General features: G+C 47.3%; 3 protein-coding genes and 2 pseudogenes across 3 annotated transcripts; 3 read left to right on the top strand and 2 right to left on the bottom strand.

The window, feature by feature from the left end:
* The first annotated feature begins 20,640 nt into the window (after positions 1–20,640).
* On the top strand, positions 20,641–38,346 carry LOC142091730 (von Willebrand factor A domain-containing protein 5A-like; annotated as a pseudogene).
* Positions 38,347–65,023: 26,677 nt separating this feature from the next.
* On the top strand, positions 65,024–65,959 carry OR13G1 (olfactory receptor family 13 subfamily G member 1). Its single transcript, XM_075171108.1, has one exon. It carries the CDS (start codon positions 65,024–65,026, stop codon positions 65,957–65,959), a length of 936 nt encoding a protein of 311 aa, XP_075027209.1.
* Positions 65,960–88,531: 22,572 nt separating this feature from the next.
* Positions 88,532–89,711, top strand: LOC142091728 (olfactory receptor 6F1-like). Its single transcript, XM_075171106.1, has one exon. It carries the CDS (start codon positions 88,532–88,534, stop codon positions 89,483–89,485), a length of 954 nt encoding a protein of 317 aa, XP_075027207.1. The 3' UTR covers positions 89,486–89,711.
* A 15,415-nt stretch (positions 89,712–105,126) lies between these two features.
* LOC142091727 (olfactory receptor 6X1-like) lies at positions 105,127–106,068 on the bottom strand. Its single transcript, XM_075171105.1, has one exon. The coding sequence runs from the start codon at positions 106,066–106,068 to the stop codon at positions 105,127–105,129; it is 942 nt and encodes a 313-aa protein (XP_075027206.1).
* Positions 106,069–127,576: 21,508 nt separating this feature from the next.
* Positions 127,577–141,859, bottom strand: LOC142091726 (von Willebrand factor A domain-containing protein 5A-like; annotated as a pseudogene).
* Between the last annotated feature and the right edge of the window lie 2,320 nt (positions 141,860–144,179).

Here is a 144,179-nt window from a genome sequence, read left to right as displayed (position 1 = left end):
TCATCATCTGGATTGATACATGTTAGGGGATGTTATAAGCAGCCACCACCTCCAGCAGCTCCACAGCCTGGTGATTCCTCCTGCCCGGCCACTAGAGCCAAGCTTAGTGACCCGGGGTCTCCATCCCAGGTCAATGGCCATGGCTGCTGCTTTCCTCTTTGCAGGCTCAACCAGTAGTGAGGCTCAGTGTGTACCCCAGAGACACGTGGTCACACATGTACACATGCAGAAGGACACTGACACGACCGGTCAGACAGACTGCCACAACCAAGGTGCTGCCATCAACACCACCGACACACAGGACCCACATAACACACAAGTGCAGACACCCATGTCCCCACCGCCTCTGGGGTTGTCAGAGACAGGCGGCCACTAGTGCAGGTACACACACGACTCTCTCAGGGTTCACAAGCCACATGGACATTTGCAGGTGCCCTGAGCATTGGCACAGCCCCTCTGTTCTCCTGGTACCCTGCCCAGGTCCTGGCCCTCTGACCCGCCCCATGGGTCCCCTACTTGCCGGCTGGTCCAGCTTGATGCTCCCTGCAAACACGCAGCACTCACCCAGTCGTCCCCCTGGCACCTCACACTCCACCCAGGTACCAGCACCAACCCCCTGCCCAGCTGATACCCCTGCCCGGAGCTGGGGCTCCTGCTAACCGGCTGGTCCAGCTTTAAGTTTTCTGGTGAACACACACACCCTCCACACACACGCACTTTGGGGAAGATACAGATACTCACCCCCCGCAGCAGCCAGCACCAGGCACATGGGCTGTCACCTGCGTTCCCGCTTGTGGCGGGTTGACCCTGGCTGGACACCACGTGCCCACCAAAGCCGCTCTATCACTCCCCCTCCTCAGCTGGACAGGGGCGAGAAAATATAATGAAAGGTTCGTGGGTCGAAGTAAGGACAGGGAGAGATCACTGCCCAATTACCTTCACGGCAAAACAGGCTCGACTTGGGGAAATTAGTTTCATTTATTACCAATCAAATCAGAGTAGGATAATGAGAAATAAAACCAAATCCTAAAAACACCTTCCCCCCACCCCTCCCTTCTTCCAGGGCTCAGCGTCACTCCTGATTTTCTCTACCTCCTTCCCCCGCAGTGGCACAGAGGGACAGGGAATGGAGGTTGCGGTCAGTTCATCACACGGTGTTTCTACCTCTCCTTCCTCCTCAGGGAGAGGACTCCTCATCCTCTTCCCCTGCTCCAGCGTGGGGTCCCTCCCACGGGAGACAGTCCTCCATGAACTGCTGCAATGTAAGTCCTTCCCACAGGCTACAGTTCTTCACGAACTGCTCCTGCGTGGGTCCTTTCCACGGGGTGCAGTCCTTCAGGAACAGACTGCTCCAGCATGGGTCCCCCACGGGGTCACAAGTCCTGCCAGCAAACTTGCTTCAGCGTGGGCTCCTCTCTCCATGGGTCCACAAGCCCTGCCAGGACCCTGCTCCAGCGTGGGCTTCCCACGGGGTCACAGCCTCCTTCGGGTGCATCCACCTGCTCCAGCATGGGGTCCTCCACGGGCTGCAGGTCGATATCTGCTCCACCGTTAACCTCCATGGGCTGCAGAGGGACAGCCTGCATCACCATGGTCTTCACCACGGGCTGCAGGGGAATCTCTGCTCTGGTGCCTTCTCCTTCTTCCCTGACCTTGGTGTCTGCAGAGTTGTTTCTCCTGGCCAGTGGTGGGTCCATCTTGGAGCCGGCTGGCATCAGCTTTATCAGACATGGGGGAAGCTTCTAGCAGCTTCTCATAGAAGCCACCCCTGTAGCCCCCCACTCCCAAAACCTTGCCACGCAAACCCTATACACCGCTCCAGCTGCCGGTGCTGAACCCCTCACTCGCTTCACTCACGCCATCCCCCCAGGAAATGGTTTTAGGATACACACTGTTCCTGCCCCAGCAGCTGGCAGCTGAGAGCCCCACTGCCTCCAGCAGCTGGCACCGAGACCCCGCTCGCTCTGGTAGCTGCACTGGGATCCCACTGGCTCCAGTAGCTGACACCAGAGGTCAGAGGCTGCCACAATCCCAGTCTGACTTCAGTAGCTGGCATCAAATTCACACACGCTGGTAGCTGGCACTTAGTCCCTGCAGCACACGGACACACAGGGCGTAGAGTGAGATTATGCAGGGAGAGTTATGAAAAGATTTAATAAGAAGGCAGGACAGACTGCGGTGATCAAGTGCAGAGCTCAGCCAGACCAGCAGTGACTGGCCCAGGTTGACACCCGACCAGCCTCTTCTATACCCCTTTCCTGCCTACCCCCCTCTTTGTTGCTTCCAGTTCCCCTGCACATCTTCTCCAGACTAAATAACCTCAGTTCCCTCAGCCGCTCCCCATCAGACTTGTGCTCCAGACCCTTCACCAGCTTCGTTGCCCTCCTCTGGACATGCTCCAGCACCTCAGTGTCCTTCTTGGAGTGAGGGGCCCAAAACTGAACACAGTATTCGAGGCGTGGCCTCACCAGTGCCGAGTACAGGGGCACGATCACCTCCCTGCTCCTGCTGGCCACACTATTCCTAATACAGGCCAGGATGCCGTTGGCCTTCTTGGCTACCTGGGCACACTGCCGGCTCATGTTCAGCTGGCTGTCAACCAGCACCCCCAGGTCCCTTTCCTCTGGGCAGCTTTCCAGCCACTCTTCCCCAAGCCTGTAGCATTGCCTGGGGTTGTTGTGGCCCAAGTGCAGGACCTTGGCCTTGTTGAACCTCATACAGTTGGCCTCGGCCCATCGATCCAGCCTGTCCAGGTCCCTCTGCAGAGCCTTCCTACCCTCCAGCAGATCAACACTCCCGCCCAGCTTGGTGTCGTCTGCAAACTGACTGAGGGAGCACTCGATCCCCTCGTCCAGATCATTGATAAAGGTATTGAACAGGACCGGCCCCAATAGGGAGCCCTGGGGAACACCGCTCGTGACCGGCCGCCAACTGGATTTAACTCCGTTGACCACAACTCTCTGGGCTCGGCCGTCCAGCCAGTTTTTTACCCAGCGAAGAGTGCACCTGTCTAGGCCGTGAGCCGCCATCTTCTCTAGGAGAATGCTGTGGGAGACAGTGTCAAAGGCTTTACTGAAGTCCAGGTAGACCACATCCACAGCCTTTCCCTCATCCACGAGGCGGGTCACCTGGTCATAGAAGGAGATGAGGTTGGTCAAGCAGGACCTGCCTTCCATGAACCCATGCTGGCTGGGCCTGATCCCCTGGTTGTCCTGCTCATGTCTTGTGAGCGCCCTCAAGACGAAATGCTCCATAATCTTCCCTGGCACTGAGGTCAGGCCCATAGTTTCCCGGATCCTCCTTCTGGCCCTTCTTGTATTTGGGCGTCACATTGGCAAGCCTCCTGTCGTCCGGGACCTCCCCAGTTAACCAGGATTGCTGGTAAATGATGGAGAGTGGCTTGGCAAGCTCCTCCGCCAGCTCCCTCAGTACCCTCGGCTGGATGCTGTCCGGCCCCATAGACTTGTGAGTGTCCAGGTGGCGTAGCAGGTCATTAACTGCTTCCTCTTGGATTATGGGGGGTTTATCCTGCTCGCCGTCCCTATCTTCCAGCTCAGGGGCCTCAATACCCTGAGGATAACTGCTCTGATTATTAAAGGCTGAGGCAAAGAAGGCATTAAGTACCTCAACCTTATCCTCGTCCTCGGTGGCAATGTTCCCCCCTGCACCCAATAAAGGATGGAAAGTCTCCTTGGCTCTTTTTGTTATGAATATATTTGTAAAAACTTTTTTTGTTGTCTCTTACCACAGTGGCCAGATTGCATTCTAGCTGGGCTTTTGCCTCTCTGATTTCCTCTCTGCACGACCTAACGAGATCCCTGTACTCTTCTTGAGTTGCTGTCGCGGTTTAACCTGGCAGGCAGCCAAATACCACGCAGCCGCTCACTCACTCCCCCCACCCTCAGCGGGACGGGGAGAGAATCGGAAGGGTAAGAGTGAGAAAAACTCGTGGGTTGAGATAAAGACAGTTTAACAGAACAGGGAAAGAAAAGGAAAATAATAATGATAATGATAAAATATACAAAATTAGTGATGCACAATGCAATTGCTCACCACCCGCGCTGACCGATAACCAAGTAGCGATCGGTACTTCCTGGATCACGCCTACCCTTCATATACTGAGCATGACGTCACATGGTATGGAATACCCCATTAGCCAGCTGGCCTGGCTGTCCTGATTATGTTCCCTCCCATCTTGTGTACCTAGCTCAGTCAGTAGGCACGGGAGCTGTCCTTGGACTAGGAGGGCACTTAGCAACAACTGAAAACATCAGTGTGTTATCAACATTCTCCTCATACTAAATCCAAAACACAGCACTAGGAAGAAATTTAACCCTATCCCAGCCGAAACCAGGACAGTATCCACCCCTTATTCCATACCATTTACGTCGTGCTTAGGTCTCACATCTTTTTTAATACATTTCAATTAACCACCACTATCTTTCTTAATATATACACACACATATATATATGCACGCACAGATATCATTCCCTCGGTCTATGGACTATCCCTCTAAAATGTCCACTGAGTTCATTTAGTCCATGACTTTGGGCTCCATCTGTTATAACAGTCTTTCAGGGCCAAAGAGATGGTGTGCGGTGTTGGGCCGTTGCATCCTGAAGCCAGTTCTCATTTCGGTACTGCTGCGCTCGTCCAGTTCTATCATCGTTGCACTTCGCTCGGTTTCATTGGAGTTAGTTCATTCCTCACTAATCTGGGTGATTTTCACTGCTATACCACTGCTATATCATAGAAATAATGACATACAATATCATGTAACAGTTGACATCAAAATTCAGTTCACTGGCTATTTTCACCCAAAATCAAATCCCCTTGAGGTACACACCGGACCTCCCCATCCTTTCGCATCACCCACCAAGTGTACCCAGGTCCTTGAGCAAAAGCAATCCCACGGATGGGTTTTCCCTTGCCAGAGGCAGAAGTAACCCAGACTGTCTTCCCCAGCATATTTCTCATATGCACGACAGGGACTTTATCTCCATCTACAGTACGTAAGAGTCTTGATTGGGCAGGGCCAGCTTGATTGGCAGATCCCCTGGTATTGACTAACCAGGTGGCCTTTGCTAAATGTGTGTCCCAATGTTTGAATGTCCCACCACCCATTGCTCTCAGCGTAGTCTTGAGCAGTCCATTGTATCGTTCGATTTTCCCGGAGGCTGGTGCATGGTAGGGGATGTGATAGACCCACTCAATGCCATGCTCTTTGGCCCAGGTGTCTATGAGGGCGTTTCGGAAGTGAGTCCCGTTGTCTGACTCAATTCTTTCTGGGGTGCCATGTCGCCACAGGACTTGCTTTTCAAGGCCCAGGATGGTGTTCCGGGCAGTGGCATGGGGCACAGGATATGTTTCCAGCCATCCGGTGGTTGCTTCCACCATGGTGAGCACATAGCGCTTACCATGTCGGGTTTGTGGGAGCGTGATATAATCAATCTGCCAGGCCTCCCCATATTTATACTTCAACCATCGTCCCCCATACCAAAGAGGCTTTACTCGCTTGGCTTGTTTGATTGCAGCGCACGTTTCACATTCGTGGATAACCTGTGCAATAGCGTCCATGGTCAAGTCCACCCCTCGATCACGAGCCCATCTATATGTTGCATCTCTTCCTTGATGGCCTGACGCGTCATGGGCCCACCGAGCTATAAATAATTCACCCTTATGTTGCCAGTCCAAATCCACCTGAGCCACTTCAATCTTTGCAGCCTGGTCCACCTGCTCGTTATTTTGATGTTCCTCAGTGGCCCGACTCTTGGGTACGTGAGCATCTACGTGACGTACTTTTACAGTCAGGTTCTCTACCCGGGCAGCAATATCTTGCCACAACGCGGCAGCCCAGATGGGTTTACCTCTGCGCTGCCAGTTGTTCTGCTTCCATTGCTGCAACCACCCCCACAGGGCATTTGCCACCATCCATGAGTCAGTATAGAGATAAAGTACTGGCCATTTTTCTCGTTCAGCAATGTCCAAGGCCAGCTGGATGGCTTTCACCTCTGCAAACTGGCTCGATTCACCTTCTCCTTCAGCAGTTTCTGCAACTTGGCGTATAGGACTCCATACAGCAGCTTTCCACCTCCGATGTTTTCCCACAAGGCGACAGGACCCATCAGTGAACAGGGCATATTGCTTCTCATTTTCTGGTAGTTTATTATACAGTGGGGCTTCTTCAGCACGTATCACCTCCTCCTCTGTGGATATGTCAAAATCTTTGCCTTCTGGCCAGTTCGTGATCACCTCCAAGATTCCTGGGCGACTAGGGTTTCCTATTCAGGCCCGTTGTGTGATCAGTGCGACCCACTTACTCCACGTAGCATCGGTTGCATGATGTGTAGAGGGAACGCTCCCTTTGAACATCCAGCCCAGCACCGGCAGTCGGGGTGCCAGGAGGAGCTGTGCTTCAGTACCAACCACTTCCGAAGCAGCTTGAACCCCTTCATATGCTGCCAATATCTCCTTCTCAGTTGGAGTGTAACGGGCCTCGGATCCTCTGTATCCCCGACTCCAGAACCCCAGGGGTCGACCTCGAGTCTCCCCTGGTGCTTTCTGCCAGAGGCTCCAGGTAGGACCATTCTCCCCGGCTGCGGTGTAGAGCACATTCTTTACATCTTGTCCTGCCCGGACTGGCCCAAGGGCTACTGCATGAACTATCTCCTGTTTAATTTGTTCAAAGGCTTGTCGTTGCTCAGGGCCCCATTTGAAGTCGTTCTTCTTCCTGGTCACTTGATAGAGAGGGCTTACGATCTGACTGTAATTTGGAATATGCATTCTCCAAAAACCCACAACGCCTAAGAAAGCTTGTGTTTCCTTTTTGTTAGTCGGTGGAGACATGGCTGTTATTTTATTGATCACATCTGTTGGGATCTGACGACGTCCATCTTGCCATTTTATTCCTAAAAACTGGATCTCCTGTGCAGGTCCCTTGACCTTACTTTGTTTTATGGCAAAACCAGATTTCAGAAGGATTTGAATTATTTTCTTCCCTTTCTCAAAAACTTCTTCTGCTGTGTTGCCCCATACGATGATGTCGTCAATGTACTGCAGGTGTTCTGGAGCCTCACCCTGTTCCAGTGCGGTGTGGATCAGTCCATGGCAAATGGTAGGGCTGTGTTTCCACCCCTGGGGCAGTCGGTTCCAGGTGTACTGGACGCCCCTCCAAGTGAAAGCAAACTGTGGCCTGCACTCTGCCGCCAAAGGGATGGAGAAGAAGGCATTAGCAATGTCAATTGTGGCGTACCACTTGGCTGCCTTTGACTCCAGTTCATATTGAAGTTCTAGCATGTCTGGCACAGCAGCACTCAGTGGTGGCGTGACTTCGTTCAGGCCACGGTAGTCTACTGTTAGTCTCCACTCTCCATTAGACTTTCGCACTGGCCATATGGGACTGTTGAAGGGTGAGCGAGTCTTGCTGATCACTCCTTGGCTCTCCAGTCGACGAATCAGCTCATGGATGGGGATCAGAGAGTCTCGGTTGGTGCGGTATTGCCGCCGGTGCACTGTTGTGGTAGCGATTGGTACCTGTTGTTCTTCAACCCTCAGCAACCCCACAACAGAAGGATCCTGTGAGAGACCGGGCAAGGTGGACAGCTGTTTAATTTCCTCCGTCTCCAGGGCAGCTATACCAAAAGCCCACCGGTACCCTTTTGGGTCCTTAAAATACCCTCTCCTGAGGTAGTCTATGCCAAGGATGCACGGAGCCTCTGGGCCAGTCACAATGCGGTGCTTCTGCCACTCATTCCCGGTTAGGCTCACTTCGGCCTCCAATACAGTTAACTCTTGGGATCCCCCTGTCACTCCAGAAATACAAATGGGTTCTGCCCCTTTATAGCCTGATGGCATCAGGGTGCACTGTGCACCAGTGTCTACGAGAGCCTTATACTCCTGTGGGTCTGATGTGCCAGGCCATCGAATCCACACAGTCCAGTAAACCCGGTTGTCCCTTTCCTCCACCTGGCTGGAGGCAGGGCCCCTCTAGTTCTGGTCATAGTATCCATCTCTCACTTCTTGCAAACGTGAGTCAAGAATTTCTTCATTGCAATTACAATCCAAAGTAAGATCAGCCCTTCTACTCTGTCTGGGGAACTGTTCACTGGAAACTGGACCGTCGTGAGACAGGTTTTTCCTGACAACTGGAGCAGCATTTTTCCTGGGAGAACCCCCTTGTGTGATTGTTTTTCCTTGCAACTCACGTACACGTGCCTCTAGGATGAAGGTAGGTTTTCCATCCCACTGCCTCATGTCCTCTCCGTGGTCACGCAGGTAAAACCACAGGGTGCCCCGTGGTGTGTACTTTCGATATCCTCTCTCTTGAGGAGAAAAACGCTGACTCCTAATGGCTGAGATACTGGTCCGTACAGGTGGAGAATAAGACATATCCTCTTTGAGTTGCTGGACCTCTCGGGATAGTTTCTCTACAGCCGAGACAAGGGAGGAGGAGATAGTTTCTTCAAAATCCCGAAGTCTGCTAACCACCTCATCCACCGTTGGTGCTTCTTCCTCTTTCCAGCACAGTACTGCCAACGAACTGGCATACGATGCTGGTGCGCTCCGTACCAACTTCCGCCACATGGGTCGCGTGCACTGGACGTCATCTGGATCTTTGGGTGTTCGGGGGTCATCCAGGTCACTATAAACCACCTCCAGCACGCCTAGTTCTCTCAGGTACTGGATACCTCTCTCCATAGTGGTCCATTTGCCTAGGCGATATATAACATCTTCCTTGAAGGGATACCTTTCCTTCACGCCTGACAGCAGTCGCCTCCAGAGGCTGAGGACCTGTGTCCCTTTTCCAATTGCTTTGTCAATACCTGCTTCCCTAGCAAGGGATCCCAGCTGTTTGGCCTCCTTCCCCTCTAATTCCAGGCTACTGGCCCCATTATCCCAGCATCGGAGCAGCCAGGTAACAATATGCTCGCCTGGACGACGGCCGAAATCTTTCCGCATATCTCGCAACTCATTCAGGGATAAGGATCGGGTGGTTTCCGTCTCGTTTATGAGTTCTTCCTCTTCCTCCTCCCCTCCTCGTGATGTCCCTGGTTTTCCATCATCCTTTTCTACACGACCTGACTTCCGCTTCAAAGATTTCTTCTTCTGTACAGGGGCGACGGATACCAGCGACGGTTGGTCCTCTGGTTCAGCTGTAGTACCCGTCGCGAGGGTTTGGGTAGCTGCAGTGCCTGTTGCGGGGGTTGGGGTAACTGTAGTGACTGTTGCCGGGGTCTGAGTAGCCATAGTGGTTGTTGTGGGGGTTGAAGTAGCCACGGTGCCTGTCGCAGGGGTTTGAGTAGCCACAGTGGTTGCCGTGAGGGTTGAAGGAGCTACAGTGCCTGTCGTGGGGGTTTGAGTAGTCACTGTATCTGTTGCTGGGGTTGATCTCTGGACAGTATTCCTGAATAGTTGTTTAACTCTAAACAAGGCCTGAACCACATTCAGAAGACATAGCAATATGAACATGCTCGTTTGAACATCCCAAGGATATTCAAAATTCTCAGGGAATATTGTAGACGTCTTCATGAAGAGGATAGAAGAAAAAGGAGTTTCTGAAGATATGGAGGGGAAGGTGAACAAGTGGGAGAAAGTGTCCCATCCTGTCTCCCCCCTAAATTCATCCTCTGAGGTGAAGACGTAAAAAGTGTAATTATTAATAGTTTCCAAAAGATAGCTCCCAAAGAACAGGAATGATGGCAGTGCTGAGTACAGGCTCGTGACCAATAATTTTATCATAACATAAAGCCAGGTCACACAGTATAGCAAAGCAATGACCTTAATCCATTTCCCAGAGATGACCAACCCCACATAAAAACTGATAATCAGCAGTATAGACAGCCAGTAAGGTGCTACATACCACAACTGCAAGAACAGATCCAAAAACTCTGAGAGCAAATAAATCAACATTGTGAACATCGAGTACTAAATTGATATAATGAATGCTTATAACAAATTTGTTTTAACCCGTTCGGGTCAGATGTGTCGTTATCTCAACCCTTCGAGCCCCACGTTGGGCGCCAAAAAGGACTGTCGCGGTTTAACCTGGCAGGCAGCCAAATACCACGCAGCCGCTCACTCACTCCCCCCACCCTCAGCGGGACGGGGAGAGAATCGGAAGGGTAAGAGTGAGAAAAACTCGTGGGTTGAGATAAAGACAGTTTAACAGAACAGGGAAAGAAAAGGAAAATAATAATGATAATGATAAAATATACAAAATTAGTGATGCACAATGCAATTGCTCACCACCCGCGCTGACCGATAACCAAGTAGCGATCGGTACTTCCTGGATCACGCCTACCCTTCATATACTGAGCATGACGTCACATGGTATGGAATACCCCATTAGCCAGCTGGCCTGGCTGTCCTGATTATGTTCCCTCCCATCTTGTGTACCTAGCTCAGTCAGTAGGCACGGGAGCTGTCCTTGGACTAGGAGGGCACTTAGCAACAACTGAAGACATCAGTGTGTTATCAACATTCTCCTCATACTAAATCCAAAACACAGCACTAGGAAGAAATTTAACCCTATCCCAGCCGAAACCAGGACAGTTGCCTGCCCCTTCTTCCACAAATGATAAACTCTCCTTTTTTTTCCTGAGTCCCAGCCAGAGTTCCCCGTTCAGCCAGGCCGGTCGCCTTCCCTGCCCGTTCTTCTTGCGGCACATGGGGGCAGCCCGCTCCTGCACCTTTAAAACTTCCTTCTTGAAGAACGTCCAGCCTTCCTGGACCCCTTTGCCCTTTAGGACTGTCTCCCAAGGGACCCTCTCGACCAGTGTCCTGAGCAGGCCAAAGTCCGCCCTCCAGAAGTTCATGGTAGCGGTTTTGCTGGCCTCGCTCCTTACTTCACCAAGTATCGAGAATTCTGTCATTTCATGGTCACTAAGCCCAAGACAGCCTCCGACCACCACATCTCCCACCAGTCCTTCTCTGTGTGAACAGCAGGTCAAGTGAGGCACCTCCCCTGGTAGGCTCGCTTACCAGCTGCATCAGGAAGTTATCTTCCACACACTCCAGGAACCTCCTCGACTGTTTCCTCTCTGCCGTATTGCATTTCCAGTAGACATCTGGAAAGTTGAAGTCCCCCATGAGAACAAGGGCTAGCGATTGTGAGACTTCTGCCAGCCTCTGGTAGAATACTTCATCTGCCTCCTCATCCTGGTTAGGTGGTCTAAACAGACTCCCAGCAGGATATCTGCCGCCTTCTGCTCATCCAATCCTGTTCACGGAGTGTGGAGTCTTCTCTTCTTCTGATTTACTCTCGCAGCCTCCAGCCACCCTTTTTGTCTGTGTCTTGAGACATTTCCTTCTCTTTTGTTACCGAATACCCTGTACTTAAAGTTTTACTTACACTTCCTTACCTACTGGTTACGTTTCCATAGAGAAAAACTGAAGTTAAAGTACAATTCATATGGCCTTTGTGCTAAGCTCTGGCACAAATTAGTCTCTCACTACAGTAACATTAGTCCACATTACACATTCTTTCACAAATTGTAAGACATAGCTGTTTTCCTAATTAAGGTCGGCATTTCCCTTCCCATACCCCTTCATTTCCAGTAAACCATTGTTTTGTAGCCAATCTCATTATTGATTCAATAGCTGGGAGTGATCCATTACCTACTGGAGGTCTTGTGCATACTTTGATAGGCATCTCTTTTCATCCTCCAAACTGCAAAGCCCAGTCACTAGGCCTGCTGTTGGAACCTTTTACACCTCTTACTGTCTTTCTAATGTTCTGTTAAGATCTTTGCAACCAAATTGATCCCATTTAGCCAAGGATTTACTAGCACAAGTCCTGTTTTGATGCCTGCATAATAAGAAGTCTGGTTCCAGAAGTCCCTAGAAGTCTGGTTACAACTTTATCACTGTGTGCATACTAACAAAGGATCAGCCCCCCATTGCATAAGGATTATATATGCGTACTCCCAGGAATACTGACAGCTCAACCAGATCATGCCTGCACTAAACTGTTAAGGATTGGCTGCCGTCTCCAGCATCCTCCTCCCAGAACCCTCCTGCATGGCTGCTGGAGCCCAGGCCAGTGCCCCCATTCCGGGGGTCTCTGCCCAGGATGAGGGATGCAGCTGCCACTTTTTCATCTGCAGGTTCAACTGGTAGCAAAGCTGAGCACGTATCCCAGACACACACATGCACAGACGTAAAAGGACATTGGCAGACAAGGTGCTGCCATCAAACAAGGTGCTGCCATTTACAGCACTGTGGAGGAATCAATGCCTGAGAGTACAAGCAGTATCATAGTGTTGGTAAACAAGAAGCCATGGGAAGATGGGAAGTGAAAGAAGCCGTGGGAAAAAGGGAGATGAGAGGTGGCAGTTAACGGTTCTGAGAGCGTGACAAAGATAAGGAAATTAGCGGAAGAGTGTCGAGATGACCTTTGCTTAGGGGATGTACTAGGGAATTCTTTGAAGTGCATACGTGGCATAATGTGAGGTATAAAAAGGCGCTTGTGGTGTATAATGAAGGGATTTTCATCTTCGTCTTTGTGCCCTCTCAGACGGAGTCCGTGTCCTTATTTGCCACACAGCACCTACATACAGGACTTGAAAAACACATGTCCTCATGAGCCCTAGTGTGACTGACCCGGTTTGGTTTGAATCACTGTCTCCCTTATCATTTGTCGGTCAGGTTTGTGTCCCTGCATGTTCTTGTTTATGGCTTCTTCCTATTATTATCACTATTCTTTTTTTTTGCCTTGAGAAGGTCCTTGACCAGATACCCTTAAAGGAGAAGACATTGTCCTTCCACATACTCTTACAGGAGGGACCAGCATGAGTGAGGGGAGTGAGGACCACAGTACTGGTGGCTGGAACAGGACCATGGGTCCTATGACCCTTCATCTCTGAAGGGAAGTGTGTTCCAGCCTCTTTCACTCTTCCTCCCTCAGCATGGTTGACCACTGCTGGCTTCAGGCTGGTTTCTCTCATATTTTGTTATCCTGGTCATGGTGTTCATTCCCAGGGGTTGTGACCATGGTTTGAGAAACTCTGCTAATAAATAGCCTGTAACAGCTCCCAGCTTCATTCTGGTCACTGGGTCAGGGCAGTGGAGACACCTGTGTACCTCTGACTACCACCTGTAGACCTCTGAACAACCATCAGAGACAGCCCAGAGGCAAGACCCTCTCAGAGATTAATGATGTAAGCACTTCCCTGAATTCCAGACTCTATACCAAAGAAGAGAGGGTATTGTGGGACCCCACATCATGGGGAGCACCTGTGCAACTCATTTGTTTTAAAGGAACACATTCCTCCTCCAAACACCCCAGGTCAGCTATGGCCCTTGCACCTAGCCCTGGAAGAATGCTGCTGGTTCTGAACCCCAGCGCTGAATGTCACTCACTTGTTTATCTGCAGGAACATGTTTTGCCTAAGCCAGTCACCTGGGAGGAAGCCCTCTCCTCTGTTTTCACACATCTACAGAACATTTGTCTACATCTGAGCTTGTCAGCATAATGCTTTTAAATCAGGCTGGAGATATAAGGCCTTTGGGGGTCTTCCATTTCTGACCCTCCCTTAGACCATTGCTTCAGCAAGAGAGGACTCCTGCCTGCTACTCCCTTGATCAGATCTCCTCTGGCTGAAGTGCAGTACCAAGGGATGAGCTTAAAAATACAATTTAGTATCCTCAGCCTAGGCAGCTACTGCCTTACTTGTGTGGTGGGACACACACTTGGCCACCAGCCATGGCCCAAGCTGATTGTGTGTCTCTGGATGGCCCTATGCCATGTCTGCCAGCCCAGTGCAGTCATCTGGGATACCCTAGAGAGCAGCATCCCTTGAGGCGCTCCTGAAGTGGGACCGAAACCTCACAAAGGTAGGTTCATCTCAGGTGAACTGCCCACCAGGGTTGTCTGCTTCTCTCCATTGACTACAGAATGATCTGAGTTAACTAGTTAAGATTTGATTAAATATTACCTGCCTCAAGTCATGGGGCTGTACTCCCCTTACAATATAAGCAGTTTCAGCTCCTTCTTTTTCCTACACAGAAAATCCCCATCTTAGTTCTGCTCCAGTTATCATGAGGTTCCTGCATCTGCACATAGTCCTGATCCACACAAATGAAGTGAAGCACTCCAAGAACTCCCAGAACTTTTTAATGAGTCCCGCAGTGACAGAATCTGAAATCTGCTAATTATTACTATTTTTTTCGGAATGACCAGAAGCTCAAGGTAGTTTGAGATTTTGCTTTCTTCTTGAATCCCAGCACTTGCCTTAACACAGGCATCAGGAATCCTGTAAGGGAAGGTTGCTGGTGTCTTCTGTTGGAGGTAGGTTTGCATCCCCTGCTCATCTGAGTAGAGCTACGCTGTATTTTGTAACTTGACAATGATGTTTAGGAGCTTTTGTGAAGTTGGATCCCAGAAAGAGCAGGTTGCTGGAGGTATTTACTCTTTCTGACAAAAATACTGAAAAGAAGACTAATTCCACGCATTGCCAATGACAGCGTATATACAGAGGAAAGAGAGTGCGGCCTCACCAGTGCCGAGTACAGGGGCACGATCACTTCCCTACTCCTGCTGGCCACACTATTATTCCATAAGCTGGAAGACAGACGTGAAATGTAGGACTACCTGGAAGTATAAAATGTGGAGCTAGAGAAAGAAGGCTCAACTGATTGATTGTGGTTTAACCCCAGCCAGCAACTAAACCCCACGCAGCCGCTCTCTCAGCCCCCCCCTCCGGTAGCATGTGAGAGAGAATTGGGAGGGCATAAGTAGGAAAACTTGCGGGTTGAGATAAAAACAGTTTAATAACTGAAATAAAACAAAGTAGAACAGTAATAATAATAATGCTAACAACAACAATAATAGAATATACAAAGCAAGCGATGCACAATGCATCGCTAACCATGTGCAGACGAGGCCCAGCCCATCCCACATTGCGAGAGCCGCCACTTCCTGAATCATGCCTCCTAGTTTTTATACTGAGCATGATGTCACATGGTATGGAATACCCCATTAGCCAGCTGGGTCAACCACCCTGGCTATGTTCCCCTCCCCAGCTTCCCATGCACCTGGCAGAGCATGGGAAGCTGAAAAGTCCCCGGTGGGGGGACTGACAGCAGTGTTTTATATGTTTTATATTTTCATGCTAATATTTGAGCTCATATTCTTTTACAGAATTGGATACAACCTTGGAAAACAACACTTTACGTCTGACCACTCCTCCCACGGATGTGCTATGTGGAGGATCCCCTGAGATTCATTGGGAGTTCAGTATACAGGTACAGGAATAATGATGTCACCTGGGTAAGCCATATAAAATGGCGAAAATAAAGTCTCAACTGGCTGTCCAGGGTCCTTCCAAAGTCAACATAATACTAGGGGTGATTTATTCCATCCTTAGGCAGATGGAGATTTCTTAGTCCTCTTCTCTGACTTCTTTGTCTGTAAGATCCACCTTCAATGACTAAAATGTGATGGGGGTGTCCCAGCTGGGACTCAGAAATCTCTAACTGTCTCACTCAGGAGTGTTGTTCATTACATATGTACAACTATATAGGTATGTGTATGCATGTATCTCTATATCTTAACTCCGCAGTCCATGGTGATTTCAGGAGTGGTGCTTGAACTTGGGACGGAGTTCCCAGAGCCTGCTACTTAGACCTGAAGGTCAACAGGTCCTGTGTGAGGCAGACCTTCAGGCTCTATGTCCTTTCCTGGAGGGCAGGTGACTCAGCCCAGAGCCAGTGGGACAACTGGGCTGTGATGAGGGCACTGTGGATGGTCAGGAAGTGAAGGGAAGGCAAGGTCCAAACTAGCAGTGGAGAGCAGGCACCCCTTGCTCTGCCTGACTGTGCAGCATGTCCATGCTGGTCAAGAGCGGATTTTAACCTTGCGCAGAAGTGAGAACTAGAAGCAATGATGACATGGCGGATGCATCATGAGTCATTAGGGCTGCCTTTACACTTCCTGTGTGCACCTTCTGCCTGTAGGTCTGAGTCTCTTCTGCAAGCACCTGGAAGCTATGGAGGGGCTTCAGCATGCTTACCGGTAGAAGTTACCATCTATGGTCTTTCCCGAGACAGCACAAATGAACAGGTTCCCTCAGAGGCACCGTCAGTCAAACAAGAGAATCCTGTCATGTGGGGGGAAAAAAATGCCCTTTGGAAAGACATATCCCAGTATGCCCCTTTCTCCCCTGCCCCTCATTGACTGTAGAGGGGGCTCACCACCTCACGTTTGGAAGCCTACACTGCAAGTGCCTAAGAACAGGGGATGGTGAGCTTCACGCACACAGCTGTAAGTGCCAGGGAAATTCATCTGGTCTGTGATTTCCTTGCTTGCAGTGGATTTCATCTAATCCTGTAGAAAACAGAGTGGACTTTTTGAACAGCTGCAGTGGTATTCCTCTCAATGCCACTATTTGATTTGGCATGTGGTCAATCCAAAGCCCAAACAGTGGTGAGGTGTTTTATAATTTCCCCAGCTGGCCTTGTGGGGACAATCACAATCTAGCCCAATGGAAAGCTTAGGAACAACAGTCAGTGCTGAAGGACAGGACCTAGAGGAAGAAGTACATGGGCATGCGGAGGGTGGGGTGCACTGTGACCATGAAGATGAGAAGGTTCCCAGTGGTGGTGATGGTGTAAATTAAGCAGAATGTGAAGAACAGCAAGTGCTGCAGTTCTGGGTGGTTGGACAATCCAGAGAGGACAAGTTCGGTCAGCAGAGTGTGGTTTCCTGGTTCCGGTCCCTCTGTTGGCTTCATCTGGGAGGAATCAAATGGACAGACTGACAGAGGGGTCGTCACGGCACCAAGATCACAGTGCTTCAGCCAGTTACTCAAGCAAAGAGTGTCTTGGGAATCCCTGGAGAGCCACTGGATCAACGGGTGCAACTCTAGAGCTGGCTTAGCTGAACAAAGAAAGAAGGCAACGGCTGTGTGTGCTGAAAGTGCGTGATGTTGGTGCTCTCTGAGTTTCATAGTTTGGGATAGTGACCAAGCACAGAACTAGGAGGAGTTGGTATTTAAGGGTTGGCTCCATTAGGGGTGTAGGGTTAATTGTGCTCCCCCCAAATGTCAGGTCTGTGATCCCAACTGGTCCCATAGGTGCTCTCTGCACTGAAGGGAAAGCCCAGCTGACAACCAAAACACCCACAGTCTGAAGAAAGCAAAAACAAAACAAAGCAAAACCAAATACCCTTTGTCTGTAGACAGGCAAAGGAAGAAGGAATAATTGGAGGGAAAGCTACCCTAGAGAATGCTAAGAAAGTGTAGAGGGTGAAGCTCAGTACTACCTGCTTCATTAGTCACATCGCCTCATTACCCCGATGCGTGTTGCTGTGTGTGTGGTGCAGATGGGATATTCATGCAGTGCTGTGCCAGCCGTGGCAGCTTTGTGTTTTCTTGCTGCCCAGAATGGGAAACTGATGCACAGAAAGAGAGAAGAAGTTAGCCTGCCACAGAGGAGAAAGTGGTCATTAATGCTGCGTTCTTCAGGCTTCTCATCTCTTACCAAAGGGGCAACCAACCCCTGGACTACACTAGTAAATCTCAAGGCACAGAATGGCTTTTGGCAGCAGAAATGTGTCCATATATGGGGACAGAGGGAGGAAGCGCCTTTTCCAATGTATGCACATGGACCTGGTCAAGAGGTCACATCACAGAGAAAGACACATCATCAAAGGAAGAGCAGTGCATACAGCCCTATCATGATTCAATCACTCCTCGTACTGACTCCATCCAAGTTCTCTTTCTGCTATAACTTCACTCACACGAGATGCCTTTTGTCCGTGAGTTTTCTAACATGAACACAAAAGTGAAAGCTGTGGATCTGGGAGTGACAGATGATTTTAACTTACAAGCACAATAAAGAAACTCCTAATGTTCTCAGGCATTTAAAGGTCTGATGCATTTAAAAGGAATCTTTCTGGTTTTGACTGTTTCCATTAACACAGAAATGACAGAACACTATGTTATTTGAAGCTCCAAAGTTTGAGAGATACCTCAATATAACCTATGCATAACAGAATAGAGAATGACATTAAAATTCCCTGCAGTTTGTAATGGCACACATTCACACTAGTTTTCTTAGCTTGTTAGATCCATGTAGCTGAAGTAGAATCTACCTAATTCTGCTCTTTGATCCCTCTTTTAGACTATTGCTTTGGTCGTTAGCTGTTAATTAAAGCTAATAAAACTCACAGTAGTCTTAGTTTTACTGATAGGTTAGAGTTTTATTCCCTAATGCAGAACACCTCTCAGAAACAACTCTCTCTTTGCGTAATTCTTGTTTAGTGGCTATGAGGACCTTTGAGTTTTGGTCTTAGGTCTTCCTTGGATTTGCTTTATGTATTCACAGTAAGCATTTTGAAGTAAGGATCCTACCTTCAGGAGTTCTGCCACCCAGTGCCTCCAAAATGGGTCATGCAAATTTTGCTAGAAGAATTTCCTTTGTTTTCTTACATTAGGGACAATGTTGGGCTGATGACTCCTACAGTCAGCTTACATTGCAGATTTTAAATTGCATTTTAAATACAGATGCTCTCCTGCCACAGCTTGAATAATCTTTGACATTAGTACATGATATATTCCATGGAACCTCAGGCATGTTTTCTCCGTAGCACCATAAGTGGAACGTACCTGTCCTTCACACAGCTATCATACATGCCAGTTGCCAAAGACTAGCCTCTCAGAGAAGAAGAAAAGAAGAAAAATTTGTTAGAGTTGTTCCAATTTAGTTAAAATAGTAGCAGAATCAGGTAGTTTCATGGAACAGGGACAGTGAAATTCAGGTCATCCTGGAAACCCCAAAGTTCCTTTTTGTTGAGACAGACATGCACAGAAAGAGAAAACTGTTGGAACAACTTGATAAAAAACTAAGTGTCCTCTTGGTGGACTTTTGAGGGTCTACCTTACAATGAGGGATTCCCCGGGAGGCATCACAAAGGCCTGTCAAGACACTGATGGCAAAAACTAAAGCAAAGAAGACATTGAGTACTTCTGCCCTGTCTTCATCTGCTCTCTCTAAATCACAAGCCCCGTTCAGCAGTGAGCCCATATTTTCCATCTTTGTTCTTTTCCTGTTAATGTAGCTGTAGAAGTTCCTCTTGTTGCCCTTGCAACTCTCAACTGCAGCTGAGCTTTGTTTTTCCTAACAACATCCCTGCATGCCAGGGCAATGTTTCTGTATTCCTCCTCTGTATTCTGTTCCTGTTTACACCTCTTTTATATGCTGTCTTTTGCATTGGAGCTCAGTTGTTTGGCCAAGCTGGTCTCCTGATCCATCTGCATGCTTTCCTGAGTATCCAGATGGACCATTTTTGTGCTTGAAGGAGATTTCCCTTGAAGACTTGTGAGCTCTCTTGAGCTCCTTTGCCCTTTACAGTAGATCCCTATGGGATCCCACCTACTAGTGCCTTGGCAGCAAGGATCCACAATGGCAGGATGGGAGGCTGACAGCATCCCAGGCTTTGTCAGCAGGAGTGCAGCTAGGTAATCCAGGGAAGTGGTTAGTCCACTGTACTCTGTACTTATCTGATCACATCTAGAATGCCAGAATGAACCCAGGCGAGAGTCAATGAATCCACCCCAGAGACATGTCGCCACAGCCAGAAAACCTAGATGCATGGTGGCCACTGTTTCCTTGTACTCTGAGCTTCCGTAGTGCATGACTGCGAGGTCCGTCTCAAGCTGTCCTTTGCAACAAAATAGCTAATTCCACGTGAAACTGAACTCAGCATGAATGGTAACTGTTCAATCCACAAATTCTCCCACAAGGCTGCATGGAGAAAATCAGGCTTGAGTTCCTCTTCTCTACACAACTTTCTTATACCTCCAGCTCTATGCCAGCACTCATTACAGCCCCAAACTTCCCCACACCACCCACTGTAGACTCCACTTGCACATGATATGCAGCCTCAGCGTTATGCAAAACAATGCCTACGTTTGCTGCAAGCACTTTGAAATGAAAAAAAAGCCATTGTGTCTAAAAATTATGGGCAAGAGGATCACTGTATGGTGCCTACAGGGGACCTTGGCAAATGCTACACAGGGTGGCCATGGTGATCTCTATGGGTTGCTAGGCCAGAGTATGGAGCAAAGCTGCTCTGCACTCCCTTGGCCTGAGCGTCAGGGATCACTCACTGTAACAGCTTCTTTTAGAACTGTAGATATAGCCTACACCTTCATTTCTAGTCAGAGCACAAGGCAACTCTCCTTTATAAATCCCTTAGCTAATGAGCCAAAACTGAGAGGTTTGTCTTTTCTGTCTTTGTGGAAGACACCAATCAGGAAGAGTTTTCACGCCACCAGAGGCAGGCATACGGACAGGCTTTTGTTCAGAGCTTGCAGTCCCTGTTGCGGGCTAGCCTACATGCGCTATGCATAGCATACTGCCAAGGTCTTCTCTGAGCCACTAACGATGCTGAGATAAAATGGTGTTTTCTCCTGAAGGAAGTGTCCGGTTTAAAGAGGCTGAAACTACGACACAGTCATGTTGCAAGGTACCAGAGGGTCCACTTTTGTCTTTTTTTTTTTCTCTTTTTAAGCACATCACTGAGGGTGTGTGCTGCAGGATTGGAGGGGCACTGTGAATGAACATTTTAAAATGCAGGGACTGCTGGGGCACTGATGGAAACATACTCAGTGTGGTGTCCATACTGTCTCTCTGCAGTAATGGATGTTCCTGATGAATGGAAAAAGGTGGTTCAGTTCAGCAGGGAGCCCAGGATCAAAGTCATCCATTCACCCATTCAAGCACTGAACACAGTTCATATCCAGAAGCAGACCACCAAGCTCTCAGTATTCAGCAGAAATCTCAGTGACGCTTCAAAAGAATTCTGAGTTTTTCAATTCACATTTTTAATAATCAGCATTGGAGAAGAAAATTCCTGAAAAGCAACACTGATGAAACCCGGCTTACTAAAATGCTGCAAGGTAAGGAAAAGAAAATTTCAGTGTTCCAGAAGCGAATCAGGATTTGACCATGCCTGTTACTTCACAGTCATGCACATGGACATCAGGCTAGCCCGTAGCTGCTCCTCTGACAAGACTGTGCACAAGCTACCGAGTGCACTTTGGTGACTCCAGCTCTCAACCTAAATAGCCTGTCCTCTGGTGAACAGGAGGTCTCGGTGACCCTCAGGAAAATGGGACCCTGTCTTTGGATGTAGGCTTCCAGAGGTCACCCATAGCAGTGCCTCTTCCAGGTCTGGAGCTTTGGCATTCACTTTTCTGCAGGTGTATGTCTAGAATAAAGACTCAAGATGCCCCTCTCTTTTTCCAAGGTTTCCTCACTGGTCCAAAACTGGCTTTCTGCCTGTATCCTCTTGGACCTGATGTGGCCCACTGCAAAACAAAACGTCAGGGGAGGGTGTCAGGAGGCAGGCTGAAGTGCCTTTGTGGGTGCACTTTGGCTGCAGGAATGGCATGGCTCCCTGCCCAGCAGCCACTTTCGCTTCTGGTGGGGGGGTGCCTGCCGCGGGGGAACACGGGCACCTTACCCCACCCCATCCCACCCTGCCATCTCCAACCCCCCCGCGGGGCGGGCGGTACTGGGCAGCACCCCCTCCCTCCCCACCCCCTGCACCGCTGCTGCAGTTCGCTCCCCAAGACGCCCCTACCACACACAAGAGGCCTTTCCCAGGCAGCATCCCCAGCTCGGAGCCAAGCCTTCCCCAGGATGGGACCGACCCACAGCATGGTCTCCATTAGTGCCCCTCCCCGCAGCCTGGCTCCCCGATCCGGGCCCAAAAAGCACCCTCCATCCAGGTTCCCCACCGTTCCTGCTTTCCTCACGGCTCCACTGAACTCCCAGAGCCGCCCAGAGACCTGGAGCACCCCCACACCCAGTGCCTCCCACCCATCCCAGCAGGCAGGGCTGGCAGCATCCCTGGTTCCCAAACATGTATCCCAGAGCGCACATTTGGCAGCGTTCCCTTTCCTGGAATCCACCCAGGCACTGCCGCAGCGACCGCAGCTCCCATCCGTCCCTGCCGCTTCCTGCAAAGACCAGCCCTCTTCTTCCTCCTCCTCCTCCTCCTCCTCCTCCTCCTCCTCCTCCTCCTCCTCCTCCTCCTCCTCCTCCTCCTCCTCCTCCTCCTCCTCCTCCGAGCCGTCTGTGAACATCCTTTCATGCTGCGGCTGACAGGTTTCAGCCCCGGGGCCGTTCCTGTGTCTGTCTGCTCGTTGCTCCTGCTGCAGTCTGCCGTTCCATGGTGAGTGCCTTTGCCTGTGCATCCATCCTTCCTTCCCTCCACGTGGAAGGATTGCAGACCTGTTCTGCGTGCATGTGTGCATTTGTCTGTCTGCGCTTGCCATACCCTGGCAAAGGCTTGGAGGCTTCTGTGTCTGTGTTTGCTGCCCCATCCTGCCAGGCCACTTAGTTCAAGTGGTACCTACGCATTTGGGATCTCTAAGGTCAAGGGCAGCAGGCTGAGGTCCAAATTCACAATGAGGCACATGCACAGATCATGGTATTTGTAAATTCAGTCTCCTACCTGACAGAAAATAAAATACAGGAACATGGATGTGCAAGCATATGAGTTTTCTTCTTGGGATCCTTAAAAGCAGTTGCCAGTAAACCAGGATTTCTACTACGAACAAAGAATCCTATCTTTAGTCTTTCATCAGTTTAGCAACTCTCAGTTTCGTCAAATAGGGGCTATCTCCCCAGGAATTCCTCTGATGAAGGGGTCCTCCAGAATCTGGAGGATTATCAAAGTACAGTTTAAAGAGACTGACAGCAAGGATGGCTGACTAAAGATAGACCTCTCTGAGAGCACCAGAGAGTGAGCGAGTGAGCTTTCTCGTATGAGTAAAGCGAGGAGAATTATACCTGTCCTTCCGTTTGGTGGTGAGTGAAGTCCAAGTCCCTGGTGTCAGGTTTGGACCTGCTGACTTGCCTTCCTTTCGTTTTTTCTTTGACTTTTCTCACTCTCTGCTTTTGCTCTGCGCAGACCCTAGACTTACAGGAAGAACTTACCTTGATCCTTGTGGAGCCGTTTGAGATTTACAAGTGTCAAGAGAAAGGAGCCCTTAACTCAGAAGGTCTCTCTGGGGCAGCGCTGGCATAGAATAAAAGACTGCTGCTCATGCTGGGCTGAGTCAGGGGAGCGGGAGATGCTTCTTCGCCTGGGAACAAAAGGGAGGGTCCCGAGAGCCATTCCCTTGGCAATCCCACCCCGAGCAGGATCAAGAGCTGACAGCTCCTCCCAGCTCCCTTGGTGCTGTTATTACCGTGCCTGGGAGGGAACTGCATAATCATGCATCGCGTCCTCCCGACTGCAAGGCTCGACAGACTCTTCGAGACAGTTCTTCCGCCCTCCAGCCTGATTTTGTTAGCAGTCATCACTTCCATCCCGGGGTAACGGGGCCAATTTCCACGAATTAGGGCTACGCCTGCCCCAGCACCTGGCAGAGCCGTGACCCGCTGCTCACTCTGCGGCTCCGCAGCGTGCCACGCAGAGCGCACGGGTGAGTGTCCTTCTGACGGGCCTCTAATCAGCACGCAGCATATCACAGTGCGCATGTTCCAGAGCCGGCTCTGTCACAATGAGCTGGCTGAGGTTACCCTGCAGCCGTGGGATTTGTGCAGCCCAGCGCAGGCCTGACAGCCAAGCTGTATGTGCAGCGCAGCGCAGCACAGTCCTGTGCCTCCTCAGATTAACTGCTAGTGGATCACTAACTCCTCGATGTACAGCGCTCCCCCCATCAGGATCACTACAGCAGAGAATGCACGTCCCTCCTTCCCTTCCTCCTTCTATCCCCCCTCGCGTCCCCCTCACTCCTCATTCATTCCTTTGCCCCATTCTCACCCCCGCTTTCTGTGCCCTCTGGCAAGTGCCCTTGCAGGGGTTTAGAAGTTAATCTGAACGTATCTATTTTAAATACCTACATTTATACATAATAATCTTGAACTGAATCCTACTTTTGTGCTAAGAGGAAGAGGCTCTTCCTCTTATTTAAATTTAGGGGTGAGACTTAGTTGTTGAAACATGGCTGTCTAGTATCATTTTAGACGTCCTCTCGTTTCCGAGATAGACACATGATGCCAATACGTATAGCACAGGACCTATGGGAGACAGCTAGATTGGATTTCCTCAGCTTTGCGAGGACCACTCCCCCATACTAGGGCTCCTCGCTGCAAATGGCCCTCCTGTCCGATGTTTTCACAACTGAGTTAAGGCTCTACTCAGTATCGGAAGAGTTCAGACCACCGACCTGTACACAGATCTGGTGGCTTTACGTGCCTAAAACCAGACACTTTTTATCATCCTCGCCCTCACATTCCACACAACTGCATTTGCTCATCAATTCCTCCAACACCCTCCTGCCCCCCACTTCCCTGGATGTGCATCCGTGCATCCCAACTACAAAGTCATTCATCCATTGCCCTCCCCAATTCCCCATACGGTCACTTTTTTCTGCCATTCAGTCCTACTGCCACTGAATACAGCCCTCTCCAACCATCCAGCTACACCGTTCTCCTCACACAAATCCATGCATTCCTTCACCCATCCTCCCAGATGGTGCTTTGCCCGCTCTGTCTGTCCACCCTTCTGCCCATTTCTTCCTCTGTCAACATTGGTACCGCTGTCCTCCAGGTGCAATTATCACTGCTCAGGCCCAAACTCATGCTGTGCCGTATGTCTCAGGCTGTGAGCCATCATTGCTCCCACCTCCCCTGGGCTCTCATCTGAATTAAGCACCACCACCCCGTTGAACCAATACGCATTTTTGACACCTGCAATTCCCATCCCAGGCCTCTCTCCTACTAATCTGCTACCAGCTGGTGTGAGAGGGGCAAAAAGGATCCTGAGTTGGGATGTGAGGAAGCAAAGAATCATCTTGGCCCGTGTATGTGGAGGCAGAGCTCCATATCTTGGAGGAAGGGAAGATGGAGGTGTCCAGGTTTTTTTCACAAGGTCCTCATAGCTCACTTTATGCTCTTTCCCACACAGAAGCTGTTTTTGACCAAAGACTCAAGATGAGGACAAGTGGCGTCCTGTGCAAAGAGTATATGTGTAGGGGTGAGTTGGAGCCAGAAGGGTGGCATTTGTGAGCAGTGGAGAAGATTTTAGCTGGGAGAGCAATGTGGGAAGGAACTGATTTCTGGGGTGGTTGCCAGGGAGGCACATCTCACCATGTTCTGGGAACTCAGGGCCATGGCCTGTAGTCAGCCTTCACTTTTTCTGGCTGGTATAGCAAAAGATGTTTTAGTAAGTGTGATTCATCTCACCCATAGCGCTGAAGGCTTTCCAGGGAAACCATCAAAAAGTGGGAGGATGATGCAGAAGAGATGTCTGCTACTGTGGGATGGGGGGCAACACTTCTCAGTGCTATGATATTGCATCACCTCTACTGTGGTGCTAAATCATCCCCTACTGAATTGTGCTGTGAAACCTAGGTACATTGCTTGATTGGTGAGTTGCATCATCCCCTCCAGGCGAACTCTACCATCTTCTGTACGCCATCCCCCTCCAAGACATTACAGCAACCCCTATGAAGGTCTTATACCTTCCTTTGCTAAGTGTCACTCTATTCCTACTACAGTGTTACGCCATTCTTGACTAAGACGCTACTCCAACGCATTTTACCATCAGGTTTGATGCACCACTGATGCCAAACCTTGCCCTAATACGAGATGCTCTTCATCTCAAACCAGGGGCAAAGGTATGAAGAAGGTTGCCTTTCGATGGGCTGCTGTCATAGCAGGAAGGGAGGTCATCAAAGCCCTCTTCCAACCAAATTCAGATCTACACATTGTTGGCCTCAAATAAACCATACGCTACAAGTATGACAGGTGAGAAAGGGAGGTCAGCGAGAAACATCTTCACTGTTGACAATGAAAAGAAGATGAGGCTACTTCCTGTGACTCTACCTTTGATGCCACGCTAAGTGCCCTTGCTATGGTCCCCCCTTCCCTTCCAGTAGTCCAAAATGAGTAGTATATCTGCTTAACTTGAAAATCAAGCTCATCTCTTTGCAGCATTAGTCTCAAAGCAGGTGGTGGGACCTGCTCCTATCTCTGGGATAAGGTCTGAAGGTTTGAGGAGCTGTAAGGCACCTCCTGCCGTTTGCGAGAAGCTCTGTTGTGGGACTGTCTAACGCTATGTGCTGGGGGACAGACAGACTCTTCTCAATGCCATGGGAGGCCTGAACTAAGATGAAGCATGGCACATTGAGGCGATCTGAGGGCCCCGCTGCCGTGTGCGTTGGACAAAAAGGGGCTTAGAGAGATGAGGATCTGTGGTCTAAGGGAAACATGTTGACAGCCTCAGGGACCTTTCATTGCTATTTGTCAGCTTCTGCAGCTGACATTTCTGTGGCAGGTTTGGTCACCCAACTGTTTCCCACTACAAGCAGACACTTCAAATTTAAAGTTTCCGATGTGCAACCAGGGACTCTGACAGCTGTTGTGTCTTCCTCAGGCTTATTCCAGCGGGGAGTATGGTTCTTTTCTTCCTATCCTGAAGTGGAGCTGGAAACCGTGACAGTAAATGTAACCATCCAGGACTTTGTAGCCGATGTAGAGTCTGAGCTGCTTTTCCGCAATATGCAGCAAGTCCCCAAGGAGACCATGTTCATCTTTCCTGTGGACTCTGACACTGTTGTACACACCTTCTACGCTACCATGGGGGACACTCGTATTGAAGCAATGCTCTGGGAGAAGGAGGAGGTACTGGGAATGTGGTGGGAGGGGGTGGTCCGCAGATTGGGATGAAGGGTGGAGGTGTGTCCTGGTTTCGGCTAGGATAGGGTAAATTTCTTCCTAGTGCTGTGTTTTGGATTTAGTATGAGGAGAATGTTGATAACACACTGATGTCTTCAGTTGTTGCTAAGTGCCCTCCTAGTCCAAGGACAGCTCCCGTGCCTACTGACTGAGCTAGGTACACGAGATGGGAGGGAACATAACCAGGACAGTCAGCCCAGATGGCCAATGGGGTATTCCATACCATGTGACGTCATGCTCAGTATATGAAGGGTAGGCGTGATCCAGGAAGTACCGATTGCTACTTGGTTATCGGTCAGCGCGGGTGGTGAGCAATTGCATTGTGCATCACTCATTTTGTATATTTTATCATTATCGTTATTATTTTCCCTTATTTTTCCCTGTTCTATTAAACTGTCTTTATCTCAACCCACGAGTTTTTCCTCACTCTTACCCTTCCGATTCTCTGCCCATCCCGCTGGGGGTGGGGGGAGTGAGTGAGCGGCTGTGTGGTATTTGGCTGCCTGCCAGGTTAAACCACGACAAGGTGACAGAATGGAAGCCATTGTGCAGCAGGAAAACCATGATATAGTTGCCATCACGGAAACGTGGTGGCACAACTGGAGTGCTGCAATGGATGGCTATAAACTCTTCAGAAGGGATAGGCAAGGAAGGAGAGGCGGTGGGGTAGCCCTGTATGTTAGGGAATGTTTTGATCGTCTAGAGCTTAAGGATGGTGACAATAGGGTTGAGTGTTTATGGGTAAGAATCAGGGGGAAGGCCAACAAGGCAGATATCATGGTGGGAGTCTGTTATAGACCACCCAACCAGGATGAAGAGGCAGACAAAATATTCTGTAAGCAGCTGGCAGAAGTCTCACAATCACTAGCCCTTTGTCATGGTTTAACCTGGCAGGCAGCCAAATACCACGCAGCCGCTCACTCACTCCCCCGCCGCCCGCAGTGGGACAGGGAGAGAATCGGAAGGGTAAGAGTGAGAAAAACTTGTGGGTGATGTGATGGTTGAGGCTGTCTTGGGCACAGCGATCACAAAATGATAGAGTTTTTGATTCTTGGAGAAGTAAGGAGGGGGGTCAGCAGAACTGCTCCCTTGGACTTCCAGAGGGCAGACTTTGGCCTGTTTAGGGACCTGGTTAACAGAGTCCCTTGGGAGGCAGTCCTGAAGGGCAAAGGAGTCCAGGAAGGCTGGACATCCTTCAAGAAGGAAATCTTAAAGGCGCAGGAGCAGGCTGTCCCCATGTGCCGAAAGACGAGCCGGCAGGGAAGAAGACCAGCCTGGCTGAACAGAGAGCTTTGGCTGGAACTCAGGAAAAAAAGGAGAGTTTATGACCTTTGGAAGAAGGGCACGCAACTCAGGAGGACTACGAGGATGTCATGAGGTTATGCAGGGAGAAAATTAGAAGGGCCAAAGCCCAACTAGAACTTAATCTGGCTACTGCCATAAAAGACAATAAAAAATGTTTCTCTAAATACATTAGCAACAAAAGGAGGGCTAAGGAGACTCTCCATCCTTTGTTGGATGTGGGGGGAAACACAGTGACAAAGGATGATGAAAAGGCTGAGGTACTTAATGCCTTCTTTGCCTCAGTCTTTAAGAGTAAGTCCAGTTGTTCTTTGGGTACCCAGCCAAAGCTGGAAGACAGGGACAGGGAGCAGAATGAAGCCCCCATAATCCAAGGGGAAATGCTTAGTGACCTGCCACACCACGTAGACACACACAAGTCTATGGAGCTGGATGGGATCCACCCAAGGGTACTGAGGGAGCTGGCAGCAGTACTCACCAAGAAACTTTCCATCATTTACCAGCAGTCCTGGCTAACCAGGGAGGATCCAGTTGACTGGAGGTTAGCAAATGTGATGCCCATCTACAAGAAGGGCCGGAAGGAGGATCCGGGGAACTACAGGCTGGTCAGTCTGACCTCGGTGCCAGGAAAGGTTATGAAGCAGATCATCCTGAGTGCCATCACACGGCACGAACAGGACAACCAGGTAATCAGGTCCAGTCAGCATGGGTTTATGAAAGGCAGGTCCTGCTTGCCTAACCTGATCTCCTTCTATGACCAGGTGACCTGCTTAGTGGATGAAGGAAAGGCTGTGGATGTTGTCTACCTAGTCTTTAGTAAAGCCTTTGACACCGTTTCCCACAGCGTTCTCCTGGAGAAACTGGCTGCTCATGGCTTGGATGGGTGTACTCTTCACTGGGTAAAAAACTGGCTGGATGGCCAGGCCCAAAGAGTTGTGGTGAATGGAGTTAAATCCAGCTGGTGGCTGGTCACAAGTGGTGTGCCCCAGGGCTTAGTATTGGGGCCAGTTCTGTTCAATATCTTCATGAATGATCTGGATGAGGGGATCGAGTGCACCCTCAGGAAGTATGCAGACAACACGAAATTGGGCGGAAGTGTTCATCTGTTTGAGGGTAGAAAGGCTCTACAAAGAGATCTGGACAGGCTGGATCGATGGGCTGAGGCCAATCGTACGAGGTTCAACAAGGCTAAGTGCCGGGTCCTGCACTTGGGCCACAACAACCCCATGCAATGCTACAGGCTTGGGGAAGAGTGGCTGGAGAGGTACCCGGCGGAAAAGGACCTGGGGGTGTTGGTCAACAGCCGGCTGAACATGAGCTGGCAGTGTGCCCAGGTGGCCAAGAAGGCCAACAGCATCCTGACCTGTATCAGAAATAGTGTGGCCAGCAGGAGGAGGGAGGTGATCGTGCCCCTGTACTGGGCACTGGTGAGGTCACACCTCGAATACTGTGTTCAGTTTTGGGCCCCTCACTACAAGAAAGACATGGAGGTGCTGGAGTGTGTCCAGAGAAGGGCAACAAAGCTGGTGAAGGGTCTAGAGAACAAGTCCTGTGAGGAGCGGCTGAGGGAACTGGGGTTGTTTAGCCTGGAAAAAAGGAGGCTGAGGGGAGACCTTATCGTGCTCTACAACTACCTGAAAGGAGGTTGTGGCGAGGTGGGTGTCGGTTCGTTCTCCCAAGTAACAAGTGATAGGACAGGAGGAAATGGTCTCAAGTTGAGCCAGGGGAGGTTTAGGTTGGATATTATGGAAAATTTCTTCACTGAAAGGGTCGTCAAGCATTGGAACAGGCTGCCCAGGGAAGTGGTTGAGTCTCCAGGCCTGGAGGTATTTAAAAGATGTGTAGATGTGGTGCTTAGGGACATGGTTTAGTGCTAGTGGACTTGGCAGTGCTAGCTTAACAGTTGGACTTGATGTTCTTAAAGGTCTTTTCCAACCTAAACAATTCTATGATTTTATGAATCCTGTGAAGACCTCAGTGACACATTTTTCTCCCTCTGTGGCAGGCCCAGCAGCTGTGTAAAGCCACTTCAGGCATGGAGAATTTAAGATACCTGCAGGACCAGTGGGATCTTTGGGGTCCTGTCTTCGCTTGTTTCTTAGGGACCCTGCCTCCTAACAGGGAGGTGACCATCACCCTGTGCTATGTCCAGGAGCTGCCACTGCAGCCTGATGGAGCTGCCCAGTTTTGCTGGCCATGCGAGCTGTTCCCCTCGAGAAAATACATTGGTGAGTGATCCCCTCAATGCATCCCCCAGCATCACTCCCCAGCATCCCTCTGGGCGGGGGACCCCCATATCTGCACACGTGTCTCAGTGAGAGAATCTGAATATTCCCCCTTGCACCTCACAGTCAGGAACGCCCACGGGTCTCCCCAGATGTCCCACAGCAAGAGATCGCCACAGATCCCTGTACAAACCACAGTGTGAGTCTACAGATCCACCATCACCACCCCCGCCACTAAGCAGCACACTGAAGGGTGTCTCAGATGCCACGTTTCCCCCCTACCAACAACAGACAGTGCCCCACCACGGCTGTCTGCTGCCCCAGGGTCTCTTCTTTCACCTTCTCACACCTCTTTCTCACTGCAGGCTGGTTCTCTTCTGAGGAGGAGAGGCCTGAAAACGTGCACTTCAGCATCTGTCTGAAGTCAGCCCATGGTGTATCCCACATAGCCGTTAACAGCAGCTACACCCCTCTGCAATACACAGCTCCAGATCAGACATCTGCTGAGGTACGGCCCTGCCAGATGCTCGAGTCCCAACGGGCGAGTGGAGGGAAGGGTCTGCAGCCTGCTGACGCTCCTTAGGATTCCTCACTCCTTTTATTTGGTTCTCTTTCCTCCCCACACCCTACTTGTCTTCAGGTCTCCTTGAAATTGCCACCCTGGATGTGGGATGGTCTGAACTTGCTGGTGTATTACAGAGGGTCTCACACTCTCAGTGCTGTAATGGAGAGGAGAGATCCCAAAGCCCCACCTGGTGAGCGAGGAGGGTGGAAGTGGGGGTTAGGGAGAGGGTGTCAGGGAGACTGGGTGGATCTGAGGGGCTTTTCAGGCAATAAGTCAGAGCTGAGGGCTATGTGGAGGACAAAAGCAAAGAGACAGGGAAGCGGGCTCCAGCCTAAAAATCCTCCTTGTTTCCTGCCACACACTCCAGGCTCTCTGCTGGGAGACCCTGTGGTCATGGTGACACTGATGCCCAACATTCCTGAGGTGGTGCCCCATCCAGGCCAGCTTGGGGAATTCCTCTTTCTCATGGACCGCAGCCTCTTCCAGGATGCACAGGTACCACCAGAGGAGGTCTTTGGAGGGCGTTGTCCACCCCGGTCACGGCCAGCTGGTGGGGAGAGAGGGAAGCTGCTTCACGTGGGCGGATGTTCTGCCTGGCTTCCCCATCTGAGCTCTGCCCATCCCTCCATCTGTCCCCAGAACACACTGCTCTTCCTCCTGAAGAGTTTGCCTCTGGGCTGTTACTTCAACATCTACAGTTTTGGGGCCACTTTCAAAGCCTTCTATCCGTGAGTTGGGGGTGATGATGGGGCAGGGCCGAGAGGTAAGTAAAGTATGACTTTTCTACGTGAAACTATGGGACAAGCTCTTGCTGGAAGGCAGTTAAGGGGCAGGATATGTTGGGGACAGTAAGAGGGTAAGTCCTCTTTTCAGGGTGCTTCTGCAGCACTGGTAGTGGGGTAGGGCTTTGCTAGGGAGTGGCCATGTGAGGGTAGCCGTGGGCCAGGTTCTCCTCCCTCTGACACTCTGGGTGCCCTCCCACAGGCAGAGTGTGGAATACACGCAGGAAAGCATGGACCATGCAGTGGGGCGCATCTCCTCCATCTGCCCTGATCTGGGGGGCTGTGACCTGTTGGGTCTCCTAAAGTCTATCTACAGCACCCGTCTCCTTCATGGGCGCCCCCGTCAGGTACCAGGGGCCAAAGGGTTATGGGGAGGGGAATGGGTGTAAACAATGGCGTCAAGGTAGACTTCAGGGCTCAGGGTGAGATATTCTGCTGCTGTTTGCACTGGGAGTTCGCGTGTCAGGGGGCATCCTCATGGCAGGGTGGGCAGTGTGGGAGGGCTTCTGTGGAATTTGCCTGCACTTGGGGAAGGTGGATCTTCCTTGTGGGGTGCCCCTTTGTGCTAAGAGGTGTCCTGGTGTTAATGAAAGGAGACACCCAATCTCTTGTCCTGTTTCAAGGCCAGAGGGCGCGAGAGGGTAAGGGAGCGAACGGGGAAGGCTTCCTGCGTTTTAGGAGGGTGTCTTTCCTCTACAGGGGTGCCCAGCCCTGGCAATCTTTGTTTCCCCTCCTCTCTCCCTCAGCTTTTCATCTTCATCCAAAGGAAGATCTCCAGTGAAGAGGAAGCTGTCATGGCTGAGGTCTACCGTTACCGGGACCAGCACAGGTAATGGGGGGGCCCTGTTCCTGTCCCCTAACATGCTAATTCACAACCTTCCTCTCCCCCTGACTGTCAGAGTCCTTCAAACATTCTCCCAGATCCTAGTCTGCCCCTGTCGCGAATGAGTGGTTTAGAGGTCGCTTGAAGAACCACCATCAAAGGTACTAGCAAAAAGTGGTTTTAATAGAAATTTATAAAAGTGTGACTTAACAGAGTTCGATGGCAAGGTTCACTCTATCACTTACTACATGGATGAAACATCCAAAGGAAAATTGGGTTAGAGTCGAGCTAGAATGATTTATACAGAGTCCGAAGACGCAAAAGGGTAAGGGAGACCCTCCCATTAAATCACGAGGTTCAGAGCAGACCCCCTTCCTTTCTAAACTCCTGATGGAGCTTAGGTGTGGCTAGGTCCAATCTTAGTCTCAGACTTGGACAACGGTTTATGTCTAACACAAAAGGGTAAGGAGACCCTTCCGTTGAGTCACGAGATTCAGAGTAGACCCCCTTGCTTTCTAAACTCCTGATGGAGCTTAGGCGTGGCTGGATCCAATCCTAGTCCCAGACTTGGTCAACGATTTATGCCTAAGGGATTATACGTGTCTAGCAGCAGTCTAAGATTCATTCACAGTTTTAAGGTACATCACAAGATTTTAGCAACACGTAATCATTGACTAATTTAACATTTACAAAGTGAGTTAATAGAATTTACTACAATCACAACAGTGACTTAATTACAGATTATGCTTACTATCAGTTATCCAAATCAATTCACACACACACACAGAGAAATATATATAATTGTACAAAAGATATACCTGTTAAAAATTCCCCTTGAGTCCAGTGAAATATTCACATCAAATGTCTCGGCATTTCTCAACGGCTGAGGGGTTGAGCCTCAAGAAGTGTTTCAGCCCAGGCCCCATCGTCAGCTTTCGGCGACAGTCCTCCGAATATTGCAAACCTGAGAGTTCGTGAGCTCTGAGAGGCTCCCACTCAGAGGCAGATGCTGGGCGCAGCCCGCTGCGGTCCAGGAGAACTCAAAGGGTCTCACTTAGGACTTCTGTTTATAGGGTTGCAAGATGATTGGCTTTAGTCATCCATAAACTTCCATCCTGGCCACAGTCCAAGGTGGTAGTTACTAAAATTCTCAAGTTTTCCGTAAAATTGGTGCATTTCCACTTGAGCTATGGCTCAGATAAGGGTGTCAGGGGATGACAAATAATCCCCACTCTTATTCCACACCTTGGCCAGGCAGCAGAACAGTGAGTGCTGTTCCCCACCTCAGCCATGCAAGAGTTCCTGGTATGGTCAAGGGACGCTTCACTGCCCAACTCATTACACAAAGGCCAAGGCCTAACGGGAGTTCCTGAGATCATAGAGCGGCCCAGGAGAGGTGGGGGGAAATGCACCACCACAGCCCCAGTTCTTCTCTTTACCTCAATGGAACTTCAGCAACAACGCCCACACACACTTTCCTTACCTCACTAAGACTGCCTATACTCTTCATCTAGCGGGCCTCCTCTCCCAATCTTCCCCTGCTCTTAGAACTTTTCCTCTTCCCCCTCACCCTGCAATACCTCCGTGTGCTCTGTGGGCCCAAAACCCGTTCTCACTATCTCCCTGTCCAGCAGGCAATGTCTCTCACCCCGGAGTGAATGGGAAAACTCTGAGTCAGTTTCATTTCTACGATCAGAAGCATTCTTACCTCTCCAGACTTTGTCCTTTGTACCACCCTTGTCCTTCGTGCCTCTCACCTTCATCCCACCTCTAACCTCCCCCTCTTTTCTTGTACAGGTGTTTCTGTTTTCCTACTAACAGATGTGACAGCTTCAACCTTTCCCAGGCCATGGCCCTGGAGACCAAAGGTGAATGTGTGTGCATCCACTCCAGGATGGACATGACATCCGAGGTAATGACCCAGGTAGCCCTCTGCTCTATTCAACATCTCCCATGGCTCTTCTAGACATGCAAGGCAATCCAAATACCACCATCCACTCCAACTCAGAGAGCCCCTCCAAGTTCCCCCCGCTCCCAGAACTGGGAGGGAACCCAAGTGGTCTGTGCTCTCTGCTTCCCCTTACCAGGCAGTGAAATGCCTGCAGCGCGCTCTGCAGCCTCTGGCAAGTGGGATCTCACTACATTGGGACCTTCCACCTGGCCTGGAGGTGTCAATGATCAGAAAAGCTCCTGAGATGATCTTCCAGGGACATCAGAGATCCATCTATGCCCAAATCCATGGGCAAGCACAGGTGAGAGTGATCCAGGAACCGTGTGCACTGGGGCAGGGCTTTCTGGAAGGTAAAGGACCCACTCCCTGTTTCACCTTCCCAGCACTGAGAGTCCTTCACCTCCATTAGACCTGAGAGAGACCAGGATCAGGGCTCTGTGAACCCCTTCTTTCCCCAGAGACACCACTGCTTCTGCTCCAACCATGGACATCTACCACCTTAGGAGAGCAGGGAGGGAACCTAGGCAGCCAGGCTGCCTTGCAGATGAACATTTCTGTCTGACTCTTTCCCTTCTGCCACCAGGATCCAGAGGGGGGTGAGGGAGCAGTGACCCTTCAGTACCACGTGGGCAGCCAGTCCTTCGATTACACACTCAGGTTCTCACTGTCCCCATCATCAGATGGCAGGTGAGAGGGTAACAGACTTGCCCATGAGGCAGAGTGGCAAGGTCTGGAGGAGGGGCAGCAGGTGACCCTTTGCTTGCATCCTTCCCACTGCAGCCGGAGGTGGGAAGAGATTCTGGGCATCCAGTGCTCCCCCCTTGTCCCCTCTGCCCTGACCTTGGGAGAGGACCTGGGTGAACATTACCCCACTGCCCTCTCCTCTTTACTGCACGTGTCCCTTGCCCCTCCCCGAGGTGGAACCAAGGACTAACTCCCTGCCCCTGCAGGCTGCCTGTGCACCGCATGGCCATGATGCACCTGCTGTGGAAACTGGCCTGGGAGGGGACAAGCAGGGCAGAGAAGGACATCCGGCACAGCGCAGTTAAGTCCAGCCTCAGCCTGGGGGTTCCGTCCCCCTTCACATCCAGTGTGGCAGTACGCATGAAACAGAGGGATGCCTGGCACCATGGTAAGGCCAGAAACGGTGGGGATAGGACTGGGAGGGGAAAGCGGGACTTGTTCATCCGATGCCTCCTCACCATCTGCAGCCCCCTATCCTGTGGGCCTGACCACCCTTTTGCCTACCTCTAATACCCATGAGTCTAAGCTCCATCTCCCCACTTCTCTCCCCAGATTCTTTGCCTCCAGACTCCTCCACATTGTTCTCTCCCTCTTGCAACCTGGTTCCCTGCCAGCTGCTCTGGTTGCGTGGCTTCAGGCCTGTGTGGTTCAAGTCCACCAAGTTTTGGATGGTCCAGAAGTGCCAGTTCTGCCTTGAGAGGCTTGGTCGCAAAGCCCCTGAGGCACTCACCCAGCTTCCAGCATCCTGTAAAGGTAAGGAGAAACTTCTTAGCTGAGCATTCTCAAAATGTGCTGGACTAGGGTTGAACCCTCCTTTCAGCATCTATCTTCTCACCAGACTTCCTGACTGTCATTGTGCTAGGGATGGGTGGAGTGACGGACAAAGCAAACTCCTTCATCGCAACTCTGGGCTGGAAACTAAGAATCAAATGCCTTAATAGTTCCCTGAAGTAACCTCATCCTTGTCTCTGCTTATCCTTAATTCCATACGCAAACACTAAGTTTGTCACAAAATATCGGCATGAATCTTTAGCTTTACCCTCAGCAAAAAAGAGCCAGCTAGCAGAGACAGGAATGGATCAGGAATGGAATAACCCTGTGCAACAATACAGGCCCAGGGCACACACACTCAAGGAAGCAGCTCTACAGAAAAGATCTTGGGGTCCTAGCAGACAACTAGTTGAACAGAAGTCAGCAGTGTGCCCTTGCAACAAAGAAAGCCAACCTCATCCTGGGCTGTATCAGCCAGAGTGCAGCCACTAGGTGCAGGGAGGTGATCCTTCCTCTGTTCAGCACCGTTGGCTAGCCTGCATCCTGGGGTACTGTGTCCAGCTTCTGCTTCCATTACAAGAAAGGCGTTGACATACTGGAACGAAGCTAGTGGAGGGCCACTAAACTGAGGGGGCTGAGTGAGGAGAGGCTGAGAGTGCTGGGTTTGTTCATCTTTAAGAAGAGGGTACCTTATTTCTGTCTACAACTGGCTGACTGGAGGAAAATAGAAAGCCGGAGGCAGACTTGTTCTTGGAAATGCACAGCATCAGGATAAGAGGCAACGGACACAAGTTGGAACATGGGAAATGCTGAATGGGTACGAAGAAAAAATTTTTTTTTTTTTAAATCGTAAGGATAATCAAAAACTGGTGGAATCTCCAGCCTTAGAGCTATTCAAGACTTGACTACACAGGTACGTGAGCGAGCTGTTCTAATGAGACCTACTTTGAGTAGGGATTTGGACGAGATGACTTCCAGAGGCCCCTTCCAACCTCTGTTAGGCCTCTGTTAGGCCAGCCTTAAATGACCCCCAGTTCTACCCCAACTACTCTGTGCCCGAGTGCTTCTTTTTCTGCCCATAAAAGCTCTTAAATCTACTCTGATTGAAGAGCAGAGCCATGCCTGGGACCATAATGCCCATGGGCTCTGCTTGACCCTCCTCACCTTCACTCTCTTGCGATCCAGTGCTGCTGTAGCTCCAAAGAAGTCTTATTCTTGGAATGTGGAAAGGAAGAGCTCATGCTGAGGCTGGTGGCTTTAAGAGTGGATGATGGAGAAGGACGCCCGTGGGGCTCTCAACAGTGAACATGAGCTGTAACAGGGGAAGTGGCAGGAAGGAGTAACATTAGTGATGCTCATAGGTGGAATTAAGGGTGGTCAGAGAGAATTACGCTGGGTAAACTAGAGCTACAGGACAGATTTTAGGATACTTATGAGGAACTGGGAAGATCTGAGGATGCTCTGGGAGGTCTGGAAAAGGTTCAGGATGTTTGTGGAGGACTGGGAAAAATTGGGAAAGTGCAGAGAGGATGGAGGACAGTTAAGTATACCTGGAGAAGGCAGACTTTAAGGTTACTAGCTGTTGCCTATCTCATATGAGCTGTGTGAATGTTTCTGTCTGCCAGAGCGGGAGCCTTCTCCTGAAGAGCAGGTGATGGAAGAACTGCCAGCATTTAACATCAGTTGGGACTGGAAAATTTCACCACTCTCAACAAGACTGTGTGACTTCTCTGGGCTCAGGGTAGTGGTGGCACTCCAGAAAGCAAATGGCTCCTGGGCCCTCACCGCAGCCCTGGCCTCGGCCTTGGGGTTCAGCAAGGCTGATGTTGAGGGACAACAGCCCAGTGAGGTAAGCAGATCAGGGGCAGGAGTGGGGCACTGTCCTGAGCTCAACCTTCCTCTGCTCCAAGTCTCCAGTCTGAGCTGAACTGAGAGGAAGAGATCAAAGCAGTCAGGATATAGAGCCTCTCTGCTTGTGGAAGGCGGGCGTGGAGAGTGTGGGGTGGAATCAGCAGAGGTACTGGGAACTTTCCGATTTTGAGGATTTCAGAAGCTTAGAGAGTTTGTGTGTATGTGTGGAGGTCTTACTTTTTCCACGTGCAGGTTTAGATCTGATCTTTCTTTTTATTTCTTCCCCTTGATTGTTCTGTTTTCCCCCACAGGATGTGCAGCCAACTGTCTGGGCCACAGTTTTGGCCTTAGTCTGGTTGCACCAGTATAAATGGAAGGTATCTTGGTCAGAGCTTCTGGAGGCCAAAGCTTGTAGGTGGCTGCGGGACCAAGCTGGTAAGAAGATTTGGCTGGGAGGAGTCACGCTCTGGGCCTTTCCCATCAAATCCACAGCTGACGCCCATTGACCCATGTTCCTCTTTCCCAGTGCTCCTGTACGGCAGTCTATGAGACTGTCAATACACACAGTATTCCCTTACTGAGTTGTGGTCCCCCTCTGCTTTTTCTCTCTGCTTGCAGAGATCCAGCTGGATGAATGTCTGGAGGCAGCAAATTCCCTGTTAGGCTGCTTTGTGGAGCCCACCATCTTCAGGATTTAAACTTACCCCACTACTGGAGGTGGGCAAGAAGCTGGGTGGTAACACAGCCAGGACAGCTGACCCAAACTGGCCAAAGGGATGTATCACATGCCATTAACACCATGCCCTTGTGGGACTGAGCGAGTGAGTGGCTGGGTGGGTACTTAGTTGCTGTCTGGGGCCAACCCACCGCAGCTGGCTTCTTCACATATTTGCTCTTTGCCATAATATGAAAGTTTCCACTGGGTTCTTACACATATACTAAACTTTGCTTCATTTTTCCCTATTCTGCTTTTCTCTGAGGTTTACCCAAATAGTCATCTGCTCAAAATACCGGATCTCAGAGAGAAAAATCCTGTTCAGATACTACAGAAAAACACTTTCTTCATGAATCTATTTATCTATCTGTCTGTCTGTCTGTCTGCCTGCCTGCCTGCCTGCCTGCCTATCTTTCTATCTATCTCCCTCCCTACCTACCTATGTATATTTCTTTCTGTTTTTCAGAGAAATGTAAGACCAATGTAACTTGGTTTTGCAGGCATTGATTCACTCATCCTTACAAGCTAGAGGACTTCTATTCTTTTTTTTTTTTTTTTAAAGAAGGGTTTGTCAAAGGGGTGGATTTCATCATATCACTGCAGTGCCTACTGTAGGTGCCCAGTGCCAGTTCAGCTGTTCTGAGGTATCTGAAACACCTGCCAGACAGAAGGACTGGTTTTCTGAGGTGACAGCTGGAGCATGAATCGAATACCATGTGGCATGGGATTCAGTTGCCTAAATACGGATGTCTAGTGCCATTAATGATGTTCTAGGATTTTCAAGTGTATTGGGGTTACATGGCAAAACTCCCTATTGGTAGTGGGGAGGCTGCAGGTGTGACCTCTGTGGGAAAAGATTGCCCAATGCCAGTCACAGAGGGTTCCAAAACAGTCCCACTATTAGCCAAAGCTGAACCAATCAGCAAAGCTGGTGGCATCCCTGTAAAAATGTATTTAAGAAAACATAAAAAATGCCACACAGGCAGAGGACGAGGGAAAAAAAGAGTGAGAACAGCAGTGCAAACACTAAGGTAAGAGGGGGAGGAGGAGGTATTTCCCTGCAGCCCATGGTCAAGCAGATATTCACGCTGCAGCCCACAGAGGACCCTATGCTGGAGCGGATGGATGTTTGCTAAAGGAATTGCAGCCCATGCAGAGGACCCACGCTGGAGCAAAAGAAAAGTGTGAGGAGGAAGGAGTGCCAGAGAGAAACTGTTATGTATTGATCATAGCCCCCTACCCTCCATCCCCGCTGTAGAGATGGCGGCGGCGGGGCATAGGGGAGGAGCCAGGAGTGAAGAGTGAAGTTGAGCCTGGGAATAAGGGGACATGGGGGGAGGATGTTTTAGTTTTTGTCTTTGTTTCTCACCATCTTACTCTATTTTTAATTGTCAATAAATTATATTAATCTTCCCCAATGTGAGTCTGTTTTGCCCCTGACGGTAATTGCTAAGCAATCTCCCTGTCTTTTTCTTGACCCACGAGCTTTTTCATTTGTTTTTCTCCCCCTGTCCTATTGAGGAAGAGGAGTGAGAGAGCAGCTGCGTGGGTGTCTGGCAGCTAGCCAAGGTCAAACCCTAAGAAAAATTCACCATATTTTAACAGTGGTTACTTTTCTACATCTACACTTTTTATGGTGATTTTTTGGGGCGGTTGAATCTCACACTTAAGATTAGACCAAATTTACCCCATATGCAAGGATGGCTACAGCATCCAGAAATCCCCCAAAATATTATCACAAAGTTGATTTTCTGCCCCAGAACCTCTTAATGGCTTCCTGGACTTCCTTGTTTCTCAAGCTGTGTATGAGGGGTTTTACCATTGGGATCACAATTGTATAGCAGGTGGAGAACACTTTATTCAGATTTAGGGAATTATTGGCAGGTGGTAACACATACATGAAAGTAGAGATCACAATGAGGGGAGATGAACAAGTAGAAATGGCTTTCTGCAGCCCCATTGGGGCCACAGGAAGTCAGATTCAGCATCAGTACAATCATCACCAAGGTGACTGCAAAGCCAGTAATTCAGAAAAGAGCTGCCAGCCCTGGAAAATATTCTGATTCATTACAGCTGTATAATGAGGAGGATTGCAGAGCGCTAAATACCATTCACATGGCATCACGGTCAGTAGAAGACGTTCAGTTCCTCCCAAGGAGCCAAACATACAACTGTGCAGTACAGTCCCTGAAAGAGAGACTTTTTCTCTGTGAGGAAATTGGTTAGCATCCTAGGAACAATATTGGTTGTACAGCAGATCTCAAGGAAGGAAAGATTACCCAAGAAAAAATAAATGAGGATGTGGAGGCTTCAGTCCACACATGGTAAGAAGGAGAAGAGCGTTCCCAGAAACGACTACAAGATAAAAGAGCAAGAGCAATGCAGGGAGCTGTCTCCGATGCAGATCCCAGTGGACTGAATTCTGTCACAGAATTTCTATTCCTCGGGTCAGCATGCAGAAGGGATCTAGAGGACAGAGACTCAGTCATACAAATGAAAACTCTAGGAACATAGGAAGAATTACTACACTGATCTCACTCCAACCTTGGCAAGAGTTTGACATGAAGCAAACTAAATGTATCTTCTTCACTAAGACAGCATCACTGTAGATGATTTATCCTCCTTCATGGACAGGTTCTCATCATTCAAGTCAGAATGGACCTTTGACTGGTAGTGCCTGGACTTGTCTATAGACAAACTACACTACAGTAAATTTCCCCCATTCAGTTATGTTTAGACATTTAAGTAGTTTTCAAAAAATGTCACTGAATCACATAATAATTAGGTTGGAAGGGAACTCTTGAGGTCATCTCCCCCTGCTCAAGCAGGGCCAGATTTCCAGGACAGCTCAGAGGGGTTTTTTTAACATCACAGATATACTGGTTCAATCCACGTTACTACAGACACATTCTTTGACTGGGATTGTGCAGTACACTGTGGGACAAAGCCAAATATGGCTGCCATTAGGAACAAGCTGTAACTCATCTATTTAATAAACAATTAGGTTTAAACATGATACACAGAAAATGCAGAAGAATGAACAAGCCAGAAATACAGAAAAAGAAAGAAGTTAGAAAAGCCAGTACCATGAGCAAGCCAGAGCCCAGCAGTAGCTCACATCTGGTTCATACAGACAGACACCCTCCCCTTGTGCAGAGGCACTCCAGTTTTACCAGCATTGTTTGTAAGTCTCTGACCATCGGACTTTTCTTCATCTCTTTCTTGGTTCCTTTAGTATTCCTCTTCCATTGTCAAAAGCAAAAATTATAGTGGTTCTTTTTTCCCTTTTAATGTGTTTATTTAGAACTTATCTGTCTAATTCTTTAGCATCTGTCATACTGCCTGGTTAGCTATTCGTCATGGAAAGCCTCTCTCTCTCTTCCTCCTTCATCCCTTATTCTTCCTCTTTGTTATTTTTAGATCTTTTTTTTATTTTTAGAATTTCTTTGCAAACACCAATGCCTCCATCTCAGACAATTTTAAAGTGAGTCTCTTCAGGCCTTCAGAAACTCAGGCCATCTTATTCTCACCAATATGTTTAAAATGTGCCACATGATTCCCTCCCCAAGAGCACCTTTTTGGTTCTTTTGACTATATAGGAACTTAGAGAGGTAGCTGAGGTGGAGAAATCTACATTACAGTTGTCCAGAGCACAGTATGAAGACTAACACCAAATGGCCAAAATACCATTTATAGCGATTCATAAATTTGTTGTCTTTTACTGAAGGGAAAAAACCCTCGCATTCAGAACTCCTTTGTATGAGAGGAAGACACAAGCCATTTTATCTCTTGCAGAATCTTCCCACTATTGTTGGATACATTCAGCCCTCCTTCTCAAGGAGATCTTTGATGACTCCTCTGGGAAGAACATGTGAAAGGTGGGAAACCTCTTTCTGTATTCTTCTCTTTTATCTAGAAAAAACGTAGACAAAATATGTAAGTAAATGCCAAACAGAAAACTACAAAATCATTCAAGAAAAGCACGGACTTGAGGAAAACATTAATCCCTACAGATCTGCAAGTTTCACATCCAAGTTCTTTATCACAATAAGATCCTGCTGCAGCCAGTGAAGAGAGAGGAGATCAGTCAGGGTCTGGAGGTGCCTCTTTCGTCACCTGCTTAATCAGTTGTCTGAGAGAGGGGAATAAATCTCTCTCTGGACCTGCTTGTTCCTCACCAATAACTATAAAGGGAAGCAGTGGTAAATATCCCAGACTTCGTTACTCTGGCTTCTAAATGTAATGCCGCCCCAACTCCTCTTTAGAAGAAGGACCACAATTTAATTACACTGATTTACAGAACAAACCAAGATGACTGTAAAATCCTTATAGCTCAGGACATCACCTAACTGAGAGGGTGAGTACATTAATGTCCATGCAAGCTTCTCTCCATTATACATAAAGCCTGCCCTGTTCCTTTTCTTCTGTGTCCATTTGCGGCAGCAGTGTTGAGTAATGAAGGTCTCTGAAATGCATGGCACTGGATGCTGAGAATGCGAAATGCGAATATACGGAGACAAAATTGCACAGAGTACGTGTTACCAGAACAATTCATGTTGTTGAAGAGTGGAAAGTGCATGACTGTAGGGCATGACTTGTCTTCTCAGAAGATACAGCAATCGGAAGGGTTGTTCTCATCCATTTCCTGATCCTCTATCTTGGGAAATGGGATACCGTTTGCCTGGCAGTATGTAGCTGTTTTCTTGATAGTCTGTGACACAGAGAAATTGTACGCATTTTTCAGTTTGTTTGCTTGTTTGTGAACTCCTAGAATAAATCAGTCCTATCCCCAGTAATAAAATTGATTGCTACAAAACAACGATGGCTAGTTTCTTAGACTACACTTAATTGTAACGTATAATATATTTAAAAGGCTATGCAAGCATTCTCTGAGGAAGAGACTAAGTCTAGAATATAAAAGAAAATCAAGCACTCACTTCTGGGGTCACTTCTAGCAAGAACCTTTGTTTAACAAAGTACAGCTACACCCAGAAAGGCCATGTAGCTGACTTCCCAGCTTAACCTTGGAATGGTGTCATCACTATGGACCTGCCCAGCGATCACTGGACTGGTTACCCTCAGCAGACCCGATCCTTACCTGTCACCAGTCCTGATCCATACTGACTTGCCAAATTGACCTCGGACCTGCCTCATCACAGCAAACTTGCCTGATGATTCCGACCATTGGTTGAACCTGACTGCCATCTCCAAGCCTGCCCTGTTTGACTCGCTTGGATCCTGTGAAACTGGGCACTGGCTGGCAAGGCCCTGCCCTGCCTGCTCTGTTATCACACCTGGCTCCCTTTCCCTTAGGAGCGTCTGGCCCTTGGCAGTTAGCTCAGGCCTTCCTGAGCCTGTGCCAAGCACCATGGAGCCTGGCCCACACCTGCGCAGGACCTTGCTGCTATGACTCCTCTTGAGGGACGAGCCTGGCCCGGGGCTCCGATATCCCCACGCTGCCAACCTACCACCCATTCCCAGGCACCTGAGCGATGTCCTTCCTCAAACCTGCCAACCCGCCAAGGCTCGCCAGGGGCAGCTCAGAGAACCCCCTGCCCCCCCCTCTTCACTCTCAATCCAGCCTGGACCCCGGCCTGAACACCCCTACCCAACCCCAGATCTCTCGTGCCATGTCCCCTTCCCAGTTGCCAGTCCCTGCTCTAGCTCTGTGTCCCCTGAAATAGTCCTCTGACAACACCACAATGAAATCGCTCTACAGCAAGGCCCTTCTGAACCCAGACCTCCCACACATGAGGACACACTTTGCTGGGATGGAAGGCTACTGTCAGGGTCCTGAACACACTTAATAGGCCCTAATGGTCCTGGGGCCTCCCAGGACCCTTCCCATTGGCCCAGGGGTCTCACTGATGTTGTACAAGTAGCAGTGTTCAGCTCAGCCACAGATGTGCCTGGCCATGGACTCCATTGATCCACACCCCGACCCGTGGACTGACTTCCCAGCTTGACCCTGGACCTGCCTTTTCACCATGGACTTGCCTGATAATCTGGACTCCCGACTGACCTTGTCTGCCATCCTCGGACTGCCCTGCTGGTCTCTCTCCGGTGCTGCAGGGCTGGACCCTGGCTGGTGAAGCCCCTGCCCTGCTGGTCATGTTATTGAGCCTGGTTCCCTGCCCTTAGGGAGGACCTGGCCCTCGCTGCTCCCTGACAATCTTATTTGTAGTCAGACAGAAATGGGCACTTGAAGAGATCAGTTAATCTATTTTCAATGCCTACTGTAAGATGCCCAAAGGAGCCAGAGCCTCCGCATGCAGCTGCCTCCACTGTCCCTAAAGTGAACACGGCTGAAAATACCCAGAGAAGCAGCAATTTGAATATCCCAGCACATTTTAAATTCTCACAAGACACTAAACTTCATCAACTTGAGTCAACCTCCAAAAGAAATTCCAAATCAAATACTATGTTAGGAAGGAACGCAAACTACAGCAAGGAATGGTGATAGCTTTGTATAGTGTCCTTCCCTCACCTAATTCCCCCAACAATATGAAAGAATCCAATGTCAACATCATGTGTCCTCACCCTGCTCAACAGCACGAGGTTCTCTTTGATGAATGTCATCAACTGCCCTTAAGGAAGGAGTAATATCACTTACAGGCAGAAAAATCCGAGTTAGCCCTAAGGAAAAAAGGGAGGATACGAAATTTGTGAGCTTTCCCCCTGACGCACCCTTGATAGCCTGACAGCTTGATAACCTTGGTAGGTTACCATACAATACCTATGAACAAGACAAAAATGGCTCACATTCTACAAGTATCTGTTTCTCCAACTGCCTAGAAAAGAAGCCCAAACAATGTGATGATCAGCGTACCAACCTGCCAGAATCTGTTCAGACATTTCTTTGAAAATTGCTTTGACAATGATTGTAATGCATTTCTGCAGTCTCCAACCCAATGATGCAAAAGGAGGTTCTCCAAAGCCATAGCCACACACGTACCTCAAAAGGATCTCCAGAGCTCAAACCAAAGGAAATGATCAGATCTGTTCACCGCTGTGCTTGAAGGACCAGAGGATAGGCAGGATTTATTGCCAGGCCAGCATCAATCAACGAGATGATTTTGGTTTTGACCAAAAGGGTCAGAGGGCTGAATGTTAGCTAATCAAATGAAAAAAAAAAGAGATTTCATAAGACAAATATAAACATATATATATATACACATGACCAGCCCCAAAAGAGTCCATTGCTCTTCACTCATGATGCACCCCAAAAATGTATTGAAACCTCCCTCTCCTTGCCTCTCCTGCCCAACCAGATGTCCAGCTGTATTCTGACAAGAGGAATCCAAATCTCTCTGACCTCTCTCTCTGACTGTGGTCAATTGCAGACCAGAATTCCTGATGGGCTTTTTGAAGGTTAAGAGATCACAACCCTAGAATTATGCAACCATCGTTTTAAGATAAGAAGATCTTTGAGCAGAGAAATGAATGCATGAGTGTCCTGGTTTCAGCTGAGATAGGGTTAAATTTCTTCCTAGTGCTGTGTTTTGGATTTAGCATGAGAAGAATGTTGATAACACACTGATGTTTTCAGTTGTTGCTAAGTGCCCTCCTAGTCCAAGGACAGCTCCCGTGCCTACTGACTGAGCTAGGTACACAAGATGGGAGGGAACATAATCAGGACAGCCAGCCCAGCTGGCCAATGGGGTATTCCATACCATGTGATGTCATGCTCAGTATATGAATGGTAGGCGTGATCCAGGAAGTACCGATCGCTACTTGGTTATCGGTCAGGGTGGGTGGTGAGCAATTGCATTGTGCATCACTCATTTTGTATATTCTATCATTGTCATTATTATTTTCCCTTTCTTTCCGTTCTATTAAACTGTCTTTATCTCAACCCACGAGTTTTTCTCACTCTTACCCTTCCGATTCTCTCCCCGTCCCTATGGGGGGGCGGGGGGAGTGAGTGAGCGGCTGTGTGGTATTTGGCTGCCTGCCAGGTTAAACCACGACAGTCCTTTTTGGCGCCCAACGTGGGGCTCGAAGGGTTGAGATAATGACACATCTGACCCGAACGGGTTAAAACAAATTTGTTATAAGCATTCATTATATCAGTTTAGTACTCGCTGTTCACAATGTTGATTTATTTGCTCTCAGAGTTTTTGGATCTGTTTTTGGAGTTGTGGTATATAGCACCTTACTGGCTGTCTATACTGCTGATTATCAGTTTGTATGTGGGGTTGGTCATCTCTGGGAAATGGATGAAGGTCATTGCTTTGCTATACTGTGTGACACTGGTTTATGTTATGATAAAATTATTGGTCACGAGCCTGTACTCAGCACTGCCATCATTCCTGTTCTTTGGGAGCTATCTTTTGGAAACTATTAATAATTACACTTCTTACGTCTTCACCTCAGAGGATGAATTTAGGGGGGAGACAGGATGGGACACCTTCTCCCATTTGTTCAACTTCCCTTCCATATCTTCAGAAACTCCTTTTTCTTCTATCGTCTTCATGAAGACGACAATATTCCCTGAGAATTTTGAATATCCTTGGGATGTTCAAACAAGCATGATCATATTGCTATGTCTCCTGAATGTGGTTCAGGCCTTGTTTAGAGTTAAACAACTATTCAGGAATACTGTCCAGAGATCAACCCCGGCAACAGACACGGTGACTACTCAAACCCCCACGACAGGCACTGTAGCTACTTCAACCCGCACGACAACCACTGTGGCTACTCAGACCCCGGCAACAGTCACTACAGTTACTTCAACCCCCGCAACAGGCACTGCAGCTACTCAAACTCCGCCAACAGTCACTGCAGTTACTTCAACCAGTGCGACAAGCGCTGCAGCCACTCAAACCCCGGCAACAGTCACTACAAGTACTCCAACCCCCGCGACAGGCACTGTAGCTACCCAAACCCTCGCGAGGGGTACTACAGCTGAACCAGAGGACCAACCGTCGCTGGTATCCGTCGCCCCTGTACAGAAGAAGAAATCTTTGAAGCGGAAGTCAGGTCGTTTAGAAAAGGATGATGGAAAAGCAGGGCCATCACGAGGAGGGGAGGAGGAAGAGGAAGAACTCATAAACGAGACGGAAACCACCCGATCCTTATCCCTGAATGAGTTGCGAGATATGCGGAAAGATTTCAGCCGTCGTCCAGGCGAGCATATTGTTACCTGGCTGCTCCGGTGCTGGGATAATGGGGCCAGTAGCCTGGAATTAGAGGGGAAGGAGGCCAAACAGCTGGGATCCCTTGCTAAGGAAGCAGGTATTGACAAAGCAATTGGAAGAGGGACACAGGCCCTCAGCCTCTGGAGGCGACTGCTGTCAGGCGTGAAGGAAAGGTATCCCTTCAAGGAAGATGTTATATATCGCCCAGGCAAATGGACCACTATGGAGAGAGGTATCCAGTACCTGAGAGAACTAGGCGTGCTGGAGGTGGTTTATAGTGACCTGGATGACGTCCGAACACCCAAAGATCCATATGACGTCCAGTGCACAAGACCCATGTGGCGGAAGTTGGTACGGAGCGCACCAGCGTCGTATGCCAGTTCGTTGGCAGTACTGTCCTGGGCAGAGGAAGAAGCACCAACGGTGGATGTCTTAGTTAGCAGACTTCGGGATTTCGAAGAAACTATCTCCTCCTCCCTTGTCTCAGCTGTGGAGAACCTGTCCTGGGAGTTCCAGCAATTCAAAGAGGATATGTCCTATTCTCCACCTGTACGGACCAGTATCTCAGCCATTAGGAGTCAGCGTTTTTCTCCTCAAGAGAGAGGATATAGAAAGTACACACCACGGGGCACCCTGTGGTTTTACCTGTGTGACCACGGAGAGGACATGAGGCAGTGGGATGGAAAACCTACCTTCATCCTAGAGGCACGTGTACGTGAGTTGCAAGGAAAAACAATCACACAAGGGGGTTCTCCCAGGAAAAATGCTGCTCCAGTTTTCAGGAAAACCCTGTCTCACGACGGTTCAGTTTTCAGTGAACAGTTCCCCAGACAGAGTAGAAGGGCTGATCTTACTTTGGATTGTAATTGCAATGAAGAAATTCTTGACTCACGTTTGCAAGAAGTGAGAGATGGATACTATGACCGGAACTAGAGGGGCCCTGCCTCCAGCCAGGTGGAGGAAAGGGACAACCGGGTTTACTGGACTGTGTGGACTTGATGGCCTGGCACATCAGACCCACAGGAGTATAAGGCTCTCGTAGACACTGGTGCGCAGTGTACCCTGATGCCATCAGGCTATAAAGGGGCAGAACCCATTTGTATTTCTGGAGTGACAGGGGGATCCCAAGAGTTAACTGTATTGGAGGCGGAAGTGAGCCTGACCGGGAATGAGTGGCAGAAGCACCCCGTTGTGACTGGCCCAGAGGCTCCGTGCATCCTTGGCATAGACTACCTCAGGAGAGGGTATTTCAAGGACCCAAAAGGGTACCGGTGGGCTTTTGGTATAGCTGCCCTGGAGACGGAGGAAATTAAACAGCTGTCCACCTTGCCCGGTCTCTCAGAGGACCCTTCTGTTGTGGGGTTGTTGAGGGTTGAAGAACAACAGGTACCAATCGCTACCACAACAGTGCACCGGTGGCAATACCACACCAACCGAGACTCCCTGCTTCCCATCCATGAGCTGATTCGTCGACTGGAGAGCCAAGGAGTGATCAGCAAGGCTTGCTCACCCTTTAACAGTCCCATATGGCCAGTGCGAAATTCCAATGGAGAGCGGAGACTAACAGTAGACTACCGTGGCCTGAATGAAGTCACGCCGCCGCTGAGTGCTGCCGTGCCAGACATGCTAGAACTTCAATATGAACTGGAGTCAAAGGCAGCCAAGTGGTACGCCACCATTGATACCGCTAATGCCTTCTTCTCAATCCCTTTGGCGGCAGAGTGCAGGCCACAGTTTGCTTTCACTTGGAGGGGCGTCCAGTACACCTGGAACCGACTGCCCCGGGGGTGGAAACACAGTCCTACCATTTGCCATGGACTGATCCACACCGCACTGGAACAGGGTGAGGCTCCAGAGCACCTGCAATACATCGATGACATCATCGTATGGGGCAACACAGCAGAAGAAGTTTTTGAGAAAGGGAAGAAAATAATTCAAATCCTTCTGAAATCTGGTTTTGCCATAAAACAAAGTAAGGTCAAGGGACCTGCACAGGAGATCCAGTTTTTACGAATAAAATGGCAAGATGGACGTCGTCAGATCCCAACGGATGTGATCAACAAAATAACAGCCATGTCTCCACCAACTAGCAAAAAGGAAACACAAGCTTTCTTAGGCGTGGTGGGTTTTTGGAGAATGCATATTCCAGATTACAGTCAGATCGTAAACCCTCTCTATCAAGTGACCAGGAAGAAGAACGACTTCAAATGGGGCCCTGAGCAACAACAAGCCTTTGAACAAATTAAAGGGGAGATAGTTCATGCAGTAGCCCTTGGGCCAGTCCGGGCAGGACAAGATGTAAACAATGTGGCCCTACCTGGAGCCTCTGGCAGAAAGCACCAGGGGAGACTCGAGGTCGACCCGTAGGGTTCTGGAGTCGGGGATACAGAGGATCCGAGGCCCGCTACACTCCAACTGAGAAGGAGATATTGGCAGCATATGAAGGGGTTCAAGCTGCTTCGCAAGTGGTTGGTACTGAAGCACAGCTCCTCCTGGCACCCTGACAGCCGGTGCTGGGCTGGATGTTCAAGGGGAGGGTCCACTCTACACATCAGGCAACCGATGCTACGTGGAGTAAGTGGGTCGTGCTGATCACACAACGGGCCCAAATAGGAAACCCCAGTCGCCCAGGAATCTTGGAGGTGATCACGAACTGGCCAGAAGGCAAAGATTTTGGAATATCCCCAGAGGAGGAGGTGACACGTGCTGAAGAGGCCCCACTGTATAACAAACTACCAGAAAACGAGAAGCAATATGCCCTGTTCACTGACGGGTCCTGTCGCCTTGTGGGAAAACATCGGAGATGGAAGGCTGCGGTATGGAGTCCTATACGCCAAGTTGCAGAAACTGCTGAAGGAGAAGGTGAATCGAGCCAGTTTGCAGAGGTGAAAGCCATCCAGCTGGCCTTGGACATTGCTGAACGAGAAAAATGGCCAGTACTTTATCTTTATACTGACTCATGGATGGTGGCAAATGCCCTGTGGGGGTGGTTGCAGCAGTGAAAGCAGAACAACTGGCAGCGCAGAGGTAAACCCATCTGGGCTGCCGCACTGTGGCAAGATATTGCTGCCCAGGTAGAGAACCTGACTGTAAAAGTACGTCATGTAGATGCTCACGTACCCAAGAGTCGGGCCACTGAGGAACATCAAAATAATCAGCAGGTGGACCAAGCTGCTAAGATTGAAGTGGCCCAGGTGGATTTGGACTGGCAACATAAGGGTGAATTATTTATAGCTCGGTGGGCCCATGATGCCTCAGGCCATCAAGGAAGAGATGCAACATATAGATGGGCTCGTGATTGAGGGGTGGACTTAACCATGGCCTCTATTGCACAGGTTATCCATGAATGTGAAACATGCGCTGCAATCAAGCAAGCCAAGCGAGCAAAGCCTCTTTGGTATGGAGGACAATGGTTGAAATATAAATATGGGGAGGCCTGGCAGATTGATTATATCACACTCCCACAAACCCGGCACGGCAAGCGCTATGTGCTCACCATGGTTGAAGCAACCACTGGATGGCTAAAAACATATCCTGTGCCCCATGCCACTGCCCGGAACACCATCCTGGGCCTTGAAAAGCAAGTCCTATGGCGACATGGCACCCCAGAAAGAATTGAGTCAGACAACAGGACTCATTTCCGAAACACCCTCATAGACACCTGGGCCAAAGAGCATGGCATTGAGTGGGTCTATCACATCCCCTACCATGCACCAGCCTCTGGGAAAATCGAACGATACAACGGGCTGCTAAAGACAACACTGAGGGCAATGGGTGGTGGGACATTCAAGCATTGGGATACACATTTAGCAAAAGCCACCTGGTTAGTCAATACCAGGGGATCTGCCAATCGAGCTGGCCCTGCCCAATCAAGACTCTTAGGTACTGTAGATGGAGATAAAGTCCCTGTCGTGCACATAAGAAATATGCTGGGGAAGACGGTCTGGGTTACTCCTGCCTCTGGCAAGGGAAAACCCATCCGTGGGATTGCTTTTGCTCAAGGACCTGGGTGCACTTGGTGGGTGATGCGAAAGGATGGGGAGGTCCGGTGTGTACATCAAGGGGATTTGATTCTGGGTGAAAATAGCCAATGAACTGAATTTTTATGTCAACTGTTACATGATATTGTATATCATTATTTCTATGGTTGCTATCAGTGGTATAGCAGTGAAAATCACCCAGATTAACGAAGAATTAACTAACTCCGATGAAACCGAGCAAAGTGCAACGATGATAGAACTGGACGAGCGCAGCAGTACCGAAATGAGAACTGGCTTCAGGATGCAACAGCCCAACACCGCACACCATCTCTTCGACCCTGAAAGACTGTTATGGCAGATGGAGCCCAAAGTCATGGACTAAATGAACTCAGTGGACATTTCAAGGGGATAGTCCATAGACCAAGGGAATGATATCTGTGTGTGCATATATATATATGTGTATATATAAAAAGAAAGATAGTGTTGGTTAATTGAAATGTATTAAAAAAAATGTGAGACCTAAGCACGACGTAAATGGTATGGAATAAGGTGTGGATACTGTCCTAGTTTCGGCTGGGATAGGGTTAAATTTCTTCCTAGTGCTGTGTTTTGGATTTAGTATGAGGAGAATGTTGATAACACACTGATGTTTTCAGTTGTTGCTAAGTGCCCTCCTAGTCCAAGGACAGCTCCCATGCTTACTGACTGAGCTAGGTACACAAGATGGGAGGGAACATAATCAGGACAGCCAGCCCAGCTGGCCAATGGGGTATTCCATACCATGTGACGTCATGCTCAGTATATGAATGGTAGGCGTGGTCCAGGAAGTACCGATTGCTACTTGGTTATCGGTCAGCGCGGGTGGTGAGCAATTGCATTGTGCATCACTCATTTTGTATATTCTATCATTATCATTGTTATTTTCCCTTTTTTTCTGTTCTATTAAACTGTCTTTATCTCAACCCACGAGTTTTTCTCACTCTTACTCTTCCGATTCTCTCCCCATCCCGCTGGGGGTGGGGGGAGTGAGTGAGCGGCTGCGTGGTATTTGGCTGCCTGCCAGGTTAAACCACGACAATGAGCCAGCTAGAGATCATGACACCTAACTGCAGTTGTCTAAATGCAGGTTTCTACTTACACGCTAGGTGGCAAAGCTTCCATTATCATAAGTGAACATCCAGCTAGGGCAGGCGATAGAATCTAGAGACCAATGGAATCTTAGTACAGCTGAAACAGATTTGAATAAGTCACTCAAGGCACAAACTATGCAGGACTTGGGCCCTACACCAGCTGGCATATTTGCCAGGCTTGAGGCTCACAGGCTCTGGAATGGACTGGTTACTCCAGTGCTGCACAAGAGTGGGGCCTGACCTTTTCTGGGCCTCTTACAGCATTCTTGTGGTTCAGGGGGATTGCTATTTCCCTTCATCTTCTTTCCAGCTGAAAGTGAGAGCCATGCTACAGCCCAGTAGAATGACCTGTACGAGGGAGGGGAATATTAGCTGAAAGCCATGAGAGCATCAAGAAATCATGTGAGAGAACGTGAGAAGATCAGCCCAGTGAAAGAGTTTGGAGGACTGTACTGCACAGACAGAGATCCAGGCCTTATCTGTGAACACACTCCTTGGAACAGGCATTGGAGAGAAAAAAGACCTGTCTGCAATGTCCAGATTTAATCTCAGAGCACTAGTCGGTTCACTCCAGAAGGAACTGTCCAAAAACTGCACATACACTGTGGCTGATGGAACTAGCAGAGCCCTGGATCTAAACACGTAATGTATCACCTAACATTGCAAATGTATTTGAGGAATTTCAGTGTGAAATTTTACTTTGCAACTTATTTGTGTCTTGCTTAGACCTCTTCCTGCTCTCTTTGGTGCAAATCCAAATAATCCTCATTTCACCCACAACCGAGGCTATTAAATATTGCAGATACAAGCTAAATGAGTTCAGTTCATTGAAAACAAGCTTCAGTTTCGATAAAAGGGCAGAAATGCTGATTAGTCGCCACAAAAAAAAACACAGTAAGAATGGAGTTGCCTGTTAAAGAAAACCCAGTTTTGCTTTCAGATGTCTTGGCTCATGACTTTTTAATTTCAAAATTTCTCTAGTGATGGAAGTTCCAAACGACACTTGACATGAGGGCACCCTAGGTGTCCAGCAGCAATCCACTCAGTAATCCACTACCTGCAGCTGCCGAGACCCTATACTTCATCAGTTTGGCATGTCTGAGAAATCTTGCTGATAACACAGGCTCAGTCAGGAGCACGGACAGATGCAAACCAGTGATTGTTCAGGATTAGGCCTCTTTTTTTATTTACTTAGGGAGGCAGATTCTAAGTGCTTTCATGAGACTTAAAAGCTTTGTGGATATTGGAAACTAGTCCCTGGACGAGAATATCACTGGCACGTATTCTGCAATATGAGTTCCACCAAATCTTCCTACAGTGGCTTTACCCAAGATTTACACTGGAATTCAAGTTCACAAAACCCCAAAGGTGATTTTTTTCAAAGCACATACAATACAAAGAGTAATCAAAGATATTAAAAAGGAGATAAACTTGCCTAGGAGGTTTTCATGGGATGATTGTAACACTCCTTCTAGAGTACCTTCTTCTCCAAGACACACTGAGGAAGACCAAGTGGAGACAAAGCACAAAAACCAGTCACACTCAAGAAACAGATAGATGGCAACCTACAGGGCAACTTTTTACTACAAATGCAGGTGGGCATTTCTACCGGGGATGGAGAGGGCATCATTGTCATGATAATCACTAATGTACAATACCTGCCTCCAAATTCCTTTTCTATCTCTTTGCCCAGTTCAGCACAGCTCTCCATTCTTTCCTCCTTTGTTTTCATTGCCCAAGTATTACACATCTCAATGCACAGTTGGTAGGATGCACTTTTTTCCTTGTCTTCTTAAAAAGAGAGAAAAGAAGAAAAGGAAAATATGAGAAGGCACAACAAAGGAATCGCCATTTGTAAAACCATGTTACTGAGAAAACAAATGGTTAGAAATCTCAGCATCGTTCACTTGCCCGACAATATATTCAACGATGTCTCGAAGACTTCCTTAGGATCACTCACAGCACACAACTGAAGGTCTAGTAGAAGAAGAGCGGGCTGATAAGCCATGAAAGTATCTGAATTACTCTCTAAGAAAGAGACGATAAAAGTTACATCCGAGTGGAATTTGTCTTACCAAACAGCTGATTAGACAGTAATTGACACGGGAATTAATGAAGATGTAGTCCCTGCATTCAGTGAAATCTGTAGAAACACTGACCTCATTCCTCTTATCCTAAAGAAGCTGTTTAAGCTGGTGAGAGGAACCATGTGCCAAAGCGAGTATTTCTCTCTGTTGACAATAAAACCACCTAACACTGAGCATTCACACCTGGACAGCTGCACAACCATACCAGGATTCAGATGGCCTTTGTATTCATCTTGGAAGAAAAGTTCCATGAAGCAAAGTAGCAGGAGGAGGAGCGGAAATATAGTTTGGAGTAAATGCGAATTTTCTAATATGCCTCAAATACTTCATTCCCATTTTGAATTTAAAAATAAATAAATAAATGAATGAATGAGTAAAGAAAGGAATAAAGGAATAAAAAATGTAGTGATGATTTGAGTGAAGTGTGATGTGATTTGTTCCAGTATTACCAAGAAAATACTGTGGGAATGCATTTTGTGTTTCAGAGTCATTAAAATCTAAATTTTCCAGGTGAAGATTTCAACATGAAAGGAGAACAAAAAAAAAAAAAGAAAATAATTCTGTGGGAAATCTGAATTTTATAAAAAGAGAAAGAGAACAGGATAACAGGTCCATGAAAGGTGCCATATTTAATATTTACTTTCTTTTCCTTGAAGTCTGTTGTCAACCAGCAATGATGGTTAGCACAATATGATTTATCTTCTACTAAATTTACGTTTGGAAGAACATATCTGCTGGCATGCACTTATTTCAGGAACTGGAGCTGAGCCGTTCCTCATCTGGATTTTTATGTCTAAATCTTAAGTCTAAGTTCTCACACCGAAAGAGCCACAGGCACTGGCGTACAGACTGCTTGTAGCAGCAGACGTGAGGGCGAGCCAGATCTGCTCTTGCACCTGCTCTGCCCACCCTGCTGTCCCCGAGTTTCCCAGGTGGAAAGATCAGCTGGCGTATTGCAATCTGGAGCCAGCACTAACGCACAGGCAGTGTGGACAAGCACGAAGTTTGGACCTGAGTGTGAGCGTGAGCCTTGAATCTGCCTGGTGCAGGCTTCACTTGTACTCCCTGGCCACAGCAGCTACACACGAGTGCGGTAACACCACCTTCCCAGAAGCCCGTTAGTAAAGTGCATCTGACACGAGTGAATCCCTCCAAAATGTCAGGGTGGTTATTTTAGTTGCATGTTCAAGATCTCACAAATGGTTATGTATATGAGAGACAAGAAGGTCTGGATTTCCTTGTGGCTGGCTGACGCTCCTGTCAGTCCCCTAAGGGAAACATGGGGCAAGCAGAAAAGAATGTTAAATTAAAAAAAAAAAATAAAAAAAACAACGAAGCAGCACAATAACCCACCAAGTCTATGCAAGGACCTGCCTTCACATAAGTAAACTCTTCTTTGTGGGAACAAGGTGAGACTGTCTTGGAAGAAATAAAAGGATAATTAAAATAAGAATACCCCTCCCAATAAAATAGTCATTGTCTGCCAATGAAAGACATCAGGAAAGCTAGCCATGCACCTAAGCATAGAGGTACAGTGCTATTTTAGATTCCTCGGAGGATCTCACCTGCCTTGTGGCTGACACTCCAGAAGAGTACCAATCTCCTGCTGGTTCTGTTCATCACTCATAGCTGTGTCTTCGTTGTCTCAGATACTTGTCAGCATCTCAGTCACCTCAATTATTCCCCCAGGAGTTTTGATAGCCCCCTGCCTCTGAGTTTAAGATATCATCTCTGATGCTTCCACATCTCAAGGAATCTAATGTGAAGAAGATCAGTCCACATTCACTGACGTGATATTTAAACTTTCCCCTGTGGTACTGGCAGAGATTCACCTGACCAAAATTGGACTTCTACAGTCCACGCTCATGCTGCCATAGATTTCTATTCAATGGAGAGGCATTTCCAGACAAAGTTTCATCACATCTTTAAGCAGATACCTAAATGTTTCTGTGAAGAGCGCCTGTGAAGTTCTTCTTTCTCACTCATGAAGAGACCTTAAGGTGAGTAACTCAAATGTTCATAACAATGTTATAACTGTCTAAAATGACATGCAAGAAGCATGGCCATTTTCAGAGAAATTCAGTTGAGGTTGGAAGGGACCTCTGGAGATCACCTAGCCCACCTCCTGTGCTCAAAGGAGGGTCAGATACAGCAGGTTGCTCAGGGCCATATCCCCCTGGGTTTTTAAATAGCTCCAAGAATGCAGACTCCACAGTCTCTCTGGGAAACCTGTTCCAGTGTTCAGCCATCCTCACAGTAAAAAAGTTTTTTCTTATGTTTACATGGAATTTCTTGTATTTGAATTTGTGTTCATTGCCTCGTGTCCTTTCAGTAGATATCACTGACAAGAGTCGGGTTCCATCTTCTTTGAATCCTCCCATGAGGTATTTATACAAATTGACAGCATCCCCACTGAGCCTTCTCTTCTCCAGGCTGAACAGTTCCAGCTCTCTCAGTCTCTCCTCATATGAAAGATGCTCCAGTCCCTGAATCATCTTTGTGGCCCCTTTCTGGACCCCCTACAGTATGTCCACATCTTTCTCATACTGGGGAGCCCAGAACCGGACACAGTACTCCAGCTGTGGCATCGCCAGTGCTGAGAAGAAGGGACCTCCCTCGACCTGCTGGTGGTGCTCTTCCTAATGCAGCCCAGGATACCATTAGCCTTCCTTGCCACAAGGGAACACTGCTGGCTCATGTTCAACTTGGTGTTCACCAGGATCCCCACGTCTTGACTGAAAAGCTGCTTTCCAGCTGGTCTGTCCCCAGGCTGTCCTGGTGCCTGGGGTTATTCCTCTCCACGTGCAGGACCTTGCATTTCCCTTTGCTGAACTTCATGAGGCTCCTGTTGGTCCATTTCTCCAGCCTGTCAACACTTTACCCAACCAGTCCTCCCAGTTTCAAATTATCTGCAAACTTGCTGAGGGTGCACTTGGTCCCATCATCTGAGTCATTAATGATGATGTTAAAAGTATCAGACTTAGAATTTAGTCCTGTAGTAGACCACTAGTGCCTGGCCTCCAGCTGAACTTCATGCCACTGAACACAGCTCTCTGGGCCCACAAGTTCAGGCAGTTTTCAATCCACCCCACCGTCCACTTAGCTAGACTATAATTCCTCAGTTTGTCCATGAGGATGTGATGGGAGGCAGTGTCAAAAGCCTTACTAAGAGGATGGTAAACAACATCTGCTGCTCTCTGTTCATCCACCAAGACAGCCATCTCATTGTAGAAGGCTTTCATGTTGGCTAAGCATGATTTGCCCTTCATAAATCCATGCTGACTACTCCTCATCAGCTTCTTATGCTGGTCTTCCAGGAGGATTTGCTCAATCACCTTCCCAGGGACTGAGCTGGCTGACCTGAGGCTTCCTGGATCCTCCTTCCTGCTCTTTCTGAAGACAGGAATGGCACCTTTCTTCCAGTCATCAGAAACCTCCCTCTATTGCCATGACCTTCCAAAGATGGTTGAGAGTGGCCTTGCAATGACATCAACCAGCTCCACCAGTGGGTGTATCCCATCAGGTCCCATGGACTTGCCTATGTCCAATTTGTTTGCATGTTCCTTAACCTGATGCAATTTGTTTACGTGTTGCCAAGGATAAGGGACTTCCTTGCTCCAGACTTTCCCACTGGTCTCAGGGTCCAGGGGTTGCCAGTCTAAACAGTAAAGAGTGAGCAAAGGCAGCACTGAATACCTCAGCCTTTTCCATGTCCTTTGTCACCAGGACTCCTGCCCCATTCAGCAGCAGGCCCACATTTTACCTAGTCTTCCTTTTGCTGCTGATAGACCTATGGAAGCCCTTCTTGTTGCCCTTCACATCCCTCGCCAGATGTAGCCGTGCTTGACACTTCAGGTCTCACTTGGCAGTTTCCTTAGTGCCCACGATGAGGAGCCGTGGGGGGTGATAACCTGAGGGCCACGCAAGCAACAGCGATCAGATTGGCAGATGGGGGTGTCTGCCCACTGCAGCACGGAGCCTCTCACTACTATCACTCACCACTTCCTTCTGTTGTCCGAAAAGCTGATTCGTGCCCGGCGTGCAAGTAACCAATTCCACACGCTCAGGAGAGAGATTGTTTTATTCAGGCCTGGGTGTTCGGTGGACTTGCCACAAATCAAGCACACCTGGTCTAGTCACCTTGCTGTTTATATCCATGCTTCTCATACATATTCTAAATTTCTCTTTTACATATTCATTACATTTCCGAGAACTAATTATAATATTACATCATCTTAAACACATGCACACTAAGGCCTTTAGGGTCTTCTTGGGGGTCTCGGGTGGTCTCTGGTGGTCGGCAGCGTAGTGAACTCTTCATGAACTTATTTCCTCTTTACCTTATAGGGTCGCAGTTTGTCCCTGAGCCATGCTTGGACCACGTTTGTTTATAGTTTCCAAGGTTACTCTTCACTAGAGTCTAACAATGCTCCCAGGATACACAATTTAGACTGGTTACAATTCTACACACCTGCAAACACAACACCTGCTAGTTACCTAACTTCTAAGCAACAAGTCTTCATTGTTTAGAATTACAGAAGCGAACAGTAGAATTACAGAAGCAAGCAGTATGGAATAGTAGATACTGTACCTACTACATCACTTCTGTTGGTGATCATGCTTGATGACCCAGCTCTCATGCTTCATTTGACAGAGCTCTCACTCCCTCATGCTTGCAGTCCCTCATCTTTTCTGAGCGTACTAAATGTATTCCATAACTGAAAATCTTCAGGTGGAGCAGGAGCCTTCCTCCTGGTGCCAGAAGTCACCAGCTTCCAGCTTTGGCAATTGCGAGTCTCCACTTCCCAATCGGATACCCACAGAGCGCTCCTCCTTTGATACAGTTGGAATTTTGGCTCTTCAAGCTGCACAGTCTTGGATAAGATCTGGACAATCTCTGCCTTGTCATCTCTGATGATGACAAATGGCATACCAGTGGAGCTTCTGTTAGGTGTAGCGCAGGGGAAGCTGTGCTCTGACATGTCTGACCTCTCCCACTCCTTTTACCTCACAGGGTGATTCTGGTGGCCCATTAGTCTGCAATGGGAAGGCTCATGGCAGTGTTTCTTATGGACACAAATATTGCATCTTCCCTAAAGTATTTACCAGTGTCCTATTTTGAAGCCTGGATACGTGAAGAGCTGAGGAAGTTTGCGCTCCAAGACCTCCCTGACTCTCCCTCCTCTGACTAAAATGCTCAGTGCCCCGTTTCCACAATGCATCAAAAATCTGCTGATGCTCAGAGGCTTCCAGGGGCAGTTAAAATGGAGTCAGCGATGCCCTCATGGCATACGCACAGGCTTCTGCACTAAGGAATGTCTCCATGGCAAGGTAAAAAAGCAGGTCCCAAGCATGCACATTTTCACATTATTCCCTTCCTCCCACTGCTGCCCAACAGTGCTACCTCCTGCTCTGCTTTCTGACCACCAATAAAAACACGTTCAAACTTGCTTGTGTGTGCAGCCTTCTTGGGCACAGGATGGAACGCCTGAGGGTGAGAATGAGGAGATGACACTCTCTGGGACAGGCTGAGCAAGATGGTGGGTGGGACATGTAATGCAGATCTCAATTCCCGCTGGCTGCAAATGCTGTTCCTCCTCTCCCTCAGCTTCTTCCAGTCAAGCCAGCAAGTAGATACAACTGCCTTTCCAAACCATTTACCCACCCTTTCAGAAACAGAAGCACCTCAGCAACCAAAGGGTTGTGAGTTTCCAGTACCAACCTGAAGCCATTTCAGGATCCTTGCACGGACTCTAACACCTGACAGCCTATTCACACCCTTTCTCTCCTTTCCATCCTCTTGAACCTCAGACAAAGTGTTTGCTTTACAGCTGTAAAATACCTGAGGGCTGAAATGTGGAGATTTTCTCGTATTGGATCATCTGAACAGGACATGGCTGGGCCAGGAGGTGCCATTGTGGGGTGCTGACGGGATAGAAGAATTCAAAGACGGCAAAGGTAAAAGCAGTACTGCAGAGAGACAACCCTGACCATTCATGTGAGGGAGAGATGCCTTTCTTGTTGGCTGGCACTGCTCGAGAAAGTGTCAGATGCCTCACGGTGCCTGTGCCATACCACCAGCTGCATGGCTTCCTCTCCGATTCCCAAGTGGCATTAGTATTCAATACTGCTGCCAGTAACTCTGATTTCCTTTTCCCATCTTATTCTGTGACCTACATGGGTATGCAGGTATCTTCATTTTCTCCTTCCTTTCTTGGAAACCTGGACTGATTTAAGTGGCCTTGGTCTGGATTTCTTCTTTAAGTTCATCTTGGCGTCCCTTGGCTTGAAGGGCATGAGCCAAAAGGCAACGGTTTATCCATACTTCAGTCTAAGGCCTTGTAGGATCCAATACCTGGAGGCTTGCTCCACTCACAAGCACATGCCCAGAGGAAAAATCTCCTGAATTTATAGTACGCAAAATCAGAAAGTGCCTGTATGATAGCCTGCTTTCACCTGCTGCAGTACATTGATAGCACAGTGTCAGTCAGGATTCCCAGCTCTGAGCTCTCCTGACCTTTACAGGAACAGGAGGTGTTGAGAGGTGCTAGCCATGTTCCTGAGGTGTGCCATGTGCCTTTGATATCCTAGGTGACCGCACAGTCTGCTACTCATGTTTCTGCATCCTTAGCTGCCTAAATACGACTGTAATCTTTACCTTCTGTCTCAGTGTGGACCTGCAGATTTGTGTGGAGCTGAAATACAAAGCCCAAGCAGCAGTATTAGAAACAAACAAAGTTCCAAATAGTCTCCAATCTACAGGCCCACCATTAGAATGAACATGATCATGGGACTGCCATGGAGGACTAGTGTCTTCTGACAGTCTGGTGGAAAGACCTCTAGTCACCTACAGACATAAAGTTCTGTGACCATGTCAAATGCAGACAAATAACTTCCCACCTCAGATCACTCTGGTCATGGTTCCCTCATGCTTCATACTGCCTAGAGAGTCGTTTTCACCTCTCCTTGGAAGGTACAAACTAATTCCTTTTTAGACAACATCTGCACATGGTTTTAGGGAGAGTTCACGCCAGGAATCACTCTTTCAATCTAACACAGATGAGGTCAGGGCAGGTCACCAGTGCTATCCCAGCAGGTGTTGAACACTCCGTCCCATCCTCATGACAAGATGCAGCACATTCAACAGATTATTACAAAAAACCAGCATCCTTGGGCAACTATAGAGCCCATGTGCCACTTCAAGCACTTTCCATTGAAACAATACCCGAAAAAGCACCAAGCTGTCTTAGAGCTGAAGCCCTATGTAGCTGAAGGAGAGCTCCCTGAAAAGAACAGGCACATGCTATTCTTTACTACTTAGTCTGGGGACCAGAGATCACTCCTGAGGATTCATTCTCCGAGCAAGGAAGATGGAGCTGCATTGGACCGCATAGTACTCTGTAGAGTGTGCCACATTGTTGTAAGGAAAGCAGTGTGAATGCCTACTGTTCTCGGACAAAGGGGAAGAGGAATCCCTGGAGTGGTTCACAAAGATAGTATAGACTGGGCCTCAACCATCTTCCATCAGATGAGCCAGACATCTGAGCATTTCATTACAGCCAGGAAGCTTCTTTTCATGGGAGTCTGGTGCATGTGACATTGCTCTTTAAAAGACTTGTGTGCAAAATGTCAGAGAAACCATGGGATTCCAGAATCATCAAGGCATAAAGGGGCCTTAGCAGTCAATTATTACAACCTCATGCTCAATTCAGGATCAACACTCAGTTCAGACCAGGTTGCTCAGGGCTTAGCCCGGTCATATCTTGCAAGCCTCCAAAGATGGAATTCCACGGACCACTTTCAATGCATAATTATTCTCAGAGCAATTTTTTTTTCATTAAATTCACTTAGAACCTCCACTTTTTCAATCTGTGATCATTGTCTTGTCCTCCTGTCATGTACCTCTGTAAAGGACCTGTGTTTGTCTTCTCAGAAGCCTCTCCATTGGTACTGGAAAGCTGTCATAATGTGCCACTAAACCTTCTGTTCTCTAGGATCAAGAAACTCAGTTCCCCGAGACTCACCAAATACAATGTGTTCTTGATCATCTTTGTCATCTCCACCAGACTCACCTAAGCTTACAAACATCTTTCTTATACTGGAGCATCCCAAACTTCAGGCACTATTCCAGATTCTGTCTAACCAGTGCTGGGTAAAAGGGTATAAACATTTCCCTTCATAGCCTGCTGGCTATGCTCCTCATGATGCAGCTCAGTACAATGTTAGTTTTCAAGCCCACAAATCACAAAAAGAAGTTTGGAGCAGAAATCAGCTTTACTGATACCAGTGTTGTCAAGGAAGGAAAACGAGGAGAAACTTCTCCCCTAGAGGCAAATTAACTACCAAAGCCTTCCAGGTCCCACTCCATTGGGCATTTGGTTAAGTTATTGCAGGTCATGACTTCAGTCCTGAACTAAGTTACCACCGCTTGGCTCCTCCTCTTGGGGCATGCTTTCAAGCTCATTCTAGGCTACATTCACAAAGGAGGAGAAATCTCCAGAAGAAACCACCTTGATAGACAGGACATATTTTAAGGTACTGTTTCAGGAAGGCTTGTGAACACTGTTTGTGCCTCTGATGAAAGGTGAGAATTTCAATCCTTTATTGCTGGCCCCTTTTCTACTTTCTTTGCTATTTTCTCTTTTGTATATTCTTCACTGGATCTAATAATGCAACGAGTTATATTCCATGTTCTATCTTTGTCTGACTCTTTCAGTGTCATAGATAAACAGAACTAACTGTACAGTTTTAAATTAATATTTTAGTGTCATGAATGTTTATATCACCATCTTCAATTCAATGGAAAATGAACAGAGACTTGCTCCACACTTGTTCATCCCAGTAATGCCTTAATATTGCATGAAAAACATGATAATTGGAGATTCATTCAACCCCAAATTAGTCATCTAATTCTGAGCTAAGTTTTAATCAACACAAGAGAGGAAAGGCTGTTGCCTCTGCACCATGATTCAGGTAAACCATGTTAGACTTGTATCTTCATCAAGAGTGATACTATAGAAGAGTCAGTCTCTCTCTATTGACACTAGTGGAAGGGGAAACCACCAGCAGAGTCTGTTTGCAGATCGCCTGGAAGTGCAATGAGATGAGGTGAATTCTACTGAAGATCTAATTTTGTGTCATTAGACTCCAAGGCAGAAATTATAACTGTTTGTTGTACCTCTTCTTCGTCATTTGGAATGGAATTCCAGGCATAATTTTGGATGGTCAAAATTGAGTGGACCTGACAGTACTATTTAAAATTTGCTAGAAACGACCATATTTGGGAAAATTTCTGATTGCAGCTAGCAGCACTCTAGCTTGGTGAAACGCAAGCCCAGAGACAGCTTCAGCCTTACACTATTGAGTAGATCCTCATGCAGACAGTTTCTGATCTCTCTTATTTCAGCAAGAAACCTGGAGGACAATCACCAGAAATGGTCAGAAATTTCACCCTTCTCTGCTTGCAATTAATAGGTTTGCACCTTCAGTAGCTGAGCACCTTCAGCACCTTCACAGCCCTGATCAGTCACAGTTAGATAAAGTATGCAGGGTGCATGATGCACAGCTGCCAAACATTGTTTCTGTATTCCTCAGGTCACTTCAAAATTCTTTTAGAAAAATAGTTGTTTAAATTACATATTTGTTTAATAAATTAGTCAATTCATGTTTCTGTTCTCTTCTGTCTACCTATCACACTATGGTACAATCATACACTATTCTCTTTTCCTCTCCTTGCTTTCACTTCTGAAAGGTCTTGCTTTTAGCACAGTGCAGATTCATTTTGTACCCAAACAGCCCTGGTGGAAATTAGGTCTCAGCATCTATGTTTTGGGATTCATGTGTAGAAGTCGAAGTCCATACCACAGTCAGGGATGATCCACTATGCGATGTGGTTGCTTTAAAACATCTCTGATACTATTTTGGGAGCGGGGTGGGGGGAGGGGGGAAGTTCTGTTAATCCTTTTAAGAACTGCATCCATAGATTAATTTATCTTATTTATCTAGTATTATTATTATTGTAATATCTATCATTCTATTCAAGTACTGATGTGATTTTCCTTGTACACGGAAATATTTTCTCCCTTATTTTCTCTGTTGTGGGGTTTTGGTTTGTTTGGGGTTTTGGTTTTTTTTTGCCTTTGGAAACACATCTGTCTCTCTCTCTGCCTTTCTCTATTTTTAACATTGGATTGAATATGTTCTGGCCATGATGCAGTAATGTCTTTATTTTTATTCATATGTAGGGGACACCAAGGCAAATGCATCCACGGAATCTCACCAAGGTCTCTGAATTCATCCTTGAGGGTGTTTTTGACAACCCTCACCTCCAGGGTCTCTATATTGCAATATCTTTGTGTCTCTACCTCACTGCTATCCTCAGCAACTCATTTGTCATTCTAGCTACTGTTGTCCACCCACCACTTCACACCCCTATGTACTTTTTCATCTCCAACCTGGCTGTCCTTGACTTGGTAGGTGTCTCCTCAGTTCTGCCCAAGATGTTGGAGAACCTGATCCTGGGCAAGAACACCATCTCCTTTGAGGGCTGTGTAGCACAGCTCTACACCTTCACTTTCTCAGGCTCAACAGAGCTTATCTTGTTAACAGTCATGTCTTATGACCGGTACCTGGCCATCTGTCAGCCTCTTCACTACATAACCATGATGAGCAAGGGGACCTGCATCTCTTTAATGGCTAGTGTCTGGGGCATCGGTACCATCAACTCCCTCATAAACACCCTTCTTGTGGCACAGCTGGACTTCTGTGGGCCAAATTTAGTCCAAAATTTCTTGTGTGAGATACCTCCAGTCCTTGCCCTGTCCTGCAGCTCAACCTATGTCAATGAAATCGTGGTTTACATGGCAGACATCATCTTAGGCATGGGAAACTTCCTGCTGGTCATCATCTCTTATTGCCTCATCATCATCACCATCCTGAAAATCCAGGGCTCTGCAGGGAAGTGGAAAGCCTTCTCCACCTGCTCCTCACACCTTACTATTGTTGGCTTGTTCTACTCCACCATCATCTACACCTATATCCAGCCAAATAGCACTTCATTAGAGAAGAAAAACAAAGCAGCGAGCATTATGTACACTCTGGTGACTCCCACTCTGAACCCTCTGGTCTACAGTCTGCGCAACAAAGTGATCAAAGCGGCATTCTGGAAGATTGTACCATTTCCCAAGACAAATTAATACACATAGCCACGTGCTCATACTTTTCAGCCCTGTTCTGCATGGTCCACACTTATGGGTAGTTGCAGTGTTGTGTTAACCTTTGCTGCTGATAAGGGTGGCATTGCTTTCACTGAAGTTCATGTGCGGCAACAATGGTAGTTCTTACGGAGAAATTATCTGAACGGTGGATACCCAGAGCAGGGTGAAGTGAAGTGTACCTTAGAAGTGTTTGTTACTCTGAATCCTCTAGAAAGGGAAGCAAGAGCACAAACTCAATGGAGATGACTATATGGTAGCTTTGATCAAGTGTTTATACTTATTTATATCAGCTGAGACTAGAGTTTATTAGCAACCATAGATTTCTTTTTTGTAGTTATCTGATGGAATGCAAATGCTGGCAATCTCTTGAGTCAATCTCCCTTTTTGGTCAGCAGAGAGGAAAAGGCACTTTAAGGATGGAATTCATTTGAATTTTCCAAACCTCCCTCTACTTCTGAAATTGTACCTTAAAGGTCTGTTTCTCCCTGTTCTGAATGAGAATGCCCTCCTACAGTTACCTCAGCCTGCCTATTGATAAACTGTGCAATATTTATGTTTTTAAAGTTTTCTAATATAAAATCAGATCTTAGAAATCATTAATCAAATCATCATTTAACTCCATGAGAAATGAATCACCATGATTATGTGCTCAGACTCAGGCTATCGGTCATGATTTTCCTTCATTCTTCCCTAGATTTACTTTTTTTAAGACTTTGGAAAAGAAAACATTAAAAAGACACAGCCTAAGTAGATAAAAATAATGTGCTACAAATACATTATTTTTAAGATATTCTTCTATGACTGTTTGTGTGCCCTTGGATTTTTAGGTGGTGTATAAAATCCTGTGCATAATTGTCTTCTGAAGGATATACTGGATATACTCCTGCCCTTATGTGGCGGCAGATATTTGCCCACCTGAGGTGGACTTCTAAATCCTCCTCACAGTTAGTGGAACGCTATCTTGTTGAACCAAGTGAAAAAAATGTTAACAAAATTACTTAACACTTTGGGAAAGAAATTTTAGGGGCATGTGGGTTCACTTTCAGTAAATTGATGGTTGCTTCCACTGCTTTATTGGTTGCTTTACCTTTTATTGCCATAATAGAAGGAAGGAAGAAGAGAAGGAAAGAAGATTGAAGGACTTAATCATCTAAAAACAAATATTAAAAAAAAAATTAAATCTTCTCCTTATTGCCTTTGCATTTTGCTTAAGTTTTCAGACAGTTTATCTTCTAGGGGATATACAACACTTTTTGGAGCATTTTGGTGATTTTCTTATGGAACAAGAATCATCTGGTAAAAGAACAAATAACTTTACGTGTTGTAAGGAGGTCACTGACTTCACCAAACTTTAGAAACCACCGGTGAAGAAAGATTCCTGTGATCATCTACTCTCTTTGGTTCCAATGGGAAACAATTGCAGAGACAGCCAGATGAAGTAAATTCAGTTCAGAATCAGCCATTTTAGGGAAGGTTAGGAGACACCCAGCTGTCATTTCCCCAGAGACCTCACCAGAGGGTTTGTCCCTACGCCTTGTTCTTAAATATTTCTCACGACTACATACCCAATCCTAAAGCAAGCAAATACACTTTACTTCAAATGGCATGCTGATTTTGATCAGCAGAGTCCTTATTTCTTGTGGGTAAAAGGAATGTTGTATGCCTGTGTTCTCACCTTAAATATTGAGCAGTTTCACATCCCTGCCAGAGCGCCTGACTTGGGACTCTCTGTCAAAGCCGTGCAGAGAAAGCCTTCTACAGAGCAATGCCACGGCAATCATGTTAGGGACCTGTGACAGAGCCTACTGTCCAGTTCCACCTGCTGCCCTGCAGCTGAGATCACACCTGCAACATCCTTTATGCTAGATTGTCCAAGATTTTCTTCCACATAGATACACTGGTCCCTGCACCTCTCCTGGTTCTGCCTCATTGCTTCTTCCCACTTTATCTTTTCTTTCTTTGCATAAAGCTCTTTTCTCCAGGGAATCCACAATGCTGAAGAAAAGGGCTGGCTGGACCTAAAGGCAACAGCTCCCTTAACACCATCAGTGGGATGATGTGGGAGACGACGTCATGGGAAGAAGGAACCTGTCACTGTCAGAGGGCAGACCCACTTGCTAGTCTTTCATGGCACTGCAGAAAGAAGTCAAAGAATGCAAGTTTTCTTCCAGTTCCTTCAGGCCTGAAAGCCTGGGATCTACAACGCTCTGATCTCACCTCTGCATAGACCCAGCTCTGTGATTTCTATCAGCGTCAGTATCTGACATTGATAGGATGATAGGAAACAGCCTCAAGTTATGCCAGGGGAGGTTTAGATTGGATATTAGGAAAAAATTCTTCACTGAAAGGGTTATCAAGCATTGGAACAGGCTGCCCAGGGAAGTGGTTGAGTCACCACCACAGGAGGTTAAAAGACGTGTAGATGTGGTGCTTAGGGACATGGTTTAGTGGTGGACTTGGCAGTGTTAGGTTTATGGTTGGACTCGATGATCTTAAAGGTCTTTTCCAACCTAAACGATTCTGTGATTCTATGATTCTATGATTCTATTCTATCTGCAGTTCTGAATGGAGATCAGCCTCTCCAGTTCAATGAGAAGGGGTGATTTAGCTCACCAATTCTAATGCTGCCTGGGATCAGCTACTTTTTGGGGCACAACTTAGTTATCTAAAAATAAGCATTTGGTAATGTTTTGGATGACCTGAAATATTCTCTACAGCCACCAGCTGATGCTCCTGTAGGACACCGGTCTCCTGTGCCTTACCTGCCAGCTCCCATGTGGCCATGTCTCATCAAATGGCACAATATGCTCATACTTATGCAATTCAGCCCAAACCCAAAGAGAGGGAATAATTAATTCACCCAGCTTTACAATTCTAAGAACTACAAAGCAAAGTCAACCTAGAGCCCTTAAGCTTTCATTTGAGCCAGGGCAGCAAGGCAGGCAGGGCCCATCCACGTGGCAGTCACATAACTCCAACATTTTTGGACAGAAATGTTAGTGAAAGGAAACAATTCTCCCCACATGTCCATTCTCTACATTGCATATCAGGGAGGAAAGGTTCCAGGTTGATTACTGGCATTTAGAAATAATACTTTTAGCTTTTCTAGTTATAGACAGAGTTGAGGTCAACCTCACTGCAAAACTGAAGGGCTTAATTACAGACAATGATAAGGATAGGCAGAGTCACTTCTTATTGTGAGCCAATCACAGTCTGGGATCCACCTGCTACTCATGTTGTCCTCATGGGAGCAGCTGAACTCAGCAGTGCTCTTGGAGAAAGCCCATGGGATCCTGAGCTCACGGGTTCTCCCAGCCCTCATCCCTATCTCCATGGGGCAGATCTAAAGCCCTGAAGTGCCTCAAGTCAGCATCTCCCCATAGCCGCTGAATGGTACCCTGAAGGACTCAAAGATGAACACCAGATGGGCTCCTTTTCTCACCACACTTGAGAGGTGACACCCACAGAAGTGGTGATGGAGGAGAAGTTAAACAAGAAGCAAAAGGGTCGTCAAAGAGGACTGGAAAGCAATGAACTTGGTGGGCACCTCACAATGAGCAAAAAGGTACTAAGAGAGCTGACAGAAGAGCTTGCCAAGCCACTCTCCATAATTTACCAGCAGTCCTGGTTAACAGGGGAGGTCCTGGATGACAGGAGGCTTGCCAATGTGATGCCCACCTACAAGAAGGGCCGGAAGGAGGATCTGGGGAACTACAGGCCTGTCAGTCTGACCTCGGTGCTGGGGAAGATTATGGAGTGGTTCGTCTTGAGGATGCTCACAAGGCATGTGCAGGACAACCAGGGGATCAGGCCCAGCCAGCTCAGGTTCATGGAAGGCAGGTCCTGCTTGACCAACCTGATCTCCTTTTATGACCAGGTGACCCGCCTCGTGGATGAGGGAAAGGCTGTGGATGTGGTCTACCTGGACTTCAGTAAGGCCTTTGACACTGTCTCCCACAGCATTCTCCTAGAGAAGCTGGCGGCTCACGGCCTAGACAGGTACACTCTTCGCTGGGTAAAAAACTGGCTGGACGGCCGAGCCCAGAGAGTTGTGGTGAACGGAGTTAAATCCAGTTGGCGGCCGGTCACGAGCAGTGTTCCCCAGGGCTCAGTACTGGGGCTGGTCCTGTTCAATATCTTCATCAATGATCTGGACGAGGGGATCGAGTGCTCCCTCAGGAAGTTTGCAGACGACACCAAGTTGGGTGGGAGTGTTGATCTGCTGGAGGGTAGGAAGGCTCTGCAGAGGGACCTGGACAGGCTGGATCGATGGGCCGAGGCCAACTGTATGAGATTCAACAAGGCCAAGTGCTGGGTCCTGCACTTCGGCCACAACAACCCCAGGCAACGCTACAGGCTTGGGGAAGAGTGGCTGGAAAGCTGCCCGGAGGAAAAGGACCTGGGGTGCTGCTTGACAGCCGTCTGAACATGAGCCGACAGTGTGCCCAGGTGGCCAAGAAGGCCAATGGCATCCTGGCCTGTATCAGAACTAGTGTGGCCAGCAGGAGCAGGGAGCTGATCATGCCCCTGTTCTCGGCACTGGTGAGGCCGCACCTCGAATACTGTGTTCAGTTTTGGGCCCCTCACAACAAGAAGGACATGGAGGTGCTGGAGCGTGTCCAGAGGAGGGCAACGAAGCTGGTGAAGGGCCTGGAGCACAAGTCTGATGGGGAGCGGCTGAGGGAACTGGGGTTGTTTAGCCTGGAGAAGAGGAGGCTGAGGGGAGACCTCATCGCGCTCTACAACTACCTGAAAGGAGGTCGTTGCGAGGTGGGTGTCCGTTTGTTCTCCCAAGTAACAAGCAATAGGACGAGAGGAAATGGCCTCAATTGCGCCAAGGGAGGTTTAGATTGGATATTAAGAAAAATTTCTTTGCTGAAAGAGTGGTTAAACATTGGAACAGGCTGCCCAGGGAAGTGGTTGAGTCACCATCCCTAGAGGTATTTAAAAGACGTGTAGATGAGGCGCCTAGGGACATGGTTTAGTGGGCATGGTGTGTTGGGTTGACGGTTGGACTCGATGATCTTAGAGGTCTTTTCTAACCTTAATGATTCTATGATTCTCATCTTCCTTGCTGAAAGAAGCTAAATTTCATCCCTTTGAGATGAAAGTTTTGTGTTTCATTCGTGATCAGAGTAATCATTGTGAAATCTCTTCTCCTCTCTCCTTATTTAATATGAATACAGGTTTTACAGAAGCCTGCATAGTTTGCAATGCTTAGCACCTTCTCAGGAAGGCTGGAGGGAGGAGGACAGGGAATATGTAAAAGAAAATGAGAAAAACCACAAACTAACCTTCCTGAAAGTTTTTATGGGAACTCCTCCTTTTCCCCTTGGGAATTATTCCTATTCCAGCCGCCTTCTATTGTCCCAACTAGATATTACAAAAAATGAATAGGCTTTATTTCTTTGTTCCACCCATATGGTTAGAGTTTTTTATAATATCATCCTTGGTACACTGTCTAAGAACTTCTTACTTTGCGTCATCTGGAAGGATGGGTTTGTGTTTATGTTTGTACTTCTCAAGGATCCAAAATTAGAGACTTTCTGACTGGTGAGCCTGTCACCGAAATCGGGAAGGAACCTCGTAACACCAATGTAGTGTTAAAAGGCAGGCATTCTTTATTAGCAGCGCTGGGGACACGGGGGATCGCTCCACCACAGCGTGTCCAATTTGTTGCACCTTTCACCATAAATTTATACAACAAAATCATAAATATACATAGCATTACATCATTTACTAATACATATGCATGACTAGTCTTCGCTTCGTATTAAAATGAGCTCTCCTCCCATTTGTGCCTGCGCACTGTTGCTTGGTGGTGGTCGTCAGGGGTCTTGGAGATGAAGGCCAGTGACTCCTCTTCGTCACCGTTGGCTGACCCTTTTACTTTGCGCAGACTCAGTGGCCTTTTGGCTTCTATCCGACCTAGGTGATTTGCTTCAACTGGTTTCTTCTAAGCATCAGTTGCTTCTTACAATAGTATACTAAATTATCTTCTAATATTTAACAAACCAACAGTCCCTCATGTTCCTAAACTTATTTGTACATCAAAGACTGTACTATAGAAACATGAACAGAACACTCTACCTGAATTTATAATAACTATTTGTTTCAAACATTACTCCTAGCAACTAGTGATTTCTTTTGATCATTAGTTTGATTGGAATTTAACCCAATCATGGTTTGGGGCTTTACAGAGAAATTTAAAGTAGCAGCACTGCTTGGTAACTGTGTGGTAACATTTCCCCCCTTTGGAAGTCTTGAAATTTTATTTAATTTCAATACTTCCACAATATTAACTATTTACAAAGGCAGGATTCGTGTTTGCTAGATTGTAATTGTCACCACTATTTCCTACTAGTGCGAGAGTGATTTTTCGATCAACGGCAGCCTTCCTTGTGAACTCTCTTTTCAAGCAATAATAGATAAGCAATATCACTAGGGAAATAATTAACAAACACAATACAGTACTAATTAAAGATTTTACCCAGGAACTTAGGTTCCATCCCAGTCCACTAAAAATTTTGTCAAACCAATTTTCTTGCATGTCTGTTTGAATTTCTTGAGTGTTCTTTTCTATTTGTCCTAACAAATCCAAATCATGTTCTACATCTTGTGTAACATTTGGGATATGTATGCAACAATGATCAATTCTATCTTTCAAATATCCACAAACTCCATGTTCTTTTAACAGAAGCATATCTAGGGCCATTCTATTTTGCAAAGTCATTTTTGAGGTGGCTTGGAGTTGTAAATTTAATTGTTTAAACCCTTTTCTTGTCACATTAGCTAATTTTTCTACTTGCCCTGTTAATTTATATAACCAAGCCCTATTCCTATACGTTGATAGGGGAGCTAACAAGGACTCTAAGGCCCAGCCAATTTTCACTCCTACTGAGGGTTCATTCCATCTTTCTTCCTCAACTTGTGACCTCTTTGCACGAACCAATCTTAAATTTTCAAGAGCACCTTTAAAAGGAGCCTTTTTCCAAATTGGGCATAATGTTGGCATTCCTAAAGTAATTTGCCTCACCTTTTTATCCATGGATAAATGGGTGGTCCAGGTTCCATCACTCATTGCCCAAACTAAATGTCCTGGACTTTGAATAGTGGATTTCTTGCAACTAAAAACTGCATCTCTTTCAAGCTTATATGGATCATTGAGAATCAAATCATTTTTAAGACCTCTACACCAACACCCATATTTCAATGCAGCTGCCAAAGGGGGAATATTTTGAATTGTTTTGTCTATTGTACTACAATTATATATTTTTTTTTTTTTTACAACTCCACCAAGATACTATATTTTCCTTTTCTCGGGAAGCGGCTTCTTTATCAATCCTATCATTAGATTTTCTTCCGGAGTCCTTTTGGGAATGTGTATCAATTGCTCTGATGAATCTTCAATTTCTGTTTTGTTCATTTGATTTCCTTCTTCTCCAAATAAAGTTCCCACCAATATTAATTGCCAGATTAACATACATTTTCTTACAATCAGACACATTTTAGAGTCAATTTTGCAGTTTCTGGATCCCTATTAATAATTTTCCACGACGGGGCCTTCTTTACTCGAGTGTAATGTATCCACGGCTCCACTCCTTCTACTTTGATTGCAGTGTAAGTTGTTAACAGTACCTGGAAGGGTCCCTTCCACTTCTCCTGCAGTGGTTCAGAGTTCCAGGTTCTTACATATGCAAGATCACCTGGCTGATACTGATGTACAGGCGTATCCAAGGCAAGTGATCTAGTCAATACCACATATCTTCGGAGTGCTCCAAGGACTTTCCCTAAAGAAATCAAATATCTTTTCAAATCAGTTTCCCCAGTTACCTTCATATCTCCTGGGATTAAAGGAATTTGGTATGCCTTACCATACAAAATTTCATATGGACTTACACCGTCTTTTGATCTTGGTTGAATTCTAATTCTTAAAAGAGCCAACGGTAAAGCCTGTGGCCACCTCAAAGATGTTTCCTGGCAAATTTTACTTATCTGTCTTTTCAATGTTTGATTCATTCTCTCTATTTTTCCACTTGACTGTGGTCTCCAGGGGGTATGTAGGTCCCACTTGATGCCTAAAATTTTGCTAATTTGCTGGACCATTTCTGCCACGAAATGCGGTCCCCTATCAGAAGACATTCCTATCGGTACTCCAAATCTAGGTATTATTTCTTTCAATAATATTTTGACTACCTCTTTGGCTTTGTTGGTGCGGCAAGGAAAGGCCTCCGGCCATCCAGAAAATGTGTCAATCAACACTAACAAATATCTACACCCATTTTGCCTGGGTAACTCAGAAAAATTTGCCAATAATCTCCAGGAGAATTTCCTTGCTTTATTACTCCTAACGGTGGCTTCTTTTGGTTCAAAGGATTATTCTTATGACAAATTAGACACTTAGCTACTATTGATTTAACTATTCCTGTCATTCCCACGCAAACTGCAAATGTTTTCAAATTAGATATCATTGCATCTAATCCCCAATGTGTCTGCTCATGCTTTTCTCTTTCAAGTTCTATCATAACCTGCGGGGTCACTATTACTTGTTTTTCCGGTGTTACCCACCATCCTTCGGCATTTTGGGATGCCTTTAATTGCTCTGCCAATTGGTTATCCAATTTACTATATTTTGGTTTTGAATCAGGGAGTTTTATGTGTTTTACTGGTACTAGTGCAAGGATGCCTTGTTTTGCTGCCTCTTTCGCAGCTTTATCTGCCAATCGATTACCTATGTTTACTACTGTTTGACCAAATTGGTGGGCTTTGCAATGCATTACTGCTACTTCTTTCGGTTTCTGTACGTCTTCTAGAAGTTGGAGAATTTCTTCCTTGTATTTTATAGATGTTCCTTGAGCTGATAACAATCCTCTCTCTTTCCAAATAGCTCCATGAGCATGGATCACACCAAACGCATATTTAGAATCAGTCCAAATGTTTACCCTTTTTCCCTCGGCAATTTGCAGAGCTCGCCTTAATGCAACCAGTTCTGCTTTCTGTGCTGAGGTATTTGTAGGCAGCATCCTTGATTCCAGTACCTCGGTGGTGGTGACAACAGCATACCCGGCCATTCGCTTTCCTTCCTGGACAAAGCTGCTTCCATCAGTAAACAGTTCCAAGTCAGGATGTTCCAGAGGTTCATCTCTCAAATCCAATCTACTGGAATAGACTTGTTCAATGGTTAGCAAACAATCATGTTCTAAACTTCCTGCTGGATTCTCTGTTGTTAGAAATATTGCTGGATTGACAATTGGTGTGGTTTTCAATTCCACATCATCTTGTTCCAATAGGACAACTTGGTATTTTAGCATTCTGCTAGGGGACAACCAATGACCCCCCTTTTGCTCTAGAACAGTTATCACCATGTGTGGGGCATATACCACCATCTTCTGTCCCATAGTCAACTTTCGAGCCTCTTGGATCAACAACACTGTTGCTGCTACAGCGCGCAAACATCCCGGCCATCCTTTACTCACATTATCAAGTTGTTTGGAGAAATATCCAACCGGTCTTTTCCAGGATCCCAGTCTTTGTGTCAGCACTCCCAGAGCCAGATGTTGTCTCTCGTGCACAAACAGCTCGAACGGCTTAGTCACATCAGGTAGTCCTAAAGCAGGAGCCATCATCAATGCTTTCTTTAGTTCTTTAAATGACTTTCGGCATTCGGGTGTCCAGGTCAAATACCGATCTTTGGATTCTTTCAAAGCCTCGTATAGTGGCTTTACATATAGTCCATAGTCCACAATCCAAAGTCGGCACCATCCAACCATTCCCAAAAAGGCTCTCAATTCCTTTGGGCTATTGGGTTCAGGGGTCTGACAAATTGCTTCCTTTCTTTCATTCCCCAATTGTCTTTGTCCCTGGGATACTTCAAAACCCAGGTAAATCACAGTTTCTTTTCCTATTTGGGCCTTAGTCTTAGAGACTCTATATCCACCTTGGCCCAGGAAGTTCAATAAACTAATAGTACTCTCGAGGCACTCCTTTTTGTTTTCTGCCGCTATCAAGATGTCATCCACATACTGTAACAATGTGCCTTTCCCTTGATTCTGTCTCTTCCATATTTCCAATTCTTTTGCCAATTGGTTTCCAAATATTGTAGGGCTATTTTTAAACCCTTGTGGAAGTACAGTCCATGTCAATTGTGTCTTCCGTCCTGTGGTAGGGCTTTCCCATTCAAAAGCAAATATGCTTTGGCTTTGCATCCAGGGGTATGCAAAAGAAGGCATCCTTTAAATCCAGTACCGTAAACCATTTATGTTCCTCTTTTAAAGAGGTCAATAAAGTATATGGGTTAGCCACAACTGGATGCATATCTTGCACTATTTGATTTATAGCTCTCAAATCTTGGACTAATCGATATTCTTTTCCTCCAGATTTCTTTACTGGCAATATGGGAGTGTTATATTCTGATTCACATTCTACCAAGAGCCCATATTCTAAAAATTTTGTAATCAATTCTTCTAATCCTTTCCGAGCCTCCCACTTAATGGGGTATTGTTTTTGTCTTACCGGCTTGGCTCCAGGTTTCAGGTTTACTTTTACCGGTTCTGCCAACTTAGATCGTCCTGGTTTTCCACTCGCCCAAACCAATGGAATTACTGCATTTTCCACTTCTTCTGGAATTTGTTCTTCCTTGGGGAAATCCTGCAACATAAACGCCTTTGCCTCTATAATTTTTGACTCCGGTACTAACAATTTAATTTCCCCATCTCTAAAAGTTATCTGTGCATTTAACTTACTCAACAAATCTCGCCCTAATAAGGGCAATGGGCATTCTGGCATATATAAAAACTGATGAGTTACCCACCGCTTTCCCAATTTAAACTTTAATGGTTCTAAAAAGGGTCGGTTCTCTCTTTGCCCTGTCGCACCAACAACATTAACTGATTTACTACTAAGTCCCCCCTTACACATATTTAGTACTGAATAGGTAGCTCCTGTATCTACTAAAAATTCTATTTCTTCATCCCCTAGCCTTAACATTACCAGAGGTTCAGCTAGGGTTGATTCCTCCGGTCCCCTTCATAAATCTTCGTCCAAGGTCATCAATTTAACTGCTTGAAGAGTTGGATCTAATTCTCTAATTTTGGGGCATTCTCTCTTCCAGTGTCCATGCTCCTTGCACGCGGCACATTGATCTTCCGCCAATCGGAGGTTTACCCTTTCTCTATCTCCAACATTCATTCCACGTCCTCTTCCTCTACCTCTACCCCTCCTATTATTTCCAGCTAGAATAGCCAGCAATTTTCCATCCCTTCGTGCATTCTTTCTCTTTTTCTCTATTATTATACACAGTCCATGCAATTTCAAGCATTTTACCCAAATTCCTAGATTCAGAACCTTCCAATTTCTGGAGTTTCTTCCTAATGTCTGGGGCCGACTGGCCCATAAATATAGAGGCCAATTGCGCTTCTTCATCTGGTTTATCTAAATCTAAATTAGTATATTTTCTAGCAGTCACCTTCAGTCTTTCCATGAAGGCTGAGGGAGACTCATTTGGTTCTTGTCTTACATCATATAATTTTGACCAATTCATTGCCTTGGGCATTGCATGTCTCACACCGTATAAAATCCACCTCTGATATCTATTTAACATCTCTCTGGGCCCTGGTTGATTAGGGTCCCATTCAGGATTCACGGATGGAAAATTCTGTTCCACTGTTCCCTGTAAACCCCCGTTAGCATGTGCCCCTTCTACCTGCTTCCTATCAGCATTTAATACCATCCCTTTATCAGTATCATCAAGCAAAGCATCCAATATCACTTGTAAGTCACTCCAATCTGGTCGCAATGCGAAAAACAAATCAACATATGCCATTTCATCCCATTTACCTTCCCTCTTACAAAATAACATCAGTTGTAGGATGGTATTATATTGCAATGTTCCATTCTCTGGCCATTTTTCCCCATCTTCCAATTTATACATGGGCCACCAATTATTACAATATTCAATTAGCTGTTTCCGAGCCAAAGGATCACCCCCCAAATCTTTCCAATGCTTCAAAATACATCCCAAGGGTGTTCTTTGTGGGACCGGTTTCTTGCTCGGAAAAGTACCCATCCTCCAAGGACTAGTTGAGTGTGATTGTGCACTATCACCAGTCACTAGTCAGAGGGACCCCAACCCCTGGTGGAGCTCCCTCTCCGGGGACTTTAACCCCCTCCTTTACCCGGGTCTCTAGCCCAACCCTGCGAAGCTTTCACCGCGACTTATGGGCAGGCGTTATTACTAGGTACCTCTCAGCCCAACTCTGCGTAGCTTTCGCCGCGCCTTACGAGCAGACCGCGGGGACTCTACCCCTTTCCTTTTTAGAAAAGAATGCCTTTTTACCTGTTCCAGGGGACTTGCTTTGAATTCTTCGGTCCGGGGATCAGAGGTTCTCCCCGAGAATCCCTCGGTGCCAGCTGGAGGTCCTGTGATCCCACGGATCCGTCGAGATTCACAAGCAGGGTCCCATCTGGGTCGCCAAAACTGTCACCGAAATCGGGAAGGAACCTCGTAACACCAATGTAGTGTTAAAAGGCAGGCATTCTTTATTAGCAGCGCTGGGGACACGGGGGATCGCTCCACCACAGCGTGTCCAATTTGTTGCACCTTTCACCATAAATTTATACAACAAAATCATAAATATACATAGCATTACATCATTTACTAATACATATGCATGACTAGTCTTCGCTTCGTATTAAAATGAGCTCTCCTCCCATTTGCGCCTGCGCACTGTTGCTTGGTGGTGGTCGTCAGGGGTCTTGGAGATGAAGGCCAGTGACTCCTCTTCGTCACCGTTGGCTGACCCTTTTACTTTGCGCAGACTCAGTGGCCTTTTGGCTTCTATCCGACCTAGGTGATTTGCTTCAACTGGTTTCTTCTAAGCATCAGTTGCTTCTTACAATAGTATACTAAATTATCTTCTAATATTTAACAAACCAACAGTCCCTCATGTTCCTAAACTTATTTGTACATCAAAGACTGTACTATAGAAACATGAACAGAACACTCTACCTGAATTTATAATAACTATTTGTTTCAAACATTACTCCTAGCAACTAGTGATTTCTTTTGATCATTAGTTTGATTGGAATTTAACCCAATCATGGTTTGGGGCTTTACAGAGAAATTTAAAGTAGCAGCACTGCTTGGTAACTGTGTGGTAACAAGCCTAGCACAGTAATAGATGAGTTATTTAGTTGTATAACAGCCTGGCTATGTCCAGGAATTTCAGCTTTTTTGTATTCCATTAGTTTAGTTCATCCTTGGACCAGAGCTGCCCATCTTCTTATTCAGTTCTCATTCATCTGTGTTGAGGCATTTAATTAAAGAACAACTAAAATTCGGTGGACTGCCTGAAACCTTACGCTTTATTTCAACTTTCAGAAAAGAAAGGGCATTTGGGAAGAAAAGTACTCTCCATGAGCCAAGTCAGATTGCCCATTCTAAAGAGAGACAAGGTGATCATGTGCGATTTCATCTCCTTTTCATTTTCTGGTTGAAACACTGTCCTTTGCAGCACAGATTTAAGGGTACTGGCGAAGAAGCAAACGCTAAAGAAAGCTGAAACTGTAACTTCCTCAGTTCCCTCATCTACATTTGACTTCAGTAGTTAGAAATAATGCAGATAAGATCTGTGACTCAAGACAGACCTTACCATAAACTTTTGACCTCACCCAGACTACAAAATACTCCTCTCCCTAATCATCCTCACTGATCTTGAGCTTAACCACAAACGAACAAGATGTCTAATTGGAAGAAACTGTAAAGCCTGCCTCTTCCGCAATACTGTTGCTCTCTGCTCTTGGACAATGTGTAGAAGGTGAGAGTAGAGGACACTTAAACTGGAATGATGGCTTCAAACCATGAGGTGGACAGAGAATTTTCCAAAGGGATTCACTTGGAAACATTGGCAAGAAATGTCTTCACATGGATCCTTCTCTTAGGCTTCTTGCACAGCCAAAGGGGATGGGCAGGGAACGGAATGATAGACTACAACTGGATGGAACAGACCTCTGAAGGTCCAACTCCCACTCGTGGCTGGACCAGCTTCAAATATCTATCAGGTTGTTCATGGCTTTGATCAGACAGATTGATGTTTAACTATCATCTCCAAGATTTTTTCCTCATCTCTATTCAGAATGAAAAATGAACAAATTATTTCCAGTGTGATTCCTGCAATCCAGATCATCTCCTGCTGAGATGCCAGTTCCTCTCTCTTTCCCTATGAATGCAAAACAGGTGTTGGTGGACAACTCAGTTGGAAGTGTCTAAAATAAAATTAGGAGCTTAGACTTGGATTAAGAGCTTTATTTTTAAGGACAATGCAGATTAAACACACCCAGCTGAAGTACTGGCAAACACACACAGCTCAGTATGTGTAAACCAGTGTCTCAGACTGACTGACTGGCAGACCAGTGATGTCCATAATCTGAGTGGGGCCTGGACCATTATTCCACTCATATTCTGGTAATATGCCCAAGTGAATTCTCCCATGATGCTGGGGCCAGGCAGCGGCATTGTAAGGTCAGGGATGCATCCATGCCTGGGACCACTCCCTGTGGTGCTGATCGTGGATCCAAAATTCTCAGGTCTGAAAGAGCTTGCAAGCCTGAAGTAATGAAGTTGCACTGTGTTGGTCTGCGAGTCTACCAGATGAAACTGGGGAATACCCTGCGCGCCCTGCTCTGGACAGAGGATTCACTGGGGAGTGAAGGAATCTGAAGCAGGAGCAAAGCAGCTCAAGTAGTGATCCATGAAAGGTCCGTGATGACAGCTGAGGTGAGATCGGGGAGGAGTAAATGGAAGACATCATGCAATGTCCAATTTACTACCACTTCTGAACGGGTGCCCAAAGTTCGTTTCCTCTCATGCCAAAGCAGAGGGAGCTGTTGGAGATAGCTGTGTCCAGAGGGCTGGGGACCCAGAGGGTCCTCCCCAGCTTTCCAGTTCTCTTGCATGCACACCAGCACCCACACCTAGGCACACTCAGCCTTAGACACTCAGTCGACCCAGTAGCTGCCCTGGATCCCAGGTCTCCCAGTTGCTGGCACCTGTGCAGGTGTTAATGTTAATCTTAATCAACATTAATCTTCAAAGTGTTATCGTCCTTACCCAGAACTGTGTTAAAAGACCAGTTAATAAGAAACCAGAATGATGAAGCTAGTGAGTGGGTGTTTGATTGGAAGAGATCAAGATGTATATGTTTTAATTTAAGAACACTATGGTGATAGATAGTTCAGTTTGTTGTGGATTCTATATTGCTCGCTTCTGTAATTTTAAACAATGAAGATTTGTTGTTTAGAAGTTAGATAACTAACAGGTGTGTGTTCGTAATTGTGTGGAGTAGTAATTAATTATAATCTGTGTGTTTTAGAGGTAGTGATAATTAATTTTAGCTATGGAAACTATAAACAAACGTGGTCCAAGCATGACTCAGGGACAAATTGCAACCCTATAAGGTAAAGAGGAAATAAGTTCATGAAGAGTTCACTACCCTGCCGACCACCAGAGACCACCCGAAACCCTCAAAGAGACCCTAAAGGCTTTAGTGCGCATGTGTTTAAGATGATGTAATATTATAATTAGTTCTCGGAAATGTAATGAATATGTAAAATAGAAATTTAAAATATATATGAGAAGCATGGATATAAACAGCAAGGTGACTAGACCAGGTGTGCTTGATTTGTGGCAAGTCCACCGAGCACCCAGGCCTGAATAAAACACTCTCTCTCCTGAGCATGTGGAATTGGTTACTTGCACGCCGGGCACGAATCTGCTTTTCGGACAACACAGGCAAGCCTCTGATGACTTGCGGAAAACGGACTCCACAATCTGTAAGATTGTAAAGTAGGTATGTTTATTCAGTGCTGGGCAGCACGGGGGGTAAACCCACCAAAATCATGCGCGCCCCAACACAGTACTTGCCAGAAATATATACAGCGAAGTGTTGTATATACATAAAGTTTCGCAATACGCCTATACATATGCATGACCTATCCCCGCTTCGTATTAAAATGAGTTCCAAGACATTATTTCCATGACCCCCTCCCATCTGCGCTTGCGCATTGCCTCCTGGTGGTGGTCGTCAGGGGTTGTGGGGATGAAGGTTAGTGGTTCCTCTTCGTCACCGCTAGTAACCTTTTGCTCTTGTGCAGGCTCAGTTGTTCCTTGGCTCTTGCCCAAACCGTAGGGTCGGTTTTAGCTGGTCTCTTAAGGCAAGTTCTTGGTTCTTATCACTGTCCTTGTGAGGAGTCACAGTTAATTTACACACAAGAGTTAACAAAGCTTATCAGGAACTATCCTTGTGAGGAGTCACAGTTAATTTGCACAATAGTTAACAAAGTATCAAACTTTATCTACTAATCCAATCCTTTAACTATCTATCATTCAACTACTAAAATTCTCTTAGCCCCTTCTCTCATAGGATTTTTTAAAAAGAAAACAATTATATCCATCATTTCTACTGACCAACAGAAAGAATTTTCACACGAGAACTTCTTGCTGCTCTGTTAGATAAACGCAAGGCCACGGAGGTGGTGTAAGCGCCCGTACCAAGTGGGAGCTGCCCACAGGCTCCTCCGTTAAAATGAGCTGCTGAGTTTATCCTGCAGCCAGGGGATTTCTGCAGCACAACACGCACCTGAAGACCACACTGGATGTGCCGCGCAGCACAGCGCTACAGCCTGCGCTAACTCCTTGATGTGCAATGGTCTGCAGTCAAGATGAGTGCAGAGGTTGTAAAGGGGTATTAGTGTTGTCCGAAAAGCGGATTCGTGCCCGGCGTGCAAGTAACCAATTCCACACGCTCAGGAGAGAGATTGTTTTATTCAGGCCTGGGTGCTCGGTGGACTTGCCACAAATCAAGCACACCTGGTCTAGTCACCTTGCTGTTTATATCCATGCTTCTCATACATATTTTGAATTTCCTTGTTACATATTCATTACATTTCCGAGAACTAATTATAATATTACATCATCTTAAACACATGCGCACTAAAGCCTTTAGGGTCTTCTTGGGGGTCTCGGGTGGTCTCTGGTGGTCGGCAGGGTAGTGAACTCTTCATGAACTTACTTCCTCTTTACCTTATAGGGTCGCGATTTGTCCCTGAGTCATGCTTGGACCACGTCTGTTTATAGTTTCCATAGCTAAAATTAATTATCACTACTTCTAAAACACACACCTGTTAGTTATCTAACTTCTAAGCAACAAGTCTTCATTGTTTAAAATTACAGAAGCAAGCAACATAGAATCCACAACAAACCAAACCATACATCACCATAGTGTTCTTAAATTAAAACACATACATCTTGATCTCTTCCAATCAAAACCCCACTCACTAGTTTCATCATTCTGGTTTCTTATTAACTGGTCTTTTAACCCAGTTCTGGGTGAGGGCTATACACAGGATGATAACACTTTGAAGATTAATGTTGATTAACATTAACACCTATACTTGAGCAAACTGTCTAAACTTTCACAGTCAGTGGGGAGAAACAAGCAGTTCTAGGACATAATTATCTGATGGTATCAGGACGATGTTTGAACTGTCCAATGACCCACATTCTAGAAATGGCTATTTATTTTCATGAACTACCCATGTTCATGGTCTAGGCAGACTAGTGCAGATATACATGCACAATTGCTGATGTCTGGTTTATGTTAGATTAATGTTCTTCCCTCTCACAAGTGTGTAAATAAAATCTAAAAGAAACTCATTTTACACTGTACTTCTTTGATAGTCAATAATCAGCCAGTGGAGCAAACTGAACAGACCTATTGACAGAAACAGACAATGAAGTATTCCCTGTTTGTACATTTTTCCCCTCTAGACATTAATTAATTAATTAAACAAACAAATAAAACTGTGTCAAAAAGAAATAATATACAGGACTTTCAAAACATAAATACCTATAAACAGAGATGTTTCTCATCTTATATTACCTACTTTGAAACATTTATGTGAATGTGAGCTCCCCTTCCCATCAGTGGAGATACACAGGCAGCTCAATAGGACTTCTCTTAGAAGTCTGTTTTATGATGAAGTGAATTTCAGTGAGTGAATTCACCACCTGTGTGTGATTCAGCAGCCACAGGAGTCATTTTTAAAAAGTTAGAGGAATTCAGGTGCGTAACTTCTATTTGTATGTGTCAGTTCCTACTGAAATCATTGGTCATTTGGCTTCAGAGGAAATTCTAAGTATCATTAGACTTCACAAAACAAAAGCCCTCATCAATCCACACCCAGTTCTGCCAGCTGTAGAATTCTACTACAGTGAAAAACCATGCTCCACCTTTTGCAAATTGCAGTTAGCAATAATGCCATCTTGATCTATTTTAGGACTGCATTGTAGAGCTTCACATTTACTGGAAGATGCATCCCTTGTTTGTGAAGTACAAGTGAATCCTTCATCCAAGAGGCTTATTTCACATCCCCCTCCAGTTGCCCCATGGCCTTCCTATCAACAACAGTTTATCAATTACCACAGTCCTTACACATTGCACTGCTAGTCAGAAAGACAGAGCACTTGATATCAGGGGAATGGTGATACCCTCATTGCACATGTTCTCTTCACTGAAAGTTTCTGAGGTTTTTTGTTGTTGTTGTTTGGTTTTCTCTGTCTAACAGCTAGCAGCCAGCACCAATGTTTGAAAGGTGGATGATGACAGTGCTTGTTGTCAGAAACAGGTCCCACTGTTGGGGTGATAAAGTTAAGGAAAAAAGACAACATTTACCCAAAGTCTTGGTGGTCCTGATTGCTCTTAGAGGGAAACATTGCACCTTACTTCACCCATACAAAATTTAAATGTCTGTAATAAAATATATCTATTTAGCTGCTTCTATTTGCAGTGGAGCAGAAGTCTTTCCATTTAATGGACAGTTTGTACTAACTGTTTAGATACCCATCTTCGTGTGTCACCTATCACTCCCTTAGGGTTACCAATCACTAAAGGGATTAATGAAAGTGACTAAAAATACTTAGTGGTAAAGTAGCATTTGGAAGAGTAAAGCTAAGAGAGCTGGCAAAACCATCCATTTTCTGAAGATGTTTTGTCACTCTGAGTAGATCCAAGAGCAGTCTGGGTCAGTGAAGATTATGGCACAATCTGCGATAGAGCAGTTTAGTTGCTGTAAGTGTGCCAAATTGTGATTGGATTAGGAGTTGTCCAGATGGAGATGGCCCTGAGGTGATTTGTAGTGTTTGAAGGCTTAAACATTTGCAAAGCCAGCCATGAGAAAACTGGTATGGAATGGTAAGATGATTTGTTTGTTGAATTAAATTATTCAATAAATTCAGATTTGAGAGAGCCCATATGAGAATGCCTTTCTTTAGTTAGGTGAGTTGGTTCCCTTGTGCTTGTGTATTGAGTAAGCCACTGGTGGCTCAAGTTTAATTGCTCAAAAATTCTCAGAACTGTTGAAGATGAATGCAATTATTCAGATAATTAAAGAAGAATTAATTCCCTTTCCCTCCATAATCATTTTTCCATTTGTCTTATTTTTTACAGACTGCATTTCATGGAACTATGACGGTGAATGAACCCAAAATATGTTAAACAAACAGCAAAGGAAAGAAAAAATACCTTTATTTTGTAAAACCTTGTGTTCACTTTGGAAATATTAGGAAAAAACACAATTATTCATAAAAAGAGTGGAAATTGCAGCTTCACACTTCATCTGTCAACAAAATTTATGTCAACACTTTGTCGGAGGGCTCTATCAGAGAAAGAGCTCTATCCCTCAGGTTAATGGACACAATAACTGCATTGATTCTGAACAATAGTTGATCCATGATATGATACTATGACTTGTGCATTGCAAAGTGGACAAAATAAAGGACTGAAACATCTGGCTGAAGAATTAGTAGATGCCTCCTCAGTATTAAGCAACACATATTAAGCAGTGCATAAAATTCTATAAAAACCCAATGATATTACGAATGGATCCAAAATGAACGTGCTAGAAAGCAGGCCTCACAGCTAGGCAAGAGAATAAGGGCAATGACACTCCATCTTGAGATGCTGAAATAAAGTCAAAGCAATGGAAGGAAGGAGCTAGCTACAAAACCTCTGAAACGTTCAGATCCTCTACAATCTGGATGGTCATCCACCTCACAGAATGTTGTCCTTACCCGGTTGCACAAGGACAGGAGTTAGAGGGCCTGACCATTTCACACAACTTTGATTCAGTCTCGGACAGGCATATGTTTTACTCACAGAAGTCTTATTGCTCAATAAACTGGCAACTTCCACCTAAAAACTATGGGCTTATGGGACTTAAGGTCTCAAGATTTTAACAATAAGGGTAGTCGACATTTCTTCCTAAGAAGTGTTTTGCGTTGATTCAACAGAAGTCTTCAGAGGAGGTTATGGTGTTCAAAGGAGCCCAAGATAAAGAGGCACCAAACTCCTTTACACGATAGAAAATGCCAGCTAGGTACATTACAGTATTTTCAGTCAAGATGAAACGTATTTACCTCAATTTTCTTCCACAAGTGCTCAAAATTTAAACCACAGATGGGATTCATCCCATTTAATTTTTGCTACCTAGACGTCAGACATATCATGGTAGGGATTGGCTCCACTGTTAATCAATGAAGTAGTTCCCCAGATTGTTCTGGAGAATGATTAACTTCCAAGGTAAATTTCTAAAGAGGTCAAATGAAACGTTCTCAAAGTTCCTGTTTTTTCCAATAATTCTAGAGAACCACATGTAACTGTATCAGATATGGGCAAGCAAGGTTTAGATGGCTAAAAATAGGTGAGAATAATTTAAACCCTCACAGTTAGGAATATTACCGAGTCCAGGTCAACTGAATACATTTATAACAAATCACATACTGATTATTGCTTTAGTCATATTTGCTGCTAATGAGAACTTACATAGAAATAATGTTAAACCTTGAAGATAAATATTGACTTTGATTTGGTCAGCACTATTTTTGAATATATGTTCTACTTAGGTACAATACTAGAGATTATTTTATCTTTCTTTTTTTCCTCTCTACCAAAACTATATTTTGAATTTTTATTGAAAATATCCTGAAATGATATTTTAGTCCCTTATAAAAGTTGGTGAAAGGTTCATCTGGATATTCAACAGCTCTCTGATTATGGGAAACGAGCAAAAAAATGTGCAAAATCAAATTTACTTTCATGATTCAAAGTTGAGTGGAAGTAGTTCCTTTCTTAATTGAGCAGTAATTGCATGTTTTCACAGCAACTGACTGTGAAAACCCTGGGGACTTTAATTCCTTGGGGAGGGGCCAGTCCAGAAAATATTTGTACCTTGGAGCTATGCTAGAGTCATGCTTTTTCTCCCAAGGTAAGTGGCTGAAAAGTGGGCTTCAGAAAAGCTCTGCTTTTTCACAGAGATATTTGTGATTTCAGAAGAACAATACTGGTTTGGCACTTATCGTTGTCTCTCACCATGATGTAGAGCTTTGTAATACTATGAAAGTGAAAGCTGAATTCTCTCTATTTCTGTTTGCCTCTGTTTTGTCTCTCTGTCACTGTATATACGTTCATTTTTCTCTTCCTTTATCCATCCCTGTGCATGTAAAGCCCTGAAATTGTAGCTGACCTTTCTTCAAGCAGGAGGTCCTCCTGAGATCTCTTCCAATATGAATTATTCTCATTTTATGTGTATATATATATACTACCTCTTCACCTTTCTATCTATCCCTTCATATTGATGTAAGGTTTTGTGTGCATGTGTGTGTGTGCTTTACACCCATCTTTATTCTTTGCTGTCTGTTCTCCATTTATTTCTGAGCTTATGTGTCTATTCTGTCTATATAACTGTTCATCCATTCCTGTATATCCTGCAGTTCCTCTCTTTCTTCTTCCCTCCTCTGTATATACTTCATTATCATACAATTCTCCACTCAGTTGATTGACTCGATTTCTAGATGTCAATCTTTCTGCCATTATTCCTTGCTTTGCCTGTCCAAGGACACAGGGTGGGATTCATCCGTCCAGCCTGGCCTCCATCTGTCAGAAACATACAGATCTTGCTTGTTTTCTGTGTCATATTGAAATATGCCAGACTTAAAATCATGTCAGGGGGAAAAAAAAGTTATCTATGTATAGACAACTGAATAAAACATCAGATGCCTTATTTTCAGAAGTCTGAAGTGGATGCAGATGAATCCCAGTGAAAATATTGAGCATTTTTCAAAAATCAGACTTTTTAAAACACATATCAAGTTAACTGTCTCTAAGAATGAAGTGACAGGATGGACCCTTCATTTCTTTTGGAATTCTCTTCCTTTTTAGTACTGTCAATATTAGCGGCCATGCTCATAGCAGTCTATTTATGAGAGAGAAAAACTATTTTTCCTTGAAATAATCTAAAAAGAAAAAAAAAAGAAAAAAAGAAAAAAAGAAAAATAAAAGCAAGAAGAAAGCAAGCTTGATTTTCCTTGCACATTATAAGGAATATTTTTTTCGGTATATTTTTGGGCAATCTGGGTAATGAATTCTGGTATGTAAGGCAGCAAATAAGTAGCAATGCAGTGAACAAAGCTCTGTTCTTTTATTGTCTTTTGTTACTTAGATGAGTCTTCCGTCTGATGTTCAGAGAGGAAACCATAGTGGCACACATGTATTCATCCTCCTGGGTTTTCCTGGCCATCAGTATCTGAAAATGTCTTTGTTCATGCTTTTTTTCGTCATGTACATCTTGGCACTCTTGGGAAACTTTTCCATCATGGTCTTAGTGAGAAGCCATCCACAACTTCATACCCCCATGTACATTTTCCTCTGCAACCTCTCCTTCCTGGAGATCTGGTACACCACAGCTTGTGTCCCCAAAGCTCTAGCAGTCCTCTTGGGTGGAGACCCAACCATTTCTTTTGACAGTTGCCTTCTACAGATGTATTTTATTTTCTCTTTGGGCTGCACAGAGTATTTTCTCCTGGCTGCCATGGCATATGACCGTTGTTTGGCAATCTGTTTCCCTTTACATTATAACTCCATCATGAATCGCACCCTTTTAACTCAACTTGTCTTTGGATCATGGCTTTGTGGTTTCTTGTCCATGACCATACCTGCATATATGATTAGCACATTGTCTTTCTGTGGCCCTAATGTTATTAATCACTTTTTTTGTGACATAGCCCCATGGATCATTCTGTCTTGCACAGACACCAGCCTGGTTGAGTTAGTGGCCTTCATAATCGCAGTCATTGTCATCCTTGGCTCATGCACAGTAACCCTGCTCTCCTATATTTACATCATCTCTACCATACTGAGAATCCCATCATCTATAGACCAACAAAGGGCCTTTTCCACTTGCTCTTCCCATCTCACTGTTGTGATTATTTGGTATGGTTCCACCATTTTTCTCCATGTCAAACCTTCCCTAAAGGACAAAGTCGATTTGACTAAAACTGTCAGTGTACTTAACACTATTGTCACACCTTTGCTGAATCCTTTCATTTATTCTCTGAGGAACAAAGAGGTGAAAAAAGCTTTGAAAAGAACAGTGCAGTTCAAGTCCTGGGCTTGAACTGGGATTGTCACTCAAAAGATGATATTATGTTTCAGGGATTTTTTTTGTTACTTTAAATACTGAGTTTATCTTGGAGAGATGAGTGAGGTTGGAGCACATATTACAGAAAACTATGTGGACAAAGTGTGGACCTGGGAGTCATGGATTTCATCGCCAGCTGTATCATAGACTTTCTTGCCTTGCACCTCCACTTCCTGCATTTGTAAAATCTGGACATCACACAAACCACTGTTGTCTGGTTCTCTGAGAATTAGGTGTAAAAATGTATAGATACGCCCTTGGAATTATTATTTGTTCCACCAATTTCAGAAATCTGTATGAGGAATTTCACCATCTGAGACTTCTTTAATAGCCATAAGTAAGTGACAGACACCTCCAAAAACCCATTTGAGACTTAAGAGTTCATTCATCTTAGAGGTGGACCCTTGGAAAGAACCCACGTAACCAAGGTGCTAATTTTGATGTGTTTACTTTGATGTTTCTACAAAGACTACATGCGGGCCTTCATATCCACTTTTATTCCAGATATGGGGATTGGTTCTACTTGGGCATAGAACATATAGCCTTCATTTAAAATTCCTTGGGCTTCTAAGGATATACCCATGCTATGTAACTAAACAGTGCCAGGGAGTAGCCCTGGGCACAGGAACGTGATCTTCTATGTTGCAGAATCGTTAGAAAGGTTCCTGTCATAGCATTGGGTTATGCCACCTGCCATTATAGCAAACGTTCTTTGTTATTTTCGAGGCGTTTTTATCAGCCAGAGACTATTTCTGTGAATGGCTTGCATGTGTCTTCTATGACTTGCTTGCTCTGTCTCTCTCTCTTTCTCCTCCTCAGTTCTTTTTGTTGGCTTGTTTGGTTGTTTTTTTCCCCATGTCTGTTGTGATATCTGCAATGACAGCCTCTTACCTGCAAAATTTTGTTTTTAAAGGAAACATTAAAAAATCCTGCCTTCTTCTGTGCTCATTAAAAGGATCTCTTCTTCATGACATATGACATGGTTAGTAAAACACACTTCTTGGAAAAAAGTTTGAAGAAGCAGTTATTAAAGACAAAACATTGTCTGTCATTATGTGCTTACTCACTAGCACACTTGCCATAAAATGAAATGTTCAACTGTCCATTTAGTACCTGCAGTTCTGTGAACAATTATGGAATCCCTGTGATTCAAAGAACTGGTGCTAACTCATTAAGACCAAAAAAGCTGTGGGAGAACTTGCCAGCTGCTCAGTGGATTAAGGATAACAGGAGAACCACAAGACTTTTTGTGTGAATTCATCTCATCATGAGCTACTACAATAAAGACAGGCAGAAAATATAGACTGCAGCAGTTATCTCAATGTGGGTAATTATTCAGAAATTCAGAAATTATTCATGGGAACAGAATGAACAGATCTTGTATCAAATATATGTCACAGGTCGGGTAAGATAGGTGAAATTGCACCCCAGGTTTTAGGTGGTCCTCTCTGTCATGCAATTCCTAGTAATCAAAATGTTAGGGAGGGGCAGAAGGAAAGATGGGAGAGGCAACGGTGAGCAGCCATTAACTGCTAGGCCTCAGTGACAAAGAACATCACTCCTAGCCTACCCATGACCTACTCCGTCCAGTATCGGAGCCACGGCACCACACCCACAAGTTCACATATTGGTGCAGGCCTGGCTTTTTGCTCCCATCTCACACTACAACCAATCTTCCTTCTTTCCTTCCTTCCTTCCTTCCTGCCTTCCTCTCTCTCTCTTCCTCTTTCTCTTTCTTCCTTTCTTCTATAGCCTAAAATCATCTGCAGCTCCATCTCCCACAATTTTCACTTCTCTGTTCAGGTCAGAAACCCAGTGGCAAAAATAGATACCAAGTAATTTAAGACATCCCAGTAAGGGAAGCTGAACTCCTACTGATGAACTGACTGCACCACAGTGAAAGAAAAGGAACATTCAGTGTTTGATTCACCACATCACCTGTAAAAGGGGTGAGAGAAGTCGTAGTATAGGTGTGCTTCTGTCTCTTCAGAAGAGATTTCTGAAGAAAGAAGAGAGAAATCCCATAGCACACTTGGTGGGGTGGGGGTGAGGGCATCTGACTTAAAAAGTGACAGCAACATCTCTGTAAAAGAGATCTCAAGTAATGCAAAGAACTAATGAATAAATATGAGCCTTTGCACCCTGCAACCACATTCTATGTATTCCCTGTTGTTGGAGAAGAAACTGCTGGAGACATCCTCAAGTCCTTCCCCAAGAGACCTCCAGAACAGTGCAAGCAACGGTGCTGAATGTGAGAATTAGGCCCTAGGATTAAGTCAGGAGAACAAATGGATGTCTCACAACAGGGCTGTAAGTGCTGTTCTTCCTTTGATGATGTGTCTTTCTCTGTGATGTGACCTGTTGACCAGGTCCATGTGTGTACAGTGGAAAAGGTGCTTCCTCCCTCTGTCCCCATATATGGACACATTTCTGCTGCCAAAAGCCATTCTGTGCCTTGAGATTTACTAGGGTAGTCCAGGGGTTGGTTGCCCCTTTGGTAAGAGATGACAAGTCTGAAGAACGCAGCATTAATGACCACTTTCTCCTCTGTGGCAGGCTAACTTCTTCTCTCTTTCTGTGCATCAGTTTCCCATTCTGGGCAGCAAGAAAACATAAAGCTGCCACGGCTGGCACAGCACTGCATGAATATCCCATCTGCACCACACACACAGCAACACGCATCGGGGTAATGAGGCGATGTGACTAATGAAGCAGGTACGACTGGGCTTCACCCTCTACACTTTCTTAGCATTCTCTAGGGTAGCTTTCCCTCCAATTATTCCTTCTTCCTTTGCCCGTCTACAGACAAAGGGTATTTGGTTTTGCTTTGTTTTGGTTTGTTTTTGCTTTCTTCAGACTGTGGGTGTTTTGGTTGTCAGCTGGGCTTTCCCTTCAGTGCAGAGAGCACCTACGGGACCAGTTGGGATCACAGACCTGACCAGTTGGGGGGAGCACAATTAACCCTACACCCCTAATGGAGCCAACCCTTAAATACCAACTCCTCCTAGTTCTGTGCTTGGTCACTATCCCAAACTATGAAACTCAGAGAGCACCAACATCACGCACTTTCAGCACACACAGCCGTTGCCTTCTTTCTTTGTTCAGCTAAGTCAGCTCTAGAGTTGCACCCTTTGATCCAGTGGCTCTCCAGGGATTCCCAAGACACTCTTTGCTTGAGTAACTGGCTGAAGCACCGTGACCTTGGTGCCGTGACGACGCCTCTGCCAGTCTGTCCATTTGATTCCTCCCAGATGAAGCCAACAGAGGGACCGGAACCAGGAAACCACACTCTGCTGACCGACTTTGTCCTCTCTGGATTGTCCAACCACCCAGAACTGCAGCACTTGCTGTTCTTCACATTCTGCTTAATTTACACCATCACCACCACTGGGAACCTTCTCATCTTCATGGTCACAGTGCACCCCACCCTCCGCATGCCCATGTACTTCTTCCTCTAGGTCCTGTCCTTCAGCACTGACTGTTGTTCCTAAGCTTTCTGTTGGGCTAGATTGTGATTGTCCCAACAAGGCCAGCTGGGGAAATTATAAAACACCTCATCGCTGTTTGGGCTTTGGATTGACCACATGCCAAATCAAATAGTGGCATTGAGAGGAATATCACTGCAGCTGTTCAAAAAGTCCACTCTGTTTTCTACAGGATTAGATGAAATCCATTGCAAGCAAGGAAATCACAGACCAGATGAATTTCCCTGGCACTTACAGCTGTGTGCGTGAAGCTCACCATCCCCTGTTCTTAGGCACTTGCAGTGTAGGCTTCCAAACGTGAGGTGGTGAGCCCCCTCTACAGTCAATGAGGGGCAGGGGAGAAAGGGGCATACTGGGATATGTCTTTCCAAAGGGCATTTTTTTCCCCCCACATGACAGGATTCTCTTGTTTGACTGACGGTGCCTCTGGGGGAACTGTCATTTGTGCTGTCTCTGGAAAGACCGTAGATGGTAACTTCTACCGGTAAGCATGCTGAAGCCCCTCCATAGCTTCCAGGTGCTTGCAGAAGAGACTCAGACCTACAGGCAGAAGGTGCACACAGGAAGTGTAAAGGCAGCCCTAATGACTCATGATGCATCCGCCATGTCATCATTGCTTCTAGTTCTCACTTCTGCACAAGGTTAAAATCCGCTCTTGACCAACATGGACATGCTGCACAGTCAGGCAGAGCAAAGGGTGCCTGCTCTCCACTGCTAGTTTGGACCTTGCCTTCCCTTCACTTCCTGACCATCCACAGTGCCCTCATCACAGCCCAGTTGTCCCACTGGCTCTGGGCTGAGTCACCTGCCCTCCAGGAAAGGACATAGAGCCTGAAGGTCTGCCTCACACAGGACCTGTTGACCTTCAGGTCTAAGTAGCAGGCTCTGGGAACTCCGTCCTGTGTTCAAGCACCACTCCTGAAATCACCATGGACTGCGGAGTTAAGATATAGAGATACATGCATACACATACCTATATAGTTGTACATATGTAATGAACAACACTCCTGAGTGAGACAGTTAGAGATTTCTGAGTCCCAGCTGGGACACCCCCATCACATTTTAGTCATTGAAGGTGGATCTTACAGACAAAGAAGTCAGAGAAGAGGACTAAGAAATCTCCATCTGCCTGAGGATGGAATAAATCACCCCTAGTATTATGTTGACTTTGGAAGGACCCTGGACAGCCAGTTGAGACTTTATTTTTGCCATTTTATATGGCTTACCCAGGTGACATCATTATTCCTGTACCTGTATACTGAACTCCCAATGAATCTCAGGGGATCCTCCACACAGCACATCCGTGGGAGGAGTGGTCAGACGTAAAGTGTTGTTTTCCAAGGTTGTATCCAATTCTGTAAAAGAATATGAGCTCAAATATTAGCATGAAAATATAAAACATATAAAACACTGCTGTCAGTCCCCCCACCGGGGACTTTTCAGCTTCCCATGCTCTGCCAGGTGCATGGGAAGCTGGGGAGGGGAACGTAGCCAGGGTGGTTGACCCAGCTGGCTAATGGGGTATTCCATACCATGTGACATCATGCTCAGTATAAAAACTAGGAGGCATGATTCAGGAAGTGGCGGCTCTCGCGATGTGGGATGGGCTGGGCCTCATCTGCACATGGTTAGCGATGCATTGTGCATTGCTTGCTTTGTATATTCTATTATTGTTGTTGTTAGCATTATTACTATTACTGTTCTACTTTGTTTTATTTCAGTTATTAAACTGTTTTTATCTCAACCCGCAAGTTTTCCTACTTATGCCCTCCCGATTCTCTCTCACATGCTACCGGAGTGGGGGGCTGAGAGAGCGGCTGCGTGGGGTTTAGTTGCTGGCTGGGGTTAAACCACAATCAATCAGTTGAGCCTTCTTTCTCTAGCTCCACATTTTATACTTCCAGTTAGTCCTACATTTCACGTCTGTCTTCCAGCTTATGGAATAATAGTGTGGCCAGCAGGAGTAGGGAAGTGATCGTGCCCCTGTACTCGGCACTGGTGAGGCCGCACTCTCTTTCCTCTGTATATACGCTGTCATTGGCAATGCGTGGAATTAGTCGTCTTTTCAGTATTTTTGTCAGAAAGAGTAAATACCTCCAGCAACCTGCTCTTTCTGGGATCCAACTTCACAAAAGCTCCTAAACATCGTTGTCAAGTTACAAAATACAGCGTAGCTCTACTCAGATGAGCAGGGGATGCAAACCTACCTCCAACAGAAGACTCCAGCAACCTTCCCTTACAGGATTCCTGATGCCTGTGTTAAGGCAAGTGCTGAGATTCAAGAAGAAAGCAAAATCTCAAATCACCTTGAGCTTCTGGTCATTCCGAAAAGAATAGTAATAATAAGCAGATTTCAGATTCTGTCACTACGGGACTCATTAAAAAGTTCTGGGAGTTCTTGGAGTGCTTCACTTCATTTGTGTGGATCAGGACTATGTGCAGATGCAGGAACCTCATGATAACTGGAGCAGAACTAAGATGGGGATTTTCTGTGTAGGAAAAAGAAGGAGCTGAAACTGCTTATATTGTAAGGGGAGTACAGCCCCATGACTTGAGGCAGGTAATATTTAATCAAATCTTAACTAGTTAACTCAGATCATTCTGTAGTCAACGGAGAGAAGCAGACAACCCTGGTGGGCAGTTCACCTGAGATGAACCTACCTTTGTGAGGTTTCGGTCCCACTTCAGGAGCGCCTCAAGGGATGCTGCTCTCTAGGGTATCCCAGATGACTGCACTGGGCTGGCAGACATGGCATAGGGCCATCCAGAGACACACAATCAGCTTGGGCCACGGCTGGTGGCCAAGTGTGTGTCCCACCACACAAGTAAGGCAGTAGCTGCCTAGGCTGAGGATACTAAATTGTATTTTTAAGCTCATCCCTTGGTACTGCACTTCAGCCAGAGGAGATCTGATCAAGGGAGTAGCAGGCAGGAGTCCTCTCTTGCTGAAGCAATGGTCTAAGGGAGGGTCAGAAATGGAAGACCCCCAAAGGTCTTATATCTCCAGCCTGATTTAAAAGCATTATACTGACAAGCTCAGATGTAGACAAATGTTCTGTAGATGTGTGAAAACAGAGGAGAGGGCTTCCTCCCAGGTGACTGGCTTAGGCAAAACATGTTCCTGCAGATAAACAAGTGAATGACATTCAGCGCTGGGGTTCAGAACCAGCAGCATTCTTCCAGGGCTAGGTGCAAGGGCCATAGCTGACCTGGGGTGTTTGGAGGAGGAATGTGTTCCTTTAAAACAAATGAGTTGCACAGGTGCTCCCCATGATGTGGGGTCCCACAATACCCTCTCTTCTTTGGTATAGAGTCTGGAATTCAGGGAAGTGCTTACATCATTGATCTCTGAGAGGGTCTTGCCCCTGGGCTGTCTCTGATGGTTGTTCAGAGGTCTACAGGTGGTAGTCAGAGGTACACAGGTGTCTCCACTGCCCTGACCCAGTGACCAGAATGAAGCTGGGAGTTGTTACAGGCTATTTATTAGCAGAGTTTCTCAAACCATGGTCACAACCCCTGGGAATGAACACCATGACCAGGATAACAAAATATGAGAGAAACCAGCCTGAAGCCAGCAGTGGTCAACCATGCTGAGGGAGGAAGAGTGAAAGAGGCTGGAACACACTTCCCTTCAGAGATGAAGGGTCATAGGACCCATGGTCCTGTTCCAGCCACCAGTACTGTGGTCCTCACTCCCCTCACTCATGCTGGTCCCTCCTGTAAGAGTATGTGGAAGGACAATGTCTTCTCCTTTAAGGGTATCTGGTCAAGGACCTTCTCAATGTAAACCAAAAGGATAATAATAATAATAGGAGGAAGCCATAAACAAGAACATGCAGGGACACAAACCTGACCGACAAATGATAAGGGAGACAGTGATTCAAACCAAACCTGGTCAGTCACACTAGGGCTCATGAGGACATGTGTTATTCAAGTCCTGTATGTAGGTGCTGTGTGGCAAATAAGGACACGGACTCCGTCTGAGAGGGCACGAAGACGAAGACGAAAATCCCTTCATTATACAGCACAAGCGCCTTTTTATACCTCACATTATGCCACGTATGCACTTCAAAGAATTCCCTAGTACATCCCCTAAGCAAAGGTCATCTCGACACTCTTCCGCTAATTTCCTTATCTTTGTCACGCTCTCAGAACCGTTAACTGCCACCTCTTATCTCCCTTTTTCCCACGGCTTCTTTCACTTCCCATCTTCCCATGGCTTCTTGTTTACCAACGCTGTGATACTGCTTGTACTCTCAGACATTGATTCCTCCACATCTCTCCCTTTTTCTTTTACAACAAACACTAAGCTAACTGACTTTTCTAGTATTCTTTTCACACATTGCAATAAACATAGTACACACACAAGACTACATACAAATACAATCAAACGTATAATTCCCAGTTCAATCAAACTCATTACCCATTTTGCCAAGCCCCAATAATTCTATCTCTTGTGGCTCTACACTCAGGGGCGGACGGTACACCAAACATCTGTCCCAATTGTCAGTCACATTGCGGCTGCCACTACAAAGTGTTGCATGCGGCTCCGTGAGACCTAGGGTCCAATTGTTCCACAGGAGTCCCACTAAGCAGGTGGAAAAAGGATCTCCAGGCGATGAGAGCGAAAGGCAAATGGTCTCCTGGCCTGTCTGATTCGCAAGGGCGATCCAGACGTTCTCTTTGGGCTGCGGTGGGGCCCAAAACGCGCTTACGCCTGCAACAACGGCGAAAAAGACGGCTTGACGAACCGCGCTGGTACCCATCTTGATCCTCGATCTGTCGAGACACAAGCATACCCTCGACCCCAGGTTATCAATGAAAACGGGCCTTCCCACTCATGAGATTCCAGGTTTCTCACCTTTACCCACGCCTTGCCCCTTATGATTGCCTCATGACCTTCAACAGAATCAAAATGTCTGCAAATCGGGGGTCCACCGATTGAGAAAATTAAGAACATAAACGGCTTTTGCCAATCTTTCCTGGTTAAATCCCCTACTCCCTCTTTTTGTTTTGTTAACCATCTCTGAGTGAACGGTGGGCGCGCTCAACAATGGCTTGCCCTGTGGGGCTGTGTGGAATTCCCGTGATATGAGTGATTCCCCACGTTTGCAGGAAGGTCCGTGTGGCTTGGGCAACGTACCCGGGGCCGTTATCTGTTTTTATTTTGCTCAGTACTCCGAGAATGGAAAAAGCAAGAAGAAAATGTTTTCGGACATCCCGGGACTTTTCCCCAGTGTGGGCTGTGGCTGCAATTGCTCCTGAAAATGTATCCACTGAGACGTGGACACATTTGAGTCGACCAAAGTCGGGAAGATGTGTAACATCAGTCTGCTAAAGTTCGAGCGCCTGCAAGCCACGAGGGTTGACTCCCCCCGGCTGTGGAGGGCCCGCACACTGGTACTCAGGGCATGCAGTGACAATTTGGCGTGCTTGCGTAAGTGGTAGATAAAACATTCCAGCCAAGGCCTTAGCGTTCTGATGATAAAAGTTATGTGAATGCCTCGCTTGCTCAAATTTTCCCCGGGACAACAACAGCCCCTGCAAGCGAATCAGCCAACCGGTTTCCCTCAACCAGGGGCCCCGGCAATGCAGTATGAGATCTGATATGTAATATAAAAAAAGAGTGGATCCTTCGATGAATGTGTTCTCTGAGGGTTTTAAACAGAGCAAAAAGCTGGGCATTATTTACATCTTTCAAATAAGCAAACTCCATGCGGGACACTACCCCTGCAACATACGCAGAATCAGTCACGATGTTGACAGGGCATTGCCATTTTTCAAATACTCGTACCACTGCCGCCAACTCCACGACTTGTGGTGAACCATCTTGTTTCCGGATATCAGATTACCATTGATCGTGGTTGTCCTTCCAGACAAGGACAGACTTACCCGTACGCCCGGACCCATCCGTGAAGACCGTTAGAGCGTCCAAAGGGGTCACGCTACATTTTGGCAATTGCTGCAGTGGTAGCGGGGACTGCAGCCATTTATGACTGGGAGGGTGAATAGAAATCACTCCTGTAAAACCTTCCATAGCCATTTGAAAAGGTACAGACATTTGCATCAACCAAGTTAACATAGGCATCACGACAGGAATGTAAATGGTATGCGGCTCTTTTCCGCACAGCGCTATCAACCGTTGCCTCCCTCTCATGACCAGGGATGCAAACATTTCTGCTGTAGTGGTGATGGTTTTTCCAAATTGATGGGGAAGAAACACCCATTCTATGACCAACAACTGTTCGCCGCTGGGTGTTGGCTTCCATTGAAACAACAAACCATATGGTTGGAAGTCAGCGTTCACTATTGCTAATTGAAAAGGAAGCTCTGGATCACAGCGCTGTGCTTGCCGAGCCGATATCATTGTAGCAATCCGCTGCAACGCTTGCTGAGCCTCGGGGGTTAACGTTTGTCGAGACCCCAACGCAGGATCACCTTTTAGCAAATTAAACAGAGGTCTCAACAGCTCGTTGTTGATTCCCAACAGAGGCCTTACCCAATTGATGGTGCCCAATAATTTCTGCAAATCAGTCAAGGTATGGACCTGACTACTGATCTTGAGCCCTTGCGGTATCACAGTTTGCTCAGTAATGCGCCACCCTAGATATTTCCAGGGAGCGGTCTGCTGTACCTTTTCTGGGGCAACTATCAAGCCGTTACGCTGGAGGCTCGTTACGACAACCTCCATGGCCCCTCGTATCATGGCCTCAGAGGGGGTTGCTACAAGGATATCATCCATATAATGATAAATTACGACTTTAGGCAATTGGGCACGGGCTGGACTAAGGGCCCGAGCCACGAACCATTGACATATGGTGGGACTATTTTTCATGCCTTGCGGGAGCACCGTCCAATGGTACCGTTGACTTGGCTGGGCTACATTGGTCGTGGGTACAGTAAAAACAAACCTCGGCGTGTCATCTGGGTGTATGTCATGAGAGAGTGGTTTAGAGGCCGCTTAAAGAATCACCGTCAAAGAAATTAGCAGAAAGTGATTTTAACAGAGATTTATAAAGGTGCAACCTAATAGAATTCGATGGCAAGGTTCACTCTATTACTTATTACATGGGTGAAACATACAAGGGAAAATCATCTAAGGGTTTATATTTCAGGGACAGTCTAGGTTTCAGTCACAATTTAGCAACACTTAGTTATCAACTAATCATTAACAAACTTTAGTAACGCCTAATCATTAACTATTCAATATTTGCAAAATAGGTTACTAAGTCTACTACAATCACAACTTAATTACAGATTATGCTTACTATTAGTTCACACACACAGAGAAACATATATATATAAAAATATACAGAAGGTATACCTGTTAAAAATTCCCCTCGATTTCAGTGAAGAAATATTCACGTCGAATGTCTAGGCATTCCCTCTCAATGGGCGAAGGGTTGAGCTTCGAAAGGGACTCACCCAGGACCCAGTGGTCCTCCGAATATCGCAGGCCTGTCGCAAGCTCTGAGAGGCTCCCACTCAGAGGGAGATGCTGGGTGCAGCTGCTGCGGTCCAGGAGAGCTCAAAGGGCCTCACTCAGGACCACCGTTTATAGGTTCGCAAGATGGTTGGCTTTAGTCATCCGTAAATTTCCATCCTGGCCACAGTCCCAGGTGGTAATTACTAAAGAATTCTCAAGGTTTCGGTGTTGTTCTGCTGGACACCCGGGCCAGACAGTAGGAGTATGTTCCCAGACTCAGCTGTGCAGAGTTTCTGATACAGTCAAGGAGCGCTCAACTGCCAGACTCAATACACCAAGGCCGAGGTTTCATGGAAATTTCTGAGATCAACAGGCGGCCCAGATCAACAAGTGGCCCAGGGAAGAAGGGGGGTATGAATGCACCACCACAGTGTAGCGGAATGGAGGGTAGGAAGGCTCTGCAGCGGGACCTGGACAGGCTGGATCGATGGGCTGAGGCCAATGTATGAGGTTCAACAAGGCCAAGTGCCGGGTCCTGCACTTTGGCCACAACAACCCCAGGCAATGCTACAGGCTTGGGCAAGAGTGGCTGGAAAGCTGCCCAGAGGAAAAGGACCTGGGGGTGCTGGTTGACAGGCGGCTGAATATGACCCAGCAGTGTGCCCAGGTGGCCAAGAAGGCCAATGGCATCCTGGCCTGTATCAGAAATTGTGTGGTCAGCAGGAGCAGGGAGGTGATCGTGCCCCTGTTCTCGGCACTGGTGAGGCCGCACCTTGAATACTGTGTTCAGTTTTGGGCCCCTCACTCCAAGAAGGACATGGAGGTGCTGGAGCGTGTCCAGAGAAGGGCAACGAAGCTGGTGAAGGGTCTGGAGCACAAGTCCAGGGAGCGGCTGAGGGAACTGGGGTTGTTTAGTCTGAAGAAGACGTGCAGGGGAACTGGAAGCAACAAAGAGGGGGGTAGGCAGGAAAGGGGTATAGAAGAGGCTGGTCGGGTGTCAACCTGGGCCAGTCACTGCTGGTCTGGCTGAGCTCTGCACTTGACCACCGCAGTCTGTCCTGTCTTCTTATTAAATCTTTTCATAACTCTCCCTGCATAATCTCACTCTACCCTGTGTGTCCGTGTGCTGCAGGGACTAAGTGCCAGCTACCAGCGTGTGTGAATTTGATGCCAGCTACTGAAGTCAGACTGGGATTGTGGCAGCCTCTGACCTCTGGTGTCAGCTACTGGAGCCAGTGGGATCCCAGTGCAGCTACCAGAGCGAGCGGGGTCTCGGTGCCAGCTGCTGGAGACAGTGGGGCTCTCAGCTGCCAGCTGCTGGGGCAGGAACAGTGTGTATCCTAAAACCATTTCCTGGGGGGATGGCGTGAGTGAAGCGAGTGAGGGGTTCAGCACCGGCAGCTGGAGCGGTGTATAGGGTTTGCGTGGCAAGGTTTTGGGAGTGGGGGGGTTACAGGGGTGGCTTCTATGAGAAGCTGCTAGAAGCTTCCCCCATGTCTGATAAAGCTGATGCCAGCCGGCTCCAAGATGGACCCACCACTGGCCAGGAGAAACAACTCTGCAGACACCAAGGTCAGGGAAGAAGGAAGAGATGTTCCACGCACCAGAGCAGAGATTCCCCTGCAGCCCATGGTGAAGACCATGGTGATGCAGGCTGTCCCTCTGCAGCCCATGGAGGTTAACGGTGGAGCAGATATCCACCTGCAGCCCGTGGAGGACCCCATGCTGGAGCAGGTGGATGCACCCGAAGGAGGCTGTGACCCCTTGGGAAGCCCACACTGGAGCAGGGTCCTGGCAGGGCTTGTGGACCCATGGAGAGAGGAGCCCACGCTGAAGCAGGTTTGCTGGCAGGACTTGTGACCCCGTGGGGGACCCATGCTGGAGCAGTCTGTTCCTGAAGGACTGCACCCCGTGGAAAGGACCCACGCAGGAGCAGTTCGTGAAGAACTGTAGCCTGTGGGAAGGACTTACATTGCGGCAGTTCATGGAGGACTGTCTCCCGTGGGAGGAACCCCACGTTGGAGCAGGGGAAGAGGGTGAGGAGTCCTCTCCCTGAGGAGGAAGGAGAGGTAGAAACAACGTGTGATGAACTGACCGCAACCCCCATTCCCTGTCCCTCTGTGCCACTGCGGCGGAAGGAGGTAGAGAAAATCAGGAGTAATGCTGAGCCCTGGAAGAAGGGAGGGGTGGGGGGAAGGTGTTTTTAGGATTTGGTTTTATTTCTCATTATCCTACTCTGATTTGATTGGTAATAAATGAAACTAATTTCCCCAAGTCGAGCCTGTTTTGCCGTGAAGGTAATTGGGCAGTGATCTCTCCCTGTCCTTACTTCGACCCACGAACCTTTCATTATATTTTCTCGCCCCTGTCCAGCTGAGGAGGGGGAGTGATAGAGCGGCTTTGGTGGGCACGTGGTGTCCAGCCAGGGTCAACCCACCACAAGCGGGAACGCAGGTGACAGCCCATGTGCCTGGTGCTGGCTGCTGCGGGGGGTGAGTATCTGTATCTTCCCCAAAGTGCGTGTGTGTGGAGGGTGTGTGTGTTCACCAGAAAACTTAAAGCTGGACCAGCCGGTTAGCAGGAGCCCCAGCTCCGGGCAGGGGTATCAGCTGGGCAGGGGGTTGGTGCTGGTACCTGGGTGGAGTGTGAGGTGCCAGGGGGACGACTGGGTGAGTGCTGCGTGTTTGCAGGGAGCATCAAGCTGGACCAGCCGGCAAGTAGGGGACCCATGGGGCGAGTCAGAGGGCCAGGACCTGGGCAGGGTACCAGGAGAACAGAGGGGCTGTGCCAATGCTCAGGGCACCTGCAAATGTCCATGTGGCTTGTGAACCCTGAGAGAGTCGTGTGTGTACCTGCACTAGTGGCCGCCTGTCTCTGACAACCCCAGAGGCGGTGGGGACATGGGTGTCTGCACTTGTGTGTTATGTGGGTCCTGTGTGTCGGTGGTGTTGACGGCAGCACCTTGGCTGTGGCAGTCTGTCTGACCGGTCGTGTCAGTGTCCTTCTGCATGTGTACATGTGTGACCACGTGTCTCTGGGGTACACACTGAGCCTCACTACTGGCTGAGCCTGCAAAGAGGAAAGCAGCAGCCATGGCCAGTGATCTGGGATGGAGACACCGGGTCACTAAGCTTGGCTCTAGTGGCCGGGCAGGAGGAATCACCAGGCTGTGGAGCTGCTGGCTGCTTATAACATCCCCTAACGTGCATCAATCCAGATGATGAAGGTGATACCAGGGTTAAAACAGGAGTGATCAGTAGGATTGTTAAAAGGAAAGCCTGGAGTTCCCACATGCCTATGATCTGCAAAAGGGTTAGTTCCCTCAGGGTGGTCTGGTTTTCCACCTTGCCTTCATAATTTTTCTGGGGAAACATTGTCAATGAGATAAATAGGGCCACTAAAATCAAATCTGGTAGGTTTATGCTGATGTCTCTGAACAGGTCTGTCCGTTCACATGAGTCTGATTTCCCTGCCTGTTCCTGTAACAGATTTCTGTCTGTTTTACCACTACTTTAAAAGAACATTTTTTTTTCAAATTATTATTCCTCAAAATAAAAACAACCATACAAGCAAGCCCATTCCTCCACCCCTTTACTTTCCTGTGTGGCAAACAGTACATACTCTTGTCTATAAGCCCACGCTTACTCCCTTCTGCACGCCCTCTTAAAGCACCTATCCTGGTAGCAATCATTTTATTACACTGAGAGGCAAGGTCTGAGGTCAGCATTTACCGCAATGTCTACATTTCTAACACATCTGGTAAGGTTGACACTTTCAATGACTCTTCATGGTTGCTACCTACTGAGTGGGAGGTTTTCAAGGATAGAAATCCATAGAAAAACCCTTAGGAGGGTTTTTTTCCTTCTCAAAGGAATTCTGATTTACTTGAGAATAAAAGGCCAGAATTCCCTAAAATTACTTCCTTATGAGAAGCCATTGAGCCAGTGAATACCAGCTGAGTTTGTCATTCAAAGGTGAACTGACAAGAGAGACTAAGGTGACTATCTAAATGAGGATACCTACTCTTTAGCTGAGATTAGTCTAACCATACAGGAAACATTCTCTATAAATCTTTGTTTTAGTTCAAACAAGGATTAATTAAAGGAAATCATACCTTTCAAATGACACAGACAATCAGTTGAAGCAATGAGAGAATCAATATTCTTGATTAGGATAATCATGTCAGAAATTAGGGAGGCATTGTGTATCAATCACATAGATCACTTAAATGATGCAGAACATAAATAACAAGTAGGATTGCTTATGCTGACCTACGCTGATTTTGCTATATTAAAGATCAGTGGAGCCACAACAAACATGAACACAAACCCCTCAGCCTCTTCATTTTAGAAGAATTAAATTTTGTAATCATAAAACATCTCTTCCATAGTAACAAATAAATGCAGGAAATGGCAGAGAGCCCTCTTCTTTTTATTTTTTGCTTTGATGGATAATGAAAATAATGAATCTTTGGAAAAGACTTGGAAGCATAATCTCAGAATAAAGAAGTGGAAGAACAGGCAACCAAGTATGTAAGTCAAATATTGTCCACAGATCACACATTCAGGAGGCAGTATTCCTGCCTGCCTAATCATAATCTAAATCACCTGCCTTCTTTATAAAAATTATTGATATGTGTACTTCCCAAAGAGGTTTCTAGAATCAGTTTCCTACAGGAGCCTGCAGAAAAGTCAACATTTTAGTCCTCATTCTTTAACCTCAAATATTTTATTTCTAGTCAGTGATTTTTTCAAGGCAGTCTTTACCTCTTTGTTCCTCAAAGTATAAATGAAAGGGTTCAGCATTGGCGTAACAAGGGTGTTCAGAAGGGACACCACTTTGTTCATACTTAGTGAGGCATGTCCTCTTGGCCTGACGTAAATGAATATGATTGCCCCATAAAGCATGATGACTACAGTCAGATGAGCAATGCAGGTGGAGAAAGCTTTCCGTCTCCCAGAAGTAGATGGGATCCTTAATATGGTCAAAATGATGGCAAAGTAGGAGATGACAGTCAAGAAGGAAGTGCTAAACAGAACCGTTGTAGCAACAGTGAAAACAAGCCATTCAATATGGCGGGTGTCAGTGCAAGCCAGCTTCAGCATTGGCCCAACGTCACAGTAGAAGTGATTGATGATATTGGGGCCACAGAATGGCAGTCTAAACACCAGAATAGTTTGCACAAAGACAGTCATAAGGCCACCCATCCAAGAGCCAAATGAGAGCTGAGCACACAGTTTTCCACTCATGATGGTGGTGTAGTGGAGAGGGTTGCATATTGCTGTGTATCGGTCAAAGGACATGGCTGTGAGGAGGAAAAGCTCAGTAGAACCAAGGAAAAAGAGGGAGAAGGCTTGGGCTTTGCACCCAGCTATGCTGATAGACTTCTTGACCTCCACAAGACAGGCCAAAAACTTGGGTGCAGTGGCCGAGATATAGATGATTCCCAGAAATGACAGATTTCCAAGGAAGAAATACATGGGTTTGTGGAGAGTGTTGTCATTCACCACTGTGACGATGATGATGACATTCCCAGTGACAGTCAAAATGTAGATGACCAAGACTCCCACAAAGAACAAAACATGAACCCTTTGAAGGCTGGGGAAACCGAGAAGAATAAATTCAGTCACAGAAGTCTGGTTTTCCATCCTCTGCTTCCACTTTGTATATTTCTGCATTAATAAATACGGCAAGTAAAGGAGTGATCAAAGTTTTTTTCTATGTGAGTAGGGAAGAGGAAATATGGAGATATACAAGTGTATACGCATATAGGTATGTATATAAATATAGGTATGTAAGAGACATTTTTTAATTGATTTTAATATATATTTTAAAGAAACCAGGGGGTTTGAGATCCTTATAATAGTTTTACTGCTTAATTTCTCAGGTACTTTTTCAGTTGAAAAAGTGATCTCTCTTATACTGGAAGACTGTATGGAAGACTGAAGAATTTATGATTGACAGTGATATATACTGGTAATATTCCCTCTACCAGTTACATTTCTAAGGGTGGGAGACATGACTGTAATTCATGTCCTCTAAAAGATGGATGTCTAGTCAAAATTAATCTAGACTCCTACTTTGAAGCCCCGAGTACTGCCAAAAAGTGATTAACCCCATCCGGACGTAGGCAACATGAACTACCTCTTACCATAGGCGTTTCTCCATCGGTTGTCCATAGCAGAACACAGGATAGCTGGATGGCAATAGTTATCCAAAAATGTTATTGTTTGAACAGAGATGAAATGTATATCGCCTTTTGCACATACAAAGCCTTCATAAGTCTGTCCTGACCATAGCTTTATGTAAGAAATCACTCTCTTTCCAAGGAAAAAAAATAGATTATGCAGAAAATATTTTAAATCTCTACTTTATGAAGATTTATGTCACCAGTTTTTTGTTACCTTGGTTTTTTTCATCCTCACAGGTTGTTGTCAAGCAGTCCTAAATGAAAGAAAGAGCATGACAGTCACATTCTAAACCTATTAATTGCTCATGTATTTGGTTTTATTAAAAAAAAAAAAGTACAAATGATCTGCTGTCCTTTCACTCCTACTTATCAAAGTAAGCATTAAGTTGACTTGGGAGTAGAAATCACGATCTTCCCTTGCTAAGTACATTTTAAAAAGCATTCAACTTTCTGCCCCTCCCTGCTTTAGGATAGGAATATCTTACTAATACATTATTGTCAACACATCGTGTCTCTCTTCACCCTGATTTCTATAATGCAATCTAATTACTCATACGAGCAAACAGTCTAAATTTCTTGGACAGCAGATTGTTCTGAAATATTTTCTTTTTCTTGTCCTAAAACACTTAGAGTATAATACTCACATGCCTCGGTCTCTTTAGGGCCTGGATTACCTTCAGTAGCCACCAATGGTTCTCTGAATAATGAAAACACAAAAATGGAAGGAAGATATTCACATTTGTGAAAAAGCCACCAATGTTAAAATCATCATCCCAAATAACAAATATCTTCTGAGGAGGGAAGGGAGATAAATACCTGTCAGCAATGTCTATACTCAGCATATAATTAAACCTCTCTATGTGCTGTTGTTAAGCAAGCTGAGTGGCTCCAGACCGAGGGAAGATATTCAGGTAGTTCCATTGCACATTCAGAGGCATTTAATAGAGCCCATTACTGTGCAAAGACTATTGGCTGGGAAGGAGCAATTAACTCAGCTCATCCAACATTAAATCTTCAGGGGGAAAATGGATCACTTAAACGGTGTAAAGGGCCTGCAGAACTTTGAAAAGCAGCCTAATGGATAAATCAGCATGGAAAACCAGAGTATCTTAACTAGTAACAAAAATTAAACTCTTGTAGAGAGTCATGAAAAGAGCCCCAAATTCTCAGACAGACCTGATGAATCAGCTGTTGCGGAGTATGTCAGCTCTATGGATTCAATGATTATAAGGATCTATATTTTCTTTCCCTGTGTTTCTTTTCATTTTGGATGGCAATGATGATTAAAATTTGTGAGCAAGTCTACACAGCCTCCTCTGGGTAAGATGGGTTTGGTAACAACTGCTGATAAGATAGTAGAGTGAGTGCAGAAGACTTGTGGGAACAGAACACCCAGAACTAACTGTCTGAGAACTCTTTCTGAAGCATACTGCCATACCATAATGGCAGCTTCATTCCTGAATTAACTCAACAAACTTTAGGCTGTTTTTATCACTAATGAAGCTCTCTGTCCCACATGCCTCTCTATCTCACCTTAACTCCCGCAAAGGTGTTGTCCGAAAAGCGGATTCGTGCCCGGCATGCAAGTAACCAATTCCACACGCTCAGGAGAGATATTGTTTTATTCAGGCCTGGGTGCTCGGTGGACTTGCCACAAATCAAGCACACCTGGTCTAGTCACCTTGCTGTTTATATCCATGCTTCTCATACGTATTTTAAGATTCTCTTTTACATATTCATTGAATTTCTGAGAACTAATTATAATATTACATCATCCTAGACACATGCCCACTAAAATCTCTGGGGTCTTCTTGAGGGTCTCAAGTGGTCTCTGGTGGTCGGCAGGGTAGTGAACTCTTCGTGAACCTGTTCCTTTCTTCCCTTATAAGGTCGAGGTTTGTCTCTGAGCCACGTCTGGATCACGTTCATTTATGGTTCTTGATTTTAAGGTTAATCTTTTCTAGAGTCTAACAATATTACACACCTGCAAACACAATACCTAATTTTTTAAGCATCAAATCTTCATTGTTTTAAAATTACAGAAACGAACAGAACAGTATGCAATGTTTGAAATTACAAAATGAACAGGCTATACCTACTACATCAAGGCTGTTTTTATGACTAATGAAGCTCTCTGTCCGACATGTCTCTCTATCTCACCCTAACTCTCGCTAAGGAAGTCCTTTGACAAGGAAGGAGCACATCTGTTACCATACAGTTACCACGCAGTGCTGCTACTTTAAATTTTTCTGTAAAGCCCCAAACCATGATTGGGTTAAATTCCAATCAAACTAATGATCAAAAGAAATCACTAGTTGCTAGGAGTAGATGTTTGAAACAAATAGTTATTATAATTTCAGGTAGAGTGTTCTGTTCATGTTTCTATAGTACAGTACAGTACAAATAAATTTAGGAACATGAGGGACTGTTGGTTTGTTAAATATTAGAAGATAATTTAGCATACTATTGTAAGAAGCAACTGATGCTTAGAAGAAACCAGTTGAAACAAATCACCTAGGTCGGATAGAAGCCAAGAGGCCACTGAGTCTGCGCAAAGTAAAAGGGTCAGCCAACGGTGACGAAGAGGAGTCACTGGCCTTCATCTCCAAGACCCCTGACGACCACCACCAAGCAACAGTGCGCAGGCGCAAATGGGAGGAGAGCTCATTTTAATACGAAGCGAAGACTAGTCATGCATATGTATTAGTAAATGATGTAATGCTATGTATATTTATGATTTTGTTGTATAAATTTATGGTGAAAGGTGCAACAAATTGGACACGCTGTGGTGGAGCGATCCCCCGTGTCCCCAGCGCTGCTAATAAAGAATGCCTGCCTTTTAACACTACATTGGTGTTACGAGGTTCCTTCCCGATTTCGGTGACAGTTTTGGCGACCCAGATGGGACCCTGCTTGTGAATCTCGACGGATCCGTGGGATCACAGGACCTCCAGCCGGCACCGAGGGATTCTCGGGGAGAACCTCTGATCCCCGGACCGAAGAATTCAAAGCAAGTCCCCTGGAACAGGTAAAAAGGCATTCTTTTCTAAAAAGGAAAGGGGTAGAGTCCCCGCGGTCTGCTCGTAAGGCGCGGCGAAAGCTACGCAGAGTTGGGCTGAGAGGTACCTAGTAATAACGCCTGCCCATAAGTCGCGGTGAAAGCTTCGCAGGGTTGGGCTAGAGACCCGGGTAAAGGAAGGGGTAAGAGGCCCCGGAGAGGGAGCTCCACCAGGGGTTGGGGTCCCTCTGACTAGTGACTGGTGATAGTGCACAATCACACTCAACTAGTCTTTGGAGGATGGGTACTTTTCCGAGCAAGAAAGCAGTCCCACAAAGAACACCCTTGGGATGTATTTTGAAGCATTGGAAAGATTTGGGGGGTGATCCTTTGACTCGGAAACAGCTAATTGAATATTGTAATAATTGGTGGCCCATGTATAAATTGGAAGATGGGGAAAAATGGCCAGAGAATGGAACATTGCAATATAATACCATCCTACAGCTGATGTTATTTTGTAAGAGGGAAGGTAAATGGGATGAAATGGCATATGTTGATTTGTTTTTCGCATTGCGAAACCATCCGGAGTGGCAGAAACGATGTGGAATGCGATCATATCATTCTATGATGGTATTGAGTGATGAGGAAAGTAAGAAGGGATCAAACAAAAGTGGTAAAAAGAAAAGGATAGAAAATGGAACTGAGGGAGAAGACATTGAATTAATGATCGCTCCCCGCCGAAGGAGGGGAGGGGAAGATCAGGATTTAGAAGATGATGGACTCCCTGTTCCTCCAGCAGAAGGAGGGATAGGGGGATTCAGCCCAATTTCGGGAAGAACACGGGGAAAACAAGGAGAAGTAAGACCTACTTCCCTCCAAGCTCCTCTTCGAGAAGCAGTAGGAAATGAAGGACCGGTTTTGGTTAAAGTTCCATTTTCTATCACTGAATTGAGATCATGGAAAGAGCTTGCGGGTACTTATCGAGAGGATCCTGAAAGAGTGGCTAAAGTGATCGAAACAATAATTAGAACCCAGGATCCAGATTGGAGTGACTTACAAGTGATATTGGATGCTTTGCTTGATGATACTGATAAAGGGATGGTATTAAATGCTGCTAGGAAGCAGGTAGAAGGGGCACATGCTAGCGGGGGTTTACAGGGAACAGTGGAACAGAATTTTCCATCCGTGAATCCTGAATGGGACCCTAATCAACCAGGGCCCAGAGAGATGTTAAATAGATATCAGAGGTGGATTTTATACGGTGTGAAACATGCAATGCCCAAGGTAATGAATTGGTTAAAATTATATGATGTAAGACAATTGGGGACTTAGTAGTAAATCAGTTAATGTTGTTGGTGCGACAGGGCAAAGAGAGAACCGACCCTTTTTTAGAACCATTAAAGTTTAAATTGGGAAAGCGGTGGGTAACTCATCAGTTTTTATATATGCCAGAATGCCCATTGCCCTTATTAGGGCGAGATTTGTTGAGTAAGTTAAATGCACAGATAACTTTTAGAGATGGGGAAATTAAATTGTTAGTACCGGAGTCAAAAATTATAGAGGCAAAGGCGTTTATGTTGCAGGATTTCCCCAAGGAAGAACAAATTCCAGAAGAAGTGGAAAATGCAGTAATTCCATTGGTTTGGGCGAGTGGAAAACCAGGACGATCTAAGTTGGCAGAACCGGTAAAAGTAAACCTGAAACCTGGAGCCAAGCCGGTAAGACAAAAACAATACCCCATTAAGTGGGAGGCTCGGAAAGGATTAGAAGAATTGATTACAAAATTTTTAGAATATGGGCTCTTGATAGAATGTGAATCAGAATATAACACTCCCATATTGCCAGTAAAGAAATCTGGAGGAAAAGAATATCGATTAGTTCAAGATTTGAGAGCTATAAATCAAATAGTGCAAGATATGCATCCAGTTGTAGCTAACCCATATACTTTATTGACCTCTCTAAAAGAGGAACATAAATGGTTTACGGTACTGGATTTAAAGGATGCCTTCTTTTGCATACCCCTGGATGCAAAAAGCCAAAGCATATTTGCTTTTGAATGGGAAAGCCCTACCACAGGACGGAAGACACAATTGACATGGACTGTACTTCCACAAGGGTTTAAAAATAGCCCTACAATATTTGGAAACCAATTGGCAAAAGAATTGGAAATATGGAAGAGACAGAATCAAGGGAAAGGCACATTGTTACAGTATGTGGATGACATCTTGATAGCGGCAGAAAACAAAAAGGAGTGCCTCGAGAGTACTATTAGTTTATTGAACTTCCTGGGCCAAGGTGGATATAGAGTCTCTAAGACTAAGGCCCAAATAGGAAAAGAAACTGTGATTTACCTGGGTTTTGAAATATCCCAGGGACAAAGACAATTGGGGAATGAAAGAAAGGAAGCAATTTGTCAGACCCCTGAACCCAATAGCCCAAAGGAATTGAGAGCCTTTTTGGGAATGGTTGGATGGTGCCGACTTTGGATTGTGGACTATGGACTATATGTAAAGCCACTATACGAGGCTTTGAAAGAATCCAAAGACCGGTATTTGACCTGGACACCTGAATGCCGAAAGTCATTTAAAGAACTAAAGAAAGCATTGATGATGGCTCCTGCTTTAGGACTACCTGATGTGACTAAGCCGTTCGAGCTGTTTGTGCACGAGAGACAACATCTGGCTCTGGGAGTGCTGACACAAAGACTGGGATCCTGGAAAAGACCGGTTGGGTATTTCTCCAAACAACTTGATAATGTGAGTAAAGGATGGCCGGGATGTTTGCGCGCTGTAGCAGCAACAGTGTTGTTGATCCAAGAGGCTCGAAAGTTGACTATGGGACAGAAGATGGTGGTATATGCCCCACACATGGTGATAACTGTTCTAGAGCAAAAGGGGGGTCGTTGGTTGTCCCCTAGCAGAATGCTAAAATACCAGGTTGTCCTATTGGAACAAGATGATGTGGAATTGAAAACCACACCAATTGTCAATCCAGCAATATTTCTAACAGCAGAGAATCCAGCAGGAAGTTTAGAACATGATTGTTTGCTAACCATTGAACAAGTCTATTCCAGTAGATTGGATTTGAGAGATGAACCTCTGGAACATCCTGACTTGGAACTGTTTACTGATGGAAGCAGCTTTGTCCAGGAAGGAAAGCGAATGGCCGGGTATGCTGTTGTCACCACCACCGAGGTACTGGAATCAAGGATGCTGCCTACAAATACCTCAGCACAGAAAGCAGAACTGGTTGCATTAAGGCGAGCTCTGCAAATTGCCGAGGGAAAAAGGGTAAACATTTGGACTGATTCTAAATATGCGTTTGGTGTGATCCATGCTCATGGAGCTATTTGGAAAGAGAGAGGATTGTTATCAGCTCAAGGAACATCTATAAGATACAAGGAAGAAATTCTCCAACTTCTAGAAGACGTACAGAAACCGAAAGAAGTAGCAGTAATGCATTGCAAAGCCCACCAATTTGGTCAAACAGTAGTAAACATAGGTAATCGATTGGCAGATAAAGCTGCGAAAGAGGCAGCAAAACAAGGCATCCTTGCACTAGTACCAGTAAAACACATAAAACTCCCTGATTCAAAACCAAAATATAGTAAATTGGATAACCAATTGGCAGAGCAATTAAAGGCATCCCAAAATGCCGAAGGATGGTGGGTAACACCGGAAAAACAAGTAATAGTGACCCCGCAGGTTATGATAGAACTTGCAAGAGAAAAGCATGAGCAGACACATTGGGGAATAGATGCAATGATATCTAATTTGAAAACATTTGCAGTTTGCGTGGGAATGATAGGAATAGTTAAAGCAATAGTAGCTAAGTGTCTAATTTGTCATAAGAATAATCCTTTGAACCAAAAGAAGCCACCGTTAGGAGTAATAAAGCAAGGAAATTCTCCTGGAGATTATTGGCAAATTGATTTTTCTGAGTTACCCAGGCAAAATGGGTGTAGATATTTGTTAGTGTTGATTGACACATTTTCTGGATGGCCGGAGGCCTTTCCTTGCCGCACCAACAAAGCCAAAGAGGTAGTCAAAATATTATTGAAAGAAATAATACCTAGATTTGGAGTACCGATAGGAATGTCTTCTGATAGGGGACCGCATTTCGTGGCAGAAATGGTCCAGCAAATTAGCAAAATTTTAGGCATCAAGTGGGACCTACATACCCCCTGGAGACCACAGTCAAGTGGAAAAATAGAGAGAATGAATCAAACATTGAAAAGACAGATAAGTAAAATTTGCCAGGAAACATCTTTGAGGTGGCCACAGGCTTTACCGTTGGCTCTTTTAAGAATTAGAATTCAACCAAGATCAAAAGACGGTGTAAGTCCATATGAAATTTTGTATGGTAAGGCATACCAAATTCCTTTAATCCCAGGAGATATGAAGGTAACTGGGGAAACTGATTTGAAAAGATATTTGATTTCTTTAGGGAAAGTCCTTGGAGCACTCCGAAGATATGTGGTATTGACTAGATCACTTGCCTTGGATACGCCTGTACATCAGTATCAGCCAGGTGATCTTGCATATGTAAGAACCTGGAACTCTGAACCACTGCAGGAGAAGTGGAAGGGACCCTTCCAGGTACTGTTAACAACTTACACTGCAATCAAAGTAGAAGGAGTGGAGCCGTGGATACATTACACTCGAGTAAAGAAGGCCCCGTCGTGGAAAATTATTAATAGGGATCCAGAAACTGCAAAATTGACTCTAAAATGTGTCTGATTGTAAGAAAATGTATGTTAATCTGGCAATTAATATTGGTGGGAACTTTATTTGGAGAAGAACGAAATCAAATGAACAAAACAGAAATTGAAGATTCATCAGAGCAATTGATACACATTCCCAAAAGGACTCCGGAAGAAAATCTAATGATAGGATTGATAAAGAAGCCGCTTCCCGAGAAAAGGAAAATATAGTATCTTGGTGGAGTTGTAAAAAAAAAAAAAAAAAAATATATAATTGTAGTACAATAGACAAAACAATTCAAAATATTCCCCCTTTGGCAGCTGCATTGAAATATGGGTGTTGGTGTAGAGGTCTTAAAAATGATTTGATTCTCAATGATCCATATAAGCTTGAAAGAGATGCAGTTTTTAGTTGCAAGAAATCCACTATTCAAAGTCCAGGACATTTAGTTTGGGCAATGAGTGATGGAACCTGGACCACCCATTTATCCATGGATAAAAAGGTGAGGCAAATTACTTTAGGAATGCCAACATTATGCCCAATTTGGAAAAAAGGCTCCTTTTAAGGGTGCTCTTGAAAATTTAAGATTGGTTCGTGCAAAGAGGTCACAAGTTGAGGAAGAAAAATGGAATGAACCCTCAGTAGGAGTGAAAATTGGCTGGGCCTTAGAGTCCTTGTTAACTCCCCTATCAACGTATAGGAATAGGGCTTGGTTATATAAATTAACAGGACAAGTAGAAAAAATAGCTAATGTGACAAGAAAAGGGTTTAAACAATTAAATTTACAACTCCAAGCCACTTCAAAAATGACTTTGCAAAATAGAATGGCCCTAGATATGCTTCTGTTAAAAGAACATGGAGTTTGTGGATATTTGAAAGATAGAATTGATCATTGTTGCATACATATCCCAAATGTTACACAAGATGTAGAACATGATTTGGATTTGTTAGGACAAATAGAAAAGAACACTCAAGAAATTCAAACAGATATGCAAGAAAATTGGTTTGACAAAATCTTTAGTGGACTGGGATGGAACCTAAGTTCCTGGGTAAAATCTTTAATTAGTACTGTATTGTGTTTGTTAATTATTTCCCTAGTGATATTGCTTATCTATTATTGCTTGAAAAGAGAGTTCACAAGGAAGGCCGCCGTTGATCGAAAGATCACTCTCGCACTAGTAGGAAATAGTGGTGACAATTACAATCTAGCAAACACGAATCCTGCCTTTGTAAATAGTTAATATTGTGGAAGTATTGAAATTAAATAAAATTTCAAGACTTCCAAAGGGGGGAAATGTTACCATACAGTTACCACGCAGTGCTGCTACTTTAAATTTTTCTGTAAAGCCCCAAACCATGATTGGATTAAATTCCAATCAAACTAATGATCAAAAGAAATCACTAGTTGCTAGGAGTAGATGTTTGAAACAAATAGTTATTATAATTTCAGGTAGAGTGTTCTGTTCATGTTTCTATAGTACAGTACAGTACAAATAAATTTAGGAACATGAGGGACTGTTGGTTTGTTAAATATTAGAAGATAATTTAGCATACTATTGTAAGAAGCAACTGATGCTTAGAAGAAACCAGTTGAAACAAATCACCTAGGTCGGATAGAAGCCAAGAGGCCACTGAGTCTGCGCAAAGTAAAAGGGTCAGCCAACGGTGACGAAGAGGAGTCACTGGCCTTCATCTCCAAGACCCCTGACGACCACCACCAAGCAACAGTGCGCAGGCGCAAATGGGAGGAGAGCTCATTTTAATACGAAGCGAAGACTAGTCATGCATATGTATTAGTAAATGATGTAATGCTATGTATATTTATGATTTTGTTGTATAAATTTATGGTGAAAGGTGCAACAAATTGGACACGCTGTGGTGGAGCGATCCCCCGTGTCCCCAGCGCTGCTAATAAAGAATGCCTGCCTTTTAACACTACATTGGTGTTACGAGGTTCCTTCCCGATTTCGGTGACACATCCACTTGATCTGAACGGGAGGGCATGGGTGACAGGCTCAGTAAATGTTCTGAAATTTGTTTGACACCAAAGTTGAAAGCTTCCACTGGGAGTTAAAAAATTATATTCCTTCACTGCTAAGAGAAAGAAAATAATGAAGCTATTTTCACTGGGGACAAGTGGCGGTTGTTGGGTGATTATGAACAGAGAACACAGCTGAGCAGCAGACAGGATGGGCCAGGAGGGTGTTTCATGTACATAACTGCACAGATATGCAGAAACAAAGGAAGATAGCTGCATACAGACATATGCAAGGGAGGGGAGCATTAATGATATGATAAAGATTGAATTAGCCTCCAGGTGCTTATTAAGCAAACCACCCATGTTCATAACAAAAAGCAACAGCTTGTTTCGATTCAGCACAGAACTAGGGATTTTTGTTACAACAGAATGATCCTGGTTCAAACTGAAATAAGAGCTTTCATGCAGAAGTTTTTCTCGTTGTGGTTTTGCTCTAGCTCAGCTACAGCAGCTTCCATCTGAAGTTCCGAACATTTCCATCTGCAAGAACAGAACTCCAAAGATCTGGCTCCTGCAAGTTTTTCCTTCCCACCTCCAACCCTGCTCCCATTAATTTTGTTGTCAAAGAGTTTCACAAACCATTGATCAGGTTTTTCTCAGATAGTTGTCTCACTACCCTTGGGTCACATGCTTGAAATCCTTCTTCCTGTCCCAAACACCCAGGGTTTTAAAGCAGCCCCTTTTTCTTCTTCACACAGGAGAAAGTCCTCAGCTCTGACCACAGTCAGCCCACAGCAGAGAGACAGCCCTCAAAAACACCAACGGAGACTCAACATTTACCTCAGACCCAGACAAAGGGTTGGATGATGAACCCCTGCTCCTACCAGCTGCATTTATATTAAGGATGCTGCTTTTCCTCTCTTCTTGATATGCAAGGCGCATAAAGACAGTCACAGCCTAACAGGCACTTTTTACAAGTACTGTTATCAGCACCAGGAGAGATGACCAGCTGATAGTTGGATTGCCAACAGAACACATAAGCACTCCGGGACGATTAATCAGCCTTTTTGTTCCTCCCTGTTGCTCCCACTAATGGTTTAGTTTCAACAGGTCTCAGACTGAAATAGATCTGTTATCAGCAATTTTCCCATCCATGGAACATGTCAGTAAATCAAAGAGCGTGTGAGACAGCAGAACAGTGAAAAATGCAGCCTCCCCTTCCCACCTCAAGGACCTTTAATAGCCCTGCGTTATCTGTATGCAAATGAGATATGTGCCCCTCCAGTACTTGGTACTCCTGAAAGTTCGACAGGCTAGACAGGGAGTTGGCGTTTGGCGAGACCCATCACCAGTTTGGTCTTCAGCTTTGTCTTGCTGCCAGCCAGCTCAGAGGGACATTGTCGTTACCTTGGGTATCAGATTTTTTCAGGGCATCTCAGAAGATCCTGGTGTCCTGGAAGGTGACCCCTGTCCCATTTCTCTGGGCCCCTAGGGCATTCAGTTTTTCACAGGAATATGATCTGAGATCTGTTTTGTCCCATCTGAAGTGGAAGCAAAAAGGCCCATGCATGAATTATCCCATGGTACTGGGATCAACAGCCTCCTGGGAATCACCTGCAGTGGACTGCATGCATCGTGGTGGATAATTTAAAAAGATTCTGCCCTGAAAGTCTTAAAAGGATTTTTTAAGTCCACCACATCCAGCACAACCCCAAAACCTGTAGTTCAGAGCGCACATCTGGAGCAGGAGTCTCTACAAGGAGCACTGCCAGATTGCTGAAACTGCTGGTTTTCAAGATGCACACGCGTGATTACCCCCAGTAGCTTTCTGGATGGTCTTTACTGGTATCTTATGCAGGAAGATTATAGTTCCTGTGTACACAGTTCCCACATGCAAGAATGTTCTCTTTACCTCAAAGGAGTAAGGCAAAGACATTTTCTTCCACTACCTTTTAGGGAGAGTCATGTTTCTGAAAGGAATTCTTCCCTCTCCCCCACGGCCTTTCTAAAAGTGTCCTGAAAGCCAGACACCTCCAGAGATATGCCTGGTACATAATATATTCCCTCCACATCACCCCTACACTTTTGAGGAGAACTAGGAGTGTTTTGTTCAGGTTTCTCAGTGGGGGTGTCCCAGGCAGCAAATGGACAGGAAGAAGTGTCCCTTAGAAAATGCTGACCGCAGTGATGTGTGAGAAGGCTTTCACTTCTCACAACATGGTGGAGAAGGCCTTCTGCTCCCCCATGCTCGATGGGAGCCTCAGGATGGCATCTGTAATGCAGACATAGGGTGCCCGAGTGAACAAAAACGGCAAGACTACACCTCAGATGGACATTGCAGCAGCCTGGTGTCACTACAGGAGAGCTCCAGCAAAGACGTCAAACCACAGAAGTGGTCAATTGGGCTGGGGCCACGAAACTTCAATTGGCTTGAGAGGTATGTGATGGTGGTGGAACTAGTCATTCCCCCAAGCCATGAGCCAGCTGCCAGTGGGAAAACCACCTTCCAGTTCATCATGCTTTTCAGAAGGGACAGGCGAGGAAGGAGAGGCGATGGAGTAGCCCTGTATGTTAGGGAATGCTTCGACTGTCTAGAGCTCGATGGTAGTGATGACGAGGTCGAGTGCTTGTGGGTAAGGATGAGGGGGAAGACCAACAAGGCAGATATCCTGCTGGGAGTCTGTTATAGACCACCTAGCCAGGACGAGGAGGCAGATGAAATATTCTACCAGAGGCTGGCAGGAGTCTCCCGGTCGCTAGCCCTTGTTGTCGTGGGGGACTTCAACTTTCCGGACGTCTGATGGAAATACCACACGGCAGAGAGGAAACAGTCGAGGAGTTTCCTGGAGTGTGTGGAGGATAACTTCCTGACGCAGCTGGTGAGCGAGCCCACCAGGGGAGATGCCTCGCTTGACCTGCTGTTCACGAACAGAGAAGGGCTGGTGGGAGATGTGGTGGTCGGAGGCCGGCTTGGGCTTAGCGACCATGAAATGGTAGAATTTTCGATACTTGGTGAAGTAAAGAGGGGGGCCAGCAAAACCGCTACCATGGACTTCCGGCGGGCGGACTTTGGCCTGCTCAGGACACTGGTGGAGAGGGTCCCTTGGGAGACAGTCCTGAAGGGCAAAGGGGTCCAGGAAGGCTGGACGTTCTTCAAGAAGGAAGTCTTAAAGGCGCAGGAGCGGGCTGTCCCCATGTGCCGCAAGAAGAACGGGCGGGGAAGGCGACTGGCCTGGCTGAACGGGGAGCTCTGGCTGGGACTCAGGAAAAAAAGGAGAGTTTATCACTTGTGGAAGAAGGGGCAGGCAACTCAGGAAGAGTACAGGGATCGCGTTAGGTCGTGCAGAGAGGAAATTAGAAAGGCAAAAGCCCGGCTAGAACTCAACCTGGCCACTGTCGTGAGAGACAACAAAAAATGCTTTTATAAGTATGTTAATGACAAAAGGAGAGCCAAGGAGAATCTCCATCCTCTATTGGATGCGGGGGGGATCGTTGCCACCAAGAACCAGGAAAAGGCTGAGGTACTCAACGCCTTCTTTGCCTCAGTCATTAGTAGTCAGAGTGGTTATCCTCAGGGTACTCAGCCCCCTGAGCTGGAAGACAAGGACGACGAGCAGGATAAACCCCCCATAATTCAAGAGGATGAAGTTAATGACCTGCTATGCCACCTGGACGTTCACAAGTCTATGGGGCCGGATGGGATCCACCCGAGGGTACTGAGGGAGCTGGCGGAGGAGCTTGCTGAGCCACTCTCCATCATTTACCAGCAGTCCTGGTTAACTGGGGAGGTCCCGGACGACTGGAGGCTCGCCAATGTGACTCCCATCTACAAGAAGGGCCGGAAGGAGGATCCGGGGAACTACAGACCGGCCAGCCTGACCTCGGTGCCGGGGAAGATCATGGAGCGGTTGGTTTTGAGGGTGCTCACGAGCCATGTGCGGGACAACCAGGGGATCAGGCCCAGCCAGCACGGGTTCAGGGAAGGCAGGTCCTGCTTGACCAACCTCATCTCCTTCTATGACCAGGTGACCCGCCTAGTGGATGAGGGAAAGGCAGTGGATGTGGTCTACTTGGACTTCAGTAAGGCCTTTGACACTGTCTCCCACAGCATTCTCCTAGAGAAGCTGGCGGCTCACGGCCTAGACAGGTACACTCTTCGCTGGGTAAAAAACTGGCTGGACGGCCGAGCCCAGAGAGTTGTGGTGAACGGAGTTAAATCCAGTTGGCGGCCGGTCACGAGCGGTGTTCCCCAGGGCTCAGTACTGGGGCCGGTCCTGTTTCAATATCTTTATCAATGATCTGGACGAGGGGATCGAGTGCTCCCTCAGTAAGTTTGCAGACGACACCAAGTTGGGCGGGAGTGTTGATCTGCTCGAGGGTAGGAAGGCTCTGCAGAGGGACCTGGACAGGCTGGATCGATGGGCTGAGGCCAACTGTATGAGGTTCAACAAGGCCAAGTGCCGGGTCCTGCACTTCAGCCACAACAACCCCAGGCAACGCTACAGGCTTGGGGAAGAGTGGCTGGAAAGCTGCCCAGAGGAAAAGGACCTGGGGGTGCTGAATGACAGGCGGCTGAACATGAGCCGGCAGTGTGCTCAGGTGGCCAAGAAGGCCAACGGCATCCTGGCCTGTATCAGGAATAGTGTGGCCAGCAGGAGTAGGGAGGTGATCGTGCCCCTGTACTCGGCACTGGTGAGGCCGCACCTCGAATCCTGTGTTCAGTTTTGGGCCCCTCACTCCAAGAAGGACATGGAGGTGCTGGAGCGTGTCCAGAGGAGGGCAACGAAGCTGGTGAAGGGCCTGGAGCACAAGCCTTATGAGGAGCAGCTGAGGGAACTGGGGTTGTTTATCCTGGAGAAGAGGAGGCTGAGGGGAGACCTCATCGCGCTCTACAACTACCTGAAAGGAGGTTGTAGCGAGGTGGGTGTTGGTCTCTTCTGCCAAGTAACTAGCGATAGGACAAGAGGAAATGGCCTCAAGTTGTGCCAAGGGAGGTTTAGATTGAACATTAGGAGAAATTTCTTTAGTGGTCAGGCCTTGGAACAGGCTGCCCAGGGAAGTGGTGGAGTCACCATCCCTGGAGGTATTTAAAAGACCTGTAGATGAGGCCCTTAGGGACATGGTGTAGTGGGCATGGTGGTGTTGGGATGACGGTTGGACACGATGATCTTACAGGTCTTTTCCAACCTGTATGATTCTATGATTCTATGATTCTATGATTCTGTGCTTGTATAGAGCATGTGATAACATATGGTCAGGTACTGGTTGGAGGACATGGTGGCCAGCATGTAACACTTGGACACTGCAAGAGATCTAAAGAAATAGAGTTGAGCCATACAGTCCTGAGCAGAGGTGGGTCCATCCCCTGGTAGGAAGTTGGCCAGCAGCCTGGGCAGGTTGATGGAAGTATAGCAGGTCTCCAAGCTGCTCAAATTTGCTGGAAAGAAATACATTGGGCTGTGGAGATGCTGGCGTGTTGCCACCAGCAGAACAATGAAGATGTTCCCAAGCACAGTCTCTGCACAGACAATGAGAGAGAGGAGGAAGAGAGGCACCTGGAATCAGGTGCTTTCCTGGATCCCAGCAGGAAAAACTCTCTCGGTGTCGTCTGTTTTTCCCATTCCCCTTTCTCCATGCAGTGTCCTTGGTCTTTCTTTTCCCCTCTTGTCAGAAAGGGCACCTATGAGAGAGGGAATGTTTGTGAAAGAAAATGTTACCAGAGAGCAAGCAGTGTTTTGCGCACATCAGGCTGTATTCATGTTCCCTTTAGGGGCTCCACGCTTAGTGCAAGAAGAGGAACGGGTTCTTGGAGAGAGCTCGTCCTAGGAGCACTCCTTTCCACCACACAGATGAGTTGCCCCAGGAAGGTACCTACTACTCTCAATGGAATAAAAAGGGAATGGGCATTTGCTCAGACTTCAACAGCCCAATGACTATGCCTCAACTTATCCCCAATATGCTCTTCACAGGTGTCAAGGACAGAGTTCCTTTTGCTATCAGCAGGAGAAAGACAACTTAGTGTCTAAGAGGAGATTTAAATCTCAGATCCACAGTAAGTGGAAGAGGGGCCAGCACAAGTATACTGAGCTTTGTGTATGGTGAGACAGAAGGTAACATTGCTTGCTGAATTGCTGCATGAGCGTATCTAGCTAATTATTACGTCATAGGATGGCTACTTCAATAACATCACTGATAGGACAGCTGCAGAACAAGAACAAAGTGACTCGGGGTCAGTCTCAGAGCTGACTCTTCAGGAAGACAGAACTGACTTAACAGGCACAATAAACAACAACCTGTCTGGAGAAACTGAGGAAGTCCAGAAAGCCACATTGAATTTAGGGGGGATAAAAGGCCAGCTCAAAGGTCAAGGGGTGAGATTAGCAGGAAAGGCATCAGTGAAGACCCCACCATCTAACAAACTGCTGTAGAGGTGTAGTGATCCTGACCGAAGACCGTTGCACGTCGAGGAGTTAGTGGCCCACATAACAGTTAGCCGGAGGAGGCTCAGGCCTGTGCCGTGCCATGTCGTGCCGTGCCGTGCTGTGCTGTGCTGCATGCAGAGCATGGCCGTCAGGCTGGGCTGCGCTGCACAAATGCCCCGGCCGCAGGACAACCTCAGCAGCTCCTTCTAACGCAGGAGCCCACAGGCAGCGCGTGCTTGGTGCTGGCGATTACGGCTCCTGCCTGTCCTTGCCTGTGTCTGAAAGTGCAGTAAGAAGTTCTCGTCTGAACACGTGAACGTCCTTTCTGTTTGACAGTAGAAATGATGAATACCGTTGTTTTCCTTGAAGAAAATCCTCCAGTAGCTTGAGTGACCCTTCCACGCACAGGATCTGTGCAGTGTACTGCACCCTGGTTGGAGACCAAGCTGATGCTTTACAGCTTGGTGTTCCCAGCATCTGAAGGGACATAACATTTTCTATATGATCCTCTCTTTCTTCATAGAGTTAGCTTTGATAAATAGCATTTTAAATGATAGTTTACAGGGCCTGAGTGCTTTTCTTACTGGTACCATAGCAAACCAGCACCTCCTAGTGCAGACTAGGAGGCAAAGGTCTTCTCCAGGCCACCTCAACACGTCAGGTGGGATGATCTTGAAACCCCTGTGTCCTGAGCATGGACTCTAAGGGCCAGTACGCAGGTCTTGTGGACCTCAGCAGGTTGGTAGCTCTCAGGGATCTGAGAGTGCTTGTCCTAAGGCATCTGAAAGTGCCTGCATAACTACAGCACTACACTGCTAATAGTGACCATGGCTGGCTGGCTCCGTTTTTGATTGGTATCCACCGCCAGTTGTCAGAGTTAATCATATCGCAGCTACATTGTAGACACAGACTGGCAAATTTAAACAAACATAACTGATATAAATGCACCTGCTGTTGCTGTGATTATCATAACCACATGCCACAATCTATGTCAGGTATCACAGATCTCTACACATATACTTCTTATAGTCACAGTTTCTTTCCTCACTGGCTAATACAGTGTCCTGGTTCCGGCTGGGACAGAGTTAACTTTCTTCCCAGTAGCTTGGGGTGGGTGCTGTGGTTTGGGTTTGGTGTGAGCGGAGCCTTGATGGCCCGTTGATGCTTTGGTTGTTGCTGGGTGGTGCCTGCACTGGGGACTTTTTGTTCCTCTTTTCAGCCTCCCATGCCCTGCCACGTGCAGGGGAAGCTGTGGGGAGGGAGCACAGCTGGGGTGGTTGATCCAGCTGGCCAATGGGGTATTCTATACCATGTGACATCATGCTCAGTATAAAAACAGGGCGGGGGGGTTCGCCCCCATTCGTGACACGCAGTTGGCAGTCGGTGAGCAGTTGCATTGTGCATTGCCTGCTTTGTATATTCTGCTATTGTTGTTGCTCTCATTGTTATTATTACTGTTCTACTTCGTTTTATTTCAATTATTAAACTGTTTTTATCTCAACCCGTGAGTTTTCCTACTTGTGCCCTCCTGATTCTCTCCCCCATCCTACTGGGGCGGGGGAGGGGGGGGGTGTGAGTGAGCGGCTGCCTGGGGTTTATTTGCTGGCTGGGGTTAAACCACGACATACAGCTTTACACTTTCCTCCCCAATAACCGAGGAAATCACACAACTGATGTCGTATCACATCAGATGCCCGCTCTCCTGTCAGTAGAAGAATAGGCACTGCAGGTATTGAGTACCTCTGAGCTTTCAGCTGTGGTTTTGGGGCTCTGTGCTCAGTGTTGTCAGTAAGAGGCTGAGTGAACAGAGGGTGAAGTGGGGAAGGAGCATCATCCAGTGCATGCTTGTGGTAAGCACCCATTACGAGCCTGAGTGCGTGCTCAGGGCACGTCCACACTTGAGGAACAGAACTCTCTGCATCCTAGGGTTTTCCCAGCACTGTGGATAAGCACAATGATGTCCCTGTTGATTTCCTCCCCATGACTTTCGAGCCTTTACAGGGAGATGGAGATGGTGAATGAAAGCACCTAGGTGGTCCATAGAAATCCTGGGATGAATAGGCTGCTCAAAAAAGTGATGCACTCAAACTCTAATACACCTTTCTCCCAGGCTGGGATGAATTGTGTCTGGAAATGCTGATGACATGTGGAATTAGGAGAGATTCCCCCACTGAACACTGTGAATGAAGAGTTTCCAAATCTCCTGGGCAAATGGATGAGAGTTAAGTGTTAAAAACCTGAAGGAGTGAGGTGAAAACCCAGGTTACAACGAGAGAGGGAGTGTTTTATGGAACAGCCCAGTGGGAGATGAAGTGAGAAGTATTGGCCACCTTGGCCTATACTCTTGCCAAGCTGCTCCAGCACCTCACCTGAGGTGTGTGAGTGTCCCAGGGCTGGGTCCAACACCACAACAGCACAGCTGTAACTCAACACCCAGAGCCATGTTCTCTAGAATTTCAGAAGGGGTAAGTAGGAGAAAGACATCCAGGAAAGGGCAGAACTAAACCACACATCTTTGCCTCTCGTTTTCACTGTGTAAAGACCACTGGTTAAATCAGAAGAGCCCAGATGTGCCTCAGCAAACATGGCACTTTCCTCTAATCTTCAGCATGAAGTGATGACTTTTCCTGTGGTGGTGCCTGGGAAGGAAGACTCAGGTCTGGGTGTCACCTGTTCTGCCCCATATCACTTCCCTCCCTGTTCTCTCTGAAAACCCTTATCTCACAGGAAGGCCAACAGAAGGAGCTCTTTCACTCTTCCTTCCATAGCTGGAGCTCTGGGCCTGAAGCACCCGACTGCCATTTCCTAGTGTTACGGAAATAATCAGTGTCCTGGAGGGTGTCTCCCTTGGGATTTCAGGGAGGGAGCACTGCATAAGGGTATCCCTGTGGAGGATGAAAGCTCTGAGCTGGTGCAAACTGTTTCAACACCTCAGGCAATGGCTGTCCCTCCCCAGACCTCCAAAGCATTTCAGCCTGCTCTGAGAAAAAGAGAAACTGAGGTGGGGCAACAAGCACAGGCTTTTCCAAGCTGATGCAGCAGAGCCCAGTGAGGCTCCGGAAAGGGAATTCAGCTCACATCCTGCAGAAGACCGTAATGGGATTGACTCCTTCAGAATTAAGCAGCTGTGGGTGACTGAGGTTGCCTTTTCAGCCTCTGCCAATGGTCAACGGGGAGAAAGAACCAAAGTCTGGTATCCCCTCCAGGCCATGGAGACCAACAAACTATGATCAGATGAGTCACCCTTGGGAGTCTCTTGGAGGGAAGAAGCCAAAACCTCTCCCTGGATCAACAATGCATTTGTTGGTGGCTGAAGTAAGCTGAGCTACCGGTATTTTCCTCACAGTCGTGATTCACCTCTCCAAAATGTGAGGTCCCCAGTGCCCTTCTTTCCTCCTTCTACACCCCAAGGAGAGTGGGAGGGCACATTCCGCTCAGTCCCATCCCATTTGCATCTCTGGCGAAGGTGACCCCTCTGTCACTGTTGGTGACACTGTCTCCCCACTGACCTCCAGGGCAGGAGGGGGTGGCCAGTGCACACAGACATTGTGCTGTGTCTGCTCCAGACAGCAGAGGTGAAGCTTAAAGGGAGAACAGCATTTATTTTCAGAGTCGCATACTCCAACGAAGTTAAAAAGTTAAAGCTAAAACCAAGTTGGACATTAATCACCTGACACCTTTTCTGTTGCAGCTAAGATAAGTTAGACATCAGCCATCTATCTGCTGGGTGAAGTGTTGCTACTAAAGCCGCTACCACTAAGACCAAGCTGAAATAAATTCAAGAAGTCTAGAAAAAGCCTGGCAAGTCCTCAGCTCTTGTCTTGCTAACCTAGAACAGGTCTGTGCTCTCCCAAGAGCAATGGCAGCACCTTATGTACTGTATTGCAATCCACAGCTCTCTGGGAAGCGACGTCCTTTCATGCCCCTCCTGGTGACTCCCGTGCAAGGAAGGATCATGGGCCCAACTGAAATAAAGGCTATGTCACACCTTTTGGCTTACAGAAGATTCACCGTTTATTGGAAAATGAATCAGAGACTTTGCCAACATGGGCTGAGACCCATGAATTCAGGGCCCTGGGGCAGGAGGGAGTACATTGCACGACTGGTTTGCTGATCAAAGCTCCTGCAGTTCTACCTCCAACATGCTGGCAGTTTTCAAATCAACCTCGCCCCACATGAGCTCTCTTGGACATTATGATGGGCTGGCTCTGATGTAGATGAGAGTTTTACTTCCAAAACCACTGTTTTACATGGCAATGCAGGTGTGGGAGTTCCTGACACAGCCTGGTCTTTCGGGGTAAAGCAAAGAGGTCAGCAAGTGGGGTGCAGCAGGAGTCCTTCATTGGGAGCCACTGCTGTTGTGCCTGCTGTTGACACCTCTAAGCACTCATCTTCTCTGGTGTGCACAGCACTCTCTTGTCAAGACAGAAACCATAGAATCATAGAATCATTTGGGTTGGAAAAGACCCTTGAGATCACCGAGTCCAACCGTTAACCTAACACTACCAAGTCCACCACTAAACGATGTCCCTAAGCGCCATCTTTGTGGACGCCAGTAGCCCATTTTGCCAAAGCCTAATTTGGGAAGGGCAGCCACTGGGGAATGTGATGCTTCCTTCCCATTCCTACCCCTGCCCAAACCAGACACGCTGGAGGCTCTGAACTAGAGCTTTTCTCTTGAGGAGCTCAGCATGGTACAGGTTCAGCCCAACTAGTAGAAGACATAAGCAGTGAGAATTCATCTGTAACGTAAGATCCCAGCTGGTAGCAGGATCCCAGCATGGTAGGTGAATTTAGGCTCTACTTTCTGGCCCTTTTTAGCTCTGCAGGTGCTGCTGGTCTGTAGCACAAGGCATGTGATGAGCTCAGAGCCTGAAGATGCTCGGCTTCACGCTGCTCCCAAGGAGGGTGTTGGCTGCCTCCAGGCACTTGTCCAGCTGGGACACTGCAATCAGGGAGAGACAGGGGCACTAGGGGAGTCAGGCAGGAGGGAGAGTCCACAGATGGAAAGGAGAAAGGGGACACAGGACTCCTTCAACTGCCCCCAGGAAATTGTGGTCCTGTGAAGGGGTGAGGCAGGTCCCACTGGAGAGAGAAGGGAGGAGGCTGTGCTGTGGGGATCAGCAGGAAAAGGACCCTCAAGACTCACCAGTTCAGCTGCACAGCCAGGTCACAGCCTTGAGCTCCAGCAACTCACAGAGGCCTTGGTAACACTTGTCATTTCTGTGCAGCCAGGTCACAGCCAGCACTGTGGCCCAGATGCTTGGCTCCATGGCCTGTAGGAGAACAATGACTCAGGCATCCTCCCTGCCCCCTCACTGCTTCCCACCCCTTCCTTTGTGGCTTCTGGTTTCTGATCCCTTCATTCCTTTCTGGCTGCCCTTGGGATGCCAGTGTTGCCACCAGCCAAGGGGTTCCCACTGCCCCAGGATGACACGCTGCCACCATAAGAGGTTCTCCCCCTACCTCACCAGGCATCTTTCCCTTGATTTCAGCCTCATCCATTTCCAGCACAGAGGCCAAGCCTGAGCTGAGGGCCCAGGAGCCATCTACATTCTGCAGCACCACCAGCTCCTGGCACTCAGCAAAGGCTTTGGTTAACCAATACCCAAAAATTGGAGAGCGCAAAACAAATTCCGTGGGATCCACATACTTGAGAGAAGAAATAGGTGGTGCTGGTGGTTTACATGCTGTGGGAGAAGATGTGAACAGGAGGGAGAATCACAGGAAGCTGACCCCTCTCTACTGCTTGGTTGTAATGCCCCAGAACATTATCTCTGCTCTTCTTTAGGCAGCTACCTGCACTCTAAGCTCCTTCCTGCATGTCCCCAAAGCACTCCCACCCACAGAGCTTTCTGGACACCCCTAACTCACCCCCAACTTTGACCATTGCCTCTTCTCCTGGCATTCCTGCCCAGCCATGTCCCAAGTCCTCTCATGATAGCCCTCCAACACATCTTATCCAAATGTGTATTTATGATCTAGCACCGTCCTTGTCCCTCCCTGGGTTTCCCTGAGCTGGGTCTTGTATTCGCTGAAAGACTTGCAGGTTTAAGGGTAACTAAGGGAAGGGTTAAAGGCAAAATTCATTGGTTTCCACGCCATGGGCAAGACATGGCAGCGTAACCCTCCTATCAGACATTAGATTACCCCATACCTTTTGAGCAAGCCCCCCGCTGGGGCAGGGCAGCAATGCCATGGGCGAGTCGATGGAGGGCAAGCCATGACTGACACACTGCTGTCAGCCAGCCAGGTGGGACCCAGATGGTCCTAGGATAGCAGGAAGAGACTCTACTGGAGCCACGAAGCTCAACGATCTGGCAGGGGATGAGTGACCGGCGGGGTGGCAACAGTGCCAGGGGCCCTTCGAGGGCAAACAGGGAAAGGGGCTGAATTAAGCATGTGGGAAAGAAGCACCTGGTGGTGATGGGGCCTGCCCCATGAGACTGGGGGTGGCCTGTGGCTGGGGTTCCAGCTCCAGTGGAGTGAGAACATCCCATGGAGCTGCCCCACCAGCTCTTTCTGCAAGTGTCTTTCCTTACCTCGGTACCAGGTGACCCTCTGTGATGTGTAAACCCCACATAGCTGGTAAAGGGGCAGATGATCCCCGAAGTGAGGCTGATCTCAACCGCGCGATGCCTTGGTTCATCGCCTGACCCACTCGCAGCCTCTGGCAACAACCTCTTCAGCAAGCATCTTGCGGCCAGACGATGCCCAGCCAGCCTGGGGACAGAGAGGGGTGAGGCCTGACCGCCTGGCTCGTCTGCATGCTGGGGAAAGGTGGACAGAGAGGGGGCCTGGACACCTGGGTTCTCTCCCTTCGGGGGTGAGGATGGGCAGAGGGAAAACCTGGATGCCTGGGTCCTCGTCTGTCTGGAGGGAAGTGATGCCCAGGTTCCTGGGTCCTACCCCTGTGGGGTCAAAGCAGGGAAGGAGGGCTTGCTTGGACACCTGGGTTCTCTGCCAGTTTGGGGTTGTGTGTGGAAGGTGGGAATGCATAAGCTATCTGGGCCCCTCCCAGCTGGAGTCCATGTTAGAAATGAGGGGATGCACGCATCTTCCCTTGGGACAGGCTCTCACCGGCCATCTCCTTGTGGGCACAGTGGGAATTCAATTGTGTGAGTGACATCCTGGCTGTCCAGGTGGTACTGCAAGGTCATGACCCCCTTGGCCACCGTCATATCCTGGGAACGCATGGGAAGCTACTGGAGGTTACTGGGGACACAAGATGGTTACTGGGGGATATTAGGAAGTTACTGAAAGATTACTGGTGGTTACTGGGAGGCTATTGGGAGGTAACTGGGGGTGACTGTAGTCCCAGCTCTCACCTCTGCCTGTCCATGGATCTGGGCGTAGAGGAGGCTGTGTTGACCCTGAACGATGCACTGAGGGGTGCCCCCCAGCACCTCCACCTCCAGGCCACGGGGCAGGGTCCAGCTCAGAGAGACTCCCTCAGCTGCTGGCTTGAGGGCCCTCCTCAGGCACTTCAACACCTGGGGACAGAGGGTAGGACACCACAGTTCGCAGCTCCACCAGGGTTCAGCCCATGGCCCCTGGTGTCGGGGTTCCCTGGGGACAGTGGAATGTGTGGGGTAGCCTGCTCCAGCTGGGTTCCCTGGGCACAGTCAGGTCAGGGCACACAGTGGGGCACAGCCTGGGCACCTGGCTTCTCGGTCGGGTGGGGTGGTGGAGCAGGGTCAGGGGAAGCCTCAGTGCTTGGGTTCCTGGGGCAGCTGGGTCTCAACTACTGTGTGTGGGCAGTCCAGGTGCCGGCGTACTTGGAAGTCAGTGTGTCCATGGAATAGAGGGGGACCTGCCAGGGCTCCTGGGTTCCTACCACAACTGTCATCCTGTTGTCAGAGGAGACGTAGGTAGCTTCACCCCCTGTCTCCCTGGCCAGGGCCGTAGCCAGGGCAGCGCTGTCCTTGGAGAAGCAGAAGGAGAAACACCTATGGGGAAGCAGGGAAAGGTGTCAGAAATGAGAGCCAGAGGTGGGTGCAAGGATGTTGGGATAGAGCTGGAGAACATAGGCTGGAGTTAAAGCTGGGGGAACAAAGCTGGAGTGCAGAACAAGGGGGCACGAGGAAGAGCAGGGAGTGAGGGGCTGGGGTTGGAGCTGGGCTTAGTCATGCAGCTGGCAGAGAAGAGCTGGGACTTGGGGCAGGGCTGGGGTCAGCCTAGTGGGGCTGGGGCAGAGCTTGGGGGCACATCAGGGTGTACAAGCCCTGTGCCTCAGTCTCCCTGCGCACTCTGTGAAGGGTGCCTTGGTGGTGGGAGTAGTAAGCAAAGACTCCCGCATTGGGGCTTGGCACTGGAGAGCTGTGCAGGGTGGGGAGGGTCTTTGGGACACTTGGAGGGGCACAAGGACTGGGACAGGCACTGGTGAACAGGGGCCCTCATCATTCCATCAGGGATGGAAATGACTGGACAATCAAAGGGAGACTGGAGGACTGGGGGCAGGGAGTCCCCATTACCGGTGGCTGTTGCGGTGACGGCAGACCTCAGCTGCGATGGCTTCCTTGTCAGGGGGTAGCCCGGCCATGAAGATGAAGAGCTGGGAGACAGGGGACTTGAATAGTGGGGCCCTGCACAGGAACCCCAAAATGGGGAGAGCAGGCCCCTGAAATGGAGAGAGGGGCCCAGGAGAGAGACCCCCTGTAGACAGACTACCCCGGGGAGAGCTATCCACTCAGGGACAGAAACCCCCAAAGATATAGACCCACTTCTCCATTCCCCCACACCCCACACTATCCTTCTTCTTCCCTTGTGACCACCCTGTGCTTTGGGTGGCTCCTCCCACCCACACTCCTGTGTCCTCTCTCTCCTCCTGGGACACCCGTTCCTCCACCCCTCCATGACCCTGCACCCAGACCTGGCACATATGCACATATGCCCGTGGGGGTGGGGGGTATTGTAGATTGAGCGGAGGGTTCCCTGTTGGAGAAAGTTAGCCAGACTAGGCCGCGGTGGGAAAATTCTGAGTCATGCTGAGAAGGGAGAAAAGAAAGTCATGCTGACCTTGCTCTGTGCAGATAAGCAACTTTGAGAAAGTACAGTATAAAAAAAACAGGATGGAACCCGGACCACGTAGCAGTAACCGAAAGTAGGAGGAATATGATAATGTAATTTTTAGAGCTAAGCCAATGATTGTGAGACAAGTATGCATAAGGTAGAACTTAGTGTATAAATATGTGTAGGGTTTTACAATAAAGTTGAAGCTGGCCTTATCACTCACATTGAGTCGACTGCCTGCCTTCCCTCGCTCGTCGCAAGTGGCGCCCGAACAGGGACCCCTCATCCCTGTTTTCCACCGGACAGTGAGATCGGAGAAGCACTGGTAGCAGCGACCAGGGAGCAGAAGATCAGTAGACGCTGTCGCGGCGTGCCTGATCCGTGCTTGAACCTAGGATGATTAAAAGGGGTTCGCCATCCGATAGAAGGCTACCCGTGGGAAAAGGCTGCAAACGACCGGATAATTAAGAGGGTCAAGAGAAGCGCGCAATGGAAGTAGAGGTAGCCTTCGATATTTTAAAATGCTTTTTAGAAGAGCGGGGAGTAAGCCAATTAAAAGACCTGGCTGGGTTAATTGCGTTAGGGAAAGCGAAAGGGTTTTTTAAAAACCCTGAAAGTATGTTTGAAGTAGACGAGTGGCGTTCTTATGGAGATTGTTTGTGGGATCTAGTAATTGATGATGATAAATCAGCAAGAAAATTAATGAAATCTTGGAGAGATGTTATTAATTGTATAAAAAGATATAAAACTGAAAGGCGAATAGCTACAGCCGCCTCAGATCGGCTTGAGCAGTCCGATCCTGCCGCTGGACGTCTCACAGCAGGGGGTGACTACTTTTCACCTCCGCCTTCGGGAATTCCTGTTCCCGTTGTTCGCCGACCCTCTCGTCCCCCTCCTGATCCGCCGACAGAAAGGGCTTGTCCCTCCGCACCGCCGGGGGAAAGGGAGGGGGAGGGTCCAAGTGAAAATGAGAGGGTAGACGGTAGCGGACAGGAGACTGCTCAAGCTGAAAGTCTTCTAAAGGCCCCACCCCCCACCCCTCACCCCCCCCACCCCCCCACCCCCACCCCCCCCACCCCTCACCCCCCCCACCCCCCCACCCCCACCCCCCCACCCCCCCCCACCCCCACCCCCCCCCCCCCCCGTCCCAAGCTTATCAACAGCCACGTTTAGTGCGGGTTAGTTGGGACAAAATAGCACGAGAAGCTGTTGAACAAAAAGATTTTGATTTATTAGATCAAATTAGCCCTCAAGCCTTCCTGGTAATCTACCAGGTAGATAACGCGGGGGCTATGACTGGGGTGCATCAGGCCCTAGATTGGAAAACATTAAATCAATTGCGAAACACGGTTAATGAGTCGGGAGTGCATAGTGAGCCTGCAAGGCAAATGCTAAACTATATCTGGGGTAGCGGAATGCTATGTCCAGAAGATATTAAGAACATAATGAGGCTTATTTTGAAGCAATCACAACAATTACTTTGGCAAGCTCACTGGCAAAGACTTTGTGAAATATCTGCGCACTCGCCCCGAGCCCCAAATGATCGTTTAGCTGGAGTAACTGTAGAACAACTAATGGGTATAGGTCCTTTTGCCTCTGTAGAAATGCAGATGCAAACTGGCCCAGACGTGTTGTTAGAATCTATGAAATTAGCACGAGAAGCCTTGCAGAAAGTTAAAACTACACCGGCTCCTCCCTCATATATGTCAATTAAACAAGGAAGAGAGGAGCCTTTTGCATCTTTTGTAGATAGAGTCACAGACGCTATTGACCGCGCAGATATGGCAGATTTTATGAAAGGACCTTTGCTGAGACAGTGTGTATTAGAGACTTGTAATACTTATACGAAGGGCATCCTTGTCACCTTACCCTTAGACGCCACCATAGAAGTCATGTTAGAGCGAATGAGTAGAGTTCCTGTAGGAGCTCAAGCCATGTTAGTTGAAACAACCAGAGAACTAGGGGAAAAATTACTCAAGGCGCAGGGACAGGCGTTTGCAGCTCTTGCCCCACTGAAGCCTCCGGATGCCCACCAAAGTAAGACGACTGGCCGACGAGAGTATAAGTGCTTCCGATGTGGCTACCCAGGACATCTGCGTCGACAATGTCGGGAGCTGCCAGAACTGTCAAATGAATAATCATAATACTACGGTCTGCCGGCGTTCGGGAAACGGGAAACCGAGCGCCAAGAGCCGCAGCGCGCCGACACCAATCGCGGCTCCGGTCACCTTCAGGCCAACGGCAGCCCCCAACCAAATGACAGTGCAGAGATACCAGACGCCATTGCCCAGCTTCGACCAGCAACCCAACTTCGACCAGCAACCAGGGGGAGCCTCGGACTGGATCTGGCAACAGCAGTAGATGTCACGCTAATTGACGACCGGCCGCGAAAAATTGCTACAGGAATTAAAGGGCCCATAGTTATCAATGGACAATCTCATGGAGCGTTGTTGTTGGGGCGATCATCCAGTGGTCTCCAAGGACTTTTTATATTACCAGGACTTATCGATTGTGACTTTACAGGAGAAATCTATATAGTTGTACAAACAAACTTCCCACCAGTTTATATCCCGAAGGGAAGCCGCATCGCCCAACTTGTACCTATTCAACAATTAACCCAGCAGATGGCAGCAGAGACCGCTCATTTTCGCGGATCTAGTGGATTTGGATCTACAGGACGACTGGCAATGTTGTCTATACCAATGAACCAGCGCCCACTCGCTCACGTCACACTTTTACATGGAACTGATCAAAAACAATTATCAGCACTTTTAGACACGGGTGCCGACATTACCATCATCGCCAATAACCAGTGGCCTAATCACTGGCCTTTGCAGAACGCAATAGGAGGAGTAGAAGGAGTAGGAGGAACGGCATATGTTCAACGTAGTCAACAAAGAATACAAATCGTCATTGATGGGAGAACTGCATCAATTTATGTGACAGTTATGCCCCTACCAACAGGAGTTGACGCACTTATTGGACGAGATGTGCTAAACCAATTGGGAGTTGTTCTCACTACAGAACCACCTTTTTAGGTACGGTCACTGCCATGTGGACTTTCCCGATCCCACTGACGTGGCTAACAAACGAGCCTGTATGGATCGGGCAGTGGCCGTTGAAAAAGGAAAGTCTGCAACGAGCACATCTGTTGGTGCAAGAGCAACTGATGCAAGGTCATCTCAAACCTTCTACCAGTCCTTGGAACACACCCATATTTGTAATTAAGAAAAAATCCGGGAAGTATCGACTACTTCACGATCTAAGGGCACTGAATCAACAGATGCAAGCTATGGGAGCCCTGCAACCAGGCCTTCCAAATCCGGCCATGTTGCCCATAGGATGGCATCTTTTAATAATTGATCTGAAAGACTGCTTCTTTACAATTCAGTTGCACCCCGGTGACACTCGAAGATTTGCCTTTACCTTACCAGCTATCAACAGAGAAGGGCCTGCTTTGCGGTTTGAATGGACTGTATTGCCTCAAGGCATGAAAAATAGTCCCACCTTATGTCAATTGTTTGTTGATGCAGCTTTAAGGCCTGTTCGAGAGGCTTAGCCCCAGACAACTGTCTATCACTATATGGACGATATTTTGTTTGCACAAGAGCAGCCTTTCTCGATGCAACAAGAAACATTTTTACAGCAGCAGCTTCAAGCAAAAAATCTCGTGATAGCAGTAGAAAAAATCCAGCGGTCTCCAGTGTGGAAATACCTTGGCTGGAACATTTCTGAATCACAAGTGAGCCCGCAAAAATTAACCATTCGAACAGAGATTCGCACCTTGAATGATGCACAAAAACTACTCGGTGACTTGCAATGGCTGCGTCCTGTGGCAGGAATTACAAATGATGAGTTAGAGGTCTTGCGTCCCTTATTAAAAGGAACCGATCCAACCAGCATCGTCACACTGACAAAGCCACAAAGAACCATGATTCAAAAACTCAGTACCCACATCGTTGACCGAGCAGTGGATCGTATTGACCCTGACTTACCTGTGGACTTAACCGTTTTGCACGGCCCCACACATTTTATTGGTGCACTCACGCAGTGCAAAAAGAAAAAGGGGGAGACTGTGAGAGTATTAGAATGGATATTTACCGGAATGCAACCAAAGACTACAATTCAAGAGAAGACACGAAATTTAGCGGAGATCATCCGGAAAGGGAGGTCACGCATCTTACAGATTACCGGAACAGAACGAAATGTTGTGTACTTACCAATACGTAGGGAAGATCTAGAGTGGTGGTTGCAAAGATCACCGGCATTACAGTTGAGTCTACTGAGTGAGGCTCTGGACATTAAGGTAGAGTCACTAAAAGCACCTTTGCTAAAATGGATTAGTAATAACGCTTGGATAGAGCGGCCGAAACGCAGTGAACGGCCTCTATCAAATGCTGTTACAATATACACAGACGCAGGAAAAAGGTCACGAAAAGCGACAGCAACGTGGCACGAAGATGGTCAGTGGAAACATCAACTCCTTCAAGCAGAAACAGGTGATTCTCTACAAACATTAGAATTGGCTGCTGTTGTTTGGTCATTCCTGCAATGGATGCACAAGGAACTGAACATAGTAACTGACTCAATGTATGTAGCAGGTATTGTAAATCGCATTGAAGACGCTCGAATCAAGGAAGTGCAGAACCTGCGACTGTTTGAGCTACTTCGACAACTGCAATCAGCCATACAACAACGCACGCTATCTTATTGTATCATACATATCAGAAGCCACAAGTGGTCTGAGGGACTTGGAGAAGGGAACGCACGTGCTGACCAACTCGTGTCCATGGCGGCTCCCCTGAATGAGTTTGTGAAGGCACGGGAGGCACACAGTGCTTTTCACCAAAATGCGCGAGGCTTGCACCGACAGTTCAATATCACCATAGAAGAAGCCAAGAGGATTGTGCGGGCCTGTCCTACGTGTAGCCACCATGGACCTGGTCTCGGAATCGGCGTGAATCCCAAGGGACTCGAGGCCAGAGAATTGTGGCAAGTGGATGTGACTCACGTTGCTGACTTTGGCAGACTGAAATATATACATGTTACAATTGACACCTATAGCAAATTTATATGGGCCACAGCACAAACAGGAGAATGAGCACTCCACGTAATGCAACATTTGACTAGTTGTTTTGCAGTTATGGGAGTGCCACAAACGATAAAAACTGACAATGGCCCTGCATACACAAGCGCCAAAGTGAAACGTTTTTTCCAAACGTGGGGAGTGCGACATACTACTGGTATTCCGCACTCACCCACGGGACAAGCTATCATTGAAAGGGCGCATCAAACGCTGAAACAATATTTGCAAAAATTTAGGGAAATCTCAGATGTACAAGAAAGACTTGTTAAGACTCTTTTTGTGCTAAATCATTTATGTATTTTTGCAGATCAGAAAGAGCCACCAGCATGGGTGCATGGTTATCCTAAAGAAAATAAGGATGACAAGCCAGTTTTCGTTATGTATAGAGATCCAGCAACCGGACTGTGGAAAGGTCCAGCAGAAGTGAAGTATATGGGTAGAGGTTATATGTGTGTACTTACTCCCACAGGGCCGAAGTGGATTCCAAGCCGCTGGACCAAAGCTGCTGTTGCTGATGATGATCAATGTAGCTCTGTCTGTACTGATCCCAGCGATGCCGTTGCCCAGCTGTGCGAACTTATGGGTGGTGTGGGCGAATAAAACTGGGACGACAGACTTTTGCCTGAGTTCAGCTACGGCAACTGAGCCCTTTAAAACATGTCTGATAGGCTTTCCTGAAATTATTGTCAGAGATGTTGATAATTGGACGTCTGTAACAGTTAATTGTATAAATGTTACTGTAGCAAATTGCTCGGTACAACTAATAAGAGCCCTAAATCACACTCTCCCTTGGGACCCCCAAGAAATTGACCTTTTGGGGTCAGAAAAAATTGGAAATGCAACTGATAATGTTACTACTCAGACATGTTTTGTGTTTGGCAGCTTTAGCCGCTTTGCCGCACAGGCCCAGACCTTTCAGTCATTGATCGACATAAGCAGCCGCACTGATGATAACAACCCTTTTGTTAATACCACCGGTTGGACTGTTGTTTCACCTTTTACGAAAGGATTCGAAATAGGCCAATATTGTGGGAATTATAACGCTTCCAAAACACTCAGTGCCTATGGACGGAGTATGAAGGGAACCAATAACTCTTTGTGGAACAATGATACGGCCAAAGCTCTTCCCCCCGGATATTTTTTGATCTGTGGGGATTGAGCATGGCCTGGCATTCCAAAGAACGCCTTTGGAGGGCCTTGTTATGTAGGTAAATTAACTCTGCTCACAGTTAGCCGACAAAGTTGGCTCAATATAACTACAGTAGCGACAAATCGACACAAAAGGTCTATACATCAATTGCAAGCAGATTGTAACAACAATATAGAATTATGGTCAACCACAGCCAATGTATTTGCTTCCCTAGTGCCTAACATAGGCACTACGCAAGCGCTGGCTTGGTATTTTATTAACAATTATAGTTATAGTAAAAATAGCATATCACTGTATTTTAAATAATGTTGTAAAAATGAACCACAATGTATTGGTGGTCCAAAAAGAAAAAGGGGGAATTGTTGGAGAAATTTAGCCAGACTAGGCCGCGGTGGGAAAATTCTGAGTCATGCTGAGAAGGGAGAAAAGAAAGTCATGCTGACCTTGCTCTGTGCAGATAAGCAACTTTGAGAAAGTACAGTATAAGAAAAACAGGATGGAACCCGGACCACGTAGCAGTAACCGAAAGTAGGAGGAATATGATAATGTAATTTTTAGAGCTAAGCCAATGATTGTGAGACAAGTATGCATAAGGTAGAACTTAGTGTATAAATATGTGTAGGGTTTTACAATAAAGTTGAAGCTGGCCTTATCACTCACATTGAGTCGACTGCTTGCCTTCCCTCGCTCGTCGCAGTTCCCAAACTGGAGCCGGGGGAGGGGATGCGCCACACGGCCTCGGTCACGTTGTCCTGAGTATATTCAACACTTTGCCTGCAGGGAGCACGGCATGTTTGGAGAGCACATTGCTCTATGCCGGCCCTAGAGCTCCCTGAGACCCTGCCCCATAGCATTTGCCACAGCTCTGCCCTCGGGTCCTCTGCAAGTCCCTGCCCCATAGGAGTTCTTGAAGAGACCTGGCTTCTAGTTCCTACGAGACTCTGCTCAGCAGAACCCAAGAGGTGCTATCCCATAATGCCACAAAGATCCCATCCCCAGAATCTAGCCCTGCCCTACAGTACCCAGTCGTGCCCTCCAGCACCCAACCTTGCCCCATACCAACCAGCCGATTTCAGAGCACGCACACCTGCCCTCCAGCACCTAACCCTGCCCCAGAGCACCCGTTCCAGCCCCACAGCGCCCAACCATGCCCCTGCATTTTGTACCCAGCCTTCCCCACCAGCACCTCATCCAGCCCCATAGCACCCAGCCTGCCCCACATTTGCTCACGGGTAGATGCCCACAGATGTTTCTTCATAGCAGTAGATGTTGAAGTAGCAGCCCAGGGGCAGGCTTTTGAGAAGGAAGAGCAGGGAGTCCTGTGGAAAGACACAGCAGGCAGGTCTTGGGAGGCACTTGGTGGGGCATACCTTTGCCCATAGTCTGGTCCTCCTAAACTCCCCTGGATGATCGGAGCCGGTGCCTTGAACTCCCCTGGGCACTCGAGATATTTCAAGACCATTTCAGGCCCTACCAGTTCCCACTCACATCTCTGTCCCTCCGTAAATGCCTGCCCTGGCCCACTCCCCATCAACCTGCTCCTCCACCCCATCCTGGTCCCTGCTCTGCAGGGCTACCTGTGCATGCTCAAGAAAAGTGGTGTCCAGGAGGAAGATGAACTCTCCAGACTGGCGCTGCCCAGGCACTGCCTCAGGGATGCTGGGTGCCAGCGTCACCAACACCATGGGATCACCAAGCAGGGAGCCTGGAGGAGGAATGGGGTGGGATGAAGGCCAGATAGGGACCTCCTCCTCCTCCTGGTTCTGATTCTCATTGTGCTTTCAGCTTCCTCCACCTCAGAGCTCGTGACGCCCCATACTGGTGCCTCAATACCCTACTGTACTGTCCAGCAATTGCACAGCCCAGTGCCCCATGTATTCCAGTCCAGTGCCTCCAATACAGCTCCCCAGTGAGTCCTAGCACAGAACTTCCAATACGCATGCTGCTATATCTGATACCTCACCACGGTGTCCCCAGCACCCCATGCTGGAGCCCCAGGACCCAAACTATCCCATCTGAATGCCTCCCATTCCCATCCCAGTGCCCAATGATATCTCGGCCCCCACAATCCCCAGTGTCTCCCTGTGCCCCAATGCCTCCTGCAACCCAGAGCTGCCCCCATCTTCCCTCCCCAGCTACACTAACCTGGAGGGGCCCCAGGGTCTCCCTTCTCCACCACGGCACTGACTGCAGCAGGGTCTCCAAAATACACCAGCAGCTCCAAATCATGGTGACTTGGGGGGCTGCCAGCCAGTGAGACCTGGAGAAGGATGCCTGGTCATACACAGGAGGAGGGGACCAGACCCAGCATTGGGCCAGGAGCACAGGCACTGATCCCAGTGCATCCCCTTTTTCTCAGTGGTGACAGCCCCGCTCAGCTGCCCCCGGGATCCTGGCACTCAGGAGGGCATCCCTGTGCAGTGCTGCGGTCCTGGGCAGTGTAGGTCAAAGGGGTGAGGGGGAAGTTGGCCTGGACATTGGCCACTCCACGGGGTGACTGCAGGCTAGCGGTGAGCAGCAGGCTGTAGGGCAGCTTGCTAGTGAGACAATTCCAGGCTGCAAGGAGAAACATGGCACTGGGGAGGGCAAAGGCTCTCCCTGCAGGGGTGGGGCGGGGGCAGGACCTGGCATCCATATATAGGACATATGGAGAGAATTGGGGGTTGTCAGTAAGGCGTATGGAGGGGTGCATGAGTCCGTTCATGGGAAATGTGTGTGGGAGGTGTGGATCCCCTCATGGGGCACAAGGAAGCATACGTGGACCTGTCCGGGGGCTGCATGGGGGAAAAATGTGGGTCCCCCTGTGGGTGCAAAGGGAAGTTGCATCGCATCTGTTCGTAAAGCACGGGGGGAGTCTGTGACCCTTCTGTGGGGTGTGTGACTGCGAGGGCAGGTTCCTCGTGGGGTCACTCACCATACAGGAGTGTGTGGGGATGCAGTGTGGGTGGCAGCACAAAATGGGCTGCTCCATCTGGCTCCCGTGGCAGCTCTTGGACATAGCGCAAGGTCACGACCACCTCCCTGCCAGGCGACAGGGTGCCCAGGAAGCAGGCTAACACCTCGCCCGGATACTTAGACTGATCCTGAAGGTATTCCAGATTCTCCCAGCCTCCTGTAGCCTCGTGCAGCTGCTGGGCCTGGGTGGCAAAGGGAGGGACAGAAAGCTGATCACCAGGCAGGCCATGGGCTGCTCATCCCATGCCCCTCTGGCAGTTCGCCCATTCGTCCCTGGATGCTGGTACCTCATCCCGCAGCATGGCCTGGACCTTGGCATCCTCACTGCGGGCCTGGAAGGAGCAAATGGCCATGTGGGGGCCCAGGGGGAAGGCAAAGAGGACTTCTCTGGAGATCTGACTCTTGTTCTGGTAGATGAGTTCAGAGGCCACGTCAGCCACACAATCCTGGATAGCAACATCCACCACAGCACTACACAGAGGCACTGTGCACAGGGGTATGCGGAGCTCCTTCCTCAGCAAAAAGGATCCTGTTGATGTTGGGAGAGATACAACCTGTCCATCAGCAACATGAATGACACAAGGAGGTGGTTGGGGCTGCTTCAAGTACGTGGCTGTTCCCATCCTGGAAACCGAGACTAGGTGACCAACGTTACTGAGGGTCTAGGGTGAGCCTGCCATGGAACAGTGCCCCCTGCCCCCCAGCTTCCCTTTTTCCCCAGACCTCTGCTCCCTGCCTGTTTCCTGTAGAGCTCTTGGCCATTCCTTGTTTCACTCTGGGAAGGTCCAGCCCAGGTATTTCCCCCTAAGGCTGCCTATCCTTCTCCTTTCTCTGTCACCCTTTGGGAGCATCCCCCATCCCCCAGATGTCCCTCAGCTCTCTGATCCCCAGCTCACCGTCATAGGTGCAGGATTTTTCTAGAAGTCCAAAGCTCTGACGCCACATTTCTGGAGACCTGCAGACAAGAAGGGTCTCCTGTAAGAGGAGAGATCCACAGAAACCACCAGAAAGCCCCTATTTGGTGAAGATTCCTTACCATTTCCCCAGTCCTACACGCATAGCTGGAGCCCCAACCCACCAGGTACAGCCAGAGCAAAGCCAGGGATTCAGAAATCCCTGTTCATGAGCACTGGGACATCACCAGGAGCATCTCTGCATTGAGGAGGTCTGCACCCCACCCCCTCCATGGGAGAATCCTGAAGAGAACTGAGGGATAGCAAGGGCAGATGGAGGGAAGGAGGTGTGAAAACAAGGATGGATGGATGGATGGATGGATGGGACAGTATTGGGATGAACAATACATGGCTATCCATCCATGGCTGGATGGATAAATGGCAGATGAGGTCCATTTTGGGACAAATGGATGCATAGGTGGACAAACAGGGACACATAAGAATTTTTGTTGAAATGGTTGAATAGACAGGTGGAGGGGTCCATTTTAGAAGAGATGGGCAGGTCCCCATCACAAACGGTGTTGTGTGAATGTAGCTGCACAAGAGAGAGCACCTGCGAGGGCAGGTTGAAAGTCCAGATAGTAAGGGGGAACATGTTGGAGAGAGAAGTGAGGCCAGGGCGGGTATTCCATGGCTGCAGAAGAAATCCCAGAAAGGCACTGGGGGGAGGGTGCAGTTCACGGGGCTGTCTTCTGGCCAAGCGAAGGAGGTGACAGGGACCGCCCTCCACCCCAAGCCCATCCACATAAGTCTCTCTGGTTCAGACACATTTGCCTCAATTTCCCCAGTTCCCGCTCGGGGGTGACAGGGTGGGGAGCACCAGAAAGATCCCCACCCCACCATCATGCTGACAGGGTGGGCAGACAGAGCAAGCAGGGTGCAAGTCCTTGGGGGAGCAGGGGTGAGGGATGGACAGAGGGATGGGCTGAACAGGGGCAAGGTCTCCCCAGTGAACAGGGACAGTGAACAGAGAATAAGGACAGAATAACAAAGCCAAGCACAAACAAGCAGACACTCACCAGAACCACGGCCAGAGTCAGCAGGGACGGACTGACAGTCGGATGGACGGAGGGAGAGCTGGAAGAGGAAGGGGGGAGAGTGAGGGGCAGGCGGATGAGAAACGGGCAGAACGGGGGGTGGAGGGACAGAGCAAGAGATGCTCGGGCAGACGGGAAGATGCAGGGCTGGGTAAGCAGAGGAATGGCTGCGATGGAGAGAGCGGCGGAGGGGCGGGCGGACGGACAGACGGACGGAGGGCGGGGAGGCAGGGCCGGGGGGCGGAGACACCCCCACCCCCAACCGGGATCGCTGCAAAGCTCCTCCCGAGCACCCCCCGGTCCCCCGGGGGCCGTGGGGGCAGCGGGGATCCGGGATGCCGGGTAGCCTGGGAGGCTGTGGGATGGGGAGGGCAGAGGGGGCACCCCCGGGGGCGGGGGTCTGGCCGGGGTCCCTCGGAAGCCGAAGAGGCGAGTGGGCGGGAGCGTCTGCCACCCGCGCTGCGGGACGCCGCCCCGCATGAGCTGCTGCAGCCCCGGCAGCGTCTGCGCGCCCTGCCCCGCCAGCGCCCGGGCGGGGAGGGCGTCCTGGGCGGGGGCAGCGTCCCTCGCCGCCGCAGGGTGCTCCGGGCACGGCCAGGGGAGGGACCGCGCATCGCTCGGCGGGACTGCTCCTGGCCAGGCGGAGTCTGCCGGGCCTCCCCGCCGCCAGCCCTCCCGCTCGGTCCCACCTGGATGCAGCGGGCAGCAGCTGCCAAGGGCCCCCGCAGCCGGGGCAGTGTCCGTGTGCCCGAGGAGGTGGCGCTCGCCCTCCAGGAACCTGTCCCCCTGCCAGGCCTGCAGCACTGGCTGCAGATTCGGAGGCTGGGCTCAAGTCCCTACACCGATTAGTGCCAGGCTGTTAATTGGGTGGGGGATTGCAAAGAAGCAAAGCCGAGACACTGGCCAGCCGAGGAATGGGAAGAGCTGGCAGACAAGCTCAAACTTCCATGCCTACTTCTGACGGGGGTGTTTCCTCTCGTCTGCTGCGCTGGGACGCTCCGTCTCCACTCTCCTTGCATGAGCCAGCCCCGTGCTCATGCTCCCTGGCAGTCAGCCCCTGGTCGAGACAACCCACCTCACTGGTGGTCTCTAGACACTCAAGGGGCCAAACTGCATTGGACTTCAGGTGTGCTGCTCCCAGAGCACTGGGAGTGTGCCCAGCACTGAACTCTCGCTTCTCCAGCAAACCTGGGCAGCTTCCTGCAGTCTGCCTCTCAGGATTGGTGTGATTCTCGGACAAGACCACTCCAAGGGCCGTGCTGACAGTGTGACAGC

The sequence above is a fragment of the Calonectris borealis genome, chromosome 22 (genome assembly GCF_964195595.1).
Source record: "Calonectris borealis chromosome 22, bCalBor7.hap1.2, whole genome shotgun sequence".
Lineage (NCBI taxonomy): Eukaryota > Metazoa > Chordata > Aves > Procellariiformes > Procellariidae > Calonectris > Calonectris borealis.
Note: the sequence above shows the minus strand (reverse complement) of the source record. Positions and strands in the feature narration are given on the sequence as shown.

What these genes read in the sequence shown, in the direction of transcription:
- OR13G1 (XM_075171108.1), top strand. Translation starts at nt 65,024, where the DNA reads ATGCATCCACGGAATCTCACCAAGGTCTCTGAATTCATCCTTGAGGGT.
- LOC142091728 (XM_075171106.1), top strand. Translation starts at nt 88,532, where the DNA reads ATGAGTCTTCCGTCTGATGTTCAGAGAGGAAACCATAGTGGCACACAT.
- LOC142091727 (XM_075171105.1), bottom strand. Translation starts at nt 106,068, where the DNA reads ATGGAAAACCAGACTTCTGTGACTGAATTTATTCTTCTCGGTTTCCCC.